The sequence below is a fragment of the Maylandia zebra genome, linkage group LG11 (genome assembly GCF_041146795.1).
Source record: "Maylandia zebra isolate NMK-2024a linkage group LG11, Mzebra_GT3a, whole genome shotgun sequence".
NCBI classification, from domain to species: domain Eukaryota; kingdom Metazoa; phylum Chordata; class Actinopteri; order Cichliformes; family Cichlidae; genus Maylandia; species Maylandia zebra.
This window is the reverse complement of record NC_135177.1, coordinates 33459063-33566898: the sequence shown is the minus strand read 5'-3', so window position 1 is coordinate 33566898 and position 107836 is coordinate 33459063. Positions and strand designations below refer to the sequence as shown.

Sequence of the window (107836 nt, the reverse complement as noted above, 5' to 3'; positions counted from 1 at the left end):
CTTCACCCGTTGCCTACTGGTGGTAGCCCGATGGTGCCAGTGTTCTGCAGCCTCGCCTTTATCAGTGCCCCAGGGTGGCTGTGGCTACAACGTAGCTTACCATCAGCTGTGTGTGAATGGGTGGATGACTGGATGTGTAAAGCGCTTTGGGGTCCTTAGGGACTAGTAAAGCGCTATACAAATACATGCCATTTACCATATAATAATGAAAGCCTCGGGGTTTTGTGTCTGCAGTCTTGCTGTAACTGTGTGTATTTCCTCACAATTTGAAGCCTACATGGGATAAATGTGGGTTGGCCCTGCCCACACAGCCCCACAGAGTTTCCCGATACTGGTTGAGAGTGCATCTACACAAGATGAGAGGCTTATTGCCTTCCCTTCAGTTGAGCTGTAATGTTAGTGAGCTACATGCTTCTTTTGGTTGGCAGTTGTAGGTTATGATGGAATTTGTCACGTTTAATCTTTTGAGGTCTAAGTTGTCATTGGTAAGGACCTCAACTCCAACACTAACCTGAGACAATCAGAAAACTAATTTTTGTTTTCATTAAATTGTTTTGTACATCAGGAAATAAATAAAACGATCATCCTAACTGACACAAATCAAAAACTATTTGTCTGTTGTCACCTTCTCCAACTTATAGGGTTAGGTTTAGAGCAGGAGTATTAAACTAAAATTTGAGGAGGTTCAGTGGGAGAAAATCTTCTCAAGCGCCTGTACCTACTACAACAAATGACACAGCTACAACACAGGCACTGTGGAGAGCATCCTCACACAGAACATCACATCCTGGTTTGGGAAAAGCTTTGTTAAGGACCAAAAAGCACTTCAGAGAGTGATCCGTACAGCAGAACGCTGCTACAGGATTGCTCTCCCCCCGCTTCAGGACACCAGACTAGAGCAGCACAGATACTGAAGGACACACACACACACACACACACACACACACACACACACACACACCTAGACCTACCGGCACAATTTACATTTCCCTCCAAGGTGCTCAGGAACTTTTACTCATGCACCATAGAGAGCATCCTGACGGGAAACATCTTAACCTGGTTCGGGAACAGCACCATGCAGGACAGACGAGCTCTACAGAGGGTTGTGCGATCAGCTGAGCGCACCATCCGCTCCGAGCTCCCTGACCTGCACTCAAACTACTGCAGGCGGTGCTGGACCAAGGCCAGGAAGATCGTGAAGGACCTCAGCCATCCCAACAACAGACTGTTCTCTCTGTTGAGGTCAGGAAAGCGATTCCGCTCCCTGAAGACCAACACAGAGAGACTGAGGAGGAGCTTCTTCCCGCAGGCGATACGGTCTCTCAATAACACCACCACACAGTACTGACCCACACATATAGTTCTTACACACACACTGGACATTCTGGACATTGTTTTCACTTCATCACTTAAATCACTTTAAGCATATTTGCACTGCACAAGACATAATGTGGATTGCACAACACTGGTCACTATATTCTTCATTTCCAGTTAATACTTGTACAGCTGCTGTTATTTTGTATATATATATTTATTTATTTATTTATTTATTTATTTATATTTCTTCATGCATTCTTATATAGTTCTATAGTGTGTATTGTGTATTTTGTTGTACAGTTATTTTATTTTCAACTTTAATTTATATATTTTATCTTATTCTTTCCCAGTTAAATTTACCCTTCATTCTAATTTGTGTTGTACAGTTATTTCATTTTTAACCTTAATTTATATTTTATTCCTTCCTAGTTAAATTTACCCTTTTTAATTTTTCATATTTATTTCCTATCTTATTCATAGCCTTTTCCTTTTTCTTTTCTTTAGGTCACGAGCAGTTGTCTAAGCATTTCACTGCATATCGTACTGTGTATGACTGTGTACGTGACAAATAAAATTTGAATTTGAATTTAATTTTAAATATCTTCATATTGTCTATTCTGTAAAATAGTCAGATTGCCTATTCTTATTTAATTCACTTAATGTACAGAATTGACCTTCTTGCTGTTTATATGCTACTACTGCACATTCATCTAATGTATATATTATATATAATGCCCCCCCCCCCCCCTTTTTGCACAAGTCAAAAAGAGAGACGCGAACTTGAGACGCGAAACTGACACGGTGGAGACAGAGCAACTAAGAAACACAGAGATATAACCATAAGGCAAAGAACCAAAAGACTAGAGATGATAAATAATACACAGAGGGAAATCCTGGAACACAAGAACACTAGACTGGAGGGAGTAACAAAAGACCAACCATGAGAACATAATTCACAATACAGAGTGACAGAAAACACAAGAAACTCCAAACATGCGAAGACACAGACCAAGGAACACGGACTTTACACAGAACAGAGAGGGCACAGAGAAACATGAGGGGCAAGGGATCAAAAATAGAAACCACAGAGTACTCGAAAAAAATACAAAAATCACAAAGAACTAAAAACGCTGGGTGAGGAGACCCAGGATCCTGACAGGTTATCATATTTGATTCAAACTGTTTATTGTCATGTGTACAGAAGAAATAGCATTTCTCTGTGCAATGAAATTCCTCCTTTGCTGTCCATATACAAATGCCAAGTTAGGTAAGGTTGAAAGCAGAGGTTCACAGAAACGTAAAGCAGAAGATGAAGTATTGCCAAATATGTTTCCAAACCAACTTCATTCTAAGCCAAAGCCTAAAAATATGACGAAACATATTTTGCTGAGGTAGGTCTCCGCGACAGAATTAGTTTGCCCTGCGTCGGAAGCATGTGCTGGGCTCTTCAAATCACAGACAAACAGTATCCCACATTCTTGATTTTTAGTTCACAAACACTTGTTGTAATGACTAACTACATTTTTGAGATGTTAGCTCTTTATACAGTTAAGTTACAGTGGGATACAAATAATATCAGTCTGATCCTGCCACGATTTGTTCCCCCTGTCCGAATCACGGACAAACAGTAAAGCATAGTTTTTTATGTTTTTCAACTCATTTTGCACAGAGAGGCATTTTTTTGAAAAATGCATTAATAGCAATGTTGAATATTATTACACAGGAAAAAACACTACACATAAAATAATTACACTATGACGCCTCTGTCTTTCTAAATGGAGGGACAGTTACTGTGTGTGTATATGTAAGCATGTAAAAACTGCACATAGTCAGATTAACAGTAACAGCAAAAAGTTTGGGAACCACTGGGTTAAAGGAACAAGATAAATAGGGATAAAAATAAGACAAGATATTGAGATAAATAAAAATAAAAATAAGAATAAAAAATAATGAAAGATAAATGAATAAGTACAAAAATAAGTAAGTGAAGACAAGTGAGGTATGCAGATGTTGAGGTAGATGATGTACAAAGAAGCTTAATGTGTAAAATTAACTTAGTGTGCAAAGTGTCCTGATGTGCAAATTGCAGTTGAGGTAGGTCAGCTGTTCAGTCTGATACTAGTGGGGAAGAAGGAGATGTTGTCATGCGGCGGCTGTGTGAAGGCAAGAGAGGACCCAAATGCACGGCTCAAGACACGCGGGGATAAACTCAAAAGGCAGGTCTTTATTAATAGGAACATAAGAAGTCATACAAAACTATACTGGGAGAAATTAAAGCTGAGGCGCTGGGAAGACACGGGGGAACGCACACTACCTAGAGGGACGACACAACACGGAACAAAGGGATACTCTGACATAAATACACAGAAGGTAATGAGGGAAGTGGGAACACACGGGGAACACAGTTGAGGACAATTACTCATGACCGAGCGGGGAGGACACGGAACTGAAAATACTGACACCAAGATGTGGACCTTAAACACAACACAGTACACAGAGAAAGAGGCAGAGAGAGAGAGAGGCAGAGAACAAGGATGAATACACGAGAGGACGAGGAGAACACAGAACACAAAGGACGGGAACACAGTACCAGAACAAACACCACAATAAAAGTATGGACACAAGGGGAATCCAAATACCAAACCAAACAATCCAATGAACATAACCACAGGAAAACTAAGAACACTGGGTCAAAATGACCCAGGACCATGACAGATGTTGAGTTGGGACATTCTGGACTTCACACTTCTAAACCTTCGTCTCGAGGACAGAAGTGTGAGTGTGTGTGAGCAGGCTGAGTGTACAGTTTGTGGATGAGTTTGTGAGGGATGACTGTTTTGAAAGCAGAGATGTAGTCAACCAAAAGTACCTTGATGTAGGAGTCATTATTTTCCAGGTGGAAGAGGGAATAGTGAAGGGCATTAGCGATGGCATCTGATGTGGACCTGTTGGGCCGGTAGGCATACTGCAGGGGATCCAGAGTGTTTGGAATATTTCTCCTAATGTAGGCCAGCGGCAATCTCAAAGTTGGTGTAAAACACATTGAGGTCATCCGGCAGACCACCTGGAGAGCTGATGATGTCGGTGGTGGCCCTATACTCTGTGATGTGCTGCAGGCATTGCCACATCTGCCTGGGGTCAGCAGAAGAATAGAAGCCATCCAACTTCTCTCTGTACTGCCTCTTTGCTGCTGTAATGGCTTTCCTCAGTCCATACTCAGGCCATGGAGAAGATCATAAAACAGCACATCGTAAGAGCAACTGACCCCCTGATGGACCCACTCCAGTTTGCTTACCATGCATGCAGAGGTGTTGATGATGCCAAAATCTTCATCTTGGACTCCATCCACAAACATCTGGAGCTCCCTGACTCCTCCGCCAGACTTCTGTTTGCTGATTTCTCATCAGTGTTCAACACTCTGCAGCCTCATATCCTGACCACTAAACTTTCCACCCGATTTTACCTGGATGATCAGCTAATCCTGTGGATATTGGACTTTTTGACCAACAGGACTCAGAAAGTTCGGGTCAACAAGTCTCTTTCCGGTTTCCATTCCACCTCCACTGGCTCCCCCCCAGGGCTGTGTGCTCTCCCCCCTGCTCTTCATCCTTTACACCGATGACTGCAGATCCATGCAGCCCAACTGTCACCAGGTTAAATATGCTGACGACACAGTTCTGCTGTCACCGCTGTCAGGCCCCTTACAACACCATGGGCCCGCTCTGCAGGAGTTTGTAGAGTGGTGTAACAGCTCCAAACTTGAATTGAATGTGAGTAAAACCAAAGAGATGGTGACCTTCTCCAGTAGACAGAGGGATCTGGCTGCTTCAGTCACCACCACCATCAACAGGAAGCCAGTGGAGGTAGTTGAGGAGTACAAATACCTGGGAACCATCTTTGACAACCTCCTGAAATTCTCTGCCAACACAGAGGAGATTCTCAGGGGGTGCCACCAACTGCTATACCTCCTTAGGAAACTCAACTCCTTTGGAGTCAGCACATCCATCTTTTTACTATGCCTTCCTGGAAAGCATCATGACTTTCTCCATCACCTGCTGGTTCACTCCCTCAGCCTTCAGAACAGGAAGAGACTGCAGCACACTGCATCAGTGTGCTCTAAAATCATTGGACTGCCTGTCAGAACTCTGGCACAGGTTTTCAGCCAACAGGCCCTTAGACAGGCAGCCAAAATCATCAACGACCCCTCTCACATTTCAATGGCTCCCCTTAGGGTGACGCCTCTACTGCATTTCCTGCAGGACTGAGAGGAGGATAGCCACCAAAGCCACTCTGGTTTTTAACTCCAGCTTGTAAGAACGTTTCCCATACCAGAAACATAAACTACCCTCTTCTTATACTACTGACACTTTATTTGCAGTTATTTATTCACCTTTAGTCACTTTAATTTTAAAACTGTGTAATTTTAAAACTGTATATACTGTATATTCTGTGCATTTATTATTATCTTCAATGTTCAATATTGTTTGTTAATTGCCCCTTGGGGATAAATAAAGTCTTCTGATTCTGATTCTGATACTTCGCGACTTTGTACTCCGTCTCATTGCCTAATCTGAGTGCAAGAGAGCGAGTACGCAGCATGGGTCGTACCTGACTGTTGATGTAGGGCTTCTGCTTGGGGAACCTTCTGATTTGTGTGGTGGGCACAATATTGTCAACACAGGTGCTGATGTACCCAGTCACATACTCAGCATAGTCCTGTATGTTGACAGAGCAGTTCTCCATGGTGGCTGCAGTTTGAAACACATCCCAGTCTGTTCGAGCAAAATAGTCCTGTAGGATGGGCTCAGTCTCTGGGGTCCAGAGTTTAACAGGTTTGATGACAGGGTTTGATTGTTTCAGCTTCTGTCTGTAAGCCGGGTACATGAACAGAGAGATGTGGTAAGACTGTCCAAAGTGGGGATGTGGTGCCGCCCTGTATGAACCGTGTATGTTGCTGTAAATGTGATCCAAGGTGTTCTTGTCACGGGTATGAATGGCCATGTGTTGGTGATATTTTGGGAGTACAGTCCGCAAATTGCACTTATTGAAGTCACCAGCAACAATAAAAGCAGCATCTAAATGTCTCTAATGCACTGATGACTTCATGACGCTGGGTTCAGTCTGACTTCAGTCAGCTCGCGGCAGGATGTAAACAATGGCCAAAAATACAGCTGAGAACTCCTGTGGTCTGGTCTCCTATGTGTACAGAGTGAGTCTGCAGCTGGACGGCGCATTCCAGGACTTTATCTGAGAGCCAGGTCTTGGTGAAAGTAAGAGCGCAGCATTCTCTTATCTCCCTCTGTGTTGTGATCCTGGCTCGTATTTCGTCGAGTTTGTTTTCCAGGGATCGCACGTTGGTCAATAAGAGGCTGGGTAGCGGTGGTTGGCTAGCCCGAGCTTTTAGTCTTGCCTTGTTTGCGTCGCCATCTCCGAAGCACTCTCCTGGGGTAGGGTGGCTCACTTGGACTCGGTGCTTTGTGGCCTTTCTGGGAGTGGTGGCGTTTGCGGTGGCTGCTGGGGAGAACGATGGCTGAAAGCTCCAGTGGTAAAGCTGAAAGCTCAGGTGATAAGAAAATAGTAGAATCCAGATGATTGTGTGAGTTGCCGATGTCTAGTAGTGCCTGTCTCATGTATGTTAACAGTGCACAACACTTGTCCAGTGCAAAAAGAACAGAAAACACAAAAAACAAAAGAAAGTCGACATTCGAGAGTGGAGCGAGCAAACATGTCTGCCTCGAGGGTGCCATTGTCTTCGGTAAGGTAATATGGATTTTTAATAGAATTTTTACAGGTTGACATTATGTGGTCTGAACATTTGAATGAATCATTAGTGGAGGTTTGCATGCACATCAGCACAACCTTGCAATTTACCCAAATGTTTTTTCAGTGTGTGGAAAGAAAATCAACCTGATTCATGACCTGAAAAACAAACAATGAAAAAATTACAATGTAAGTTTACCACTGATGTAATTTACTTTGGTAAAACTCAATATAAACACAAAATGTGACTTATCTTGGTGCTTTGAACACATATCTTAATAGATATGAATAGAAGATAGAATGCCTTTATTGTCGCTATGCAGTTGTACAATGAGATACAGAGCACAGTTCTGCAGCACTATACACATATTGGCAGTATTAAATGGTAAAAAATGGTAAATGGCCTGTATTTGTATAGTGCAGAGGAAAAATATATAAAATGTACAAATATACAAGCCAGTTTTAAAAAGTAATATGTAATAAATAGCATTATGTAATTTCACATAGAATTAGGTATTGCACAGTAGTGATTCATAGAGGAAATGGGGAAAAACTGTGTGTGTGTGTGTGTGTGTGTGTGTGTGTGTGTGTGTACCATGATGTAGTAAGTTAGCAGGCTCTCAATGGATGAGTGGTAGAAGGTCAGCAGCAGGTTGGAGTTCAGCTTGTACCTTCTGAGGACCCTCAGGAAGGGCAGCTGCTGTTGGGCTTTCATAAACAACATGATGAACCACCTAGGGTCTGGGTGCAGTTCCCCCCTCCAGGGGCGAGGGCACCTAGACCCGGTTTGTAGAGTACGCTTGGGGAGTGTGATCGTGTGTACAACGTCTCTTTATGTCTGTCTCCACGTTGGTTGAGTGTGGAGTAAGTGCATATGAGAGCATGAGGGTGGGAATGGATGTTTGTATCTGTGTGTGCCTGTATGTCTGTGTCTATATGTCAGGTTGGGTGTCAGGCGCCACCTCTCTGGGGACATCTCAGGCCCTCCAAGGTTTGGAGGCCTATCTCCCCCTACCACCACTTCCCCTGCCAGTGGCGGACCCCCTCAGACATCGGTGCGTTGGTGGTTCTTTGTGTCCGGGGATGGGCGTCCAGGTACACACCGGCTCACTCCTTGGCGGCCGCTTATCGGGGCCTGGAGCCTGGGGCTCGCTCGGGCCACTTCGGAGGTGGGGTGCCCCCGGCCTCTCGGCCTGGGGCTCGGTCACTCAGGCGCAGCTGGCTGCCGGCGGAGCTCACGGGCGCGTCACTGCAACTCCCCCTGGCTTCTGCTCCGCGGCTGCTGAGTGAGCCCTCATCTGGGACTCTCCTCAGCTCTTTCCGGGACAGTGGCGCAGCTGCCCCTCTGTTGGTCTTCCTTGGTCTCTTGTGTTCTGGGGGCCTCTGGATGTCTGGAGTTTTGATCTCCTCCACACCTGCTTCACGCCCTGGAGGACGGGGCTGTGGCCCCCCCACACCCTCTAGCAGATTATTACATGAAGGAACCTTTAAAAAAACAAAAAACAAGCGCGTCCATGCTCACAGGTGTACACACGGGTGATCACACCCACAAACTACACCCTTTTTGGCTCCTACCTCAAAGCACACTGTGTTCTGTTGATCTTATGTGCTGCACAATAATGTTTAACATTTAGTATTTACTGTCATATTCCCATATATCATTGTGATGTTGTTTATTCTATTACTCTTGTTCTCTTCTGCTTGCTTTCTTTTTTCTTTCTCAGCAGGTGACCCAGGTGATTGATATATGCATTTTTTTTCTCTGCCCGTTCTGTTGGTTTTTGTCTTTTGCCCTTCTCCCCCGTCCCTCTTCTCAGCTGTTTCTCTTTCCCTCTTTCTTTCTCCCCTTCTTTCCACCAGTCAAGTCTGTCCCGTATTCAGTAAGTGAAAATAAAATAAACAATAAAAGGTGAATCAAATGGACCATTACGGCAAGGCTGGGATGGTCAGTTTGGTAAAGTAAATCCGTTGGGCATCTTTCTTTGCCTTTAGACAACAATTCTGATGGCAAAAGAGCCAAACGGGACAGGCCAAAAAAAAAAAAAAAAAAAAAAAAAGAATTTTTACAGGTTGACATTATGTGGTCTGAACATTTGAATGAATCATTAGTGGAGGTTTGCATGCACATCAGCACAACCTTGCAATTTACCCAAATGTTTTTTCAGTGTGTGGAAAGAAAATCAACCTGATTCATGACCTGAAAAACAAACAATGAAAAAATTACAATGTAAGTTTACCACTGATGTAATTTACTTTGGTAAAACTCAATATAAACACAAAATGTGACTTATCTTGGTGCTTTGAACACATATCTTAATAGATATGAATAGAAGATAGAATGCCTTTATTGTCGCTATGCAGTTGTACAATGAGATACAGAGCACAGTTCTGCAGCACTATACACATATTGGCAGTATTAAATGGTAAAAAATGGTAAATGGCCTGTATTTGTATAGTACAGAGGAAAAATATATAAAATGTACAAATATACAAGCCAGTTTTAAAAAGTAATATGTAATAAATAGCATTATGCATAGAATTAGGTATTGCACAGTAGTGATTCATAAGTTAGCAGGCTCTCAATGGATGAGTGGTAGAAGGTCAGCAGCAGGTTGGAGTTCAGCTTGTACCTTCTGAGGACCCTCAGGAAGGGCAGCTGCTGTTGGGCTTTCATAAACAACATGATGAACCACCTAGATAATTATTTCATAAGAAATCATGGAAGTTGTAAGGAGTTGTAAGCTCTAAGGTTAGCACAGTTTATTTGGGACGGTCACGAGAAAGCCTCACAGTGTCATCAAGGGTGTGTCACAAGTTAACTTTAAACTTTCCACTTATTTGCATTATATTATAAAAGCAACCTCAAAGAGAAAAGAACACACAGTGACGAGCAGCTGTGTGTGTTTGGTAACTCAAGAAGTGTGGCAAGTTCTTGTCTTATATTATCTGTCTGTCTGTCTCTCTCTCTATGTATATTTAGAGAGAGAGAGAGAGAGGGGAAACATTTTTGATGTACTGTCCTTTCTAATCACTTTTTAACCAATGTCATTCTAACAAAATGCTCTATATTTATTATAGCTTTCAGTGTATTCATTATGCTGAATCAGATATGACACAATCTTTTTTTTTTCCTCCACAGTTAATCAGAGTGAACATGGATGTGTTTCTAGTCCTTCTCCTGCTTTCAGGTAAGATTCCAGCAGTTTGGTAATTTCTCATTCAGCATATAATAATTCACTGTTTTTTTCAAATATAAATTGTTTCTACCTTGAATTTTTTAAAAGAGAGGTAATAACTGACCAAATATGGAGCAAGTTTTATTAATTCATATTTGAGGGCGAGCTGTTGCTCCAGCATTATGACTTTACTCCAACAAAAATGCATATATAATTAAATTAAATAAAAGTAACAAATTAACGAAATTAATCTGGAATCTGGGTGACTATCAGTTTAGAAATTTTCAGATTCACTGACATAGGCACAAATGAAAAGTGGTTTCTGTCCACATATTAATAAGTTGAACCATCACTGATCTACTGAGCAAATCTTATTTAAGGAATTCTTTTACTGCAGAAAGTAAAATTCTATAGAACTCCAAGTATACAAGCATTCTGAATAAATAAACAGTATTTCTTAGTAAAATCTCAAATAAAAATCCATTTCCTTCTTCAGCTTTCTGTGTCCCCACTGCTTCCTTTCCAAACATCTATTACTTTGTGAATGAGAATATGACCTGGGATGAGGCCAATGCTTACTGCATCAAGGAGTACCTTGGACTTGCACAAATTACTTATCCAGAGAACAACACTGCTCTGGTGAACACTCCAGCCGGGGTATACACCGGCAAAGCCTGGATCGGACTTCATATAGACGTAGGTTGGGCCTGGCTGGATGGACGACCACCCACATATTATAGTTGGAGCCCTGGCCAGCCACTCAACACTGGCCCTGGATATTGTGTGTACACAAATGACAGAGGATGGTATAGTGTAAAATGTACAGAAATGCTTGGCTTCATTTGTTTTGACGGTAGGTATAAAGAGATCATTTGTTGTAAGGTTTTACTCCTGTAGATTAAATTGACCCTTGGTACTAATTTAGCAGAATGAGGCTCAAAACATGAAATAAATAATAAACATAAAAATACAACTTTTAAATATTCTAGTTTGAGACTGGAATAAGTCTCCCAGTGAAGCTCAAACCTGAACTACTCAGTATAAATATTAAGAAAATATAAAGACTATATATATGCAGTACTGACATATGATTTATATGGTGTATTTAAATCACAGCTTTTTTCTGCATAGCCTATTTTTCAAAACATAAATGAAATCATTAATATATGTATAATGTTACTAATGGAATCTATAACTTCTGTTTCTTTAACAGGCAGTGATTACATTGTTAATAAGACATATGTGACTTGGAATGAGGCCAAAATCAGCTGCAAAAACAAAAATTCAACTCTGGCACAAATCCTTGATGTGGAAACATTTGATAAAGTCAGCAGAGTTGTGGATAGACAAAAAGCAATTTGGATTGGCCTTAGTTTTTCTCCAGTCTGGTTTTGGTCAGAAACTCAACAAATCAGCACATTCATGAACTGGAAAACAGGACAACCTAACAATGAGTTTCATTGCGCTGCTATATTGGTGGGAGATGGAACTTGGACCACCGAACCATGTATTAAACAATATCCTTTTTTCTGCTATGCAGGTATGAATGACATTTCCCTAGTTTTAACACTCAAGTGAATTTCCAGAGATGGTATGACCAGAAAATATTTCTTGCACACTAATCAAGATATAATGAAGACAATATACTTTGTTTAATTCTAGAAATATTTTTGCCTGTTTGCTTGTTTTCTGCCCCTGATAAATGGCAAAGATGGTCATGTGACATTCTCTATCTGCTGAAGGCTGAGTCTAAGGCTTTAACTAGTTTGATTTTTTTCTTTAGCAGTTAAAGTACAACTATTTTTAAAAAATGTAAACAACAAAGTCATCAGCAGCACAAAAATACAAATAACGAAGTGCACCTGCAGCATTTGCTTTTCTTTTTTTTTAAATTTAAAAGTGTATTAAATCAATGCTAGTTGCAAAAATAACTTCAATCCATTAATAAATCTACAGTATTAGCAAGTCTAAACATTACCTAGATATCTTAAGCTTTATATTTCCAAAAAAAATGTAGTCACTTTATCCGCATGCAGCGCAAAGACAAGTAGAAAATTTGACAAATTTATATAAAAAAAGAACAATAAAAGCTATGATATTCGTTTAGGTCAAAGAGGTGCACTTAATAGCATCTCTCCAAACATGGCATCTTAATGTTGTGACTGTGTTCTGTATATTTTAACAGGGTTTTGGTTAATGTTTAAGACATTCTATTTGAATCTAATAATATACTTATATATTATTAATAACTTCCTCTAAGCCAAGTACTTGTCAAATTCCATATGATTTATTTGGAAATGTTTTGTTTTTGTGTAGTTTACAAATCAAAGAAAACAGTGGTGAGCATGAATATCCAAACTGATGTCGACCTGGAAAATCCAGATAACCAGGCTGCCCTGATGCAACAGGTATAGTGTTTGTTAACAAGTTAGCCTCACTTGATTAATATTACCAATAAGAGAGCTTTCTCCATTCTCTCAGCCAGTGTTGTGTCCAATGTTCCCTCTAATTTTTCATGTGTCTGAGCGAACACACAAACTGCCTGAGCGGTCCCTTGGACCACTGTGAGCAACAGCAGAAGTGTGCAGTGTGATCACGCCAGCATTGAATCCATCCAAGTTAAATGGTTTATTAAAATAATCAAATCTCAACATTTACATTTATGTTAAACTACTTTTAATTAACTGCTTTAGCCCACTTACAATGAAAATTTAAAATAATCTTTTCATGACCTGTGTACACTCTTGGAAGTAAAAATAACTTGAACTCCAATTTTGAAAAGACAACTTTTTTTTAAGTAAAGCTCTGACTTGTATTATGAGTATGAGTCTGTGGTTTGGGAGAGAGTCCTGTAACTCTGTCTGCAAAATACAGGATATAATGACCGATGTTGGGCAATTAATTATATAGTTACTTCTTCAAAAAAGTTACTGAGTTGTGCAAAGTTTTTTTGCAGCTGTTTACCTAAAAATGCTGCCAAGGCATTTTTTAAATAAACATGTAAAACTATTTACAGAACAATCATGTGTTCTGCATCAAATGTGATGCCACACAAATTCTTTGTGCCACTCCAAAAAATAATTTCTGTCCACTATGAGATAAATGAGAACAACAGCCTGATACCTGCAGGCCTGACAGCAGGAGATGTATCACTCCTGTAACACCTGTAACATTCAGTAGTCGCCTCATTGTTCTGACACACACAACAAAACTATTGACTACACTACACACTAACTACACAAGATTTGCGCTAAATTTCGCAAATCTCTCACATCTCAAAACACCACCATTACTCCTAAAACTTCCCCCTCCCTAAACAACTAAATGTCATGTTTTGATTGGTCGACATGGTACATTATGTCACTGTAATCCAGGAGTGATAAAAAGGTGGTAGCGCTAAGCCTTTTTTGTTGCAGTGAAAGAGAAGCACAACCCATTTTGGAAAAAGAACCCCAACTTCACCTTAAGTTTCTTTAACAGGTGTGGCCTAGAGGAAAGATTATCATCAATCACAATACCTAATGTGAGGTCAAAGTTTCAATAGAAATGCCTTGAGAAAATACAAGAAACAGAAAAACTGCAGGCCCCCTTATTTCTATTAAGAACAACATGGCCTTTTTTGCATTTAAAACCATTCGGAGCCCACACAGCTGTGAGTGTATACATTAATTAGAGCTAGCTGTAACTGTTTGAAAACCACGACCATGGTACAAGCACAGCAATAAATAATTGTATCATCTGCACTAAAATGGACAGATGCATTTGGATTTTGTACTAAGCCATCGAAATAAATGAATAGTGTAGGTCCAAGACAGAATCCTGCAGCACTCAGTAAGTGAGATTAAAAAAAATGGGAGAGAGAAATGTTAGGTCTGAAAGGCCTATTTCCAATAGTGGATGCTAAAGTGATGCCATACAGAGTAAGCGTCTGGTAGATTCTATATTACTAAGATTTTTAGGTAAAAGTTTTATCTGAATTTAGAAGCGGGAAATCATCCACACCTTTATATCTTTAAGACATTTCACTAATTGGGCAAAGTCTGGTTTATGGCTAGATCAAGCTGTGTAGCAATGACACTGGAAATTGGAGTCTATCAGATAGACAATTACCCTCCTAGGACCTGGCGTCCACATATGTGGACATCACATTTTGGGATGTCTGACCCAAAATAATAAATTCTGCTCTACAAGGGCCTGATATCCACTTAAGAGGACATCATACTGCCACTATTCTATCGGAACTTTAAACATATGTCCTCATATGTGGATCTAATTTTTCTCAGAAACAAAAAACATTTAAAAAAAACAAAATCTGGGAATTCTTTTTTTTTTTTACTTTAAGCCCAAATATCAAAGAGAAATTAAAAATGCATGTCATGGAAGAATTTGGGTGTTAGGAGGTTAAATAAGACAAACTCATGTCTTTTGATGTGAGAATTTGTTTGTTTCAAGTCTTCCTCAGGTTGTAGTTAAAATAATATTATTTTTGTAGGGGAAAAAATGTTTACTCATTTTATTGTGCTTATTTTACTAAGATTCAGCTAGGACCCTTTCTAACTGTCAATGATAGTTAAAAAATTGCATAGCATGGGGAATTTCTCCACTTCTGAAATCACGTGTTTCAGAGGTGACTTACAGTAAGGGTATCTAACATAATTCATCCTCTTTCTTCATATTTAGCTGCAAGCAACACTCGCTAAGCAGGGTGTGACTGACTTCAAAGTGACATGGACAAAACAGCCTGTGCAGAAGAGCAGGAAGAAACTCGATGGTACACACACACACACACACACACACACACACACACACACACACACACACACACACACACACACACACACACAGAATGAGTTTTCTCTGAATATTTAAGTGGTTTTATCTCATTTCAGATGCTTGTTTGAACGTGTGAGATTGACTTCCAGAGGACTGTGCTACAACACTGTTCTTTCAAAGGATTACTTTAAATTGTACACTCTTTAAATTTATTATTAGTTAATTATATTAGTCTAGGTATAAAACGGCATGTTTTGTGTGCATTAAGTCTGAATTGTAAACATTCAACTTTTCTCATTTCAGTTTTGTATTTAAAGGTAGTATATTTGACACCACTTGTGCGACATTGAAGCAATACATTAGGGATCCATTTTATTCAAATAATGCTGTTTTGTTAAACCTGCTGGTGTATCTCAGTTTCTTGCAAAGTACCCATTAGGAGACAAGTCTGATGAGTCTTTTAATTGGATTACTGAGACTTAGTTACAGTGGCTTGCAAAAGTGTTCGGCCCCCTTGAACTTTCCCACATTTTGTCACATTACAGCCACAAACATGAATCAATTTTATTGGAATTCCACGTGAAAGACCAACACAAAGTGGTGCACACGTGAGAAGTGGAACGAAAATCATACATGATTCCAAACATTTTTTACAAATAAATAACTGCAAAGTGGGGTGTGTGTAATTCTTCAGCCCTCTTTGGTCTGAGTGCAGTCAGCTGCTCATAGACGTTGCCTGATGAGTGCTAATGACTAAATAGAGTGCACCTGTGTGTAATCTAATGTCAGTACAAATACACCTGCTCTGTGATGGCCTCAGAGGTTGTCTAAGAGAATATTGGGAGCAACAACACCACGAAGTCCAAAGAACACACCAGACAGGTCAGGGATAAAGTTATTGAGAAATTTAAAGCACGTTTAGGCTACAAAAAGATTTCCCAAGCCTTGAACATCCCACGGAGCACTATTCAAGGCTTGAACAGTGCTCTGAATGATCGCTTGAAGTTCAAGCGAAATGGAGGGAGTATGGCACAACTGTAAACCTACCAATACAAGGCTGTCCACCTAAACTCACAGGCCGAACAAGGAGAGCGCTGATCAGAAATGCAGCCAAGAGGCCCATGCTGACTCTGGACGAGCTGCAGAGATCTACAGCTCAGGTGGGGGAATCTGTCCATAGTTCAACTATTAGTCGTACACTGCACAAAGTTGGCCTTTATGGAAGAGTGGCAAGAAGAAAGCCGTTGTTAACAGAAAACCATAGGAAGTCCCGTTTGCAGTTTGCCACAAGCCATGTGGGGGACACAGCAAACATGTGGAAGAAGGTGCTCTGGTCAGATGAGACCAAAATGGAACTTTTAGGCCAAAATGCAAAATGTTAAGTGTGGCGGAAAACTAACACTGCACATCACTCTGAACACACCATCCCCACTGTCAAATATGGTGGTGGCAGCATCATGCTCTGGGGGGGCTTCTCTTCAGCAGGGACAGGGAAGCTGGTCAGAGTTGATGGGAAGATGGATGGAGCCAAATACAGGACAATCTTGGAAGAAAACCTCTTGGAGTCTGCAAAAGACTTGGGACTGGGGCGGAGGTTCACCTTCCAGCAGGACAACGACATAAAGCCAGGGCAACAATGGAATGGTTTCAAACAAAACATATCCATGTGTTAGAATGGCCCAGTCAAAGTCCAGATCGAAATCCAATCGAGAATCTGTGGCAAGATCTGAAAACTGCTGTTCACAAACGCTGTCCATCTAATCTGACTGAGCTGGAGCTGTTTTGCAAAGAAGGTTGGGCAAGAATTTCAGTCTGTAGGTGTGCAAAGCTGGTAGAGACGTGCCTTAAAAGATTGGCAGCTGTAATCGCAGCAAAAGGTGGTTCTACAAAGTATTGACTCAGGGGGCTGAATAATTATGAACACCCCACTTTGCAGTTATTTGTAAAAAATGTTTGGAATCATGTATGATTTTCGTTCCACTTCTCACGTGTGCACCACTTTGTGTTGGTCCTTCACGTGGAATTCCAATAAAATTGATTTATGTTTGTTGCTGTAATGTGACAAAATGTGGGAAAGTTCAAGGGGGCCGAATACTTTTGCAAGCCACTGTATTCAGCTTTGTAGGGAATTCTGATCTACACAATTAGGAATGTGTTTGACACTAAGAAGGAACATTTCAAGGATTTGTTTTGTGAGTGTCCTCTAACATTTGCCACTATGAATCTATTTATTTTCTCTTTCATTTAGTAAGCACTATTTTTCCCTCTTAAATACTATAACCTGTTTTATGAAAGGATTATCAAATTAAGTTGTATTGTTTATTTATTTCCTTATTTATTTTAGGAGATCTGAAAATAAATTCTCCTGTATGTGTGTATTATAAGCTTAGTCCCTCACCCAAGACAAGTAAAGTCACTCTGTAACAATACCAATTTTTAGTTGTTGTTAAAACTAAATACATAGTACAGAATAAACACAACATTATAAAAATCCATTCTTGGGTCTGGTCACTGAACTGGGAGTTCAGATAAGGAGGGTGGAGTGCTCACTCCAGGTCAGCTCACTCAATAAAATTACAGATTTTTAGTAGTTGTAATTTATTCCTTTGCATTTGTCAAAACTAAAGACAGATACAGCCTATTCATAAAGGAATGTAATTCGTTTTTGAGCCATGCAATCCAAACTAGACTCATATAGTTATATAGGTGAACGTAAACATTAATTCCCAGGTGAGGTCACTAGACTTCAGGAAGAGAAAAAAAGAACTACTTGCTTGACTTATGAAATAAAAACAAAGGATGTTTCCACATTTACCTCATTGCTGTTATTCAATTCTTTACAGTTCAAACTCTCATTTTTATTGTAATAATAAATAAATAAACAATTTTTTTTAAAACTTTCTTTTACTGCCGTATAAATAAATGGTCTGTAAAGCGCTTTACTAGTCCCTAACAACCCCGAAGCGCTTTACACATTCAGTCATTCACACACTGGTGATGCAGCTACATTGTAGCCACAGCCACCCTGGGGCGCACTGACATAGGTCAGGCTGCCAGATACTGGCACCACCGGGCCCTCTGACCACCACCAGTGAAGTGTCTTACCCAAGTACACCACAACTGAGACTGTCCAAGCCGGGGCTCGAACCAGCAACCTTCCAATAATAAGGCGACCTCTCAACTCTTGGGCCACAATCGCTCAAGAGTTGAATGACATACACAAATAAATGCAATCAGACTGCAAGCTTATATGTAGTTTCCAGGATATTTAAAACTAGAATGAGAGACAAAGCCCTCATTTTAAAGTTCTTTTATTGGTTTTTAATGGTCTTGGGCCTTCTTATCTCTCAGATCTGCTTTTATCATATGAACCCTTGCGGACCCTGAGGTCCTCTGGTACTGGCCTTTTGAGAGGCAGCTTTTCAATGGTATGGTCCTCGCCTGTGGAACAGCCTGCCGGAGGACCTCAGGGCCGCAGAGAACGTACATGTTTTTAAGAACAGGCTCAAGACCCACCTTTTTAATTTAACTTTTATTTAACGTTTATTTATTTTATGCTTATTTATTCTGTCCTGTTATTCTATTATTAATTTAGGCTTTACCTAATATTTATTGATTTTATTCTTATTCATTTTTTAATCTTCTTACTCTATTTATATTTATATTGTATCCCGTTCTCATTTATTTTATCGTTTTACCCTGTATATATCCTATTGTGTCATATCTCCAGTGTTTCCTCAGAGGGCGCTCTCTGCACCGGGGCTTTGATCGACCGTGGCTGCTGGGGCACAGGGGGTCCTCTCAGCCCGGCTGGGAGGCTTCTTTGCCTCCCTCCTGCTGTGTGGCCAGCCTGGAGGCTGCGGTCTGTGACCGGCTCCTGGTGCAGACGGCTCCCCTGTTATAGTGTTTCCTCACTTGGCTCATGCGTACCGAGCCCAATTTAACTCTTTAAGTGTGTGTGTGTGTGTGGGGGGGGGGGATATGCGTGTATTCACATCGTTTATGTTAATGTAGATTGTACAAAGAATATAGCACAAACATGGAAATACAAAGGAAATACATGGAAATACATTTTTAAAATAAAATTTCAAGGGTTTGTTAAAAAACAAACCTTTTTGGAAATACTTTTGTGTCTTTATGCATCATAGCATTTTATCATTCATCATATGTAGCAAGTTCAAATTACAGATTTGAATATTTGCACTATAACAAAGTCCAATTTTTGTTGCTTATCAACATTCACATTTTGGACAGAGAGGACAGATGGTTTGAAAGAGGAGTGAAAGAAGCCATCTATGTCCACTGTGAGCGACCATCTTTGAACAGAGGTGGGGGTTTACGACACCAACTCTCTGCCATCTATAATCCAGTTTTGAGATCCCTTCCCAGACGCCTTAACGCCCACTCACATCCTGGGCCATCTGATCTCAGGAATTCGCATGATAAGGTGGGGCCAGGTTTCACAATGAACTCACCCGAAACCCTGGCTGATTGGGACCCACACCCAGTTTCACACCTTGGCTCAGGCGATTAGAGGATCATCAGGGGGTCCTTTTGTCCCTCTGTGGGGGGTCACTCCCACTAGGTTTATATCTGGGACTCTCCACCATTTGACCTTAGAACTGAAGAAGCTTCTCGGATGAGAGGTGAAACGTCTTCAAGTAACTTAAAGAAGTCCAGACGCTTTTCTTTGCAAGCTCCTTTGACTACGATGACCTGGATGACTGAGAACATTCACAGACATGTTGCTTATCAAGTTTTTCTCCTTCCCCCCCCCCCAATTCTACTTCCTCTCAGTACTGCAGTGTCATTTTTATTATTTTCAAACCATTTTATTTTGGAAAATCTAATTGTACAAGCTAGCCAGGCTAACTCAACTAAACAGTATGTGAGGACTCAGGGCTGTGTGTCGGACAGGGTCGTCTGCAGTACGGGGGCCCCACAGGGAACGGTTCTGGCTCCGTTCCTCTTCACCATCTACACTGCAGACTTCTCCCACAATTCCACCCAGTGCTTCCTGCAGAGGTTCTCTGATGACTCTGCAATAGTCGGCCTCATCACTGATGGGGATGACAAGGAGTACAGAGGTCTGACCCAAGACTTTGTGGACTGGTGCCAGCTGAACTACCTCCAGATCAACGCCAGTAAAACCAAGGAACTGGTGGTAGACTTCCGCAGGCACAAGCATTCTCCACTGCAACCACTGAACATCCAAGGTATGGACATTGAGACTGTGGACAGCTACAGGTACCTTGGTGTTCATCTGAACAATAGACTGGACTGGACTCATAACTCAGACGCCCTCTACAGGAAAGGGCAGAGCAGGCTGTACCTGCTGCGGAGACTCAGGTCATTTGGAATGGAGGGCCCACTCCTGAAGACCTTCTATGACTCTGTTGTGGCTTCTGCTATCTTTTATGGTGTGGTCTGCTGGGGCGGCAGCATCTCTGCTGGGGACAGGAAGAGACTGAACAGGCTGATCCGAAGGGCCAGCTCTGTTCTAGGATGCCCTCTGGACCCAGTGGAGGTGGTGAGTGACAGGAGAATGGTGGCTAAGCTGTCATCCCTGTTGGACAACATCTCCCACCCCATGCAGCAGACTGTGACAGCACTGAGCAGCTCCTTCAGTGGGAGACTGCGGCACCCACGGTGTGGGACGGAGAGATTTCGCAGGTTTTTCCTCCCCACTGCTGTCAGACTCCATAATAAAGACTTTAACTGATCAAGCACACACATCCACACATGTGCAATAACACTAAGTGCAATAATCCTTTCTGTCATCGTTGTATTCTTACTCAGTTGTATATAGCATTTGTATTTGTATTCTATTTTTATCTTATTGTATATTTATTTTTTTTATTCTACTGTATATAGTATGTTATTTTATTCTATTTTGTACAGTTGTGTACTGTATTTATTCTTATTGTATCCTAATTTTTGCCTCATAACTTTTGCACTGTCCACTTCCTGCTGTGACAAAACAAATTTCCCACGTGTGGGACTAACAAAGGTTATCTTATCTTATCTTATCTTATCTTATCTTATCTTACAACTTAAAGAGACACCAAACCATTGTGACTGTTACAAGTGCCACGGGATTTTATCTTGTTTTAGTTGTTTTGAGTATGAGTATGACCTGGTTATGGCGTTCCATGTGTCCTGCTCGCTAACATCTTCCACCCTACTTTTATCTGCTGAATTACCTCAAGGGCATTTTTGCACAGCCTGCAACTGGGATCTTGTGTGTGGTTGTGGTAGTCCTCAGCAGTGTTGGGCAAGTTACTTTGAAAAAGTAATTAATTATAGTTACTAGTTACTTCTTCCAAAAAGTAACTGAGTTAGTAACTGAGTTACAATATTCTAAAAGTAATTAATTACTTGAAAAGTAGCTATTGCGTTACTTTAAAAAAAAATGTTTTACCCTCTGGGGTCCAGGGTATAATTGGCCATTTTTAACTACTTTTGATTTTCCCTCTACATTTTACCTTTAAAAACTATTTACTTTGTCTTGTCTGGTATCATTCTTTTCTGTCTGAATTTACAGTTATGTTTTCATTTTGACATACTGTATTAACACAACTGGTCTAAAATCACAAACATGTTTAATGAATCCTATTTCATAACTGTAAATAAAAATATAAATTGTCAATTTTAAAATCCTATGCACAAGTTTTGCAAACAAAGTTATTTGCATCCATTTACCTTTTACCCTTTTTAAAATAACCATTTCAAACTATTTACAGAACAACCAGCTGTTCTGCATTCTGACAGCAGCAGGTGTATCACTCCTTTTTCTACCTGGAGACAGCAGTCACCTCATTGTTCTGACGCACAACACAAAACTATCCACAACACTACACACTAACTACACAAGACAACTCATTAACTACACTCTCCAAACACGCTAAAGGTCACAAATCTCTCACATCTCAAAACTCTCTCAATCTCTCTCTCTCGCCATCACTCCTAAAACTTCCTGTTTTTTTTCTCTCATAAGCAGAGAGTGCTTGCTAGCACTGTCCTTAGACAGTAAACGCTGCATATATATTGTATATCATGACTCTGGTTCAACACAATTTAAAAACTGGTATATATCACCTTCTTGCTTTGTCTTTAAGTGGTCATGTGATTGGCTTACCACAACTACTTTATTCTTCCTCAGTCAAACAGCAGCACTCATGCGATTATTTTGCCCCCTTAGCTCCAGGTGTTGTGCTAGACAGTGATCGTGATTACCGTCCTTGGGAGCGCGCGCAGGTGCTTAAAGCTGTAGTCTCCAGATTACTTACATAGTCAGCTACTTCCGTGCAACTGATGCGGTAAGCTGAACACAGCTTCAACCTTCTGTTTGTTGAAAAATAGTAACGGACTGCATTTTCTTGTTAGTAATTGTAACAATAGGAATTGTAATTAGTTAGATTACTCGTTACTGAAAAAAGTAACGCCGTTACTTTTGTTCCTGTGTGGTCTTTCAGTCTTTCTCAACATCAGCCACTTCCTAAATTTGGTGGTGATACATGCTGTCCAGAAGCCGTCCAGAAGCCTGTCCTTCCATGGTGGTTCCTCTCCTTTCTCAGGTTTCTGCTGCCTGATGTACTCACTAAGTACACAACCAGTTGTCAACATCTTCCTGATGTGCTAATGGCTCTTTGTTTCATCCTGAATAGTGGTTCTGACACTCACTAGGATAAATAAAAGCTAAGGTGGAATGTCTCAGTTGGCAAAATTATAGATTTCAATTACGTTTACCAGAGAAATATCAATAACATAGTAAAAAGTAGTTTTTACAATTTGTCTATGCTTTTAATTGATGATGGTGGGATAAGGTCGTCAGACTGGTGGACCACTCGAATAGAGGCCTTGCTCTGTGAAGATCCAGCGGCAAACCCCAAGTTATAATTGTTAAAGTCCATTACTACCAAGACTGCGTCAATGTGCTATGGGGGGCCCGGAAGCAAAGCCCGTTGCAATACAAGGGGAACCCAGTGGTTTTCCTGATTACACCACATGCACTGCCAAAGCTTGCTCTGCTTTTAACGATGTGAGGGACCTACCTCAATGGTGTCCAGATGACCAATACAGAATAATGTTTAAAGCCAGATGTTATAGATCTTTCAGGGGTGAGAGTAAGGAGTTTCTGGATCCGGAGAAGGGAATGTTACACGTGAAAAAGACCGACTTATCGACTGAAACTGTCGGATGAAAGTGCACTACTGGTTGACTCTTGTTTATAGCCAGTCCCAGATGATGTGGAGCGTTGCAGGACGGAAGATTTGGTGGACAGTGCAATTACATTGCAAATCTTGTTAAGGCTGGACAAATAACCGATTACACTACTTAAGATGTTTATTAAAGAACAAGTTAGTGGCCCAGTCAATTCCACTCCTCTTCTGTTGGCTGATCTAATCTGCGCGTGGTCTTCATGCCGCACCAAACCTAGTTCATGCTCTTGTACTGCACTTTCCACTTCAGCGTCCTGCTGTATCTTTCATTGGCCACCGTGACTCAAGGCAACAATTCCCCTTGTACTCTTCTCACTTCCAACTTCTAACTCTGTTGCCACCACTGAAGGCTCTGAGCTTCTGGTTGACAAGCTTTTTGATGTCCTTTGCTTGGCTAGCACACAACCTATAGAAGACAAACACACGAGACTTATTTGTTAATAGGGACGCAAGTAAAGCAGAGAAAACGCTGGACAAGCAGAGTTCTCTTGGACAAGCTTCTCTTCTCATGGGAGCTCTTGCCTAGAAGACATTTTTGACTTATGAGTGCACAGGTGGAATTGATGTTTTTTCAAACCCATTATAGGACTAGATTGTTAGATCGACTAGGATCTGGTGGAGAAATTCCACAGGGTCTTTTTGAATGATTGTCTCTGTGCAAAAAAAATGCACGTAGCGTGCGATTAACGGGTGTGTGGTCATTCCAGGTAAAAGGCAGAGCAGAGAAGGAGACTGCTCACTCCCCGTCGGGGAATCGAACCCCGGTCTTCCGCGTGACAGGCGGAGATACTGTCCACTATACTAACGAGGACCTGCAAACCTCTGTTGGCGTCATGTCAAGGTGGGATTCGCAGCAGGTATGACACGCAAACTCTCGTCGGCCATGTAAAAAACCCCATCACTTTACCAGGAACTACAGTTTTATGGGTGTTTGACAGAGAACTTTTTTCTGCTTTCAGCAGGGTTCCATGGTGTAACGGTTAGCACTCTGGACTTTGAATCCAGTGATCTGAGTTCAAGTCTCAGTGGAGCCTCATTTGGCTTTCTAGCCCTTTGCTCCGCATTAGCACAAGCTAGCATGAGAGTTTAATGACTTAAAGAACAAGTTAGTGGCCCAGTCAATTCCACTCCTCTTCTGTTGGCTGATCCCATCTGCGCGTGGTCTTCATGCCGCACCAAACCTCGCTCTTGCTCTTGTACTGCACTTTCCACTTCAGCGTCCTGCTGTATCTTTCATTGGCCACCGTGACTCAAGGCAACAATTCCCCTTGTACTCTTCTCACTTCTAACTCTGTTGCCACCACTGAAGGCTCTGAGCTTCTGCTTGACAAGCTTTTTGATGTCCTTTGCTTGGCTAGCACACAACCTATAGACGACAAAACTAGGAGTCTTATTTCTCAATAGGGACGCAAGTAAAACAGAGAAAATGCTGGACAAGCAGAGTTGTCTAAACAGTGAACATCAATTCCCTTGTGACCAAAGAAGCAAAACACCCATGTTTCCGCCCGGTTTCGGACCGGGGACCTTTCGCGTGTGAGGCGAATGTGATAACCACTACACTACGGAAACGGTGAGTGATGGCTTGCTTGGCTTTGGAATGTGTCTCAATCAGTAATCTGGCCAATCTGACAAATCTGATGGCAGGTTACTATCATGCCCTTGAACAGAAGGAACCATGGAGAAGAGACAGACGCTCGCTAGCAAGGAATCTGAACTATAGTCTCGATGTTAGGCTCACTTAAAAACTTTTGACATTTAGGAGTTCTCTGAAGCAAGCGCAGCTCGACATATGCTGCCCTAAGAAGCCCAGAACTGTTATCTAAAGAGGCCATGCGGTTGATCACGTTGTGCATTGGCTGAAAATAGGCCCAAGTCCTGGGCAGGCCAGCTAGAGACACTCATTTCCAAGAGCTTAGTCTGTGCCTGCATCTTCAGTAAATATGGTGACTGGAGACATGTTGGTTTGTGTGAAATTTCCTGAAATTTGGGCTATAGACAACTTTTTACAACATGAGCATCCAAAGGTTACAAGCGTCAGAGCCCTGTACAAGATTTGAGTACTTTCACTCCTCTTTGTGCCAAACAGCAGTACAACCCCATAAGATAAAGCAATGCCTGCAGGCAGACACTTTTGTATCGGGAAACAAAGAAGCATGTTTCCGCCTGGTTTCGGACCAGGGACCTTTCGCGTGTTAGGCGAACGTGATAACCACTACACTACGGAAACGGAGCGTGCATACCCTCTCGTCATTAGAGGGGCAATTCGATGCCTTCTTAAATTTGAGGACTTTTATGACAGATCATGTAGGACTAGTGAGAAGCGGGGAACTCCCATTTGTGTCATTTTTCAAGCATTCCCCCATTTATGGTTATATTGACAATCCAAATTGTGATCTCGAGATAGCATCTCTTCAAATGGGAGCTGATCTTCTTGTTGACAAGCTCTTTGATGTTCTTTGTCAGGCTAGCACACAACCTACAGAAGACAAACACACGAGACTTATTTGTTAATAGGGACGCAAGTAAAGCAGAGAAAACGCTGGACAAGCAGAGTTCTCTTGGACAAGCTTCTCTTCTCATGGGAGCTCTTGCCTAGAAGACATTTTTGACTTATGAGTGCACAGGTGGAATTGATGTTTTTTCAAACCCATTATAGGACTAGATTGTTAGATCGACTAGGATGTGGTGGAGAAATTCCACAGGGTCTTTTTGAATGATGGACTCTGTGCAAAAAAAATGCACGTAGCGTGCGATTAACGGGTGTGTGGTCATTCCAGGTAAAAGGCAGAGCAGAGAAGGAGACTGCTCACTCCCCGTCGGGGAATCGAACCCCGGTCTTCCGCGTGACAGGCGGAGATACTGTCCACTATACTAACGAGGACCTGCAAACCTCTGTCGGCGTCATGTCAAGGTGGGATTCGCAGCAGGTATGACACGCAAACTCTCGTCGGCCATGTAAAAAACCCCATCACTTTACCAGGAACTACAGTTTTATGGGTGTTTGACAGAGAACTTTTTTCTGCTTTCAGCAGGGTTCCATGGTGTAACGGTTAGCACTCTGGACTTTGAATCCAGTGATCTGAGTTCAAGTCTCAGTGGAGCCTCATTTGGCTTTCTAGCCCTTTGCTCCGCATTAGCACAAGCTAGCATGAGAGTTTAATGACTTAAAGAACAAGTTAGTGGCCCAGTCAATTCCACTCCTCTTCTGTTGGCTGATCCCATCTGCGCGTGGTCTTCATGCCGCACCAAACCTCGCTCTTGCTCTTGTACTGCACTTTCCACTTCAGCGTCCTGCTGTATCTTTCATTGGCCACCGTGACTCAAGGCAACAATTCCCCTTGTACTCTTCTCACTTCTAACTCTGTTGCCACCACTGAAGGCTCTGAGCTTCTGCTTGACAAGCTTTTTGATGTCCTTTGCTTGGCTAGCACACAACCTATAGAAGACAAAACTAGGAGTCTTATTTCTCAATAGGGACGCAAGTAAAACAGAGAAAATGCTGGACAAGCAGAGTTGTCTAAACAGTGAACATCAATTCCCTTGTGACCAAAGAAGCAAAACACCCATGTTTTCGCCCGGTATCGGACCGGGGACCTTTAGCGTGTGAGGCGAATGTGATAACCACTACACTACGGAAACTGTGAGTGATGGCTTGCTTGGCTTTGGAATGTGTCTCAATCAGTAATCTGGCCAATCTGACAAATCTGATGGCAGGTTACTATCATGCCCTTGAACAGAAGGAACCATGGAGAAGAGACAGACGCTCGCTAGCAAGGAATCTGAACTATAGTCTCGATGTTAGGCTCACTTAAAAACTTTTGACATTTAGGAGTTCTCTGAAGCAAGCGCAGCTCGACATATGCTGCCCTAAGAAGCCCAGAACTGTTATCTAAAGAGGCCATGCGGTTGATCACGTTGTGCATTGGCTGAAAATAGGCCCAAGTCCTGGGCAGGCCAGCTAGAGACACTCATTTCCAAGAGCTTAGTCTGTGCCTGCATCTTCAGTAAATATGGTGACTGGAGACATGTTGGTTTGTGTGAAATTTCCTGAAATTTGGGCTATAGACAACTTTTTACAACATGAGCATCCAAAGGTTACAAGCGTCAGAGCCCTGTACAAGATTTGAGTACTTTCACTCCTCTTTGTGCCAAACAGCAGTACAACCCCATAAGATAAAGCAATGCCTGCAGGCAGACACTTTTGTATCGGGAAACAAAGAAGCATGTTTCCGCCTGGTTTCGGACCAGGGACCTTTCGCGTGTTAGGCGAACGTGATAACCACTACACTACGGAAACGGAGCGTGCATGCCCTCTCGTCATTAGAGGGGCAATTCGATGCCTTCTTAAATTTGAGGACTTTTATGACAGATCATGTAGGACTAGTGAGAAGCGGGGAACTCCCATTTGTGTCATTTTTCAAGCATTCCCCCATTTATGGTTATATTGACAATCCAAATTGTGATCTCGAGATAGCATCTCTTCAAATGGGAGCTGATCTTCTTGTTGACAAGCTCTTTGATGTTCTTTGTCAGGCTAGCACACAACCTACAGAAGACAAACACACGAGACTTATTTGTTAATAGGGACGCAAGTAAAGCAGAGAAAACGCTGGACAAGCAGAGTTCTCTTGGACAAGCTTCTCTTCTCATGGGAGCTCTTGCCTAGAAGACATTTTTGACTTATGAGTGCACAGGTGGAATTGATGTTTTTTCAAACCCATTATAGGACTAGATTGTTAGATCGACTAGGATGTGGTGGAGAAATTCCACAGGGTCTTTTTGAATGATGGACTCTGTGCAAAAAAAATGCACGTAGCGTGCGATTAACGGGTGTGTGGTCATTCCAGGTAAAAGGCAGAGCAGAGAAGGAGACTGCTCACTCCCCGTCGGGGAATCGAACCCCGGTCTTCCGCGTGACAGGCGGAGATACTGTCCACTATACTAACGAGGACCTGCAAACCTCTGTCGGCGTCATGTCAAGGTGGGATTCGCAGCAGGTATGACACGCAAACTCTCGTCGGCCATGTAAAAAACCCCATCACTTTACCAGGAACTACAGTTTTATGGGTGTTTGACAGAGAACTTTTTTCTGCTTTCAGCAGGGTTCCATGGTGTAACGGTTAGCACTCTGGACTTTGAATCCAGTGATCTGAGTTCAAGTCTCAGTGGAGCCTCATTTGGCTTTCTAGCCCTTTGCTCCGCATTAGCACAAGCTAGCATGAGAGTTTAATGACTTAAAGAACAAGTTAGTGGCCCAGTCAATTCCACTCCTCTTCTGTTGGCTGATCCCATCTGCGCGTGGTCTTCATGCCGCACCAAACCTCGCTCTTGCTCTTGTACTGCACTTTCCACTTCAGCGTCCTGCTGTATCTTTCATTGGCCACCGTGACTCAAGGCAACAATTCCCCTTGTACTCTTCTCACTTCTAACTCTGTTGCCACCACTGAAGGCTCTGAGCTTCTGCTTGACAAGCTTTTTGATGTCCTTTGCTTGGCTAGCACACAACCTATAGAAGACAAAACTAGGAGTCTTATTTCTCAATAGGGACGCAAGTAAAACAGAGAAAATGCTGGACAAGCAGAGTTGTCTAAACAGTGAACATCAATTCCCTTGTGACCAAAGAAGCAAAACACCCATGTTTTCGCCCGGTATCGGACCGGGGACCTTTAGCGTGTGAGGTGAATGTGATAACCACTACACTACGGAAACGGTGAGTGATGGCTTGCTTGGCTTTGGAATGTGTCTCAATCAGTAATCTGGCCAATCTGACAAATCTGATGGCAGGTTACTATCATGCCCTTGAACAGAAGGAACCATGGAGAAGAGACAGACGCTCGCTAGCAAGGAATCTGAACTATAGTCTCGATGTTAGGCTCACTTAAAAACTTTTGACATTTAGGAGTTCTCTGAAGCAAGCGCAGCTCGACATATGCTGCCCTAAGAAGCCCAGAACTGTTATCTAAAGAGGCCATGCGGTTGATCACGTTGTGCATTGGCTGAAAATAGGCCCAAGTCCTGGGCAGGCCAGCTAGAGACACTCATTTCCAAGAGCTTAGTCTGTGCCTGCATCTTCAGCAAATATGGTGACTGGAGACATGTTGGTTTGTGTGAAATTTCCTGAAATTTGGGCTATAGACAACTTTTTACAACATGAGCATCCAAAGGTTACAAGCGTCAGAGCCCTGTACAAGATTTGAGTACTTTCACTCCTCTTTGTGCCAAACAGCAGTACAACCCCATAAGATAAAGCAATGCCTGCAGGCAGACACTTTTGTATCGGGAAACAAAGAAGCATGTTTCCGCCTGGTTTCGGACCAGGGACCTTTTGCGTGTTAGGCGAACGTGATAACCACTACACTACGGAAACGGAGCGTGCATGCCCTCTCGTCATTAGAGGGGCAATTCGATGCCTTCTTAAATTTGAGGACTTTTATGACAGATCATGTAGGACTAGTGAGAAGCGGGGAACTCCCATTTGTGTCATTTTTCAAGCATTCCCCCATTTATGGTTATATTGACAATCCAAATTGTGATCTCGAGATAGCATCTCTTCAAATGGGAGCTGATCTTCTTGTTGACAAGCTCTTTGATGTTCTTTGTCAGGCTAGCACACAACCTACAGAAGACAAACACACGAGACTTATTTGTTAATAGGGACGCAAGTAAAGCAGAGAAAACGCTGGACAAGCAGAGTTCTCTTGGACAAGCTTCTCTTCTCATGGGAGCTCTTGCCTAGAAGACATTTTTGACTTATGAGTGCACAGGTGGAATTGATGTTTTTTCAAACCCATTATAGGACTAGATTGTTAGATCGACTAGGATCTGGTGGAGAAATTCCACAGGGTCTTTTTGAATGATGGACTCTGTGCAAAAAAAATGCACGTAGCGTGCGATTAACGGGTGTGTGGTCATTCCAGGTAAAAGGCAGAGCAGAGAAGGAGACTGCTCACTCCCCGTCGGGGAATCGAACCCCGGTCTTCCGCGTGACAGGCGGAGATACTGTCCACTATACTAACGAGGACCTGCAAACCTCTGTTGGCGTCATGTCAAGGTGGGATTCGCAGCAGGTATGACACGCAAACTCTCGTCGGCCATGTAAAAAACCCCATCACTTTACCAGGAACTACAGTTTTATGGGTGTTTGACAGAGAACTTTTTTCTGCTTTCAGCAGGGTTCCATGGTGTAACGGTTAGCACTCTGGACTTTGAATCCAGTGATCTGAGTTCAAGTCTCAGTGGAACCTCATTTGGCTTTCTAGCCCTTTGCTCCGCATTAGCACAAGCTAGCATGAGAGTTTAATGACTTAAAGAACAAGTTAGTGGCCCAGTCAATTCCACTCCTCTTCTGTTGGCTGATCCCATCTGCGCGTGGTCTCCTGCCGCACCAAACCTCGCTCTTGCTCTTGTACTGCACTTTCCACTTCAGCGTCCTGCTGTATCTTTCATTGGCCACCGTGACTCAAGGCAACAATTCCCCTTGTACTCTTCTCACTTCTAACTCTGTTGCCACCACTGAAGGCTCTGAGCTTCTGCTTGACAAGCTTTTTGATGTCCTTTGCTTGGCTAGCACACAACCTATAGAAGACAAAACTAGGAGTCTTATTTCTCAATAGGGACGCAAGTAAAACAGAGAAAATGCTGGACAAGCAGAGTTGTCTAAACAGTGAACATCAATTCCCTTGTGACCAAAGAAGCAAAACACCCATGTTTTCGCCCGGTATCGGACCGGGGACCTTTAGCGTGTGAGGCGAATGTGATAACCACTACACTACGGAAACGGTGAGTGATGGCTTGCTTGGCTTTGGAATGTGTCTCAATCAGTAATCTGGCCAATCTGACAAATCTGATGGCAGGTTACTATCATGCCCTTGAACAGAAGGAACCATGGAGAAGAGACAGACGCTCGCTAGCAAGGAATCTGAACTATAGTCTCGATGTTAGGCTCACTTAAAAACTTTTGACATTTAGGAGTTCTCTGAAGCAAGCGCAGCTCGACATATGCTGCCCTAAGAAGCCCAGAACTGTTATCTAAAGAGGCCATGCGGTTGATCACGTTGTGCATTGGCTGAAAATAGGCCCAAGTCCTGGGCAGGCCAGCTAGAGACACTCATTTCCAAGAGCTTAGTCTGTGCCTGCATCTTCAGTAAATATGGTGACTGGAGACATGTTGGTTTGTGTGAAATTTCCTGAAATTTGGGCTATAGACAACTTTTTACAACATGAGCATCCAAAGGTTACAAGCGTCAGAGCCCTGTACAAGATTTGAGTACTTTCACTCCTCTTTGTGCCAAACAGCAGTACAACCCCATAAGATAAAGCAATGCCTGCAGGCAGACACTTTTGTATCGGGAAACAAAGAAGCATGTTTCCGCCTGGTTTCGGACCAGGGACCTTTCGCGTGTTAGGCGAACGTGATAACCACTACACTACGGAAACGGAGCGTGCATACCCTCTCGTCATTAGAGGGGCAATTCGATGCCTTCTTAAATTTGAGGACTTTTATGACAGATCATGTAGGACTAGTGAGAAGCGGGGAACTCCCATTTGTGTCATTTTTCAAGCATTCCCCCATTTATGGTTATATTGACAATCCAAATTGTGATCTCGAGATAGCATCTCTTCAAATGGGAGCTGATCTTCTTGTTGACAAGCTCTTTGATGTTCTTTGTCAGGCTAGCACACAACCTACAGAAGACAAACACACGAGACTTATTTGTTAATAGGGACGCAAGTAAAGCAGAGAAAACGCTGGACAAGCAGAGTTCTCTTGGACAAGCTTCTCTTCTCATGGGAGCTCTTGCCTAGAAGACATTTTTGACTTATGAGTGCACAGGTGGAATTGATGTTTTTTCAAACCCATTATAGGACTAGATTGTTAGATCGACTAGGATGTGGTGGAGAAATTCCACAGGGTCTTTTTGAATGATGGACTCTGTGCAAAAAAAATGCACGTAGCGTGCGATTAACGGGTGTGTGGTCATTCCAGGTAAAAGGCAGAGCAGAGAAGGAGACTGCTCACTCCCCGTCGGGGAATCGAACCCCGGTCTTCCGCGTGACAGGCGGAGATACTGTCCACTATACTAACGAGGACCTGCAAACCTCTGTCGGCGTCATGTCAAGGTGGGATTCGCAGCAGGTATGACACGCAAACTCTCGTCGGCCATGTAAAAAACCCCATCACTTTACCAGGAACTACAGTTTTATGGGTGTTTGACAGAGAACTTTTTTCTGCTTTCAGCAGGGTTCCATGGTGTAACGGTTAGCACTCTGGACTTTGAATCCAGTGATCTGAGTTCAAGTCTCAGTGGAGCCTCATTTGGCTTTCTAGCCCTTTGCTCCGCATTAGCACAAGCTAGCATGAGAGTTTAATGACTTAAAGAACAAGTTAGTGGCCCAGTCAATTCCACTCCTCTTCTGTTGGCTGATCCCATCTGCGCGTGGTCTTCATGCCGCACCAAACCTCGCTCTTGCTCTTGTACTGCACTTTCCACTTCAGCGTCCTGCTGTATCTTTCATTGGCCACCGTGACTCAAGGCAACAATTCCCCTTGTACTCTTCTCACTTCTAACTCTGTTGCCACCACTGAAGGCTCTGAGCTTCTGCTTGACAAGCTTTTTGATGTCCTTTGCTTGGCTAGCACACAACCTATAGAAGACAAAACTAGGAGTCTTATTTCTCAATAGGGACGCAAGTAAAACAGAGAAAATGCTGGACAAGCAGAGTTGTCTAAACAGTGAACATCAATTCCCTTGTGACCAAAGAAGCAAAACACCCATGTTTTCGCCCGGTATCGGACCGGGGACCTTTAGCGTGTGAGGCGAATGTGATAACCACTACACTACGGAAACTGTGAGTGATGGCTTGCTTGGCTTTGGAATGTGTCTCAATCAGTAATCTGGCCAATCTGACAAATCTGATGGCAGGTTACTATCATGCCCTTGAACAGAAGGAACCATGGAGAAGAGACAGACGCTCGCTAGCAAGGAATCTGAACTATAGTCTCGATGTTAGGCTCACTTAAAAACTTTTGACATTTAGGAGTTCTCTGAAGCAAGCGCAGCTCGACATATGCTGCCCTAAGAAGCCCAGAACTGTTATCTAAAGAGGCCATGCGGTTGATCACGTTGTGCATTGGCTGAAAATAGGCCCAAGTCCTGGGCAGGCCAGCTAGAGACACTCATTTCCAAGAGCTTAGTCTGTGCCTGCATCTTCAGTAAATATGGTGACTGGAGACATGTTGGTTTGTGTGAAATTTCCTGAAATTTGGGCTATAGACAACTTTTTACAACATGAGCATCCAAAGGTTACAAGCGTCAGAGCCCTGTACAAGATTTGAGTACTTTCACTCCTCTTTGTGCCAAACAGCAGTACAACCCCATAAGATAAAGCAATGCCTGCAGGCAGACACTTTTGTATCGGGAAACAAAGAAGCATGTTTCCGCCTGGTTTCGGACCAGGGACCTTTCGCGTGTTAGGCGAACGTGATAACCACTACACTACGGAAACGGAGCGTGCATGCCCTCTCGTCATTAGAGGGGCAATTCGATGCCTTCTTAAATTTGAGGACTTTTATGACAGATCATGTAGGACTAGTGAGAAGCGGGGAACTCCCATTTGTGTCATTTTTCAAGCATTCCCCCATTTATGGTTATATTGACAATCCAAATTGTGATCTCGAGATAGCATCTCTTCAAATGGGAGCTGATCTTCTTGTTGACAAGCTCTTTGATGTTCTTTGTCAGGCTAGCACACAACCTACAGAAGACAAACACACGAGACTTATTTGTTAATAGGGACGCAAGTAAAGCAGAGAAAACGCTGGACAAGCAGAGTTCTCTTGGACAAGCTTCTCTTCTCATGGGAGCTCTTGCCTAGAAGACATTTTTGACTTATGAGTGCACAGGTGGAATTGATGTTTTTTCAAACCCATTATAGGACTAGATTGTTAGATCGACTAGGATGTGGTGGAGAAATTCCACAGGGTCTTTTTGAATGATGGACTCTGTGCAAAAAAAATGCACGTAGCGTGCGATTAACGGGTGTGTGGTCATTCCAGGTAAAAGGCAGAGCAGAGAAGGAGACTGCTCACTCCCCGTCGGGGAATCGAACCCCGGTCTTCCGCGTGACAGGCGGAGATACTGTCCACTATACTAACGAGGACCTGCAAACCTCTGTCGGCGTCATGTCAAGGTGGGATTCGCAGCAGGTATGACACGCAAACTCTCGTCGGCCATGTAAAAAACCCCATCACTTTACCAGGAACTACAGTTTTATGGGTGTTTGACAGAGAACTTTTTTCTGCTTTCAGCAGGGTTCCATGGTGTAACGGTTAGCACTCTGGACTTTGAATCCAGTGATCTGAGTTCAAGTCTCAGTGGAGCCTCATTTGGCTTTCTAGCCCTTTGCTCCGCATTAGCACAAGCTAGCATGAGAGTTTAATGACTTAAAGAACAAGTTAGTGGCCCAGTCAATTCCACTCCTCTTCTGTTGGCTGATCCCATCTGCGCGTGGTCTTCATGCCGCACCAAACCTCGCTCTTGCTCTTGTACTGCACTTTCCACTTCAGCGTCCTGCTGTATCTTTCATTGGCCACCGTGACTCAAGGCAACAATTCCCCTTGTACTCTTCTCACTTCTAACTCTGTTGCCACCACTGAAGGCTCTGAGCTTCTGCTTGACAAGCTTTTTGATGTCCTTTGCTTGGCTAGCACACAACCTATAGAAGACAAAACTAGGAGTCTTATTTCTCAATAGGGACGCAAGTAAAACAGAGAAAATGCTGGACAAGCAGAGTTGTCTAAACAGTGAACATCAATTCCCTTGTGACCAAAGAAGCAAAACACCCATGTTTTCGCCCGGTATCGGACCGGGGACCTTTAGCGTGTGAGGTGAATGTGATAACCACTACACTACGGAAACGGTGAGTGATGGCTTGCTTGGCTTTGGAATGTGTCTCAATCAGTAATCTGGCCAATCTGACAAATCTGATGGCAGGTTACTATCATGCCCTTGAACAGAAGGAACCATGGAGAAGAGACAGACGCTCGCTAGCAAGGAATCTGAACTATAGTCTCGATGTTAGGCTCACTTAAAAACTTTTGACATTTAGGAGTTCTCTGAAGCAAGCGCAGCTCGACATATGCTGCCCTAAGAAGCCCAGAACTGTTATCTAAAGAGGCCATGCGGTTGATCACGTTGTGCATTGGCTGAAAATAGGCCCAAGTCCTGGGCAGGCCAGCTAGAGACACTCATTTCCAAGAGCTTAGTCTGTGCCTGCATCTTCAGTAAATATGGTGACTGGAGACATGTTGGTTTGTGTGAAATTTCCTGAAATTTGGGCTATAGACAACTTTTTACAACATGAGCATCCAAAGGTTACAAGCGTCAGAGCCCTGTACAAGATTTGAGTACTTTCACTCCTCTTTGTGCCAAACAGCAGTACAACCCCATAAGATAAAGCAATGCCTGCAGGCAGACACTTTTGTATCGGGAAACAAAGAAGCATGTTTCCGCCTGGTTTCGGACCAGGGACCTTTTGCGTGTTAGGCGAACGTGATAACCACTACACTACGGAAACGGAGCGTGCATACCCTCTCGTCATTAGAGGGGCAATTCGATGCCTTCTTAAATTTGAGGACTTTTATGACAGATCATGTAGGACTAGTGAGAAGCGGGGAACTCCCATTTGTGTCATTTTTCAAGCATTCCCCCATTTATGGTTATATTGACAATCCAAATTGTGATCTCGAGATAGCATCTCTTCAAATGGGAGCTGATCTTCTTGTTGACAAGCTCTTTGATGTTCTTTGTCAGGCTAGCACACAACCTACAGAAGACAAACACACGAGACTTATTTGTTAATAGGGACGCAAGTAAAGCAGAGAAAACGCTGGACAAGCAGAGTTCTCTTGGACAAGCTTCTCTTCTCATGGGAGCTCTTGCCTAGAAGACATTTTTGACTTATGAGTGCACAGGTGGAATTGATGTTTTTTCAAACCCATTATAGGACTAGATTGTTAGATCGACTAGGATCTGGTGGAGAAATTCCACAGGGTCTTTTTGAATGATGGACTCTGTGCAAAAAAAATGCACGTAGCGTGCGATTAACGGGTGTGTGGTCATTCCAGGTAAAAGGCAGAGCAGAGAAGGAGACTGCTCACTCCCCGTCGGGGAATCGAACCCCGGTCTTCCGCGTGACAGGCGGAGATACTGTCCACTATACTAACGAGGACCTGCAAACCTCTGTTGGCGTCATGTCAAGGTGGGATTCGCAGCAGGTATGACACGCAAACTCTCGTCGGCCATGTAAAAAACCCCATCACTTTACCAGGAACTACAGTTTTATGGGTGTTTGACAGAGAACTTTTTTCTGCTTTCAGCAGGGTTCCATGGTGTAACGGTTAGCACTCTGGACTTTGAATCCAGTGATCTGAGTTCAAGTCTCAGTGGAACCTCATTTGGCTTTCTAGCCCTTTGCTCCGCATTAGCACAAGCTAGCATGAGAGTTTAATGACTTAAAGAACAAGTTAGTGGCCCAGTCAATTCCACTCCTCTTCTGTTGGCTGATCCCATCTGCGCGTGGTCTCCTGCCGCACCAAACCTCGCTCTTGCTCTTGTACTGCACTTTCCACTTCAGCGTCCTGCTGTATCTTTCATTGGCCACCGTGACTCAAGGCAACAATTCCCCTTGTACTCTTCTCACTTCTAACTCTGTTGCCACCACTGAAGGCTCTGAGCTTCTGCTTGACAAGCTTTTTGATGTCCTTTGCTTGGCTAGCACACAACCTATAGAAGACAAAACTAGGAGTCTTATTTCTCAATAGGGACGCAAGTAAAACAGAGAAAATGCTGGACAAGCAGAGTTGTCTAAACAGTGAACATCAATTCCCTTGTGACCAAAGAAGCAAAACACCCATGTTTTCGCCCGGTATCGGACCGGGGACCTTTAGCGTGTGAGGCGAATGTGATAACCACTACACTACGGAAACGGTGAGTGATGGCTTGCTTGGCTTTGGAATGTGTCTCAATCAGTAATCTGGCCAATCTGACAAATCTGATGGCAGGTTACTATCATGCCCTTGAACAGAAGGAACCATGGAGAAGAGACAGACGCTCGCTAGCAAGGAATCTGAACTATAGTCTCGATGTTAGGCTCACTTAAAAACTTTTGACATTTAGGAGTTCTCTGAAGCAAGCGCAGCTCGACATATGCTGCCCTAAGAAGCCCAGAACTGTTATCTAAAGAGGCCATGCGGTTGATCACGTTGTGCATTGGCTGAAAATAGGCCCAAGTCCTGGGCAGGCCAGCTAGAGACACTCATTTCCAAGAGCTTAGTCTGTGCCTGCATCTTCAGTAAATATGGTGACTGGAGACATGTTGGTTTGTGTGAAATTTCCTGAAATTTGGGCTATAGACAACTTTTTACAACATGAGCATCCAAAGGTTACAAGCGTCAGAGCCCTGTACAAGATTTGAGTACTTTCACTCCTCTTTGTGCCAAACAGCAGTACAACCCCATAAGATAAAGCAATGCCTGCAGGCAGACACTTTTGTATCGGGAAACAAAGAAGCATGTTTCCGCCTGGTTTCGGACCAGGGACCTTTCGCGTGTTAGGCGAACGTGATAACCACTACACTACGGAAACGGAGCGTGCATACCCTCTCGTCATTAGAGGGGCAATTCGATGCCTTCTTAAATTTGAGGACTTTTATGACAGATCATGTAGGACTAGTGAGAAGCGGGGAACTCCCATTTGTGTCATTTTTCAAGCATTCCCCCATTTATGGTTATATTGACAATCCAAATTGTGATCTCGAGATAGCATCTCTTCAAATGGGAGCTGATCTTCTTGTTGACAAGCTCTTTGATGTTCTTTGTCAGGCTAGCACACAACCTACAGAAGACAAACACACGAGACTTATTTGTTAATAGGGACGCAAGTAAAGCAGAGAAAACGCTGGACAAGCAGAGTTCTCTTGGACAAGCTTCTCTTCTCATGGGAGCTCTTGCCTAGAAGACATTTTTGACTTATGAGTGCACAGGTGGAATTGATGTTTTTTCAAACCCATTATAGGACTAGATTGTTAGATCGACTAGGATCTGGTGGAGAAATTCCACAGGGTCTTTTTGAATGATGGACTCTGTGCAAAAAAAATGCACGTAGCGTGCGATTAACGGGTGTGTGGTCATTCCAGGTAAAAGGCAGAGCAGAGAAGGAGACTGCTCACTCCCCGTCGGGGAATCGAACCCCAGTCTTCCGCGTGACAGGCGGAGATACTGTCCACTATACTAACGAGGACCTGCAAACCTCTGTCGGCGTCATGTCAAGGTGGGATTCGCAGCAGGTATGACACGCAAACTCTCGTCGGCCATGTAAAAAACCCCATCACTTTACCAGGAACTACAGTTTTATGGGTGTTTGACAGAGAACTTTTTTCTGCTTTCAGCAGGGTTCCATGGTGTAACGGTTAGCACTCTGGACTTTGAATCCAGTGATCTGAGTTCAAGTCTCAGTGGAGCCTCATTTGGCTTTCTAGCCCTTTGCTCCGCATTAGCACAAGCTAGCATGAGAGTTTAATGACTTAAAGAACAAGTTAGTGGCCCAGTCAATTCCACTCCTCTTCTGTTGGCTGATCCCATCTGCGCGTGGTCTTCATGCCGCACCAAACCTCGCTCTTGCTCTTGTACTGCACTTTCCACTTCAGCGTCCTGCTGTATCTTTCATTGGCCACCGTGACTCAAGGCAACAATTCCCCTTGTACTCTTCTCACTTCTAACTCTGTTGCCACCACTGAAGGCTCTGAGCTTCTGCTTGACAAGCTTTTTGATGTCCTTTGCTTGGCTAGCACACAACCTATAGAAGACAAAACTAGGAGTCTTATTTCTCAATAGGGACGCAAGTAAAACAGAGAAAATGCTGGACAAGCAGAGTTGTCTAAACAGTGAACATCAATTCCCTTGTGACCAAAGAAGCAAAACACCCATGTTTTCGCCCGGTATCGGACCGGGGACCTTTAGCGTGTGAGGCGAATGTGATAACCACTACACTACGGAAACGGTGAGTGATGGCTTGCTTGGCTTTGGAATGTGTCTCAATCAGTAATCTGGCCAATCTGACAAATCTGATGGCAGGTTACTATCATGCCCTTGAACAGAAGGAACCATGGAGAAGAGACAGACGCTCGCTAGCAAGGAATCTGAACTATAGTCTCGATGTTAGGCTCACTTAAAAACTTTTGACATTTAGGAGTTCTCTGAAGCAAGCGCAGCTCGACATATGCTGCCCTAAGAAGCCCAGAACTGTTATCTAAAGAGGCCATGCGGTTGATCACGTTGTGCATTGGCTGAAAATAGGCCCAAGTCCTGGGCAGGCCAGCTAGAGACACTCATTTCCAAGAGCTTAGTCTGTGCCTGCATCTTCAGTAAATATGGTGACTGGAGACATGTTGGTTTGTGTGAAATTTCCTGAAATTTGGGCTATAGACAACTTTTTACAACATGAGCATCCAAAGGTTACAAGCGTCAGAGCCCTGTACAAGATTTGAGTACTTTCACTCCTCTTTGTGCCAAACAGCAGTACAACCCCATAAGATAAAGCAATGCCTGCAGGCAGACACTTTTGTATCGGGAAACAAAGAAGCATGTTTCCGCCTGGTTTCGGACCAGGGACCTTTCGCGTGTTAGGCGAACGTGATAACCACTACACTACGGAAACGGAGCGTGCATACCCTCTCGTCATTAGAGGGGCAATTCGATGCCTTCTTAAATTTGAGGACTTTTATGACAGATCATGTAGGACTAGTGAGAAGCGGGGAACTCCCATTTGTGTCATTTTTCAAGCATTCCCCCATTTATGGTTATATTGACAATCCAAATTGTGATCTCGAGATAGCATCTCTTCAAATGGGAGCTGATCTTCTTGTTGACAAGCTCTTTGATGTTCTTTGTCAGGCTAGCACACAACCTACAGAAGACAAACACACGAGACTTATTTGTTAATAGGGACGCAAGTAAAGCAGAGAAAACGCTGGACAAGCAGAGTTCTCTTGGACAAGCTTCTCTTCTCATGGGAGCTCTTGCCTAGAAGACATTTTTGACTTATGAGTGCACAGGTGGAATTGATGTTTTTTCAAACCCATTATAGGACTAGATTGTTAGATCGACTAGGATCTGGTGGAGAAATTCCACAGGGTCTTTTTGAATGATGGACTCTGTGCAAAAAAAATGCACGTAGCGTGCGATTAACGGGTGTGTGGTCATTCCAGGTAAAAGGCAGAGCAGAGAAGGAGACTGCTCACTCCCCGTCGGGGAATCGAACCCCGGTCTTCCGCGTGACAGGCGGAGATACTGTCCACTATACTAACGAGGACCTGCAAACCTCTGTCGGCGTCATGTCAAGGTGGGATTCGCAGCAGGTATGACACGCAAACTCTCGTCGGCCATGTAAAAAACCCCATCACTTTACCAGGAACTACAGTTTTATGGGTGTTTGACAGAGAACTTTTTTCTGCTTTCAGCAGGGTTCCATGGTGTAACGGTTAGCACTCTGGACTTTGAATCCAGTGATCTGAGTTCAAGTCTCAGTGGAGCCTCATTTGGCTTTCTAGCCCTTTGCTCCGCATTAGCACAAGCTAGCATGAGAGTTTAATGACTTAAAGAACAAGTTAGTGGCCCAGTCAATTCCACTCCTCTTCTGTTGGCTGATCCCATCTGCGCGTGGTCTTCATGCCGCACCAAACCTCGCTCTTGCTCTTGTACTGCACTTTCCACTTCAGCGTCCTGCTGTATCTTTCATTGGCCACCGTGACTCAAGGCAACAATTCCCCTTGTACTCTTCTCACTTCTAACTCTGTTGCCACCACTGAAGGCTCTGAGCTTCTGCTTGACAAGCTTTTTGATGTCCTTTGCTTGGCTAGCACACAACCTATAGACGACAAAACTAGGAGTCTTATTTCTCAATAGGGACGCAAGTAAAACAGAGAAAATGCTGGACAAGCAGAGTTGTCTAAACAGTGAACATCAATTCCCTTGTGACCAAAGAAGCAAAACACCCATGTTTCCGCCCGGTTTTGGACCGGGGACCTTTCGCGTGTGAGGCGAATGTGATAACCACTACACTACGGAAACGGTGAGTGATGGCTTGCTTGGCTTTGGAATGTGTCTCAATCAGTAATCTGGCCAATCTGACAAATCTGATGGCAGGTTACTATCATGCCCTTGAACAGAAGGAACCATGGAGAAGAGACAGACGCTCGCTAGCAAGGAATCTGAACTATAGTCTCGATGTTAGGCTCACTTAAAAACTTTTGACATTTAGGAGTTCTCTGAAGCAAGCGCAGCTCGACATATGCTGCCCTAAGAAGCCCAGAACTGTTATCTAAAGAGGCCATGCGGTTGATCACGTTGTGCATTGGCTGAAAATAGGCCCAAGTCCTGGGCAGGCCAGCTAGAGACACTCATTTCCAAGAGCTTAGTCTGTGCCTGCATCTTCAGTAAATATGGTGACTGGAGACATGTTGGTTTGTGTGAAATTTCCTGAAATTTGGGCTATAGACAACTTTTTACAACATGAGCATCCAAAGGTTACAAGCGTCAGAGCCCTGTACAAGATTTGAGTACTTTCACTCCTCTTTGTGCCAAACAGCAGTACAACCCCATAAGATAAAGCAATGCCTGCAGGCAGACACTTTTGTATCGGGAAACAAAGAAGCATGTTTCCGCCTGGTTTCGGACCGGGGACCTTTCGCGTGTTAGGCGAACGTGATAACCACTACACTACGGAAACGGAGCGTGCATGCCCTCTCGTCATTAGAGGGGCAATTCGATGCCTTCTTAAATTTGAGGACTTTTATGACAGATCATGTAGGACTAGTGAGAAGCGGGGAACTCCCATTTGTGTCATTTTTCAAGCATTCCCCCATTTATGGTTATATTGACAATCCAAATTGTGATCTCGAGATAGCATCTCTTCAAATGGGAGCTGATCTTCTTGTTGACAAGCTCTTTGATGTTCTTTGTCAGGCTAGCACACAACCTACAGAAGACAAACACACGAGACTTATTTGTTAATAGGGACGCAAGTAAAGCAGAGAAAACGCTGGACAAGCAGAGTTCTCTTGGACAAGCTTCTCTTCTCATGGGAGCTCTTGCCTAGAAGACATTTTTGACTTATGAGTGCACAGGTGGAATTGATGTTTTTTCAAACCCATTATAGGACTAGATTGTTAGATCGACTAGGATGTGGTGGAGAAATTCCACAGGGTCTTTTTGAATGATGGACTCTGTGCAAAAAAAATGCACGTAGCGTGCGATTAACGGGTGTGTGGTCATTCCAGGTAAAAGGCAGAGCAGAGAAGGAGACTGCTCACTCCCCGTCGGGGAATCGAACCCCGGTCTTCCGCGTGACAGGCGGAGATACTGTCCACTATACTAACGAGGACCTGCAAACCTCTGTTGGCGTCATGTCAAGGTGGGATTCGCAGCAGGTATGACACGCAAACTCTCGTCGGCCATGTAAAAAACCCCATCACTTTACCAGGAACTACAGTTTTATGGGTGTTTGACAGAGAACTTTTTTCTGCTTTCAGCAGGGTTCCATGGTGTAACGGTTAGCACTCTGGACTTTGAATCCAGTGATCTGAGTTCAAGTCTCAGTGGAACCTCATTTGGCTTTCTAGCCCTTTGCTCCGCATTAGCACAAGCTAGCATGAGAGTTTAATGACTTAAAGAACAAGTTAGTGGCCCAGTCAATTCCACTCCTCTTCTGTTGGCTGATCCCATCTGCGCGTGGTCTCCTGCCGCACCAAACCTCGCTCTTGCTCTTGTACTGCACTTTCCACTTCAGCGTCCTGCTGTATCTTTCATTGGCCACCGTGACTCAAGGCAACAATTCCCCTTGTACTCTTCTCACTTCTAACTCTGTTGCCACCACTGAAGGCTCTGAGCTTCTGCTTGACAAGCTTTTTGATGTCCTTTGCTTGGCTAGCACACAACCTATAGAAGACAAAACTAGGAGTCTTATTTCTCAATAGGGACGCAAGTAAAACAGAGAAAATGCTGGACAAGCAGAGTTGTCTAAACAGTGAACATCAATTCCCTTGTGACCAAAGAAGCAAAACACCCATGTTTTCGCCCGGTATCGGACCGGGGACCTTTAGCGTGTGAGGCGAATGTGATAACCACTACACTACGGAAACGGTGAGTGATGGCTTGCTTGGCTTTGGAATGTGTCTCAATCAGTAATCTGGCCAATCTGACAAATCTGATGGCAGGTTACTATCATGCCCTTGAACAGAAGGAACCATGGAGAAGAGACAGACGCTCGCTAGCAAGGAATCTGAACTATAGTCTCGATGTTAGGCTCACTTAAAAACTTTTGACATTTAGGAGTTCTCTGAAGCAAGCGCAGCTCGACATATGCTGCCCTAAGAAGCCCAGAACTGTTATCTAAAGAGGCCATGCGGTTGATCACGTTGTGCATTGGCTGAAAATAGGCCCAAGTCCTGGGCAGGCCAGCTAGAGACACTCATTTCCAAGAGCTTAGTCTGTGCCTGCATCTTCAGTAAATATGGTGACTGGAGACATGTTGGTTTGTGTGAAATTTCCTGAAATTTGGGCTATAGACAACTTTTTACAACATGAGCATCCAAAGGTTACAAGCGTCAGAGCCCTGTACAAGATTTGAGTACTTTCACTCCTCTTTGTGCCAAACAGCAGTACAACCCCATAAGATAAAGCAATGCCTGCAGGCAGACACTTTTGTATCGGGAAACAAAGAAGCATGTTTCCGCCTGGTTTCGGACCAGGGACCTTTCGCGTGTTAGGCGAACGTGATAACCACTACACTACGGAAACGGAGCGTGCATGCCCTCTCGTCATTAGAGGGGCAATTCGATGCCTTCTTAAATTTGAGGACTTTTATGACAGATCATGTAGGACTAGTGAGAAGCGGGGAACTCCCATTTGTGTCATTTTTCAAGCATTCCCCCATTTATGGTTATATTGACAATCCAAATTGTGATCTCGAGATAGCATCTCTTCAAATGGGAGCTGATCTTCTTGTTGACAAGCTCTTTGATGTTCTTTGTCAGGCTAGCACACAACCTACAGAAGACAAACACACGAGACTTATTTGTTAATAGGGACGCAAGTAAAGCAGAGAAAACGCTGGACAAGCAGAGTTCTCTTGGACAAGCTTCTCTTCTCATGGGAGCTCTTGCCTAGAAGACATTTTTGACTTATGAGTGCACAGGTGGAATTGATGTTTTTTCAAACCCATTATAGGACTAGATTGTTAGATCGACTAGGATGTGGTGGAGAAATTCCACAGGGTCTTTTTGAATGATGGACTCTGTGCAAAAAAAATGCACGTAGCGTGCGATTAACGGGTGTGTGGTCATTCCAGGTAAAAGGCAGAGCAGAGAAGGAGACTGCTCACTCCCCGTCGGGGAATCGAACCCCGGTCTTCCGCGTGACAGGCGGAGATACTGTCCACTATACTAACGAGGACCTGCAAACCTCTGTCGGCGTCATGTCAAGGTGGGATTCGCAGCAGGTATGACACGCAAACTCTCGTCGGCCATGTAAAAAACCCCATCACTTTACCAGGAACTACAGTTTTATGGGTGTTTGACAGAGAACTTTTTTCTGCTTTCAGCAGGGTTCCATGGTGTAACGGTTAGCACTCTGGACTTTGAATCCAGTGATCTGAGTTCAAGTCTCAGTGGAGCCTCATTTGGCTTTCTAGCCCTTTGCTCCGCATTAGCACAAGCTAGCATGAGAGTTTAATGACTTAAAGAACAAGTTAGTGGCCCAGTCAATTCCACTCCTCTTCTGTTGGCTGATCCCATCTGCGCGTGGTCTTCATGCCGCACCAAACCTCGCTCTTGCTCTTGTACTGCACTTTCCACTTCAGCGTCCTGCTGTATCTTTCATTGGCCACCGTGACTCAAGGCAACAATTCCCCTTGTACTCTTCTCACTTCTAACTCTGTTGCCACCACTGAAGGCTCTGAGCTTCTGCTTGACAAGCTTTTTGATGTCCTTTGCTTGGCTAGCACACAACCTATAGAAGACAAAACTAGGAGTCTTATTTCTCAATAGGGACGCAAGTAAAACAGAGAAAATGCTGGACAAGCAGAGTTGTCTAAACAGTGAACATCAATTCCCTTGTGACCAAAGAAGCAAAACACCCATGTTTTCGCCCGGTATCGGACCGGGGACCTTTAGCGTGTGAGGCGAATGTGATAACCACTACACTACGGAAACGGTGAGTGATGGCTTGCTTGGCTTTGGAATGTGTCTCAATCAGTAATCTGGCCAATCTGACAAATCTGATGGCAGGTTACTATCATGCCCTTGAACAGAAGGAACCATGGAGAAGAGACAGACGCTCGCTAGCAAGGAATCTGAACTATAGTCTCGATGTTAGGCTCACTTAAAAACTTTTGACATTTAGGAGTTCTCTGAAGCAAGCGCAGCTCGACATATGCTGCCCTAAGAAGCCCAGAACTGTTATCTAAAGAGGCCATGCGGTTGATCACGTTGTGCATTGGCTGAAAATAGGCCCAAGTCCTGGGCAGGCCAGCTAGAGACACTCATTTCCAAGAGCTTAGTCTGTGCCTGCATCTTCAGTAAATATGGTGACTGGAGACATGTTGGTTTGTGTGAAATTTCCTGAAATTTGGGCTATAGACAACTTTTTACAACATGAGCATCCAAAGGTTACAAGCGTCAGAGCCCTGTACAAGATTTGAGTACTTTCACTCCTCTTTGTGCCAAACAGCAGTACAACCCCATAAGATAAAGCAATGCCTGCAGGCAGACACTTTTGTATCGGGAAACAAAGAAGCATGTTTCCGCCTGGTTTCGGACCAGGGACCTTTCGCGTGTTAGGCGAACGTGATAACCACTACACTACGGAAACGGAGCGTGCATGCCCTCTCGTCATTAGAGGGGCAATTCGATGCCTTCTTAAATTTGAGGACTTTTATGACAGATCATGTAGGACTAGTGAGAAGCGGGGAACTCCCATTTGTGTCATTTTTCAAGCATTCCCCCATTTATGGTTATATTGACAATCCAAATTGTGATCTCGAGATAGCATCTCTTCAAATGGGAGCTGATCTTCTTGTTGACAAGCTCTTTGATGTTCTTTGTCAGGCTAGCACACAACCTACAGAAGACAAACACACGAGACTTATTTGTTAATAGGGACGCAAGTAAAGCAGAGAAAACGCTGGACAAGCAGAGTTCTCTTGGACAAGCTTCTCTTCTCATGGGAGCTCTTGCCTAGAAGACATTTTTGACTTATGAGTGCACAGGTGGAATTGATGTTTTTTCAAACCCATTATAGGACTAGATTGTTAGATCGACTAGGATCTGGTGGAGAAATTCCACAGGGTCTTTTTGAATGATGGACTCTGTGCAAAAAAAATGCACGTAGCGTGCGATTAACGGGTGTGTGGTCATTCCAGGTAAAAGGCAGAGCAGAGAAGGAGACTGCTCACTCCCCGTCGGGGAATCGAACCCCGGTCTTCCGCGTGACAGGCGGAGATACTGTCCACTATACTAACGAGGACCTGCAAACCTCTGTCGGCGTCATGTCAAGGTGGGATTCGCAGCAGGTATGACACGCAAACTCTCGTCGGCCATGTAAAAAACCCCATCACTTTACCAGGAACTACAGTTTTATGGGTGTTTGACAGAGAACTTTTTTCTGCTTTCAGCAGGGTTCCATGGTGTAACGGTTAGCACTCTGGACTTTGAATCCAGTGATCTGAGTTCAAGTCTCAGTGGAGCCTCATTTGGCTTTCTAGCCCTTTGCTCCGCATTAGCACAAGCTAGCATGAGAGTTTAATGACTTAAAGAACAAGTTAGTGGCCCAGTCAATTCCACTCCTCTTCTGTTGGCTGATCCCATCTGCGCGTGGTCTTCATGCCGCACCAAACCTCGCTCTTGCTCTTGTACTGCACTTTCCACTTCAGCGTCCTGCTGTATCTTTCATTGGCCACCGTGACTCAAGGCAACAATTCCCCTTGTACTCTTCTCACTTCTAACTCTGTTGCCACCACTGAAGGCTCTGAGCTTCTGCTTGACAAGCTTTTTGATGTCCTTTGCTTGGCTAGCACACAACCTATAGACGACAAAACTAGGAGTCTTATTTCTCAATAGGGACGCAAGTAAAACAGAGAAAATGCTGGACAAGCAGAGTTGTCTAAACAGTGAACATCAATTCCCTTGTGACCAAAGAAGCAAAACACCCATGTTTCCGCCCGGTTTTGGACCGGGGACCTTTCGCGTGTGAGGCGAATGTGATAACCACTACACTACGGAAACGGTGAGTGATGGCTTGCTTGGCTTTGGAATGTGTCTCAATCAGTAATCTGGCCAATCTGACAAATCTGATGGCAGGTTACTATCATGCCCTTGAACAGAAGGAACCATGGAGAAGAGACAGACGCTCGCTAGCAAGGAATCTGAACTATAGTCTCGATGTTAGGCTCACTTAAAAACTTTTGACATTTAGGAGTTCTCTGAAGCAAGCGCAGCTCGACATATGCTGCCCTAAGAAGCCCAGAACTGTTATCTAAAGAGGCCATGCGGTTGATCACGTTGTGCATTGGCTGAAAATAGGCCCAAGTCCTGGGCAGGCCAGCTAGAGACACTCATTTCCAAGAGCTTAGTCTGTGCCTGCATCTTCAGTAAATATGGTGACTGGAGACATGTTGGTTTGTGTGAAATTTCCTGAAATTTGGGCTATAGACAACTTTTTACAACATGAGCATCCAAAGGTTACAAGCGTCAGAGCCCTGTACAAGATTTGAGTACTTTCACTCCTCTTTGTGCCAAACAGCAGTACAACCCCATAAGATAAAGCAATGCCTGCAGGCAGACACTTTTGTATGGGGAAACAAAGACACATGTTTCCGCCTGGTTTCGGACCAGGGACCTTTCGCGTGTTAGGCGAACGTGATAACCACTACACTACGGAAACAGAGCGTGCATGCCCTCTCGTCATTAGAGGGGCAATTCGATGCCTTCTTAAATTTGAGGACTTTTATGACAGATCATGTAGGACTAGTGAGAAGCGGGGAACTCCCATTTGTGTCATTTTTCAAGCATTCCCCCATTTATGGTTATATTGACAATCCAAATTGTGATCTCGAGATAGCATCTCTTCAAATGGGAGCTGATCTTCTTGTTGACAAGCTCTTTGATGTTCTTTGTCAGGCTAGCACACAACCTACAGAAGACAAACACACGAGACTTATTTGTTAATAGGGACGCAAGTAAAGCAGAGAAAACGCTGGACAAGCAGAGTTCTCTTGGACAAGCTTCTCTTCTCATGGGAGCTCTTGCCTAGAAGACATTTTTGACTTATGAGTGCACAGGTGGAATTGATGTTTTTTCAAACCCATTATAGGACTAGATTGTTAGATCGACTAGGATCTGGTGGAGAAATTCCACAGGGTCTTTTTGAATGATGGACTCTGTGCAAAAAAAATGCACGTAGCGTGCGATTAACGGGTGTGTGGTCATTCCAGGTAAAAGGCAGAGCAGCGAAGGAGACTGCTCACTCCCCGTCGGGGAATCGAACCCCGGTCTTCCGCGTGACAGGCGGAGATACTGTCCACTATACTAACGAGGACCTGCAAACCTCTGTCGGCGTCATGTCAAGGTGGGATTCGCAGCAGGTATGACACGCAAACTCTCGTCGGCCATGTAAAAAACCCCATCACTTTACCAGGAACTACAGTTTTATGGGTGTTTGACAGAGAACTTTTTTCTGCTTTCAGCAGGGTTCCATGGTGTAACGGTTAGCACTCTGGACTTTGAATCCAGTGATCTGAGTTCAAGTCTCAGTGGAGCCTCATTTGGCTTTCTAGCCCTTTGCTCCGCATTAGCACAAGCTAGCATGAGAGTTTAATGACTTAAAGAACAAGTTAGTGGCCCAGTCAATTCCACTCCTCTTCTGTTGGCTGATCCCATCTGCGCGTGGTCTTCATGCCGCACCAAACCTCGCTCTTGCTCTTGTACTGCACTTTCCACTTCAGCGTCCTGCTGTATCTTTCATTGGCCACCGTGACTCAAGGCAACAATTCCCCTTGTACTCTTCTCACTTCTAACTCTGTTGCCACCACTGAAGGCTCTGAGCTTCTGCTTGACAAGCTTTTTGATGTCCTTTGCTTGGCTAGCACACAACCTATAGACGACAAAACTAGGAGTCTTATTTCTCAATAGGGACGCAAGTAAAACAGAGAAAATGCTGGACAAGCAGAGTTGTCTAAACAGTGAACATCAATTCCCTTGTGACCAAAGAAGCAAAACACCCATGTTTCCGCCCGGTTTTGGACCGGGGACCTTTCGCGTGTGAGGCGAATGTGATAACCACTACACTACGGAAACGGTGAGTGATGGCTTGCTTGGCTTTGGAATGTGTCTCAATCAGTAATCTGGCCAATCTGACAAATCTGATGGCAGGTTACTATCATGCCCTTGAACAGAAGGAACCATGGAGAAGAGACAGACGCTCGCTAGCAAGGAATCTGAACTATAGTCTCGATGTTAGGCTCACTTAAAAACTTTTGACATTTAGGAGTTCTCTGAAGCAAGCGCAGCTCGACATATGCTGCCCTAAGAAGCCCAGAACTGTTATCTAAAGAGGCCATGCGGTTGATCACGTTGTGCATTGGCTGAAAATAGGCCCAAGTCCTGGGCAGGCCAGCTAGAGACACTCATTTCCAAGAGCTTAGTCTGTGCCTGCATCTTCAGTAAATATGGTGACTGGAGACATGTTGGTTTGTGTGAAATTTCCTGAAATTTGGGCTATAGACAACTTTTTACAACATGAGCATCCAAAGGTTACAAGCGTCAGAGCCCTGTACAAGATTTGAGTACTTTCACTCCTCTTTGTGCCAAACAGCAGTACAACCCCATAAGATAAAGCAATGCCTGCAGGCAGACACTTTTGTATGGGGAAACAAAGAAGCATGTTTCCGCCTGGTTTCGGACCGGGGACCTTTCGCGTGTTAGGCGAACGTGATAACCACTACACTACGGAAACGGAGCGTGCATGCCCTCTCGTCATTAGAGGGGCAATTCGATGCCTTCTTAAATTTGAGGACTTTTATGACAGATCATGTAGGACTAGTGAGAAGCGGGGAACTCCCATTTGTGTCATTTTTCAAGCATTCCCCCATTTATGGTTATATTGACAATCCAAATTGTGATCTCGAGATAGCATCTCTTCAAATGGGAGCTGATCTTCTTGTTGACAAGCTCTTTGATGTTCTTTGTCAGGCTAGCACACAACCTACAGAAGACAAACACACGAGACTTATTTGTTAATAGGGACGCAAGTAAAGCAGAGAAAACGCTGGACAAGCAGAGTTCTCTTGGACAAGCTTCTCTTCTCATGGGAGCTCTTGCCTAGAAGACATTTTTGACTTATGAGTGCACAGGTGGAATTGATGTTTTTTCAAACCCATTATAGGACTAGATTGTTAGATCGACTAGGATCTGGTGGAGAAATTCCACAGGGTCTTTTTGAATGATGGACTCTGTGCAAAAAAAATGCACGTAGCGTGCGATTAACGGGTGTGTGGTCATTCCAGGTAAAAGGCAGAGCAGAGAAGGAGACTGCTCACTCCCCGTCGGGGAATCGAACCCCGGTCTTCCGCGTGACAGGCGGAGATACTGTCCACTATACTAACGAGGACCTGCAAACCTCTGTCGGCGTCATGTCAAGGTGGGATTCGCAGCAGGTATGACACGCAAACTCTCGTCGGCCATGTAAAAAACCCCATCACTTTACCAGGAACTACAGTTTTATGGGTGTTTGACAGAGAACTTTTTTCTGCTTTCAGCAGGGTTCCATGGTGTAACGGTTAGCACTCTGGACTTTGAATCCAGTGATCTGAGTTCAAGTCTCAGTGGAGCCTCATTTGGCTTTCTAGCCCTTTGCTCCGCATTAGCACAAGCTAGCATGAGAGTTTAATGACTTAAAGAACAAGTTAGTGGCCCAGTCAATTCCACTCCTCTTCTGTTGGCTGATCCCATCTGCGCGTGGTCTTCATGCCGCACCAAACCTCGCTCTTGCTCTTGTACTGCACTTTCCACTTCAGCGTCCTGCTGTATCTTTCATTGGCCACCGTGACTCAAGGCAACAATTCCCCTTGTACTCTTCTCACTTCTAACTCTGTTGCCACCACTGAAGGCTCTGAGCTTCTGCTTGACAAGCTTTTTGATGTCCTTTGCTTGGCTAGCACACAACCTATAGACGACAAAACTAGGAGTCTTATTTCTCAATAGGGACGCAAGTAAAACAGAGAAAATGCTGGACAAGCAGAGTTGTCTAAACAGTGAACATCAATTCCCTTGTGACCAAAGAAGCAAAACACCCATGTTTCCGCCCGGTTTTGGACCGGGGACCTTTCGCGTGTGAGGCGAATGTGATAACCACTACACTACGGAAACGGTGAGTGATGGCTTGCTTGGCTTTGGAATGTGTCTCAATCAGTAATCTGGCCAATCTGACAAATCTGATGGCAGGTTACTATCATGCCCTTGAACAGAAGGAACCATGGAGAAGAGACAGACGCTCGCTAGCAAGGAATCTGAACTATAGTCTCGATGTTAGGCTCACTTAAAAACTTTTGACATTTAGGAGTTCTCTGAAGCAAGCGCAGCTCGACATATGCTGCCCTAAGAAGCCCAGAACTGTTATCTAAAGAGGCCATGCGGTTGATCACGTTGTGCATTGGCTGAAAATAGGCCCAAGTCCTGGGCAGGCCAGCTAGAGACACTCATTTCCAAGAGCTTAGTCTGTGCCTGCATCTTCAGTAAATATGGTGACTGGAGACATGTTGGTTTGTGTGAAATTTCCTGAAATTTGGGCTATAGACAACTTTTTACAACATGAGCATCCAAAGGTTACAAGCGTCAGAGCCCTGTACAAGATTTGAGTACTTTCACTCCTCTTTGTGCCAAACAGCAGTACAACCCCATAAGATAAAGCAATGCCTGCAGGCAGACACTTTTGTATGGGGAAACAAAGACACATGTTTCCGCCTGGTTTCGGACCAGGGACCTTTCGCGTGTTAGGCGAACGTGATAACCACTACACTACGGAAACAGAGCGTGCATGCCCTCTCGTCATTAGAGGGGCAATTCGATGCCTTCTTAAATTTGAGGACTTTTATGACAGATCATGTAGGACTAGTGAGAAGCGGGGAACTCCCATTTGTGTCATTTTTCAAGCATTCCCCCATTTATGGTTATATTGACAATCCAAATTGTGATCTCGAGATAGCATCTCTTCAAATGGGAGCTGATCTTCTTGTTGACAAGCTCTTTGATGTTCTTTGTCAGGCTAGCACACAACCTACAGAAGACAAACACACGAGACTTATTTGTTAATAGGGACGCAAGTAAAGCAGAGAAAACGCTGGACAAGCAGAGTTCTCTTGGACAAGCTTCTCTTCTCATGGGAGCTCTTGCCTAGAAGACATTTTTGACTTATGAGTGCACAGGTGGAATTGATGTTTTTTCAAACCCATTATAGGACTAGATTGTTAGATCGACTAGGATCTGGTGGAGAAATTCCACAGGGTCTTTTTGAATGATGGACTCTGTGCAAAAAAAATGCACGTAGCGTGCGATTAACGGGTGTGTGGTCATTCCAGGTAAAAGGCAGAGCAGCGAAGGAGACTGCTCACTCCCCGTCGGGGAATCGAACCCCGGTCTTCCGCGTGACAGGCGGAGATACTGTCCACTATACTAACGAGGACCTGCAAACCTCTGTCGGCGTCATGTCAAGGTGGGATTCGCAGCAGGTATGACACGCAAACTCTCGTCGGCCATGTAAAAAACCCCATCACTTTACCAGGAACTACAGTTTTATGGGTGTTTGACAGAGAACTTTTTTCTGCTTTCAGCAGGGTTCCATGGTGTAACGGTTAGCACTCTGGACTTTGAATCCAGTGATCTGAGTTCAAGTCTCAGTGGAGCCTCATTTGGCTTTCTAGCCCTTTGCTCCGCATTAGCACAAGCTAGCATGAGAGTTTAATGACTTAAAGAACAAGTTAGTGGCCCAGTCAATTCCACTCCTCTTCTGTTGGCTGATCCCATCTGCGCGTGGTCTTCATGCCGCACCAAACCTCGCTCTTGCTCTTGTACTGCACTTTCCACTTCAGCGTCCTGCTGTATCTTTCATTGGCCACCGTGACTCAAGGCAACAATTCCCCTTGTACTCTTCTCACTTCTAACTCTGTTGCCACCACTGAAGGCTCTGAGCTTCTGCTTGACAAGCTTTTTGATGTCCTTTGCTTGGCTAGCACACAACCTATAGACGACAAAACTAGGAGTCTTATTTCTCAATAGGGACGCAAGTAAAACAGAGAAAATGCTGGACAAGCAGAGTTGTCTAAACAGTGAACATCAATTCCCTTGTGACCAAAGAAGCAAAACACCCATGTTTCCGCCCGGTTTCGGACCGGGGACCTTTCGCGTGTGAGGCGAATGTGATAACCACTACACTACGGAAACGGTGAGTGATGGCTTGCTTGGCTTTGGAATGTGTCTCAATCAGTAATCTGGCCAATCTGACAAATCTGATGGCAGGTTACTATCATGCCCTTGAACAGAAGGAACCATGGAGAAGAGACAGACGCTCGCTAGCAAGGAATCTGAACTATAGTCTCGATGTTAGGCTCACTTAAAAACTTTTGACATTTAGGAGTTCTCTGAAGCAAGCGCAGCTCGACATATGCTGCCCTAAGAAGCCCAGAACTGTTATCTAAAGAGGCCATGCGGTTGATCACGTTGTGCATTGGCTGAAAATAGGCCCAAGTCCTGGGCAGGCCAGCTAGAGACACTCATTTCCAAGAGCTTAGTCTGTGCCTGCATCTTCAGTAAATATGGTGACTGGAGACATGTTGGTTTGTGTGAAATTTCCTGAAATTTGGGCTATAGACAACTTTTTACAACATGAGCATCCAAAGGTTACAAGCGTCAGAGCCCTGTACAAGATTTGAGTACTTTCACTCCTCTTTGTGCCAAACAGCAGTACAACCCCATAAGATAAAGCAATGCCTGCAGGCAGACACTTTTGTATCGGGAAACAAAGAAGCATGTTTCCGCCTGGTTTCGGACCGGGGACCTTTCGCGTGTTAGGCGAACGTGATAACCACTACACTACGGAAACGGAGCGTGCATTCCCTCTCGTCATTAGAGGGGCAATTCGATGCCTTCTTAAATTTGAGGACTTTTATGACAGATCATGTAGGACTAGTGAGAAGCGGGGAACTCCCATTTGTGTCATTTTTCAAGCATTCCCCCATTTATGGTTATATTGACAATCCAAATTGTGATCTCGAGATAGCATCTCTTCAAATGGGAGCTGATCTTCTTGTTGACAAGCTCTTTGATGTTCTTTGTCAGGCTAGCACACAACCTACAGAAGACAAACACACGAGACTTATTTGTTAATAGGGATGCAAGTAAAGCAGAGAAAACGCTGGACAAGCAGAGTTCTCTTGGACAAGCTTCTCTTCTCATGGGAGCTCTTGCCTAGAAGACATTTTTGACTTATGAGTGCACAGGTGGAATTGATGTTTTTTCAAACCCATTATAGGACTAGATTGTTAGATCGACTAGGATCTGGTGGAGAAATTCCACAGGGTCTTTTTGAATGATGGACTCTGTGCAAAAAAAATGCACGTAGCGTGCGATTAACGGGTGTGTGGTCATTCCAGGTAAAAGGCAGAGCAGAGAAGGAGACTGCTCACTCCCCGTCGGGGAATCGAACCCCGGTCTTCCGCGTGACAGGCGGAGATACTGTCCACTATACTAACGAGGACCTGCAAACCTCTGTCGGCGTCATGTCAAGGTGGGATTCGCAGCAGGTATGACACGCAAACTCTCGTCGGCCATGTAAAAAACCCCATCACTTTACCAGGAACTACAGTTTTATGGGTGTTTGACAGAGAACTTTTTTCTGCTTTCAGCAGGGTTCCATGGTGTAACGGTTAGCACTCTGGACTTTGAATCCAGTGATCTGAGTTCAAGTCTCAGTGGAGCCTCATTTGGCTTTCTAGCCCTTTGCTCCGCATTAGCACAAGCTAGCATGAGAGTTTAATGACTTAAAGAACAAGTTAGTGGCCCAGTCAATTCCACTCCTCTTCTGTTGGCTGATCCCATCTGCGCGTGGTCTCCTGCCGCACCAAACCTCGCTCTTGCTCTTGTACTGCACTTTCCACTTCAGCGTCCTGCTGTATCTTTCATTGGCCACCGTGACTCAAGGCAACAATTCCCCTTGTACTCTTCTCACTTCTAACTCTGTTGCCACCACTGAAGGCTCTGAGCTTCTGCTTGACAAGCTTTTTGATGTCCTTTGCTTGGCTAGCACACAACCTATAGAAGACAAAACTAGGAGTCTTATTTCTCAATAGGGACGCAAGTAAAACAGAGAAAATGCTGGACAAGCAGAGTTGTCTAAACAGTGAACATCAATTCCCTTGTGACCAAAGAAGCAAAACACCCATGTTTCCGCCCGGTTTCCGACCGGGGACCTTTCGCGTGTGAGGCGAATGTGATAACCACTACACTACGGAAACGGTGAGTGACGGCTTGCTTGGCTTTGGAATGTCTCTCAATCAGTAATCTGGCCAATCTGACAAATCTGATGGCAGGTTACTATCATGCCCTTGAACAGAAGGAACCATGGAGAAGAGACAGACGCTCGCTAGCAAGGAATCTGAACTATAGTCTCGATGTTAGGCTCACTTAAAAACTTTTGACATTTAGGAGTTCTCTGAAGCAAGCGCAGCTCGACATATGCTGCCCTAAGAAGCCCAGAACTGTTATCTAAAGAGGCCATGCGGTTGATCACGTTGTGCATTGGCTGAAAATAGGCCCAAGTCCTGGGCAGGCCAGCTAGAGACACTCATTTCCAAGAGCTTAGTCTGTGCCTGCATCTTCAGTAAATATGGTGACTGGAGACATGTTGGTTTGTGTGAAATTTCCTGAAATTTGGGCTATAGACAACTTTTTACAACATGAGCATCCAAAGGTTACAAGCGTCAGAGCCCTGTACAAGATTTGAGTACTTTCACTCCTCTTTGTGCCAAACAGCAGTACAACCCCATAAGATAAAGCAATGCCTGCAGGCAGACACTTTTGTATGGGGAAACAAAGAAGCATGTTTCCGCCTGGTTTCGGACCAGGGACCTTTCGCGTGTTAGGCGAACGTGATAACCACTACACTACGGAGTGTGCATGCCCTCTCGTCATTAGAGGGGCAATTCGATGCCTTCTTAAATTTGAGGACTTTTATGACAGATCATGTAGGACTAGTGAGAAGCGGGGAACTCCCATTTGTGTCATTTTTCAAGCATTCCCCCATTTATGGTTATATTGACAATCCAAATTGTGATCTCGAGATAGCATCTCTTCAAATGGGAGCTGATCTTCTTGTTGACAAGCTCTTTGATGTTCTTTGTCAGGCTAGCACACAACCTACAGAAGACAAACACACGAGACTTATTTGTTAATAGGGACGCAAGTAAAGCAGAGAAAACGCTGGACAAGCAGAGTTCTCTTGGACAAGCTTCTCTTCTCATGGGAGCTCTTGCCTAGAAGACATTTTTGACTTATGAGTGCACAGGTGGAATTGATGTTTTTTCAAACCCATTATAGGACTAGATTGTTAGATCGACTAGGATCTGGTGGAGAAATTCCACAGGGTCTTTTTGAATGATGGACTCTGTGCAAAAAAAATGCACGTAGCGTGCGATTAACGGGTGTGTGGTCATTCCAGGTAAAAGGCAGAGCAGAGAAGGAGACTGCTCACTCCCCGTCGGGGAATCGAACCCCGGTCTTCCGCGTGACAGGCGGAGATACTGTCCACTATACTAACGAGGACCTGCAAACCTCTGTCGGCGTCATGTCAAGGTGGGATTCGCAGCAGGTATGACACGCAAACTCTCGTCGGCCATGTAAAAAACCCCATCACTTTACCAGGAACTACAGTTTTATGGGTGTTTGACAGAGAACTTTTTTCTGCTTTCAGCAGGGTTCCATGGTGTAACGGTTAGCACTCTGGACTTTGAATCCAGTGATCTGAGTTCAAGTCTCAGTGGAGCCTCATTTGGCTTTCTAGCCCTTTGCTCCGCATTAGCACAAGCTAGCATGAGAGTTTAATGACTTAAAGAACAAGTTAGTGGCCCAGTCAATTCCACTCCTCTTCTGTTGGCTGATCCCATCTGCGCGTGGTCTTCATGCCGCACCAAACCTCGCTCATGCTCTTGTACTGCACTTTCCACTTCAGCGTCCTGCTGTATCTTTCATTGGCCACCGTGACTCAAGGCAACAATTCCCCTTGTACTCTTCTCACTTCTAACTCTGTTGCCACCACTGAAGGCTCTGAGCTTCTGCTTGACAAGCTTTTTGATGTCCTTTGCTTGGCTAGCACACAACCTATAGAAGACAAAACTAGGAGTCTTATTTCTCAATAGGGACGCAAGTAAAACAGAGAAAATGCTGGACAAGCAGAGTTGTCTAAACAGTGAACATCAATTCCCTTGTGACCAAAGAAGCAAAACACCCATGTTTTCGCCCGGTATCGGACCGGGGACCTTTAGCGTGTGAGGCGAATGTGATAACCACTACACTACGGAAACGGTGAGTGATGGCTTGCTTGGCTTTGGAATGTGTCTCAATCAGTAATCTGGCCAATCTGACAAATCTGATGGCAGGTTACTATCATGCCCTTGAACAGAAGGAACCATGGAGAAGAGACAGACGCTCGCTAGCAAGGAATCTGAACTATAGTCTCGATGTTAGGCTCACTTAAAAACTTTTGACATTTAGGAGTTCTCTGAAGCAAGCGCAGCTCGACATATGCTGCCCTAAGAAGCCCAGAACTGTTATCTAAAGAGGCCATGCGGTTGATCACGTTGTGCATTGGCTGAAAATAGGCCCAAGTCCTGGGCAGGCCAGCTAGAGACACTCATTTCCAAGAGCTTAGTCTGTGCCTGCATCTTCAGTAAATATGGTGACTGGAGACATGTTGGTTTGTGTGAAATTTCCTGAAATTTGGGCTATAGACAACTTTTTACAACATGAGCATCCAAAGGTTACAAGCGTCAGAGCCCTGTACAAGATTTGAGTACTTTCACTCCTCTTTGTGCCAAACAGCAGTACAACCCCATAAGATAAAGCAATGCCTGCAGGCAGACACTTTTGTATGGGGAAACAAAGAAGCATGTTTCCGCCTGGTTTCGGACCAGGGACCTTTCGCGTGTTAGGCGAACGTGATAACCACTACACTACGGAAACAGAGCGTGCATGCCCTCTCGTCATTAGAGGGGCAATTCGATGCCTTCTTAAATTTGAGGACTTTTATGACAGATCATGTAGGACTAGTGAGAAGCGGGGAACTCCCATTTGTGTCATTTTTCAAGCATTCCCCCATTTATGGTTATATTGACAATCCAAATTGTGATCTCGAGATAGCATCTCTTCAAATGGGAGCTGATCTTCTTGTTGACAAGCTCTTTGATGTTCTTTGTCAGGCTAGCACACAACCTACAGAAGACAAACACACGAGACTTATTTGTTAATAGGGACGCAAGTAAAGCAGAGAAAACGCTGGACAAGCAGAGTTCTCTTGGACAAGCTTCTCTTCTCATGGGAGCTCTTGCCTAGAAGACATTTTTGACTTATGAGTGCACAGGTGGAATTGATGTTTTTTCAAACCCATTATAGGACTAGATTGTTAGATCGACTAGGATCTGGTGGAGAAATTCCACAGGGTCTTTTTGAATGATGGACTCTGTGCAAAAAAAATGCACGTAGCGTGCGATTAACGGGTGTGTGGTCATTCCAGGTAAAAGGCAGAGCAGAGAAGGAGACTGCTCACTCCCCGTCGGGGAATCGAACCCCGGTCTTCCGCGTGACAGGCGGAGATACTGTCCACTATACTAACGAGGATCTGCAAACCTCTGTCGGCGTCATGTCAAGGTGGGATTCGCAGCAGGTATGACACGCAAACTCTCGTCGGCCATGTAAAAAACCCCATCACTTTACCAGGAACTACAGTTTTATGGGTGTTTGACAGAGAACTTTTTTCTGCTTTCAGCAGGGTTCCATGGTGTAACGGTTAGCACTCTGGACTTTGAATCCAGTGATCTGAGTTCAAGTCTCAGTGGAGCCTCATTTGGCTTTCTAGCCCTTTGCTCCGCATTAGCACAAGCTAGCATGAGAGTTTAATGACTTAAAGAACAAGTTAGTGGCCCAGTCAATTCCACTCCTCTTCTGTTGGCTGATCCCATCTGCGCGTGGTCTTCATGCCGCACCAAACCTCGCTCATGCTCTTGTACTGCACTTTCCACTTCAGCGTCCTGCTGTATCTTTCATTGGCCACCGTGACTCAAGGCAACAATTCCCCTTGTACTCTTCTCACTTCTAACTCTGTTGCCACCACTGAAGGCTCTGAGCTTCTGCTTGACAAGCTTTTTGATGTCCTTTGCTTGGCTAGCACACAACCTATAGAAGACAAAACTAGGAGTCTTATTTCTCAATAGGGACGCAAGTAAAACAGAGAAAATGCTGGACAAGCAGAGTTGTCTAAACAGTGAACATCAATTCCCTTGTGACCAAAGAAGCAAAACACCCATGTTTCCGCCCGGTATCGGACCGGGGACCTTTCGCGTGTGAGGCGAATGTGATAACCACTACACTACGGAAACGGTGAGTGACAGCTTGCTTGGCTTTGGAATGTCTCTCAATCAGTAATCTGGCCAATCTGACAAATCTGATGGCAGGTTACTATCATGCCCTTGAACAGAAGGAACCATGGAGAAGAGACAGACGCTCGCTAGCAAGGAATCTGAACTATAGTCTCGATGTTAGGCTCACTTAAAAACTTTTGACATTTAGGAGTTCTCTGAAGCAAGCGCAGCTCGACATATGCTGCCCTAAGAAGCCCAGAACTGTTATCTAAAGAGGCCATGCGGTTGATCACGTTGTGCATTGGCTGAAAATAGGCCCAAGTCCTGGGCAGGCCAGCTAGAGACACTCATTTCCAAGAGCTTAGTCTGTGCCTGCATCTTCAGTAAATATGGTGACTGGAGACATGTTGGTTTGTGTGAAATTTCCTGAAATTTGGGCTATAGACAACTTTTTACAACATGAGCATCCAAAGGTTACAAGCGTCAGAGCCCTGTACAAGATTTGAGTACTTTCACTCCTCTTTGTGCCAAACAGCAGTACAACCCCATAAGATAAAGCAATGCCTGCAGGCAGACACTTTTGTATGGGGAAACAAAGAAGCATGTTTCCGCCTGGTTTCGGACCAGGGACCTTTCGCGTGTTAGGCGAACGTGATAACCACTACACTACGGAAACGGAGCGTGCATGCCCTCTCGTCATTAGAGGGGCAATTCGATGCCTTCTTAAATTTGAGGACTTTTATGACAGATCATGTAGGACTAGTGAGAAGCGGGGAACTCCCATTTGTGTCATTTTTCAAGCATTCCCCCATTTATGGTTATATTGACAATCCAAATTGTGATCTCGAGATAGCATCTCTTCAAATGGGAGCTGATCTTCTTGTTGACAAGCTCTTTGATGTTCTTTGTCAGGCTAGCACACAACCTACAGAAGACAAACACACGAGACTTATTTGTTAATAGGGACGCAAGTAAAGCAGAGAAAACGCTGGACAAGCAGAGTTCTCTTGGACAAGCTTCTCTTCTCATGGGAGCTCTTGCCTAGAAGACATTTTTGACTTATGAGTGCACAGGTGGAATTGATGTTTTTTCAAACCCATTATAGGACTAGATTGTTAGATCGACTAGGATCTGGTGGAGAAATTCCACAGGGTCTTTTTGAATGATGGACTCTGTGCAAAAAAAATGCACGTAGCGTGCGATTAACGGGTGTGTGGTCATTCCAGGTAAAAGGCAGAGCAGTGAAGGAGACTGCTCACTCCCCGTCGGGGAATCGAACCCCGGTCTTCCGCGTGACAGGCGGAGATACTGTCCACTATACTAACGAGGACCTGCAAACCTCTGTCGGCGTCATGTCAAGGTGGGATTCGCAGCAGGTATGACACGCAAACTCTCGTCGGCCATGTAAAAAACCCCATCACTTTACCAGGAACTACAGTTTTATGGGTGTTTGACAGAGAACTTTTTTCTGCTTTCAGCAGGGTTCCATGGTGTAACGGTTAGCACTCTGGACTTTGAATCCAGTGATCTGAGTTCAAGTCTCAGTGGAGCCTCATTTGGCTTTCTAGCCCTTTGCTCCGCATTAGCACAAGCTAGCATGAGAGTTTAATGACTTAAAGAACAAGTTAGTGGCCCAGTCAATTCCACTCCTCTTCTGTTGGCTGATCCCATCTGCGCGTGGTCTTCATGCCGCACCAAACCTCGCTCATGCTCTTGTACTGCACTTTCCACTTCAGCGTCCTGCTGTATCTTTCATTGGCCACCGTGACTCAAGGCAACAATTCCCCTTGTACTCTTCTCACTTCTAACTCTGTTGCCACCACTGAAGGCTCTGAGCTTCTGGTTGACAAGCTTTTTGATGTCCTTTGCTTGGCTAGCACACAACCTATAGAAGACAAAACTAGGAGTCTTATTTCTCAATAGGGACGCAAGTAAAACAGAGAAAATGCTGGACAAGCAGAGTTGTCTAAACAGTGAACATCAATTCCCTTGTGACCAAAGAAGCAAAACACCCATGTTTTCGCCCGGTATCGGACCGGGGACCTTTAGCGTGTGAGGCGAATGTGATAACCACTACACTACGGAAACGGTGAGTGACGGCTTGCTTGGCTTTGGAATGTCTCTCAATCAGTAATCTGGCCAATCTGACAAATCTGATGGCAGGTTACTATCATGCCCTTGAACAGAAGGAACCATGGAGAAGAGACAGACGCTCGCTAGCAAGGAATCTGAACTATAGTCTCGATGTTAGGCTCACTTAAAAACTTTTGACATTTAGGAGTTCTCTGAAGCAAGCGCAGCTCGACATATGCTGCCCTAAGAAGCCCAGAACTGTTATCTAAAGAGGCCATGCGGTTGATCACGTTGTGCATTGGCTGAAAATAGGCCCAAGTCCTGGGCAGGCCAGCTAGAGACACTCATTTCCAAGAGCTTAGTCTGTGCCTGCATCTTCAGTAAATATGGTGACTGGAGACATGTTGGTTTGTGTGAAATTTCCTGAAATTTGGGCTATAGACAACTTTTTACAACATGAGCATCCAAAGGTTACAAGCGTCAGAGCCCTGTACAAGATTTGAGTACTTTCACTCCTCTTTGTGCCAAACAGCAGTACAACCCCATAAGATAAAGCAATGCCTGCAGGCAGACACTTTTGTATGGGGAAACAAAGACACATGTTTCCGCCTGGTTTCGGACCAGGGACCTTTCGCGTGTTAGGCGAACGTGATAACCACTACACTACGGAGTGTGCATGCCCTCTCGTCATTAGAGGGGCAATTCGATGCCTTCTTAAATTTGAGGACTTTTATGACAGATCATGTAGGACTAGTGAGAAGCGGGGAACTCCCATTTGTGTCATTTTTCAAGCATTCCCCCATTTATGGTTATATTGACAATCCAAATTGTGATCTCGAGATAGCATCTCTTCAAATGGGAGCTGATCTTCTTGTTGACAAGCTCTTTGATGTTCTTTGTCAGGCTAGCACACAACCTACAGAAGACAAACACACGAGACTTATTTGTTAATAGGGACGCAAGTAAAGCAGAGAAAACGCTGGACAAGCAGAGTTCTCTTGGACAAGCTTCTCTTCTCATGGGAGCTCTTGCCTAGAAGACATTTTTGACTTATGAGTGCACAGGTGGAATTGATGTTTTTTCAAACCCATTATAGGACTAGATTGTTAGATCGACTAGGATCTGGTGGAGAAATTCCACAGGGTCTTTTTGAATGATGGACTCTGTGCAAAAAAAATGCACGTAGCGTGCGATTAACGGGTGTGTGGTCATTCCAGGTAAAAGGCAGAGCAGAGAAGGAGACTGCTCACTCCCCGTCGGGGAATCGAACCCCGGTCTTCCGCGTGACAGGCGGAGATACTGTCCACTATACTAACGAGGACCTGCAAACCTCTGTTGGCGTCATGTCAAGGTGGGATTCGCAGCAGGTATGACACGCAAACTCTCGTCGGCCATGTAAAAAACCCCATCACTTTACCAGGAACTACAGTTTTATGGGTGTTTGACAGAGAACTTTTTTCTGTTTTCAGCAGGGTTCCATGGTGTAACGGTTAGCACTCTGGACTTTGAATCCAGTGATCTGAGTTCAAGTCTCAGTGGAGCCTCATTTGGCTTTCTAGCCCTTTGCTCCGCATTAGCACAAGCTAGCATGAGAGTTTAATGACTTAAAGAACAAGTTAGTGGCCCAGTCAATTCCACTCCTCTTCTGTTGGCTGATCCCATCTGCGCGTGGTCTTCATGCCGCACCAAACCTCGCTCTTGCTCTTGTACTGCACTTTCCACTTCAGCGTCCTGCTGTATCTTTCATTGGCCACCGTGACTCAAGGCAACAATTCCCCTTGTACTCTTCTCACTTCTAACTCTGTTGCCACCACTGAAGGCTCTGAGCTTCTGGTTGACAAGCTTTTTGATGTCCTTTGCTTGGCTAGCACACAACCTATAGAAGACAAAACTAGGAGTCTTATTTCTCAATAGGGACGCAAGTAAAACAGAGAAAATGCTGGACAAGCAGAGTTGTCTAAACAGTGAACATCAATTCCCTTGTGACCAAAGAAGCAAAACACCCATGTTTCCGCCCGGTTTCGGACCGGGGACCTTTCGCGTGTGAGGCGAATGTGATAACCACTACACTACGGAAACGGTGAGTGACGGCTTGCTTGGCTTTGGAATGTCTCTCAATCAGTAATCTGGCCAATCTGACAAATCTGATGGCAGGTTACTATCATGCCCTTGAACAGAAGGAACCATGGAGAAGAGACAGACGCTCGCTAGCAAGGAATCTGAACTATAGTCTCGATGTTAGGCTCACTTAAAAACTTTTGACATTTAGGAGTTCTCTGAAGCAAGCGCAGCTCGACATATGCTGCCCTAAGAAGCCCAGAACTGTTATCTAAAGAGGCCATGCGGTTGATCACGTTGTGCATTGGCTGAAAATAGGCCCAAGTCCTGGGCAGGCCAGCTAGAGACACTCATTTCCAAGAGCTTAGTCTGTGCCTGCATCTTCAGTAAATATGGTGACTGGAGACATGTTGGTTTGTGTGAAATTTCCTGAAATTTGGGCTATAGACAACTTTTTACAACATGAGCATCCAAAGGTTACAAGCGTCAGAGCCCTGTACAAGATTTGAGTACTTTCACTCCTCTTTGTGCCAAACAGCAGTACAACCCCATAAGATAAAGCAATGCCTGCAGGCAGACACTTTTGTATGGGGAAACAAAGACACATGTTTCCGCCTGGTTTCGGACCAGGGACCTTTCGCGTGTTAGGCGAACGTGATAACCACTACACTACTGAAACGGAGCGTGCATGCCCTCTCGTCATTAGAGGGGCAATTCGATGCCTTCTTAAATTTGAGGACTTTTATGACAGATCATGTAGGACTAGTGAGAAGCGGGGAACTCCCATTTGTGTCATTTTTCAAGCATTCCCCCATTTATGGTTATATTGACAATCCAAATTGTGATCTCGAGATAGCATCTCTTCAAATGGGAGCTGATCTTCTTGTTGACAAGCTCTTTGATGTTCTTTGTCAGGCTAGCACACAACCTACAGAAGACAAACACACGAGACTTATTTGTTAATAGGGACGCAAGTAAAGCAGAGAAAACGCTGGACAAGCAGAGTTCTCTTGGACAAGCTTCTCTTCTCATGGGAGCTCTTGCCTAGAAGACATTTTTGACTTATGAGTGCACAGGTGGAATTGATGTTTTTTCAAACCCATTATAGGACTAGATTGTTAGATCGACTAGGATCTGGTGGAGAAATTCCACAGGGTCTTTTTGAATGATGGACTCTGTGCAAAAAAAATGCACGTAGCGTGCGATTAACGGGTGTGTGGTCATTCCAGGTAAAAGGCAGAGCAGAGAAGGAGACTGCTCACTCCCCGTCGGGGAATCGAACCCCGGTCTTCCGCGTGACAGGCGGAGATACTGTCCACTATACTAACGAGGACCTGCAAGCCTCTGTCGGCGTCATGTCAAGGTGGGATTCGCAGCAGATATGACACGCAAACTCTCGTCGGCCATGTAAAAAACCCCATCACTTTACCAGGAACTACAGTTTTATGGGTGTTTGACAGAGAACTTTTTTCTGCTTTCAGCAGGGTTCCATGGTGTAACGGTTAGCACTCTGGACTTTGAATCCAGTGATCTGAGTTCAAGTCTCAGTGGAGCCTCATTTGGCTTTCTAGCCCTTTGCTCCGCATTAGCACAAGCTAGCATGAGAGTTTAATGACTTAAAGAACAAGTTAGTGGCCCAGTCAATTCCACTCCTCTTCTGTTGGCTGATCCCATCTGCGCGTGGTCTTCATGCCGCACCAAACCTCGCTCATGCTCTTGTACTGCACTTTCCACTTCAGCGTCCTGCTGTATCTTTCATTGGCCACCGTGACTCAAGGCAACAATTCCCCTTGTACTCTTCTCACTTCTAACTCTGTTGCCACCACTGAAGGCTCTGAGCTTCTGGTTGACAAGCTTTTTGATGTCCTTTGCTTGGCTAGCACACAACCTATAGAAGACAAAACTAGGAGTCTTATTTCTCAATAGGGACGCAAGTAAAACAGAGAAAATGCTGGACAAGCAGAGTTGTCTAAACAGTGAACATCAATTCCCTTGTGACCAAAGAAGCAAAACACCCATGTTTCCGCCCGGTTTCGGACCGGGGACCTTTCGCGTGTGAGGCGAATGTGATAACCACTACACTACGGAAACGGTGAGTGACGGCTTGCTTGGCTTTGGAATGTCTCTCAATCAGTAATCTGGCCAATCTGACAAATCTGATGGCAGGTTACTATCATGCCCTTGAACAGAAGGAACCATGGAGAAGAGACAGACGCTCGCTAGCAAGGAATCTGAACTATAGTCTCGATGTTAGGCTCACTTAAAAACTTTTGACATTTAGGAGTTCTCTGAAGCAAGCGCAGCTCGACATATGCTGCCCTAAGAAGCCCAGAACTGTTATCTAAAGAGGCCATGCGGTTGATCACGTTGTGCATTGGCTGAAAATAGGCCCAAGTCCTGGGCAGGCCAGCTAGAGACACTCATTTCCAAGAGCTTAGTCTGTGCCTGCATCTTCAGTAAATATGGTGACTGGAGACATGTTGGTTTGTGTGAAATTTCCTGAAATTTGGGCTATAGACAACTTTTTACAACATGAGCATCCAAAGGTTACAAGCGTCAGAGCCCTGTACAAGATTTGAGTACTTTCACTCCTCTTTGTGCCAAACAGCAGTACAACCCCATAAGATAAAGCAATGCCTGCAGGCAGACACTTTTGTATCGGGAAACAAAGAAGCATGTTTCCGCCTGGTTTCGGATCAGGGACCTTTCGCGTGTTAGGCGAACGTGATAACCACTACACTACGGAAACTGAGAGTGCATGCCCTCTCGTCATTAGAGGGGCAATTCGATGCCTTCTTAAATTTGAGGACTTTTATGACAGATCATGTAGGACTAGTGAGAAGCGGGGAACTCCCATTTGTGTCATTTTTCAAGCATTCCCCCATTTATGGTTATATTGACAATCCAAATTGTGATCTCGAGATAGCATCTCTTCAAATGGGAGCTGATCTTCTTGTTGACAAGCTCTTTGATGTTCTTTGTCAGGCTAGCACACAACCTACAGAAGACAAACACACGAGACTTATTTGTTAATAGGGACGCAAGTAAAGCAGAGAAAACGCTGGACAAGCAGAGTTCTCTTGGACAAGCTTCTCTTCTCATGGGAGCTCTTGCCTAGAAGACATTTTTGACTTATGAGTGCACAGGTGGAATTGATGTTTTTTCAAACCCATTATAGGACTAGATTGTTAGATCGACTAGGATCTGGTGGAGAAATTCCACAGGGTCTTTTTGAATGATGGACTCTGTGCAAAAAAAATGCACGTAGCGTGCGATTAACGGGTGTGTGGTCATTCCAGGTAAAAGGCAGAGCAGCGAAGGAGACTGCTCACTCCCCGTCGGGGAATCGAACCCCGGTCTTCCGCGTGACAGGCGGAGATACTGTCCACTATACTAACGAGGACCTGCAAACCTCTGTCGGCGTCATGTCAAGGTGGGATTCGCAGCAGGTATGACACGCAAACTCTCGTCGGCCATGTAAAAAACCCCATCACTTTACCAGGAACTACAGTTTTATGGGTGTTTGACAGAGAACTTTTTTCTGCTTTCAGCAGGGTTCCATGGTGTAACGGTTAGCACTCTGGACTTTGAATCCAGTGATCTGAGTTCAAGTCTCAGTGGAGCCTCATTTGGCTTTCTAGCCCTTTGCTCCGCATTAGCACAAGCTAGCATGAGAGTTTAATGACTTAAAGAACAAGTTAGTGGCCCAGTCAATTCCACTCCTCTTCTGTTGGCTGATCCCATCTGCGCGTGGTCTTCATGCCGCACCAAACCTCGCTCATGCTCTTGTACTGCACTTTCCACTTCAGCGTCCTGCTGTATCTTTCATTGGCCACCGTGACTCAAGGCAACAATTCCCCTTGTACTCTTCTCACTTCTAACTCTGTTGCCACCACTGAAGGCTCTGAGCTTCTGGTTGACAAGCTTTTTGATGTCCTTTGCTTGGCTAGCACACAACCTATAGAAGACAAAACTAGGAGTCTTATTTCTCAATAGGGACGCAAGTAAAACAGAGAAAATGCTGGACAAGCAGAGTTGTCTAAACAGTGAGCATCAATTCCCTTGTGACCAAAGAAGCAAAACACCCATGTTTCCGCCCGGGGACCTTTCGCGTGTGAGGCGAATGTGATAACCACTACACTACGGAAACAGTGAGTGATGGCTTGCTTGGCTTTGGAATGTCTCTCAATCAGTAATCTGGCCAATCTGACAAATCTGATGGCAGGTTACTATCATGCCCTTGAACAGAAGGAACCATGGAGAAGAGACAGACGCTCGCTAGCAAGGAATCTGAACTATAGTCTCGATGTTAGGCTCACTTAAAAACTTTTGACATTTAGGAGTTCTCTGAAGCAAGCGCAGCTCGACATATGCTGCCCTAAGAAGCCCAGAACTGTTATCTAAAGAGGCCATGCGGTTGATCACGTTGTGCATTGGCTGAAAATAGGCCCAAGTCCTGGGCAGGCCAGCTAGAGACACTCATTTCCAAGAGCTTAGTCTGTGCCTGCATCTTCAGTAAATATGGTGACTGGAGACATGTTGGTTTGTGTGAAATTTCCTGAAATTTGGGCTATAGACAACTTTTTACAACATGAGCATCCAAAGGTTACAAGCGTCAGAGCCCTGTACAAGATTTGAGTACTTTCACTCCTCTTTGTGCCAAACAGCAGTACAACCCCATAAGATAAAGCAATGCCTGCAGGCAGACACTTTTGTATCGGGAAACAAAGAAGCATGTTTCCGCCTGGTTTCGGATCAGGGACCTTTCGCGTGTTAGGCGAACGTGATAACCACTACACTACGGAAACTGAGAGTGCATGCCCTCTCGTCATTAGAGGGGCAATTCGATGCCTTCTTAAATTTGAGGACTTTTATGACAGATCATGTAGGACTAGTGAGAAGCGGGGAACTCCCATTTGTGTCATTTTTCAAGCATTCCCCCATTTATGGTTATATTGACAATCCAAATTGTGATCTCGAGATAGCATCTCTTCAAATGGGAGCTGATCTTCTTGTTGACAAGCTCTTTGATGTTCTTTGTCAGGCTAGCACACAACCTACAGAAGACAAACACACGAGACTTATTTGTTAATAGGGACGCAAGTAAAGCAGAGAAAACGCTGGACAAGCAGAGTTCTCTTGGACAAGCTTCTCTTCTCATGGGAGCTCTTGCCTAGAAGACATTTTTGACTTATGAGTGCACAGGTGGAATTGATGTTTTTTCAAACCCATTATAGGACTAGATTGTTAGATCGACTAGGATCTGGTGGAGAAATTCCACAGGGTCTTTTTGAATGATGGACTCTGTGCAAAAAAAATGCACGTAGCGTGCGATTAACGGGTGTGTGGTCATTCCAGGTAAAAGGCAGAGCAGCGAAGGAGACTGCTCACTCCCCGTCGGGGAATCGAACCCCGGTCTTCCGCGTGACAGGCGGAGATACTGTCCACTATACTAACGAGGACCTGCAAACCTCTGTCGGCGTCATGTCAAGGTGGGATTCGCAGCAGGTATGACACGCAAACTCTCGTCGGCCATGTAAAAAACCCCATCACTTTACCAGGAACTACAGTTTTATGGGTGTTTGACAGAGAACTTTTTTCTGCTTTCAGCAGGGTTCCATGGTGTAACGGTTAGCACTCTGGACTTTGAATCCAGTGATCTGAGTTCAAGTCTCAGTGGAGCCTCATTTGGCTTTCTAGCCCTTTGCTCCGCATTAGCACAAGCTAGCATGAGAGTTTAATGACTTAAAGAACAAGTTAGTGGCCCAGTCAATTCCACTCCTCTTCTGTTGGCTGATCCCATCTGCGCGTGGTCTTCATGCCGCACCAAACCTCGCTCATGCTCTTGTACTGCACTTTCCACTTCAGCGTCCTGCTGTATCTTTCATTGGCCACCGTGACTCAAGGCAACAATTCCCCTTGTACTCTTCTCACTTCTAACTCTGTTGCCACCACTGAAGGCTCTGAGCTTCTGGTTGACAAGCTTTTTGATGTCCTTTGCTTGGCTAGCACACAACCTATAGAAGACAAAACTAGGAGTCTTATTTCTCAATAGGGACGCAAGTAAAACAGAGAAAATGCTGGACAAGCAGAGTTGTCTAAACAGTGAGCATCAATTCCCTTGTGACCAAAGAAGCAAAACACCCATGTTTCCGCCCGGGGACCTTTCGCGTGTGAGGCGAATGTGATAACCACTACACTACGGAAACAGTGAGTGATGGCTTGCTTGGCTTTGGAATGTCTCTCAATCAGTAATCTGGCCAATCTGACAAATCTGATGGCAGGTTACTATCATGCCCTTGAACAGAAGGAACCATGGAGAAGAGACAGACGCTCGCTAGCAAGGAATCTGAACTATAGTCTCGATGTTAGGCTCACTTAAAAACTTTTGACATTTAGGAGTTCTCTGAAGCAAGCGCAGCTCGACATATGCTGCCCTAAGAAGCCCAGAACTGTTATCTAAAGAGGCCATGCGGTTGATCACGTTGTGCATTGGCTGAAAATAGGCCCAAGTCCTGGGCAGGCCAGCTAGAGACACTCATTTCCAAGAGCTTAGTCTGTGCCTGCATCTTCAGTAAATATGGTGACTGGAGACATGTTGGTTTGTGTGAAATTTCCTGAAATTTGGGCTATAGACAACTTTTTACAACATGAGCATCCAAAGGTTACAAGCGTCAGAGCCCTGTACAAGATTTGAGTACTTTCACTCCTCTTTGTGCCAAACAGCAGTACAACCCCATAAGATAAAGCAATGCCTGCAGGCAGACACTTTTGTATGGGGAAACAAAGACACATGTTTCCGCCTGGTTTCGGACCAGGGACCGTTCGCGTGTTAGGCGAACGTGATAACCACTACACTACTGAAACGGAGCGTGCATGCCCTCTCGTCATTAGAGGGGCAATTCGATGCCTTCTTAAATTTGAGGACTTTTATGACAGATCATGTAGGACTAGTGAGAAGCGGGGAACTCCCATTTGTGTCATTTTTCAAGCATTCCCCCATTTATGGTTATATTGACAATCCAAATTGTGATCTCGAGATAGCATCTCTTCAAATGGGAGCTGATCTTCTTGTTGACAAGCTCTTTGATGTTCTTTGTCAGGCTAGCACACAACCTACAGAAGACAAACACACGAGACTTATTTGTTAATAGGGACGCAAGTAAAGCAGAGAAAACGCTGGACAAGCAGAGTTCTCTTGGACAAGCTTCTCTTCTCATGGGAGCTCTTGCCTAGAAGACATTTTTGACTTATGAGTGCACAGGTGGAATTGATGTTTTTTCAAACCCATTATAGGACTAGATTGTTAGATCGACTAGGATCTGGTGGAGAAATTCCACAGGGTCTTTTTGAATGATGGACTCTGTGCAAAAAAAATGCACGTAGCGTGCGATTAACGGGTGTGTGGTCATTCCAGGTAAAAGGCAGAGCAGAGAAGGAGACTGCTCACTCCCCGTCGGGGAATCGAACCCCGGTCTTCCGCGTGACAGGCGGAGATACTGTCCACTATACTAACGAGGACCTGCAAACCTCTGTTGGCGTCATGTCAAGGTGGGATTCGCAGCAGGTATGACACGCAAACTCTCGTCGGCCATGTAAAAAACCCCATCACTTTACCAGGAACTACAGTTTTATGGGTGTTTGACAGAGAACTTTTTTCTGTTTTCAGCAGGGTTCCATGGTGTAACGGTTAGCACTCTGGACTTTGAATCCAGTGATCTGAGTTCAAGTCTCAGTGGAGCCTCATTTGGCTTTCTAGCCCTTTGCTCCGCATTAGCACAAGCTAGCATGAGAGTTTAATGACTTAAAGAACAAGTTAGTGGCCCAGTCAATTCCACTCCTCTTCTGTTGGCTGATCCCATCTGCGCGTGGTCTTCATGCCGCACCAAACCTCGCTCATGCTCTTGTACTGCACTTTCCACTTCAGCGTCCTGCTGTATCTTTCATTGTATCAACAATTCCCCTTGTACTCTTCTCACTTCTAACTCTGTTGCCACCACTGAAGGCTCTGAGCTTCTGGTTGACAAGCTTTTTGATGTCCTTTGCTTGGCTAGCACACAACCTATAGAAGACAAAACTAGGAGTCTTATTTCTCAATAGGGACGCAAGTAAAACAGAGAAAATGCTGGACAAGCAGAGTTGTCTAAACAGTGAACATCAATTCGCTTGTGACCAAAGAAGCAAAACACCCATGTTTCCGCCCGGTTTCGGACCGGGGACCTTTCACGTGTGAGGCGAATGTGATAACCACTACACTACGGAAACGGTGAGTGATGGCTTGCTTGGCTTTGGAATGTGTCTCAATCAGTAATCTGGCCAATCTGACAAATCTGATGGCAGGTTACTATCATGCCCTTGAACAGAAGGAACCATGGAGAAGAGACAGACGCTCGCTAGCAAGGAATCTGAAACGGAGCGTGTGTTACACACTGAAGGACGACAGGGTTCATTCAGGTGCACATGAAGATTTATTGCGCTGAAACACAGCAAAACAATTCAGTGTTACTGGCGGCTTCCATTGTAATAACTGGCCTGCGTTACTTTTGTGGCATTACGTGTAATGGCCACGTATTAATCAGCCCTTAACACACAGAGAAAATGACCAGTAACAATAGACAACATAACATGTACTGGCTGGTCTATCTCCTATAACTTTAACTGAAACCAGCTAATAGTTTCCTTTCACCTTACTGATGGGACAACACGGTTACAGAGATTAATGCAGGAGGCTAACATGACTTAGCTAACGCACAAATGTTACTAGCCTTACCCACAGATAACGTGAAACAACTCCCTTATTCGCTCACATTAAACACCATATAAACAAGAATTACACTCCAAACATGTTAAATAAGCATCAACTTTACATAAATGTATGTAGTTCTTGTATATTGCTCTCACCTGAAACACAGCAAAACAATTCAGTGTTACTGGCGGCTTCCATTGTAATAACTGGCCTGCGTGACTTTTGTGAAGGATTATTTTGCCAGTTACCCGTTTGGCTGAGCCGCCACTGCCACCTACTGGCGAAACTAAATATCGCCCTAACATCACATCAGGTGGGAGCAAATGAGCTTTTCGCTCTGTGTTATGATGCAAACTATTGTCACAACAAATAGCAAAAAATGATGATGGGGGGTGGGCACGAACACATAAGGAACACATCTGAGACTTGTTCTTAATGCGCAAAATACTCAGGGCGCCACACCCTCCCCTACTTAATAAAAAAAGAAAGAAAGAGGGAAAAAAAGGCTTCCGTCTATTTTTTCCTAAACTCTTTGAACATGTTTGCCGTTGTCAGTACATTTCTTGTGTACTATTAGTATACCTATCCCTGGGTAACAATTATGGTTACACATGCTTCTGACATCTGTTCAATGAAACATTGCAGTACAACAATTTGCATTCAGCAAATTAAAAGTCATGGTAGAAGCTAATCATGAATCTTGTTGTGCCAAGTAACCATTTTTTCTCCCTCAAGGTTAGTAAACAAGTTCATCATGTTACTCTGAATTTCTGACTGTAACCAGACTCAATATTCGGCCAACAATACACTAGTCTGTTACCACACTTAACTTTGTTTACATATCAAGGCATCTTTTACAGATGGTCATCATCATCATATGTTCAGCATGTGACAAGTTAGCACACACCATAAGAATGAGTGTTAGATTCTGTCCATTGTCTGTTGGTGCTACGTTTGCTCTATTCGCTTGTCACAATGTTCATGTTAATGTCTTCATTTTGGATCAGTTTCTTATTACTGTCTCTCACACCTTGCTGGTATATCTTCAGGCCACCAAGGCCTCCACAGTCTCTGGGTGCAAATAGCTCCCATCTTAACACTGTCCATATCAGCTTGTCTGACTGTGGGTTGTCCTAATATATCATATGTCAGCATTTTGGGCTGACGTCGCTCTCTCTTGGGGTGTCTGAGGACAGGTGACAACCCTAGTTCACTGTTGGAGTCACTGTCTCCTTGCTCATCTTGTTGTTCATCCTGTGACTCCTGGTGGTTGTAATGTTGCTCTGCTGTCTGCAACTCAGGTTCGTGTATCTCTCTGTGGTCCTGTAAGAAAGGGTCGAAGTCAGCTGTTTGAGGCTCCCCCAGTTGTTGTTCACCCACCAGAGATTCCAGGGTTGGAGGGATAATGGTGGTGGTACTGTTTTGCTGTGGAAACCTCCACACAAGCTCACCCTCATCCTCACTCTCCACGTCTGTGTCTTGTTGTAGTAGCTGTTGTTGAGCTTCTACCCCTTTTTGTCTCAGGCTTTTTCTTTTTTCGTTTTGCTCCTGTCTGTGTGGTTTTTCTACAGGTAGACTGTCACATGGAAGCAACAGGTTCCTGTGTACTGTGCGGCTTTTTCCTCCCCTCTCTGGCTTGATCTCGTAAACTGGGATGTCAGGGCTTTTTTGACTCACCACCACATACACTGTATCCTCCCAGTATGACCGAAGCTTGCCTGGGCCTCCTCTCTCCTTGAGGTTGCGGAGCAGGACTCTGTTCCCCGGATGAAGTTGAGCTCCGTAGGTCTTACGGTTGTAATAATGTTTACCTCTCGAAGCTTCTTTCTGGGCTGCCATAGATGCAATCTCATAGGCCTCCTTCATTCGGGATTGCCATTTTGTCACATACTCCTCGTAGCTTAATTGCTGTTCCTGTGAAGGCAAGTTGAACAAGATGTCTATAGGAAGTCTTGGAGTACGGCCAAACAACAAATAGTACAGGGAAAACCCAGTAGCCTCATTCCGAGTGCAGTTGTAGGCGTGCACCACTTTTGTCAATGATTCCTTCCAGTCTGCTTTTTCAAGGTCAGTTAGTGTTCTCAACATGGACAACAAAGTTCTGTTGAAACGCTCCACTTGCCCATTTCCTTGTGGATGGTATGGGGTAGTGTGAGAGCCACGTAAACCACAGACTTTCTGCAACTGGGAAAACATCTGATTCTCAAATTCCCTGCCCATGTCATGGTGGATTCGTGCTGGGAAACCAAAGTTCAGAGCAAAGTGATTGAAGACCTTATCCACCACTGTTTTTGCAGATTTGTTTTTTGTTGCATAAGCTTGTGCAAAACGTGTGAAGTGGTCCATCACTACCAGTATGTACTCATATCCCTGTTTACAAGTCTCAAGGTGCAAAAAGTCTATGGACACAAGCTCAAATGGGAATGTCGTTGTAATGGTGGTCAGTGGGGCCCTGGTAATCTTACTTGGCCGCTTTCTCTTGAGGCATTCGCAGGCATGCATTACAAAATGCTCCACATCGCTTTGCATTCGAGGCCAGTAGAACCTGTCCCTTATTAAACACAGAGTTCTTTCTGTCCCCAAATGTCCCATCTCTTTGTGCAGTTCCCTGAACACAGTGTCACGATGCTCTTTAGGGAGAAGAAGCTGATCTCTGCCTTTCACTCTCCTATAGAGGACCCCATCATCATTTATGTGCACTCTGCTCCACTGCCTCAGCAAGATTCTGACATCAGGGGGTTCTGCTGTTAGGGCACGACCTTTTGGTAAGTAGTTGTTGATTTTGTGTTGTAAAAAGCGACTAATGATGGGATCTTTCTCCTGACTCACTCGGATTTCCTCGGGTGACAGAGACTTTCCAGCAGACAGTGTAACCGCGTCTTGCACTAAACTGACGGCACTCAGGCTGACAACAACAGTTTCATGCAGCAGATTCTCCCTCTGCAATACTGCACTTTCAACAGCAGCTCTAGCGACACCCTGTTTGACTTCTGATGTGCACTGTGCCATATACTGCTCAATGTTCAGTGGTAAGCGGGATAGGCCATTTGCATCAGCATTTTTCTTCCCTGGCCGGTATTTGATAGTAAAGTTGAAGTCAGCCAGTTCACTCACCCAGCGGTGGCCTGTGGCGTTCAGCTTTGCTGTCGTAAGGACATATGTCAAAGGGTTATTGTCTGTGTAGACAACAAAATGTGGGGCGTAATATAGGTAGTCCCGAAAGCGTTCACAGACTGCCCATTTTAAAGCCAAGAATTCCAGCTTTCCCGAATGCATATGATAGTTTTTCTCAGGGGGTGTTAATGTCCTTGAGCCATATGCAATGACCTTCATCTTGCCTGCTTGCTTTTGGTATAACACAGCTCCCAGGCCCTGTTGTGAGGCATCGCAATGGAGTACAAAGGGCTCTGAGAAATCAGGGTAACCCAAAATAGGTGGCTGTGTTAGACAATCAGTCAACTCATTTAAGGCATTTTGATGGCTCTCAGTCCATTTAATGGGTGTGTTAGGCGGTGGTCGACCTTTCGGTTTTGTCTTAACCACTTTCCCCTTTGTCCTGGGCACTGGTGGCGGTGCTTTATCTGGAGGCAGTGTCAGCAACTGGTACAGGGGTTTTGCCACTTTTGAAAAGTTTGGGATATAGGATCTATAGTAGGACAGGAATCCTAGGACCCGACTCAGTACCCCCACTGTGGATGGTGGTTTGTCTCTGAGAGCTTGTACAGGGACTATTTCCGCTGGGTCCATGGTATATCCCTCTTCGGACACCATCCGACCAAGGAAACGTACCTTTCTCTTGAAGATGTCACATTTCTGTGGGCTGAGTTTGACACCATGTTTTTGGTATCTCTGAAGGACGGCTCTGATGTGTTCAAGATGAGTATCAAATGAAGTAGAGTGGACTAGGTTGTCGTCCAAATATGGCTGACAGATTACATCCCGCAGTCCCCTTAAACAGTCCTCCATGCTCCGCTGAAACTCTGCTGGGGCCGAGCTGAGGCCAAAGGGTATGCGGTTCCACTGGTACAAGCCCCAAGGTGTGATGAAGGCTGTCAGGGGGCGACTTTCAGGGTCCAGGAACCCCTGATGGTATGCTTTCCCCTGATCAAGAACAGAGAACCAGGAGCTGCCATGAAGGGAATCTAGCATATCCTGAATTCTGGGAATTGGGTGTCTGTCTGGTACTGACTTCCGGTTGAGTTCCCTGTAATCACAGCACAATCTCAATTCACCCGACTTCTTCCGAACACAGACGATTGGAGACGAGTAGGGTGACCTAGACTCTGAAATTCACCCACGGTTCAGCAGGTCTTGAAGATAGTCTTTCACCTCTTGGTGCAGAGGCTTTGGCACAGATATGTAGGTCTTTCGAACAGGTGTTGTGTCATGCAATGTGATGTGCATGTTTAAACTGGGGATGCACCCAACATCTTTATCATCATAAGCAAAAACATGACATTCCTCTCTTAACAGCTGTCTCACCGTTTGTTGTTCATTTTCCCTGAGATGGTCCAACTTAACTGGAGGGTCCCACTGAGGTGGCTTATGGCTGGAGGAGGGTGTGTTCATCACCTCATTCACCTGTATAGGAGGCTGTGATGAAATCTGCTCTACTGAGTCTTGTGTCTTTTCAGGGGTGATGGGGTACACTGCTTTTATTTCTTCCAGATGTCCCAGAACAGTGTGAGGAATTAAGTTGACATCCCGCTTGTTGGTATTAGCTATCGCGACTGGGATGTACACTGACCTGCCCTCCATTATTGTGACCAGTCCCTCTTGAATGACAAGACCCTCAGGCAACTGTGATGGTTCATTCGGGACAAATAACAGACTGTGTCCTGAAAACTGGGCTCCAATATGTGCACGGACATATGTCGTGGTAATCTGTTCAGCAGCCAGACATAGTCCCCTCTTTCCTGCCAATACTGTGCCCACACTTTGGTTTTGGTCTGGTGACTGCAATAGTTTTAGTACTGATTTAGCAGTGTGTACTGATACTGAGAGGATTTGGCTGATTTTTTGAACGTTGCGTGAGCTTGGTCGTCGCTTGCCCCATTTACTCACAACTTCCTCTATTACATTAAATCCAATAATGGGCAGTTGTGCAACATTGGGGTCACTGGATACAAGCATTGGGACTAGAAGACAATTTTCAGGGTTACAGTCCAAATAGAATTCTGTCTCTACCCACCCATCATATGGGATTTCACTACCATTAGCTGCTAAAGCCACTAGAGGTTCTGTTCCCAACAGCTCAGCAAGTGGCCTGACAGTGCTGTGTGGTAGGTGTTGTTCTCGCCATTCATTGTTAATCAGACTTGCCTGAGCTCCAGTGTCCCACAGGGCCTCTACTGGTACCTTATCTAGGTGGCACTGAACTGTGCATCTTTTCCCAATGAGACTGATGAGCTTGGTTTGCCGTTGTGAGGGTATATAACCATTAGATGTATCACTTGTCAATTTGTTGCTGTTTGGCTCTTTTGGGCCAGTTTCAGTGCGTGTGGAATCATTTTGTGGTGCTTGTTGATGCGAGGTGTTTTGCACATAGACAGGATCTACCTGGGACCTGGGTGATGAGTGGGCTACTGTGGGTCCCGGCTCAGTAGCCCCCTCCCGTTTCCCTGGGTGATCCTAGCCTGCCTGCACCCTCGGGAAAGGTGACCCTCCTGACCACAGCGGTAGCAGTGTCTACACAGATCACCAAGCTGAGCCTCTCTGCACATTTGGCAACCTCTAGCACGTCTTGTTGTAGGAGAGAACCGACTGTCCATACTTGACCTTACTTTTGTTGCTTCCAAAGTCTCATTAAACATTTTCTTTACTTCAAGCACATCAGCTTTCAGGCCTTCAATCAGCTTAGCTGTCTCTGAATCCAGGCCCTTATTCTGTCCTTGCTTTTTCTTTGTGGCACCTCCTTCACCCCCCTTTGTCTGAGTTTCATCCTTTCTGTCTGGTTCACTGTTCAAAGGTGGCTGAGTGTGGTTGTGCTGTGACTCTGCGTGTACCTCATTTATCCTTGGTGTTTTTACTGTAGTATTTCTCCTCAGTTTATTTTGTCGCTCTAATTCAAGGCTGGCTGCTTCATTTATCTTCTCAATTAGAACCTCATCTGTTACTTGGTAGTTGCTAAGATAAGGCTTTAACTGAAACTTCACGGCTTCACTGAGGAGGCCAGTCTCTAATGAGCGCAGGAACTTGCGCTGAATTAAGTCTGGGCTGAACTGCTCCCCTTCATCGTCATCACCAGACTTCCAGAGCAATTTCTCTCTGAGTTCTATTGCCCTGAACAGAAAGCACTGAGCAGATTCTTTGGGGTCTTGAGATATGCTCATGAGTTGATGAAGCAGGTCAGCTGACGAGTCTACTTTGTAATGTCCCCGTAATATAGTTCTTAGTGTGGGAAGTGTGAGGTCACGCTTCACTTCCAGCAAGTCTCGAAGGTGAAGGCCAGGGCTTACTGCCTTAATCACAGCTTCAATGATTTCAGTCTCTGAGTAGCCTTTCTTAAGCCCGGAATCAATTTGGTTGGTCAAGCTAGTGAAAGATAACTTGTCTTTTTGTCCTGCTTCCCCGATCTGACCCCAGATCCGAAAGTCTTTTCTCAGAGTCACTTCTGGTGTAGTAAAGGGTGCAGGCTGACTTACTTGTTTTTCACTTATCCCAGCTGCACCTCTAAACTCGGTCCCCAACGCTTCAATTTTTTCTTCCAGAACACGTCGTGCTTCTGCTTGAGCTTGTTGGAGCTGACTGTACTCTTGTTTCAGTCTTTCTATCTCACTGAGCTCTGCTCGTTGTATCTCCACTTCAGCTACAGGATGTTCTTGTAATGACTGTATGAATGACTGGAGATCACGGATGAACTGCTGAAACACTTCAGATTCCTCTGTTTTTTCAATCTCATCCAGAGTACTTTCTGCCAGCCGAATCAGAGCACGTCGGGACTGTCCTTTAAAACCCACCCCTGCTGGTTCGCTGCACTTAAGATGCTGGCATACCTTGGTGAGTTCGGGTTTCCCAAGTGTCCACAAGGCTGTGCTGATCTCATCCTGTAGTTGTTCCATCTTTACCAGATGTTGATTTAATGTGTTCTAGGTTCTTGTCTGGAGCAGGAAATATGCTCCTGGCTGGCTCGCCAAATTATGTTACACACTGAAGGACGACAGGGTTCATTCAGGTGCACATGAAGATTTATTGCGCTGAAACACAGCAAAACAATTCAGTGTTACTGGCGGCTTCCATTGTAATAACTGGCCTGCGTTACTTTTGTGGCATTACGTGTAATGGCCACGTATTAATCAGCCCTTAACACACAGAGAAAATGACCAGTAACAATAGACAACATAACATGTACTGGCTGGTCTATCTCCTATAACTTTAACTGAAACCAGCTAATAGTTTCCTTTCACCTTACTGATGGGACAACACGGTTACAGAGATTAATGCAGGAGGCTAACATGACTTAGCTAACGCACAAATGTTACTAGCCTTACCCACAGATAACGTGAAACAACTCCCTTATTCGCTCACATTAAACACCATATAAACAAGAATTACACTCCAAACATGTTAAATAAGCATCAACTTTACATAAATGTATGTAGTTCTTGTATATTGCTCTCACCTGAAACACAGCAAAACAATTCAGTGTTACTGGCGGCTTCCATTGTAATAACTGGCCTGCGTTACTTTTGTGAAGGATTATTTTGCCAGTTACCCGTTTGGCTGAGCCGCCACTGCCACCTACTGGCGAAACTAAATATCGCCCTAACATCACATCAGGTGGGAGCAAATGAGCTTTTAGCTCTGTGTTATGATGCAAACTATTGTCACAACAAATTGCAAAAAATGATGAAGGGGGGTGGGCACGAACACATAAGGAACACATCTGAGACTTGTTCTTAATGCGCAAAATACTCAGGGCGCCACACGTGCATGCCCTCTCGTCATTAGAGGGGCAATTCGATGCCTTCTTAAATTTGAGGACTTTTATGACAGATCATGTAGGACTAGTGAGAAGCGGGGAACTCCCATTTGTGTCATTTTTCAAGCATTCCCCCATTTATGGTTATATTGACAATCCAAATTGTGATCTCGAGATAGCATCTCTTCAAATGGGAGCTGATCTTCTTGTTGACAAGCTCTTTGATGTTCTTTGTCAGGCTAGCACACAACCTACAGAAGACAAACACACGAGACTTATTTGTTAATAGGGACGCAAGTAAAGCAGAGAAAACGCTGGACAAGCAGAGTTCTCTTGGACAAGCTTCTCTTCTCATGGGAGCTCTTGCCTAGAAGACATTTTTGACTTATGAGTGCACAGGTGGAATTGATGTTTTTTCAAACCCATTATAGGACTAGATTGTTAGATCGACTAGGATCTGGTGGAGAAATTCCACAGGGTCTTTTTGAATGATGGACTCTGTGCAAAAAAAATGCACGTAGCGTGCGATTAACGGGTGTGTGGTCATTCCAGGTAAAAGGCAGAGCAGCGAAGGAGACTGCTCAATCCCCGTCGGGGAATCGAACCCCGGTCTTCCGCGTGACAGGCGGAGATACTGTCCACTATACTAACGAGGACCTGCAAACCTCTGTCGGCGTCATGTCAAGGTGGGATTCGCAGCAGGTATGACACGCAAACTCTCGTCGGCCATGTAAAAAACCCCATCACTTTACCAGGAACTACAGTTTTATGGGTGTTTGACAGAGAACTTTTTTCTGCTTTCAGCAGGGTTCCATGGTGTAACGGTTAGCACTCTGGACTTTGAATCCAGTGATCTGATTTCAAGTCTCAGTGGAGCCTCATTTGGCTTTCTAGCCCTTTGCTCCGCATTAGCACAAGCTAGCATGAGAGTTTAATGACTTAAAGAACAAGTTAGTGGCCCAGTCAATTCCACTCCTCTTCTGTTGGCTGATCCCATCTGCGCGTGGTCTCCTGCCGCACCAAACCTCGCTCTTGCTCTTGTACTGCACTTTCCACTTCAGCGTCCTGCTGTATCTTTCATTGGCCACCGTGACTCAAGGCAACAATTCCCCTTGTACTCTTCTCACTTCTAACTCTGTTGCCACCACTGAAGGCTCTGAGCTTCTGCTTGACAAGCTTTTTTGATGTCCTTTGCTTGGCTAGCACACAACCTATAGACGACAAAACTAGGAGTCTTATTTCTCAATAGGGACGCAAGTAAAACAGAGAAAATGCTGGACAAGCAGAGTTGTCTAAACAGTGAACATCAATTCCCTTGTGACCAAAGAAGCAAAACACCCATGTTTCCGCCCGGTTTCGGACCGGGGACCTTTCGCGTGTGAGGAGAATGTGATAACCACTACACTACGGAAACGGTGAGTGATGGCGTGCTTGGCTTTGGAATGTGTCTCAATCAGTAATCTGGCCAATCTGACAAATCTGATGGCAGGTTACTATCATGCCCTTGAACAGAAGGAACCATGGAGAAGAGACAGACGCTCGCTAGCAAGGAATCTGAACTATAGTCTCGATGTTAGGCTCACTTAAAAACTTTTGACATTGAGGAGTTCTCTGAAGCAAGCGCAGCTCGACATATGCTGCCCTAAGAAGCCCAGAACTGTTATCTAAAGAGGCCATGCGGTTGATCACGTTGTGCATTGGCTGAAAATAGGCCCAAGTCCTGGGCAGGCCAGCTAGAGACACTCATTTCCAAGAGCTTAGTCTGTGCCTGCATCTTCAGTAAATATGGTGACTGGAGACATGTTGGTTTGTGTGAAATTTCCTGAAATTTGGGCTATAGACAACTTTTTACAACATGAGCATCCAAAGGTTACAAGCGTCAGAGCCCTGTACAAGATTTGAGTACTTTCACTCCTCTTTGTGCCAAACAGCAGTACAACCCCATAAGATAAAGCAATGCCTGCAGGCAGACACTTTTGTATGGGGAAACAAAGAAGCATCTTTCCGCCTGGTTTCGGACCAGGGACCTTTCGCGTGTTAGGCGAACGTGATAACCACTACACTACGGAAACAGAGCGTGCATGCCCTCTCGTCATTAGAGGGGCAATTCGATGCCTTCTTAAATTTGAGGACTTTTATGACAGATCATGTAGGACTAGTGAGAAGCGGGGAACTCCCATTTGTGTCATTTTTCAAGCATTCCCCCATTTATGGTTATATTGACAATCCAAATTGTGATCTCGAGATAGCATCTCTTCAAATGGGAGCTGATCTTCTTGTTGACAAGCTCTTTGATGTTCTTTGTCAGGCTAGCACACAACCTACAGAAGACAAACACACGAGACTTATTTGTTAATAGGGACGCAAGTAAAGCAGAGAAAACGCTGGACAAGCAGAGTTCTCTTGGACAAGCTTCTCTTCTCATGGGAGCTCTTGCCTAGAAGACATTTTTGACTTATGAGTGCACAGGTGGAATTGATGTTTTTTCAAACCCATTATAGGACTAGATTGTTAGATCGACTAGGATCTGGTGGAGAAATTCCACAGGGTCTTTTTGAATGATGGACTCTGTGCAAAAAAAATGCACGTAGCGTGCGATTAACGGGTGTGTGGTCATTCCAGGTAAAAGGCAGAGCAGAGAAGGAGACTGCTCACTCCCCGTCGGGGAATCGAACCCCGGTCTTCCGCGTGACAGGCGGAGATACTGTCCACTATACTAACCAGGACCTGCAAACCTCTGTCGGCGTCATGTCAAGGTGGGATTCGCAGCAGGTATGACACGCAAACTCTCGTCGGCCATGTAAAAAACCCCATCACTTTACCAGGAACTACAGTTTTATGGGTGTTTGACAGAGAACTTTTTTCTGCTTTCAGCAGGGTTCCATGGTGTAACGGTTAGCACTCTGGACTTTGAATCCAGTGATCTGAGTTCAAGTCTCAGTGGACCCTCATTTGGCTTTCTAGCCCTTTGCTCCGCATTAGCACAAGCTAGCATGAGAGTTTAATGACTTAAAGAACAAGTTAGTGGCCCAGTCAATTCCACTCCTCTTCTGTTGGCTGATCCCATCTGCGCGTGGTCTTCATGCCGCACCAAACCTCGCTCTTGCTCTTGTACTGCACTTTCCACTTCAGCGTCCTGCTGTATCTTTCATTGGCCACCGTGACTCAAGGCAACAATTCCCCTTGTACTCTTCTCACTTCTAACTCTGTTGCCACCACTGAAGGCTCTGAGCTTCTGCTTGACAAGCTTTTTGATGTCCTTTGCTTGGCTAGCACACAACCTATAGACGACAAAACTAGGAGTCTTATTTCTCAATAGGGACGCAAGTAAAACAGAGAAAATGCTGGACAAGCAGAGTTGTCTAAACAGTGAACATCAATTCCCTTGTGACCAAAGAAGCAAAACACCCATGTTTCCGCCCGGTTTCGGACCGGGGACCTTTCGCGTGTGAGGCGAATGTGATAACCACTACACTACGGAAACGGTGAGTGATGGCTTGCTTGGCTTTGGAATGTGTCTCAATCAGTAATCTGGCCAATCTGACAAATCTGATGGCAGGTTACTATCATGCCCTTGAACAGAAGGAACCATGGAGAAGAGACAGACGCTCGCTAGCAAGGAATCTGAACTATAGTCTCGATGTTAGGCTCACTTAAAAACTTTTGACATTTAGGAGTTCTCTGAAGCAAGCGCAGCTCGACATATGCTGCCCTAAGAAGCCCAGAACTGTTATCTAAAGAGGCCATGCGGTTGATCACGTTGTGCATTGGCTGAAAATAGGCCCAAGTCCTGGGCAGGCCAGCTAGAGACACTCATTTCCAAGAGCTTAGTCTGTACCTGCATCTTCAGTAAATATGGTGACTGGAGACATGTTGGTTTGTGTGAAATTTCCTGAAATTTGGGCTATAGACAACTTTTTACAACATGAGCATCCAAAGGTTACAAGCGTCAGAGCCCTGTACAAGATTTGAGTACTTTCACTCCTCTTTGTGCCAAACAGCAGTACAACCCCATAAGATAAAGCAATGCCTGGAGGCAGACACTTTTGTATGGGGAAACAAAGAAGCATGTTTCCGCCTGGTTTCGGACCAGGGACCTTTCGCGTGTTAGGCGAACGTGATAACCACTACACTACGGAAACGGAGCGTGCATACCCTCTCGTCATTAGAGGGGCAATTCGATGCCTTCTTAAATTTGAGGACTTTTATGACAGATCATGTAGGACTAGTGAGAAGCGGGGAACTCCCATTTGTGTCATTTTTCAAGCATTCCCCCATTTATGGTTATATTGACAATCCAAATTGTGATCTCGAGATAGCATCTCTTCAAATGGGAGCTGATCTTCTTGTTGACAAGCTCTTTGATGTTCTTTGTCAGGCTAGCACACAACCTACAGAAGACAAACACACGAGACTTATTTGTTAATAGGGACGCAAGTAAAGCAGAGAAAACGCTGGACAAGCAGAGTTCTCTTGGACAAGCTTCTCTTCTCATGGGAGCTCTTGCCTAGAAGACATTTTTGACTTATGAGTGCACAGGTGGAATTGATGTTTTTTCAAACCCATTATAGGACTAGATTGTTAGATCGACTAGGATCTGGTGGAGAAATTCCACAGGGTCTTTTTGAATGATGGACTCTGTGCAAAAAAAATGCACGTAGCGTGCGATTAACGGGTGTGTGGTCATTCCAGGTAAAAGGCAGAGCAGCGAAGGAGACTGCTCACTCCCCGTCGGGGAATCGAACCCCGGTCTTCCGCGTGACAGGCGGAGATACTGTCCACTATACTAACGAGGACCTGCAAACCTCTGTCGGCGTCATGTCAAGGTGGGATTCGCAGCAGGTATGACACGCAAACTCTCGTCGGCCATGTAAAAAACCCCATCACTTTACCAGGAACTACAGTTTTATGGGTGTTTGACAGAGAACTTTTTTCTGCTTTCAGCAGGGTTCCATGGTGTAACGGTTAGCACTCTGGACTTTGAATCCAGTGATCTGAGTTCAAGACTCAGTGGACCCTCATTTGGCTTTCTAGCCCTTTGCTCCGCATTAGCACAAGCTAGCATGAGAGTTTAATGACTTAAAGAACAAGTTAGTGGCCCAGTCAATTCCACTCCTCTTCTGTTGGCTGATCCCATCTGCGCGTGGTCTTCATGCCGCACCAAACCTTGCTCATGCTCTTGTACTGCACTTTCCACTTCAGCGTCCTGCTGTATCTTTCATTGGCCACCGTGACTCAAGGCAACAATTCCCCTTGTACTCTTCTCACTTCTAACTCTGTTGCCACCACTGAAGGCTCTGAGCTTCTGCTTGACAAGCTTTTTGATGTCCTTTGCTTGGCTAGCACACAACCTATAGAAGACAAAACTAGGAGTCTTATTTCTCAATAGGGACGCAAGTAAAACAGAGAAAATGCTGGACAAGCAGAGTTGTCTAAACAGTGAACATCAATTCCCTTGTGACCAAAGAAGCAAAACACCCATGTTTCCGCCCGGTTTCGGACCGGGGACCTTTCGCGTGTGAGGCGAATGTGATAACCACTACACTACGGAAACGGTGAGTGATGGCTTGCTTGGCTTTGGAATGTGTCTCAATCAGTAATCTGGCCAATCTGACAAATCTGATGGCAGGTTACTATCATGCCCTTGAACAGAAGGAACCATGGAGAAGAGACAGACGCTCGCTAGCAAGGAATCTGAACTATAGTCTCGATGTTAGGCTCACTTAAAAACTTTTGACATTTAGGAGTTCTCTGAAGCAAGCGCAGCTCAACATATGCTGCCCTAAGAAGCCCAGAACTGTTATCTAAAGAGGCCATGCGGTTGATCACGTTGTGCATTGGCTGAAAATAGGCCCAAGTCCTGGGCAGGCCAGCTAGAGACACTCATTTCCAAGAGCTTAGTCTGTACCTGCATCTTCAGTAAATATGGTGACTGGAGACATGTTGGTTTGTGTGAAATTTCCTGAAATTTGGGCTATAGACAACTTTTTACAACATGAGCATCCAAAGGTTACAAGCGTCAGAGCCCTGTACAAGATTTGAGTACTTTCACTCCTCTTTGTGCCAAACAGCAGTACAACCCCATAAGATAAAGCAATGCCTGCAGGCAGACACTTTTGTATGGGGAAACAAAGAAGCATGTTTCCGCCTGGTTTCGGACCAGGGACCTTTCGCGTGTTAGGCGAACGTGATAACCACTACACTACGGAAACGGAGCGTGCATGCCCTCTCGTCATTAGAGGGGCAATTCGATGCCTTCTTAAATTTGAGGACTTTTATGACAGATCATGTAGGACTAGTGAGAAGCGGGGAACTCCCATTTGTGTCATTTTTCAAGCATTCCCCCATTTATGGTTATATTGACAATCCAAATTGTGATCTCGAGATAGCATCTCTTCAAATGGGAGCTGATCTTCTTGTTGACAAGCTCTTTGATGTTCTTTGTCAGGCTAGCACACAACCTACAGAAGCCAAACACACGAGACTTATTTGTTAATAGGGACGCAAGTAAAGCAGAGAAAACGCTGGACAAGCAGAGTTCTCTTGGACAAGCTTCTCTTCTCATGGGAGCTCTTGCCTAGAAGACATTTTTGACTTATGAGTGCACAGGTGGAATTGATGTTTTTTCAAACCCATTATAGGACTAGATTGTTAGATCGACTAGGATCTGGTGGAGAAATTCCACAATGTCTTTTTGAATGATGGACTCTGTGCAAAAAAAATGCACGTAGCGTGCGATTAACGGGTGTGTGGTCATTCCAGGTAAAAGGCAGAGCAGCGAAGGAGACTGCTCACTCCCCGTCGGGGAATCGAACCCCGGTCTTCCACGTGACAGGCGGAGATACTGTCCACTATACTAACGAGGACCTGCAAACCTCTGTTGGCGTCATGTCAAGGTGGGATTCGCAGCAGGTATGACACGCAAACTCTCGTCGGCCATGTAAAAAACCCCATCACTTTACCAGGAACTACAGTTTTATGGGTGTTTGACAGAGAACTTTTTTCTGCTTTCAGCAGGGTTCCATGGTGTAACGGTTAGCACTCTGGACTTTGAATCCAGTGATCTGAGTTCAAGTCTCAGTGGAGCCTCATTTGGCTTTCTAGCCCTTTGCTCCGCATTAGCACAAGCTAGCATGAGAGTTTAATGACTTAAAGAACAAGTTAGTGGCCCAGTCAATTCCACTCCTCTTCTGTTGGCTGATCCCATCTGCGCGTGGTCTCCTGCCGCACCAAACCTCGCTCTTGCTCTTGTACTGCACTTTCCACTTCAGCGTCCTGCTGTATCTTTCATTGGCCACCGTGACTCAAGGCAACAATTCCCCTTGTACTCTTCTCACTTCTAACTCTGTTGCCACCACTGAAGGCTCTGAGCTTCTGCTTGACAAGCTTTTTGATGTCCTTTGCTTGGCTAGCACACAACCTATAGACGACAAAACTAGGAGTCTTATTTCTCAATAGGGACGCAAGTAAAACAGAGAAAATGCTGGACAAGCAGAGTTGTCTAAACAGTGAACATCAATTCCCTTGTGACCAAAGAAGCAAAACACCCATGTTTCCGCCCGGTATCGGACCGGGGACCTTTCGCGTGTGAGGCGAATGTGATAACCACTACACTACGGAAACGGTGAGTGACGGCTTGCTTGGCTTTGGAATGTCTCTCAATCAGTAATCTGGCCAATCTGACAAATCTGATGGCAGGTTACTATCATGCCCTTGAACAGAAGGAACCATGGAGAAGAGACAGACGCTCGCTAGCAAGGAATCTGAACTATAGTCTCGATGTTAGGCTCACTTAAAAACTTTTGACATTTAGGAGTTCTCTGAAGCAAGCGCAGCTCGACATATGCTGCCCTAAGAAGCCCAGAACTGTTATCTAAAGAGGCCATGCGGTTGATCACGTTGTGCATTGGCTGAAAATAGGCCCAAGTCCTGGGCAGGCCAGCTAGAGACACTCATTTCCAAGAGCTTAGTCTGTGCCTGCATCTTCAGTAAATATGGTGACTGGAGACATGTTGGTTTGTGTGAAATTTCCTGAAATTTGGGCTATAGACAACTTTTTACAACATGAGCATCCAAAGGTTACAAGCGTCAGAGCCCTGTACAAGATTTGAGTACTTTCACTCCTCTTTGTGCCAAACAGCAGTACAACCCCATAAGATAAAGCAATGCCTGCAGGCAGACACTTTTGTATGGGGAAACAAAGAAGCATGTTTCCGCCTGGTTTCGGACCAGGGACCTTTCGCGTGTTAGGCGAACGTGATAACCACTACACTAAGGAAACGGAGCGTGCATGCCCTCTCGTCATTAGAGGGGCAATTCGATGCCTTCTTAAATTTGAGGACTTTTATGACAGATCATGTAGGACTAGTGAGAAGCGGGGAACTCCCATTTGTGTCATTTTTCAAGCATTCCCCCATTTATGGTTATATTGACAATCCAAATTGTGATCTCGAGATAGCATCTCTTCAAATGGGAGCTGATCTTCTTGTTGACAAGCTCTTTGATGTTCTTTGTCAGGCTAGCACACAACCTACAGAAGACAAACACACGAGACTTATTTGTTAATAGGGACGCAAGTAAAGCAGAGAAAACGCTGGACAAGCAGAGTTCTCTTGGACAAGCTTCTCTTCTCATGGGAGCTCTTGCCTAGAAGACATTTTTGACTTATGAGTGCACAGGTGGAATTGATGTTTTTTCAAACCCATTATAGGACTAGATTTTTAGATCGACTAGGATCTGGTGGAGAAATTCCACAGGGTCTTTTTGAATGATGGACTCTGTGCAAAAAAAATGCACGTAGCGTGCGATTAACGGGTGTGTGGTCATTCCAGGTAAAAGGCAGAGCAGAGAAGGAGACTGCTCACTCCCCGTCGGGGAATCGAACCCCGGTCTTCCGCGTGACAGGCGGAGATACTGTCCACTATACTAACAGGGACCTGCAAGCCTCTGTCGGCGTCATGTCATGGTGGGATTCGCAGCAGGTATGACACGCAAACTCTCGTCGGCCATGTAAAAAACCCCATCACTTTACCAGGAACTACAGTTTTATGGGTGTTTGACAGAGAACTTTTTTCTGCTTTCAGCAGGGTTCCATGGTGTAACGGTTAGCACTCTGGACTTTGAATCCAGTGATCTGAGTTCAAGTCTCAGTGGAGCCTCATTTGGCTTTCTAGCCCTTTGCTCCGCATTAGCACAAGCTAGCATGAGAGTTTAATGACTTAAAGAACAAGTTAGTGGCCCAGTCAATTCCACTCCTCTTCTGTTGGCTGATCCCATCTGCGCGTGGTCTTCATGCCGCACCAAACCTCGCTCATGCTCTTGTACTGCACTTTCCACTTCAGCGTCCTGCTGTATCTTTCATTGGCCACCGTGACTCAAGGCAACAATTCCCCTTGTACTCTTCTCACTTCTAACTCTGTTGCCACCACTGAAGGCTCTGAGCTTCTGCTTGACAAGCTTTTTGATGTCCTTTGCTTGGCTAGCACACAACCTATAGAAGACAAAACTAGGAGTCTTATTTCTCAATAGGGACGCAAGTAAAACAGAGAAAATGCTGGACAAGCAGAGTTGTCTAAACAGTGAACATCAATTCCCTTGTGACCAAAGAAGCAAAACACCCATGTTTCCGCCCGGTTTCGGACCGGGGACCTTTCGCGTGTGAGGCGAATGTGATAACCACTACACTACGGAAACGGTGAGTGATGGCTTGCTTGGCTTTGGAATGTGTCTCAATCAGTAATCTGGCCAATCTGACAAATCTGATGGCAGGTTACTATCATGCCCTTGAACAGAAGGAACCATGGAGAAGAGACAGACGCTCGCTAGCAAGGAATCTGAACTATAGTCTCGATGTTAGGCTCACTTAAAAACTTTTGACATTTAGGAGTTCTCTGAAGCAAGCGCAGCTCGACATATGCTGCCCTAAGAAGCCCAGAACTGTTATCTAAAGAGGCCATGCGGTTGATCACGTTGTGCATTGGCTGAAAATAGGCCCAAGTCCTGGGCAGGCCAGCTAGAGACACTCATTTCCAAGAGCTTAGTCTGTGCCTGCATCTTCAGTAAATATGGTGACTGGAGACATGTTGGTTTGTGTGAAATTTCCTGAAATTTGGGCTATAGACAACTTTTTACAACATGAGCATCCAAAGGTTACAAGCGTCAGAGCCCTGTACAAGATTTGAGTACTTTCACTCCTCTTTGTGCCAAACAGCAGTACAACCCCATAAGATAAAGCAATGCCTGCAGGCAGACACTTTTGTATGGGGAAACAAAGAAGCATGTTTCCGCCTGGTTTCGGACCAGGGATCTTTCGCGTGTTAGGCGAACGTGATAACCACTACACTACGGAAACGGAGCGTGCATGCCCTCTCGTCATTAGAGGGGCAATTCGATGCCTTCTTAAATTTGAGGACTTTTATGACAGATCATGTAGGACTAGTGAGAAGCGGGGAACTCCCATTTGTGTCATTTTTCAAGCATTCCCCCATTTATGGTTATATTGACAATCCAAATTGTGATCTCGAGATAGCATCTCTTCAAATGGGAGCTGATCTTCTTGTTGACAAGCTCTTTGATGTTCTTTGTCAGGCTAGCACACAACCTACAGAAGACAAACACACGAGACTTATTTGTTAATAGGGACGCAAGTAAAGCAGAGAAAACGCTGGACAAGCAGAGTTCTCTTGGACAAGCTTCTCTTCTCATGGGAGCTCTTGCCTAGAAGACATTTTTGACTTATGAGTGCACAGGTGGAATTGATGTTTTTTCAAACCCATTATAGGACTAGATTTTTAGATCGACTAGGATCTGGTGGAGAAATTCCACAGGGTCTTTTTGAATGATGGACTCTGTGCAAAAAAAATGCACGTAGCGTGCGATTAACGGGTGTGTGGTCATTCCAGGTAAAAGGCAGAGCAGAGAAGGAGACTGCTCACTCCCCGTCGGGGAATCGAACCCCGGTCTTCCGCGTGACAGGCGGAGATACTGTCCACTATACTAACAGGGACCTGCAAGCCTCTGTCGGCGTCATGTCATGGTGGGATTCGCAGCAGGTATGACACGCAAACTCTCGTCGGCCATGTAAAAAACCCCATCACTTTACCAGGAACTACAGTTTTATGGGTGTTTGACAGAGAACTTTTTTCTGCTTTCAGCAGGGTTCCATGGTGTAACGGTTAGCACTCTGGACTTTGAATCCAGTGATCTGAGTTCAAGTCTCAGTGGAGCCTCATTTGGCTTTCTAGCCCTTTGCTCCGCATTAGCACAAGCTAGCATGAGAGTTTAATGACTTAAAGAACAAGTTAGTGGCCCAGTCAATTCCACTCCTCTTCTGTTGGCTGATCCCATCTGCGCGTGGTCTTCATGCCGCACCAAACCTCGCTCATGCTCTTGTACTGCACTTTCCACTTCAGCGTCCTGCTGTATCTTTCATTGGCCACCGTGACTCAAGGCAACAATTCCCCTTGTACTCTTCTCACTTCTAACTCTGTTGCCACCACTGAAGGCTCTGAGCTTCTGGTTGACAAGCTTTTTGATGTCCTTTGCTTGGCTAGCACACAACCTATAGAAGACAAAACTAGGAGTCTTATTTCTCAATAGGGACGCAAGTAAAACAGAGAAAATGCTGGACAAGCAGAGTTGTCTAAACAGTGAACATCAATTCCCTTGTGACCAAAGAAGCAAAACACCCATGTTTCCGCCCGGTTTCGGACCGGGGACCTTTCGCGTGTGAGGCGAATGTGATAACCACTACACTACGGAAACGGTGAGTGATGGCTTGCTTGGCTTTGGAATGTGTCTCAATCAGTAATCTGGCCAATCTGACAAATCTGATGGCAGGTTACTATCATGCCCTTGAACAGAAGGAACCATGGAGAAGAGACAGACGCTCGCTAGCAAGGAATCTGAACTATAGTCTCGATGTTAGGCTCACTTAAAAACTTTTGACATTTAGGAGTTCTCTGAAGCAAGCGCAGCTCGACATATGCTGCCCTAAGAAGCCCAGAACTGTTATCTAAAGAGGCCATGCGGTTGATCACGTTGTGCATTGGCTGAAAATAGGCCCAAGTCCTGGGCAGGCCAGCTAGAGACACTCATTTCCAAGAGCTTAGTCTGTGCCTGCATCTTCAGTAAATATGGTGACTGGAGACATGTTGGTTTGTGTGAAATTTCCTGAAATTTGGGCTATAGACAACTTTTTACAACATGAGCATCCAAAGGTTACAAGCGTCAGAGCCCTGTACAAGATTTGAGTACTTTCACTCCTCTTTGTGCCAAACAGCAGTACAACCCCATAAGATAAAGCAATGCCTGCAGGCAGACACTTTTGTATGGGGAAACAAAGAAGCATGTTTCCGCCTGGTTTCGGACCAGGGACCTTTCGCGTGTTAGGCGAACGTGATAACCACTACACTACGGAAACGGAGCGTGCATGCCCTCTCGTCATTAGAGGGGCAATTCGATGCCTTCTTAAATTTGAGGACTTTTATGACAGATCATGTAGGACTAGTGAGAAGCGGGGAACTCCCATTTGTGTCATTTTTCAAGCATTCCCCCATTTATGGTTATATTGACAATCCAAATTGTGATCTCGAGATAGCATCTCTTCAAATGGGAGCTGATCTTCTTGTTGACAAGCTCTTTGATGTTCTTTGTCAGGCTAGCACACAACCTACAGAAGACAAACACACGAGACTTATTTGTTAATAGGGACGCAAGTAAAGCAGAGAAAACGCTGGACAAGCAGAGTTCTCTTGGACAAGCTTCTCTTCTCATGGGAGCTCTTGCCTAGAAGACATTTTTGACTTATGAGTGCACAGGTGGAATTGATGTTTTTTCAAACCCATTATAGGACTAGATTGTTAGATCAACTAGGATGTGGTGGAGAAATTCCACAGGGTCTTTTTGAATGATGGACTCTGTGCAAAAAAAATGCACGTAGCGTGCGATTAACGGGTGTGTGGTCATTCCAGGTAAAAGGCAGAGCAGAGAAGGAGACTGCTCACTCCCCGTCGGGGAATCGAACCCCGGTCTTCTGCGTGACAGGCGGAGATACTGTCCACTATACTAACGAGGACCTGCAAGCCTCTGTCGGCGTCATGTCAAGGTGGGATTCGCAGCAGATATGACACGCAAACTCTCGTCGGCCATGTAAAAAACCCCATCACTTTACCAGGAACTACAGTTTTATGGGTGTTTGACAGAGAACTTTTTTCTGCTTTCAGCAGGGTTCCATGGTGTAACGGTTAGCACTCTGGACTTTGAATCCAGTGATCTGAGTTCAAGTCTCAGTGGAGCCTCATTTGGCTTTCTAGCCCTTTGCTCCGCATTAGCACAAGCTAGCATGAGAGTTTAATGACTTAAAGAACAAGTTAGTGGCCCAGTCAATTCCACTCCTCTTCTGTTGGCTGATCCCATCTGCGCGTGGTCTTCATGCCGCACCAAACCTCGCTCATGCTCTTGTACTGCACTTTCCACTTCAGCGTCCTGCTGTATCTTTCATTGGCCACCGTGACTCAAGGCAACAATTCCCCTTGTACTCTTCTCACTTCTAACTCTGTTGCCACCACTGAAGGCTCTGAGCTTCTGCTTGACAAGCTTTTTGATGTCCTTTGCTTGGCTAGCACACAACCTATAGAAGACAAAACTAGGAGTCTTATTTCTCAATAGGGACGCAAGTAAAACAGAGAAAATGCTGGACAAGCAGAGTTGTCTAAACAGTGAACATCAATTCCCTTGTGACCAAAGAAGCAAAACACCCATGTTTCCGCCCGGGGACCTTTCGCGTGTGAGGCGAATGTGATAACCACTACACTACGGAAACGGTGAGTGATGGCTTGCTTGGCTTTGGAATGTGTCTCAATCAGTAATCTGGCCAATCTGACAAATCTGATGGCAGGTTACTATCATGCCCTTGAACAGAAGGAACCATGGAGAAGAGACAGACGCTCGCTAGCAAGGAATCTGAACTATAGTCTCGATGTTAGGCTCACTTAAAAACTTTTGACATTTAGGAGTTCTCTGAAGCAAGCGCAGCTCGACATATGCTGCCCTAAGAAGCCCAGAACTGTTATCTAAAGAGGCCATGCGGTTGATCACGTTGTGCATTGGCTGAAAATAGGCCCAAGTCCTGGGCAGGCCAGCTAGAGACACTCATTTCCAAGAGCTTAGTCTGTGCCTGCATCTTCAGTAAATATGGTGACTGGAGACATGTTGGTTTGTGTGAAATTTCCTGAAATTTGGGCTATAGACAACTTTTTACAACATGAGCATCCAAAGGTTACAAGCGTCAGAGCCCTGTACAAGATTTGAGTACTTTCACTCCTCTTTGTGCCAAACAGCAGTACAACCCCATAAGATAAAGCAATGCCTGCAGGCAGACACTTTTGTATGGGGAAACAAAGAAGCATGTTTCCGCCTGGTTTCGGACCAGGGACCTTTCGCGTGTTAGGCGAACGTGATAACCACTACACTACGGAAACGGAGCGTGCATGCCCTCTCGTCATTAGAGGGGCAATTCGATGCCTTCTTAAATTTGAGGACTTTTATGACAGATCATGTAGGACTAGTGAGAAGCGGGGAACTCCCATTTGTGTCATTTTTCAAGCATTCCCCCATTTATGGTTATATTGACAATCCAAATTGTGATCTCGAGATAGCATCTCTTCAAATGGGAGCTGATCTTCTTGTTGACAAGCTCTTTGATGTTCTTTGTCAGGCTAGCACACAACCTACAGAAGACAAACACACGAGACTTATTTGTTAATAGGGACGCAAGTAAAGCAGAGAAAACGCTGGACAAGCAGAGTTCTCTTGGACAAGCTTCTCTTCTCATGGGAGCTCTTGCCTAGAAGACATTTTTGACTTATGAGTGCACAGGTGGAATTGATGTTTTTTCAAACCCATTATAGGACTAGATTTTTAGATCGACTAGGATCTGGTGGAGAAATTCCACAGGGTCTTTTTGAATGATGGACTCTGTGCAAAAAAAATGCACGTAGCGTGCGATTAACGGGTGTGTGGTCATTCCAGGTAAAAGGCAGAGCAGAGAAGGAGACTGCTCACTCCCCGTCGGGGAATCGAACCCCGGTATTCCGCGTGACAGGCGGAGATACTGTCCACTATACTAACAGGGACCTGCAAGCCTCTGTCGGCGTCATGTCATGGTGGGATTCGCAGCAGGTATGACACGCAAACTCTCGTCGGCCATGTAAAAAACCCCATCACTTTACCAGGAACTACAGTTTTATGGGTGTTTGACAGAGAACTTTTTTCAGCTTTCAGCAGGGTTCCATGGTGTAACGGTTAGCACTCTGGACTTTGAATCCAGTGATCTGAGTTCAAGTCTCAGTGGAGCCTCATTTGGCTTTCTAGCCCTTTGCTCCGCATTAGCACAAGCTAGCATGAGAGTTTAATGACTTAAAGAACAAGTTAGTGGCCCAGTCAATTCCACTCCTCTTCTGTTGGCTGATCCCATCTGCGCGTGGTCTTCATGCCGCACCAAACCTCGCTCATGCTCTTGTACTGCACTTTCCACTTCAGCGTCCTGCTGTATCTTTCATTGGCCACCGTGACTCAAGGCAACAATTCCCCTTGTACTCTTCTCACTTCTAACTCTGTTGCCACCACTGAAGGCTCTGAGCTTCTGCTTGACAAGCTTTTTGATGTCCTTTGCTTGGCTAGCACACAACCTATAGAAGACAAAACTAGGAGTCTTATTTCTCAATAGGGACGCAAGTAAAACAGAGAAAATGCTGGACAAGCAGAGTTGTCTAAACAGTGAACATCAATTCCCTTGTGACCAAAGAAGCAAAACACCCATGTTTCCGCCCGGTTTCGGACCGGGGACCTTTCGCGTGTGAGGCGAATGTGATAACCACTACACTACGGAAACGGTGAGTGATGGCTTGCTTGGCTTTGGAATGTGTCTCAATCAGTAATCTGGCCAATCTGACAAATCTGATGGCAGGTTACTATCATGCCCTTGAACAGAAGGAACCATGGAGAAGAGACAGACGCTCGCTAGCAAGGAATCTGAACTATAGTCTCGATGTTAGGCTCACTTAAAAACTTTTGACATTTAGGAGTTCTCTGAAGCAAGCGCAGCTCGACATATGCTGCCCTAAGAAGCCCAGAACTGTTATCTAAAGAGGCCATGCGGTTGATCACGTTGTACATTGGCTGAAAATAGGCCCAAGTCCTGGGCAGGCCAGCTAGAGACACTCATTTCCAAGAGCTTAGTCTGTGCCTGCATCTTCAGTAAATATGGTGACTGGAGACATGTTGGTTTGTGTGAAATTTCCTGAAATTTGGGCTATAGACAACTTTTTACAACATGAGCATCCAAAGGTTACAAGCGTCAGAGCCCTGTACAAGATTTGAGTACTTTCACTCCTCTTTGTGCCAAACAGCAGTACAACCCCATAAGATAAAGCAATGCCTGCAGGCAGACACTTTTGTATCGGGAAACAAAGAAGCATGTTTCCGCCTGGTTTCGGACCAGGGACCTTTCGCGTGTTAGGCGAACGTGATAACCACTACACTACGGAAACGGAGCGTGCATGCCCTCTCGTCATTAGAGGGGCAATTCGATGCCTTCTTAAATTTGAGGACTTTTATGACAGATCATGTAGGACTAGTGAGAAGCGGGGAACTCCCATTTGTGTCATTTTTCAAGCATTCCCCCATTTATGGTTATATTGACAATCCAAATTGTGATCTCGAGATAGCATCTCTTCAAATGGGAGCTGATCTTCTTGTTGACAAGCTCTTTGATGTTCTTTGTCAGGCTAGCACACAACCTACAGAAGACAAACACACGAGACTTATTTGTTAATAGGGACGCAAGTAAAGCAGAGAAAACGCTGGACAAGCAGAGTTCTCTTGGACAAGCTTCTCTTCTCATGGGAGCTCTTGCCTAGAAGACATTTTTGACTTATGAGTGCACAGGTGGAATTGATGTTTTTTCAAACCCATTATAGGACTAGATTGTTAGATCAACTAGGATGTGGTGGAGAAATTCCACAGGGTCTTTTTGAATGATGGACTCTGTGCAAAAAAAATGCACGTAGCGTGCGATTAACGGGTGTGTGGTCATTCCAGGTAAAAGGCAGAGCAGAGAAGGAGACTGCTCACTCCCCGTCGGGGAATCGAACCCCGGTCTTCCGCGTGACAGGCGGAGATACTGTCCACTATACTAACGAGGACCTGCAAACCTCTGTCGGCGTCATGTCAAGGTGGGATTTGCAGCAGGTATGACACGCAAACTCTCGTCGGCCATGTAAAAAACCCCATCACTTTACCAGGAACTACAGTTTTATGGGTGTTTGACAGAGAACTTTTTTCTGCTTTCAGCAGGGATCCATGGTGTAACGGTTAGCACTCTGCACTTTGAATCCAGTGATCTGAGTTCAAGTCTCAGTGGAGCCTCATTTGGCTTTCTAGCCCTTTGCTCCGCATTAGCACAAGCTAGCATGAGAGTTTAATGACTTAAAGAACAAGTTAGTGGCCCAGTCAATTCCACTCCTCTTCTGTTGGCTGATCCCATCTGCGCGTGGTCTTCATGCCGCACCAAACCTCGCTCATGCTCTTGTACTGCACTTTCCACTTCAGCGTCCTGCTGTATCTTTCATTGGCCACCGTGACTCAAGGCAACAATTCCCCTTGTACTCTTCTCACTTCTAACTCTGTTGCCACCACTGAAGGCTCTGAGCTTCTGGTTGACAAGCTTTTTGATGTCCTTTGCTTGGCTAGCTAGAGAATCCCACAAAAGACATGTAAACTGGTTGGTCAAACTCCTAGGCACCCGCAAACATCCTCGAGAGAATAAAGAGCTGGACCATTGTCTCACAACCAGGACGAAAATCCCATTGTTCCTCCTTTTTCTGAGGTTCAACTAATGGACGGATTCTCCTTTCCAGCATGCTGGCATAGAGTTTCCCAGGGAGGCTGAGGAGTGTCATCCTCCTATAGCTGGAACACATCCTCCGGTCCCACTTCTTATAGATGGAAACCATCTATAAGGAACCATCTATAAGAAGATGCCAATCCAGATTTACTGCCCCTGATCTCAACATTGTAGAGGCATGTCAATCAAGACAGCCCTAGAAAATCCAGACCCTTCAGGAACTCAGGGTTAACCTCATCCACCCCAGGGGCCATATCTCAGAGAAACTCACCCCCAGAGCTAGACATGGCGTTTCTGAACTCCTCCAACTACCAAGTTGTTTCTTCAGCCACTACCTGAGCTGCATTCCGCTTGGCATGTCAGTACGTACTAGCTGCCTCTGAAGTCCCACAGGAAAACCAAGCCTGATAGCATTTCTTCAGCCTGGTGGCTCCATTCACCTTTGCTGTCCACCATTTGGTTTGGGGGTTCATTTGGACTCAATGTCTCCAGTCTCCCTCGGAATGCTGCTGAAGCTCTGTGAGTTGAAGATCTCGCTGATCAGGGTCTCTACTAGGTGTTCCTAGCACACCCTCACTATACATTTAGGTATGCCAGGTTTGTCCAACATGCTCCCCAGCCACCTGATCCAACTCACCACCAGGTGGTGATCAGTTGACCTTTCCCAGGCCTGGCTCCAGAGTGGGGCCCGAATAACATTATTTCAGGCAAGGTTAAATGTTCCCTTGATCTTCTACTCATAGGAGTCTTTTGACCATTCCCAACTAAACTACAACCTCACCAAATGCATATTTAAACATCACCTTGATAAATATTATACAGTGGAACCCCGACTTATGAAATTAATTTGTTGCTGAGGGTCTTTTGTAAGTCGAAAATTTTCGTAAGTCGAAGCACCCATCGCGCGTTTTGAGTGAGGCGATGCTGAATGATAGGCTATAGGCTAAATGCTAACTAGAACAACAATATTTGTTCAAGTGGAACAGCGAAGCGCAATCACGAAGGCCAAGGAGTTGTCACATAATTCGGAAGGCATTGTGGGCATTGTAGGCTCAGCCAATCAGAGCCAGCGGATTTGATTACACGGGCTGAAACATTACTGGCCTCCTTGTTTTTATATTAGTAGACTGGTACCCCTGTGTAGCCTGTAAATGTAGTTACAAAGATCGCACTAAGGGCTCTTTAATGTTTGTTTATCCTTTTCTTGTGTGTATTATACAAATAATTAACTTAATACTACTTATACTATCTATTACCAATGTTAGGGTTTAGTCTCTGCTCTTGCTCAAAGTTCCCTCCTCGTAAGTACTACTACGTTGACAAAAAAATGAGCTGGAACGACGCTCAACAATACTGCAGAGAGAAGTACACAGACCTGGCCACCTTCGAAAACATGGATGATATAAGCAGGCTAAATTCAACTTTTTCCTACGACTGGGCATGGATTGGACTGCAGGATGATCCCAAGTCCTGGAAGAATACGCTAGGCAATGACACCAACTCCTGGAGATGGGCAGTAACTGGTGAAACGAGCAAAACTGTTTACAACAACTGGTACTATACCAATCCAGATAATTATGATGGAAATGAAACTTGTGTAATAATGGGTCTTGAAGGAAAGTGGTACGATAAAAACTGTGGCGCAAGCACAAGTTTCGTTTGCTACAATGGTAAGAAAATATTTTCATTCATGGGTTTCTGACCTCACTAATGACTTAACCTGCATTTTTTACTAGTAGATTTCACAGAAAACATCACTGAAGATTTGTTGTATAAAATATAAGAAAACCCCTAACTCAAAAAGTTTGAGTAGTGATTTGAAAACATTAAATTGATTATCCAAATTTTTTACTCTTTCATTTACAATGTTAACTATTTGATATCCATAATAAATTCAGAATCATCTGTCATCTGCCGTGATTACTTGAATGCTTAAACACTTTCTTTCCCGCTTACTGGCTTATTTTCTATCTGCTGCAGTTACACAGCAAAACAAGAAAAATTACATGTACATCTCTATTACAAAAACATGGCCCTCTGCTCGAGAATACTGCATAAAACTAAGCATGGACTTGGCAGTGATCGAAAACAGTGAAGAGAACGCTGAGGTCAGTTCATTAAAACCAAACAATGATGCCATTTGGATCGGTCTGTACAGAGTGCCATGGACCTGGTCTGACAAGAGTCAGAGCTCCTTGGAAAACTGGAAAAGTTCCAAACCAGACAATTATCTAGGTAACCAGCATTGTGTGGTGGAGAATAACCTCCACAAGTGGGATGACGACATATGTACAATAAAATATGTTTTCATTTGCCATCAAGGTAAATGTTCAATAACACACACAAAACAAATAAACAAACAAACAAAAAAACATACCCTGACTAACAACAACTCCTGTTTCTCAATTTGTCAAAACTTACTTTTATTTTTTGGTTACATGTTTCCTGCTAAGTGGCAAAGTTGAGGATGACAGTGAAGACTAAGTTTTTGACTGATGTTGACTTAACTGACTCTGCAATTAATGTCCAGATACTCTAACAGGTAAAAGTTTTGTTTTTGCTTCTGGAAAATTTTAAAGTAAAGCAAACAAACTACAAAGAAAAAGCAATGGATAAATATACTGACAGACAGCTTCAATAAAATGATGAAACCACCTACTTATCTTTCTATTCTGTCACAGCTAGGAGCCAAGCTAACAAATCAAGGATTGACTGATTTCAAACTGCAGTGGAAGATTCAACCCAAGAAACAAGAGAATGAGGAAAACAGAGAAACTTAGAGGAACTAGGTGTGTTTTGAACCTTGATAGCGGGATGTACATTGTCTAAAATTAAAAATTAATTGTGTAAAATATTTAAGTGTGGGAAATATGCAAAAAACCAAGGAATGCCAAAAGGGGAAAATTAGTTTTTCATGGCACTGTATATGAAACATATGCCTTAAACTTTGCCATATTATCAAAGAGATGATGATATGTTGCTGTTATTTAATATTGTCCCCTTTATTAATGTATTATATAAATTAAAAGAAATAGTTGACAGTAAACACAAAAAGGTTATTATATTCAGCCATGTTCATTGTTTTTTGTTTTTTTGTTTTTTGTTTTGTTTTGCCTGTCCCATTTGGTTCTTTAGCCATCAGAATTGTTGTCTGAAGACCAACAAAGACTTATTTTGCCAAATGGATCATCGTGGCATTGCCGTATTGGTCCATTTGATCGACCTTTGTTTTTATTATTTATTTTATTTTATTTTCAGTTGTTACAGACGGGACAGACATGACTGAGGGATAGGAAAGGGAGAAAGAAAGAGGAAGGAAAAGAAAAACAGAAGGGGAGAGGGACAGCGAGAAAGGGGGGGAGAAAAAAAATCTCCTGGATCACCTGTTGAGAGAAAAAGAATAGAAAACAAGCAAAAAAACCCAAAGCAACATGCTAAACACAACACCATCGCATTAATCTAGCTAAGTGTAAACAGCAGTAAATACTAAATATTCAATGTTGTTGTGCAGCACGCAGGACAGACAGCGCACAATGTGCTTTGAAGTAGCAGCCAAGAAAGGTGTAATTTAGGTCTATGAACAGTGAACACCCGTGTGCACACCTATGTGGATCAACACGCTTGTATTCAAATGGTTTCCACATGTAATGGTCTGCAAGAGGATGTAGAGAGCCATAGCCCCGTCCCCCAGGGCATGAAGCAGGCATGGAGGAGATCCAGGCCCCAGACATCCAGAGGCCCCAGAGTGCGAGAGCCCAAGGAGGACCACCGGAGGGGCATCCGTGCCACCCTCATGGGAAGGGCCGAGGATCCCCAGACAAGGTGTCACCCAGTAGCCACCGAGCAGAAGCTAGAGGGGGCTGCACCGGCGTGCCCGCCGGCTCTGCCGGCAGCCAGCTGTGCCAGAGTGAACCGGGCCGGAGGCCCGAGGGCCCCCGCACCCCGGAGGAGGCCTGACTGAGCAACAGGCGCCAGGCCCCGCCAGGTAGCCACCGGGAGTGAGCTGGTACATACCTGAGCGCCCAGCCCCGGACACCAAGAACCACCAATGCACCGACCCCTGAGGGCATCAGTCACCGGCAGGGAGTGTGGTGAGGGGAGATAGGCCTTGGAGGGCCTGGGAGTTCCCAGAAAGGTGGAGTCTAAGACCTGACCTGACATATAGACACAGACAAACAGGCACACACAGACACAAACATGCATTCCCACCCTCATGCACACATATACAAACACTCAGCACTCACCCAACGTAAGGATTGACATAAATGGACATGTACACACAATCACACTCCCCAAACATACTCTATACCCCGGGTCCAGGTACCCTCGCCCCCAGAGGGGGAAACAGAACCCAGACCCAAGAGATGTTACCCTTCCCCTCGGGGTGGAGGCAAGCAGACCGTCCCAGGCTCCGCAGCAGCAGGGAGGCCAATCGGACAGCCAACATCTCCTCCCAGCCCCCCCGCCCCGATGGCTAGCAGAGAACGGGGGTGTGTGAAGACCCCATACCTCCCTCCTCCCGCTCATGTGTAGTGTTGCTGCGTGTTGTTCTAAAGTGCATTTAAAACAAGGGAGAGCATGGTGCTGCTGCCAGAGAGCAGCAGGTGTTAGCACGGCCCCTCCCGAGAACCCTCAATGTCTACATGGATTTAAAATTGAGAGGTGGGCACCAGCGCCAGAGGTAGGTTTGAGTACACAGACCGTCCACTGGACACCGTTAACGTGCTCACCCTCAAGGCCCTATATATATATGTGTGTGTTATGAGAGTGTAAGTAATGTGGATGTCTAAGTTGTGAGATAAAATTGAGGCACAGGTGGCCAGAAGGGGACAGAGGGGGGGGGATGTCTCCCCTGCACCCTGGTGACACACCCGCAGCCCAAGGCCCTACCTGTGTGGGTGAGTGTGGTGGAGCGGGAAGAGGGAGGTAGCCAGGGATGGGGAGGAAAAGGAGGGAGGGGAGCCATGTTCATTGTTGATGTTTGAGGAATTTGTATCGTTGCAATAAAATTGTTTTAAAATTGTGGGGCTGAATTTACTATTTGAATGCCAGTACATAGTCTGTAGGTAATCGGTCTGGTAAACTAATCACTATGATGACAAATAACACTATAACATGAAGTAATGCTTGTCGAGTAACTTGGGGTAAAGAGACCCCTGGCTGAATTGCAGCTTTCCAAGCTTCTTGCTGCTTCTCCCAATATTAAGAAGGTTTGGGGTCTCTCTGTACTCCTGAAGGATTGAATATTCAATGCACCCTGCTTCCCTGTTAGATCCTTTCCATTAGCACAGACACAGAGATAAGGACATCTGTGGCCAAAGTGTACTCATACTCTTACCAAAGATAAGAACAAAATCAGAGTAGGTTAATTACATAGTATAACTGATGTGATTTCATTATTATTTTGTGATTATTCTTGTTTTTAATTCTGCTTTTGCTTTGTCCTGCCAAATTGCTTGAATACATTTTTCAAAAATTTTCAATGACTTTTTAGCCCTTTGTGAAACAGTAAAAGAAAAAAAAGTATTATTACCAACACCACAAAACAACAACAACAAAAAAACAAAAAAACAAAACAACCCAACCTTCCATCATGGCTGTAGAAACTCACTGATCTACTTCTATACTCACCTCCTCCGTATACTTCCATTCCTTAAGAATGGCTTCTTGATACTGACAACCACACTTCCCTGAAAACCATTTTTATGAGATTTCAGTGAATGGTCAGTGGATCAACTGAAGGGCCAGATGCATCTCTCAGGTCCTATTTCAGGTCTTAACTGCATTTTCCCCCACTTCTTAAGAACATATATTTCAGATACTGTTCATCTCTCATTGACAGTATCAAGTCCTGCCGTTCTTTTGTTCTCCACTTCTCCAGTTTTCAGATGTTAACTTTAAGTGTAAATATTTTAATTGACTGTTCTTTGATGTTTTAACTTACAAAAGTTCTCAGCAACAGCCGAGTCAAAGTTAATTCTTATTATTGCTTTTGTCATGGTCCTGAGTCTGTGGACTCATTGGTTTTGGTTTTGATTATTATCTTGTGTTTTAGATTCATTCTTGTTGGGAATTTCTTGCTCTCAGGTTTTGTTTCTGTTTTGTATTTCGAGCTCCTTTTGTTCTGTGTCTCTGTGCCTGCCCTGGTCCCACATCTTTGTGTTCCCTCCCTGTTGACATATCTTGTGTTAAGTTTGTGTCTGTGCATACCTGTTGTTTTCCTATTTTACTTTGAAGCTACCTTGTCAAATGTCAGTGTGTTCAGTTTACGTTTCCCCTGTCTCATCAGCTCTGATTTCTCCCAGCTGTGTTGCTCTCCTGTATCCCATTCCCTGATTGCTCCTGTGAGTATATAAGCCCTGTGTTTTCTCCTGCCTGTTACTGGTCTGTGTTATCGCCCTGTGTTTCCACTGCATGTAGGTTTCAGGTTAGTTTTCTCAGTTTAGGTTTCTCTTTAGCCTGTTCACCTCAAAAAATAAAGCTCACTCTCTAGCGCTAAACACAAAGCACAGACCCACCGAAACATCAGAATCAGTGAGCTGTCTGTGCCGTCGGGTGAGAAAGACGACATATAGCTGTTTGGTGGTTGCTGAAATTTTGTGAGGTTTAACCTGAGATTCTGGCATTTCAGGCAAAATAAATTAAATGCCCACCACAATACGAGAGCTCAGGTGATTCTTGGGTCTAGTGGGCTACTATAGCAGTTTCTGCCAGAATTTGTCGACAGTAGTGGCTCCTATAAGTCATTTGTGCAGTACAAATGCAGTGTCAACATGTATTTAACTGTGCCAAGTCTCTCCTTTGCAGTGCCCCTATACTGGCTCCAGGTTTCAGCAAGGCCTTCAACGTGTAGCAGTACTGCTACACGATGGAGCAGATGGCATCAGTCACCAAGTTGCCTACTTCTCAGCTAAGTTCAAGCCTCACCAACTTAACTACTCCACCATTGAGAAAGAAACGTTAACCATTTTGATGTTTACGTAAGATCCACCGCAACTCCTGTTATGGTGTATACCGACCATAACCCTTTGGTATTTCTGGAGTGCATATACAACCACAAACAGAGATTGATAAGATGGGCTTTGCTTGTTCAAGAATACAATCCAGACATCAGACATAAGAGAGGTCAGACTCAGAATGGGTTTATTGCCAAATGTTGAACAGGTTTACAACATTAGGAAATTGCTGTGGTACTTAGTGCAAAATATACTGTCAGATGACGCTTAAATAAACATAAAAATTAAAATTAAAAGTGCTAAGTAGATAGATTTATACATGAGTGCAGGTGGTGATCAGTGCCAAACATGGAATGATGCTTTGAACACAGTGTAGGGTCATGTGTTAGTGGTGGGAACAGTCATACGGTTATTGTTCATGTGTCTGACAGCAGAGGGGAAGAAACTGTTCTTATGGCGAGAGGTTCTGGTGCGAATGGACCGGAGCCTCCTGCCTGAGGGGAGCAGGTCAAACAGACTGTGTCCGGGGTGAGAAGGGTCAGCTGTGATCCGAGCTGCACGCCCCAGTGTCCTGGAGGTGTACAGGTCCTGCAGAGATGGGAGTCTGCAGCCAATCACCTTCTCAGCAGAGCGCACAACACGCTGCAGTCTCTGTTTGTCCCTGATAGAGGCTCCAGCATACCACACGTTGATGGTGATGGAGGTGGACTCGATGATTGCGGTGTACAATTGCATCATCGTCCGTGTTGGCAGGTTGAATTTCTTCAGCTGCCTCAGGAAGTACATCCTCTGCTGGGCTTTCTTTATGACGGAGGTGATGGTGGGCTCCCACTTCAGGTCCTGGGTGATGGTGGTACCCAGGAAGCGGAATGAGTCCACAGAGGTGATGAGGGTGTCAGTCAGGATGATGGGGGGGGGGGGGGGGGGGGGGGGGGAGTGGGGCTGTGTGCTTCCTGAAGTCCACAATAATCTCCACTGTCTTCTGGGCATTCAGCACCAGGTTGTTGTGGCTGCACCAGGACACCAGACGTTCAACCTCCCTCCTGTAGGCAGACTCATCCCTGTCCGAGATGAGTCCAATAACGGTGGTGTCATCTGCAAACTTGATTAGCTTGACAGACTGGTGGGTGGAGGTGCAGCAGTTAGTGTACAGGGAGAAGAGCAGAGGAGAAAGAACACAGCCCTGAGGGGAGCCGGTCCTGATGGTCCATTCTTTCCCAGCCTCACATGCTGCTTCCTGTCCGTCAGGAAGTCAGTGATCCACCAGCAGATGGGATCAGGCACATTCATCTGGGAAAGCTTGCCTTGGAGATGGTCTGGAAGGATGGTGTTGAAGGCAGAGCTGAAGTCCACAAACAGGATCCTGGCGTAGGTTCCTGGGGAGTCCAGATGCTGCAGGATGAAGTGTAGAGCCATGTTGATGGCATCGTCTACAGACCTGTTGGCTCTGTATGCAAACTGCAGGGGGTCCAGGAGGGGGGCCGTGAGGGTCTTCAGGTAGGAGAGAACCAGGCGCTCAAATGACTTCATGACCACAGATGTCAGAGCCACAGGTCTGTAGTCATTTAGTCCAGTGATCGTTGGTTTCTTGGGGACAGGGATTATGATAGAGGACTTCAAGCAAGCAGGCACATGACATGCCTGCAGTGAGGAGTTGAAAATGCCAGAAAACACTGGGGCCAGCTCATTTGCACAGTGTCTGAGGGTGGCAGGAGACACACCATCTGGTCCAGGAGCTTTTCGAGCATTCAGACTCTTAAACTGCTTCCTCACATCTGCTTCATGAATATGAAGAGTTGTGGTGGGAGGAGGTGGTGTGAAATCCTCCTTGGTGTGGGGTGTGGAGGGGGGTGTTGTAGGTGAAGTGTTTGATGGTGGTGATGGCTCTATGGAGGGGGGAGAGGTGGGGGAATGAGTGTCCAAAGTGTCTCTATTGTTGGGGCCGTTGGAGGTGTGAAGGCTGCTTGATGGCTCATCAAAACGGCAGTAAAAGTCGTTAAGGGTGTTGGCTAAGAGCGAGTCAGTGGGGGGTTTTAGGATTGTAGTTGGTGATATTCCTAAAACTTTTCCACACAGAGGCCGAGTCATTCTCTGAGATCTGCTGCTGCATCTTCTCAGAGTGCTGATGTTTAGCAATGTCCACTTCTTTAGTGAACCTGTACTTGGCCTCTCTGTAGCAGTCCCTGTCTCCACTTCTG

General features: G+C 44.8%; 106 non-coding genes across 106 annotated transcripts; 32 read left to right on the top strand and 74 right to left on the bottom strand.

The window, feature by feature from the left end:
- Positions 1–23987: 23987 nt before the first annotated feature.
- On the bottom strand, positions 23988–24059 carry trnad-guc (transfer RNA aspartic acid (anticodon GUC)). Its single transcript has one exon. It is a non-coding gene; the product is annotated as a tRNA-Asp (tRNA).
- A 151-nt stretch (positions 24060–24210) lies between these two features.
- Positions 24211–24282, top strand: trnaq-uug (transfer RNA glutamine (anticodon UUG)). The gene has a single exon. It is a non-coding gene; the product is annotated as a tRNA-Gln (tRNA).
- Positions 24283–24744: 462 nt separating this feature from the next.
- trnav-cac (transfer RNA valine (anticodon CAC)) lies at positions 24745–24817 on the bottom strand. The gene has a single exon. It is a non-coding gene; the product is annotated as a tRNA-Val (tRNA).
- Positions 24818–25402: 585 nt separating this feature from the next.
- trnav-aac (transfer RNA valine (anticodon AAC)) lies at positions 25403–25475 on the bottom strand. The gene has a single exon. It is a non-coding gene; the product is annotated as a tRNA-Val (tRNA).
- Positions 25476–26057: 582 nt separating this feature from the next.
- trnad-guc (transfer RNA aspartic acid (anticodon GUC)) lies at positions 26058–26129 on the bottom strand. Its single transcript has one exon. It is a non-coding gene; the product is annotated as a tRNA-Asp (tRNA).
- Positions 26130–26280: 151 nt separating this feature from the next.
- On the top strand, positions 26281–26352 carry trnaq-uug (transfer RNA glutamine (anticodon UUG)). The gene has a single exon. It is a non-coding gene; the product is annotated as a tRNA-Gln (tRNA).
- Positions 26353–27472: 1120 nt separating this feature from the next.
- trnav-uac (transfer RNA valine (anticodon UAC)) lies at positions 27473–27545 on the bottom strand. Its single transcript has one exon. It is a non-coding gene; the product is annotated as a tRNA-Val (tRNA).
- A 582-nt stretch (positions 27546–28127) lies between these two features.
- On the bottom strand, positions 28128–28199 carry trnad-guc (transfer RNA aspartic acid (anticodon GUC)). The gene has a single exon. It is a non-coding gene; the product is annotated as a tRNA-Asp (tRNA).
- Positions 28200–28350: 151 nt separating this feature from the next.
- On the top strand, positions 28351–28422 carry trnaq-uug (transfer RNA glutamine (anticodon UUG)). Its single transcript has one exon. It is a non-coding gene; the product is annotated as a tRNA-Gln (tRNA).
- Positions 28423–29542: 1120 nt separating this feature from the next.
- trnav-aac (transfer RNA valine (anticodon AAC)) lies at positions 29543–29615 on the bottom strand. The gene has a single exon. It is a non-coding gene; the product is annotated as a tRNA-Val (tRNA).
- Positions 29616–30197: 582 nt separating this feature from the next.
- Positions 30198–30269, bottom strand: trnad-guc (transfer RNA aspartic acid (anticodon GUC)). Its single transcript has one exon. It is a non-coding gene; the product is annotated as a tRNA-Asp (tRNA).
- A 151-nt stretch (positions 30270–30420) lies between these two features.
- trnaq-uug (transfer RNA glutamine (anticodon UUG)) lies at positions 30421–30492 on the top strand. Its single transcript has one exon. It is a non-coding gene; the product is annotated as a tRNA-Gln (tRNA).
- Positions 30493–31611: 1119 nt separating this feature from the next.
- Positions 31612–31684, bottom strand: trnav-aac (transfer RNA valine (anticodon AAC)). The gene has a single exon. It is a non-coding gene; the product is annotated as a tRNA-Val (tRNA).
- A 582-nt stretch (positions 31685–32266) lies between these two features.
- On the bottom strand, positions 32267–32338 carry trnad-guc (transfer RNA aspartic acid (anticodon GUC)). Its single transcript has one exon. It is a non-coding gene; the product is annotated as a tRNA-Asp (tRNA).
- A 151-nt stretch (positions 32339–32489) lies between these two features.
- On the top strand, positions 32490–32561 carry trnaq-uug (transfer RNA glutamine (anticodon UUG)). The gene has a single exon. It is a non-coding gene; the product is annotated as a tRNA-Gln (tRNA).
- Positions 32562–33681: 1120 nt separating this feature from the next.
- Positions 33682–33754, bottom strand: trnav-aac (transfer RNA valine (anticodon AAC)). Its single transcript has one exon. It is a non-coding gene; the product is annotated as a tRNA-Val (tRNA).
- A 582-nt stretch (positions 33755–34336) lies between these two features.
- Positions 34337–34408, bottom strand: trnad-guc (transfer RNA aspartic acid (anticodon GUC)). Its single transcript has one exon. It is a non-coding gene; the product is annotated as a tRNA-Asp (tRNA).
- A 151-nt stretch (positions 34409–34559) lies between these two features.
- Positions 34560–34631, top strand: trnaq-uug (transfer RNA glutamine (anticodon UUG)). Its single transcript has one exon. It is a non-coding gene; the product is annotated as a tRNA-Gln (tRNA).
- A 1120-nt stretch (positions 34632–35751) lies between these two features.
- Positions 35752–35824, bottom strand: trnav-aac (transfer RNA valine (anticodon AAC)). The gene has a single exon. It is a non-coding gene; the product is annotated as a tRNA-Val (tRNA).
- Positions 35825–36406: 582 nt separating this feature from the next.
- On the bottom strand, positions 36407–36478 carry trnad-guc (transfer RNA aspartic acid (anticodon GUC)). Its single transcript has one exon. It is a non-coding gene; the product is annotated as a tRNA-Asp (tRNA).
- A 151-nt stretch (positions 36479–36629) lies between these two features.
- trnaq-uug (transfer RNA glutamine (anticodon UUG)) lies at positions 36630–36701 on the top strand. The gene has a single exon. It is a non-coding gene; the product is annotated as a tRNA-Gln (tRNA).
- Positions 36702–37820: 1119 nt separating this feature from the next.
- On the bottom strand, positions 37821–37893 carry trnav-aac (transfer RNA valine (anticodon AAC)). Its single transcript has one exon. It is a non-coding gene; the product is annotated as a tRNA-Val (tRNA).
- Positions 37894–38698: 805 nt separating this feature from the next.
- Positions 38699–38770, top strand: trnaq-uug (transfer RNA glutamine (anticodon UUG)). The gene has a single exon. It is a non-coding gene; the product is annotated as a tRNA-Gln (tRNA).
- A 1120-nt stretch (positions 38771–39890) lies between these two features.
- Positions 39891–39963, bottom strand: trnav-aac (transfer RNA valine (anticodon AAC)). Its single transcript has one exon. It is a non-coding gene; the product is annotated as a tRNA-Val (tRNA).
- Positions 39964–40545: 582 nt separating this feature from the next.
- Positions 40546–40617, bottom strand: trnad-guc (transfer RNA aspartic acid (anticodon GUC)). The gene has a single exon. It is a non-coding gene; the product is annotated as a tRNA-Asp (tRNA).
- A 151-nt stretch (positions 40618–40768) lies between these two features.
- Positions 40769–40840, top strand: trnaq-uug (transfer RNA glutamine (anticodon UUG)). Its single transcript has one exon. It is a non-coding gene; the product is annotated as a tRNA-Gln (tRNA).
- Positions 40841–41302: 462 nt separating this feature from the next.
- trnav-cac (transfer RNA valine (anticodon CAC)) lies at positions 41303–41375 on the bottom strand. Its single transcript has one exon. It is a non-coding gene; the product is annotated as a tRNA-Val (tRNA).
- Positions 41376–41960: 585 nt separating this feature from the next.
- On the bottom strand, positions 41961–42033 carry trnav-aac (transfer RNA valine (anticodon AAC)). The gene has a single exon. It is a non-coding gene; the product is annotated as a tRNA-Val (tRNA).
- Positions 42034–42615: 582 nt separating this feature from the next.
- On the bottom strand, positions 42616–42687 carry trnad-guc (transfer RNA aspartic acid (anticodon GUC)). The gene has a single exon. It is a non-coding gene; the product is annotated as a tRNA-Asp (tRNA).
- A 151-nt stretch (positions 42688–42838) lies between these two features.
- Positions 42839–42910, top strand: trnaq-uug (transfer RNA glutamine (anticodon UUG)). Its single transcript has one exon. It is a non-coding gene; the product is annotated as a tRNA-Gln (tRNA).
- Positions 42911–44029: 1119 nt separating this feature from the next.
- trnav-aac (transfer RNA valine (anticodon AAC)) lies at positions 44030–44102 on the bottom strand. Its single transcript has one exon. It is a non-coding gene; the product is annotated as a tRNA-Val (tRNA).
- Positions 44103–44684: 582 nt separating this feature from the next.
- On the bottom strand, positions 44685–44756 carry trnad-guc (transfer RNA aspartic acid (anticodon GUC)). The gene has a single exon. It is a non-coding gene; the product is annotated as a tRNA-Asp (tRNA).
- A 151-nt stretch (positions 44757–44907) lies between these two features.
- On the top strand, positions 44908–44979 carry trnaq-uug (transfer RNA glutamine (anticodon UUG)). Its single transcript has one exon. It is a non-coding gene; the product is annotated as a tRNA-Gln (tRNA).
- A 1120-nt stretch (positions 44980–46099) lies between these two features.
- On the bottom strand, positions 46100–46172 carry trnav-aac (transfer RNA valine (anticodon AAC)). Its single transcript has one exon. It is a non-coding gene; the product is annotated as a tRNA-Val (tRNA).
- Positions 46173–46754: 582 nt separating this feature from the next.
- On the bottom strand, positions 46755–46826 carry trnad-guc (transfer RNA aspartic acid (anticodon GUC)). Its single transcript has one exon. It is a non-coding gene; the product is annotated as a tRNA-Asp (tRNA).
- A 151-nt stretch (positions 46827–46977) lies between these two features.
- Positions 46978–47049, top strand: trnaq-uug (transfer RNA glutamine (anticodon UUG)). Its single transcript has one exon. It is a non-coding gene; the product is annotated as a tRNA-Gln (tRNA).
- A 462-nt stretch (positions 47050–47511) lies between these two features.
- On the bottom strand, positions 47512–47584 carry trnav-cac (transfer RNA valine (anticodon CAC)). The gene has a single exon. It is a non-coding gene; the product is annotated as a tRNA-Val (tRNA).
- A 585-nt stretch (positions 47585–48169) lies between these two features.
- trnav-aac (transfer RNA valine (anticodon AAC)) lies at positions 48170–48242 on the bottom strand. Its single transcript has one exon. It is a non-coding gene; the product is annotated as a tRNA-Val (tRNA).
- Positions 48243–48824: 582 nt separating this feature from the next.
- Positions 48825–48896, bottom strand: trnad-guc (transfer RNA aspartic acid (anticodon GUC)). The gene has a single exon. It is a non-coding gene; the product is annotated as a tRNA-Asp (tRNA).
- Positions 48897–49047: 151 nt separating this feature from the next.
- trnaq-uug (transfer RNA glutamine (anticodon UUG)) lies at positions 49048–49119 on the top strand. The gene has a single exon. It is a non-coding gene; the product is annotated as a tRNA-Gln (tRNA).
- A 462-nt stretch (positions 49120–49581) lies between these two features.
- On the bottom strand, positions 49582–49654 carry trnav-cac (transfer RNA valine (anticodon CAC)). Its single transcript has one exon. It is a non-coding gene; the product is annotated as a tRNA-Val (tRNA).
- A 585-nt stretch (positions 49655–50239) lies between these two features.
- Positions 50240–50312, bottom strand: trnav-aac (transfer RNA valine (anticodon AAC)). Its single transcript has one exon. It is a non-coding gene; the product is annotated as a tRNA-Val (tRNA).
- A 582-nt stretch (positions 50313–50894) lies between these two features.
- On the bottom strand, positions 50895–50966 carry trnad-guc (transfer RNA aspartic acid (anticodon GUC)). Its single transcript has one exon. It is a non-coding gene; the product is annotated as a tRNA-Asp (tRNA).
- Positions 50967–51117: 151 nt separating this feature from the next.
- trnaq-uug (transfer RNA glutamine (anticodon UUG)) lies at positions 51118–51189 on the top strand. The gene has a single exon. It is a non-coding gene; the product is annotated as a tRNA-Gln (tRNA).
- Positions 51190–51651: 462 nt separating this feature from the next.
- Positions 51652–51724, bottom strand: trnav-cac (transfer RNA valine (anticodon CAC)). Its single transcript has one exon. It is a non-coding gene; the product is annotated as a tRNA-Val (tRNA).
- A 585-nt stretch (positions 51725–52309) lies between these two features.
- Positions 52310–52382, bottom strand: trnav-aac (transfer RNA valine (anticodon AAC)). Its single transcript has one exon. It is a non-coding gene; the product is annotated as a tRNA-Val (tRNA).
- A 582-nt stretch (positions 52383–52964) lies between these two features.
- Positions 52965–53036, bottom strand: trnad-guc (transfer RNA aspartic acid (anticodon GUC)). Its single transcript has one exon. It is a non-coding gene; the product is annotated as a tRNA-Asp (tRNA).
- A 151-nt stretch (positions 53037–53187) lies between these two features.
- Positions 53188–53259, top strand: trnaq-uug (transfer RNA glutamine (anticodon UUG)). The gene has a single exon. It is a non-coding gene; the product is annotated as a tRNA-Gln (tRNA).
- A 462-nt stretch (positions 53260–53721) lies between these two features.
- Positions 53722–53794, bottom strand: trnav-cac (transfer RNA valine (anticodon CAC)). Its single transcript has one exon. It is a non-coding gene; the product is annotated as a tRNA-Val (tRNA).
- Positions 53795–54379: 585 nt separating this feature from the next.
- Positions 54380–54452, bottom strand: trnav-aac (transfer RNA valine (anticodon AAC)). The gene has a single exon. It is a non-coding gene; the product is annotated as a tRNA-Val (tRNA).
- A 582-nt stretch (positions 54453–55034) lies between these two features.
- On the bottom strand, positions 55035–55106 carry trnad-guc (transfer RNA aspartic acid (anticodon GUC)). Its single transcript has one exon. It is a non-coding gene; the product is annotated as a tRNA-Asp (tRNA).
- Positions 55107–55257: 151 nt separating this feature from the next.
- On the top strand, positions 55258–55329 carry trnaq-uug (transfer RNA glutamine (anticodon UUG)). The gene has a single exon. It is a non-coding gene; the product is annotated as a tRNA-Gln (tRNA).
- A 461-nt stretch (positions 55330–55790) lies between these two features.
- Positions 55791–55863, bottom strand: trnav-cac (transfer RNA valine (anticodon CAC)). The gene has a single exon. It is a non-coding gene; the product is annotated as a tRNA-Val (tRNA).
- Positions 55864–56448: 585 nt separating this feature from the next.
- Positions 56449–56520, bottom strand: trnav-aac (transfer RNA valine (anticodon AAC)). The gene has a single exon. It is a non-coding gene; the product is annotated as a tRNA-Val (tRNA).
- A 577-nt stretch (positions 56521–57097) lies between these two features.
- trnad-guc (transfer RNA aspartic acid (anticodon GUC)) lies at positions 57098–57169 on the bottom strand. The gene has a single exon. It is a non-coding gene; the product is annotated as a tRNA-Asp (tRNA).
- A 151-nt stretch (positions 57170–57320) lies between these two features.
- trnaq-uug (transfer RNA glutamine (anticodon UUG)) lies at positions 57321–57392 on the top strand. The gene has a single exon. It is a non-coding gene; the product is annotated as a tRNA-Gln (tRNA).
- A 1120-nt stretch (positions 57393–58512) lies between these two features.
- On the bottom strand, positions 58513–58585 carry trnav-aac (transfer RNA valine (anticodon AAC)). Its single transcript has one exon. It is a non-coding gene; the product is annotated as a tRNA-Val (tRNA).
- A 582-nt stretch (positions 58586–59167) lies between these two features.
- trnad-guc (transfer RNA aspartic acid (anticodon GUC)) lies at positions 59168–59239 on the bottom strand. The gene has a single exon. It is a non-coding gene; the product is annotated as a tRNA-Asp (tRNA).
- A 151-nt stretch (positions 59240–59390) lies between these two features.
- Positions 59391–59462, top strand: trnaq-uug (transfer RNA glutamine (anticodon UUG)). The gene has a single exon. It is a non-coding gene; the product is annotated as a tRNA-Gln (tRNA).
- A 462-nt stretch (positions 59463–59924) lies between these two features.
- On the bottom strand, positions 59925–59997 carry trnav-cac (transfer RNA valine (anticodon CAC)). The gene has a single exon. It is a non-coding gene; the product is annotated as a tRNA-Val (tRNA).
- Positions 59998–60582: 585 nt separating this feature from the next.
- On the bottom strand, positions 60583–60655 carry trnav-aac (transfer RNA valine (anticodon AAC)). The gene has a single exon. It is a non-coding gene; the product is annotated as a tRNA-Val (tRNA).
- Positions 60656–61237: 582 nt separating this feature from the next.
- Positions 61238–61309, bottom strand: trnad-guc (transfer RNA aspartic acid (anticodon GUC)). The gene has a single exon. It is a non-coding gene; the product is annotated as a tRNA-Asp (tRNA).
- A 151-nt stretch (positions 61310–61460) lies between these two features.
- On the top strand, positions 61461–61532 carry trnaq-uug (transfer RNA glutamine (anticodon UUG)). Its single transcript has one exon. It is a non-coding gene; the product is annotated as a tRNA-Gln (tRNA).
- Positions 61533–62652: 1120 nt separating this feature from the next.
- On the bottom strand, positions 62653–62724 carry trnav-aac (transfer RNA valine (anticodon AAC)). Its single transcript has one exon. It is a non-coding gene; the product is annotated as a tRNA-Val (tRNA).
- Positions 62725–63301: 577 nt separating this feature from the next.
- Positions 63302–63373, bottom strand: trnad-guc (transfer RNA aspartic acid (anticodon GUC)). Its single transcript has one exon. It is a non-coding gene; the product is annotated as a tRNA-Asp (tRNA).
- A 151-nt stretch (positions 63374–63524) lies between these two features.
- Positions 63525–63596, top strand: trnaq-uug (transfer RNA glutamine (anticodon UUG)). Its single transcript has one exon. It is a non-coding gene; the product is annotated as a tRNA-Gln (tRNA).
- Positions 63597–64058: 462 nt separating this feature from the next.
- Positions 64059–64131, bottom strand: trnav-cac (transfer RNA valine (anticodon CAC)). Its single transcript has one exon. It is a non-coding gene; the product is annotated as a tRNA-Val (tRNA).
- A 585-nt stretch (positions 64132–64716) lies between these two features.
- On the bottom strand, positions 64717–64789 carry trnav-aac (transfer RNA valine (anticodon AAC)). Its single transcript has one exon. It is a non-coding gene; the product is annotated as a tRNA-Val (tRNA).
- Positions 64790–65371: 582 nt separating this feature from the next.
- On the bottom strand, positions 65372–65443 carry trnad-guc (transfer RNA aspartic acid (anticodon GUC)). The gene has a single exon. It is a non-coding gene; the product is annotated as a tRNA-Asp (tRNA).
- A 151-nt stretch (positions 65444–65594) lies between these two features.
- On the top strand, positions 65595–65666 carry trnaq-uug (transfer RNA glutamine (anticodon UUG)). Its single transcript has one exon. It is a non-coding gene; the product is annotated as a tRNA-Gln (tRNA).
- Positions 65667–66128: 462 nt separating this feature from the next.
- trnav-cac (transfer RNA valine (anticodon CAC)) lies at positions 66129–66201 on the bottom strand. Its single transcript has one exon. It is a non-coding gene; the product is annotated as a tRNA-Val (tRNA).
- Positions 66202–66786: 585 nt separating this feature from the next.
- On the bottom strand, positions 66787–66859 carry trnav-aac (transfer RNA valine (anticodon AAC)). Its single transcript has one exon. It is a non-coding gene; the product is annotated as a tRNA-Val (tRNA).
- Positions 66860–67441: 582 nt separating this feature from the next.
- Positions 67442–67513, bottom strand: trnad-guc (transfer RNA aspartic acid (anticodon GUC)). Its single transcript has one exon. It is a non-coding gene; the product is annotated as a tRNA-Asp (tRNA).
- A 151-nt stretch (positions 67514–67664) lies between these two features.
- trnaq-uug (transfer RNA glutamine (anticodon UUG)) lies at positions 67665–67736 on the top strand. The gene has a single exon. It is a non-coding gene; the product is annotated as a tRNA-Gln (tRNA).
- A 1109-nt stretch (positions 67737–68845) lies between these two features.
- trnav-uac (transfer RNA valine (anticodon UAC)) lies at positions 68846–68918 on the bottom strand. Its single transcript has one exon. It is a non-coding gene; the product is annotated as a tRNA-Val (tRNA).
- Positions 68919–69500: 582 nt separating this feature from the next.
- Positions 69501–69572, bottom strand: trnad-guc (transfer RNA aspartic acid (anticodon GUC)). The gene has a single exon. It is a non-coding gene; the product is annotated as a tRNA-Asp (tRNA).
- A 151-nt stretch (positions 69573–69723) lies between these two features.
- trnaq-cug (transfer RNA glutamine (anticodon CUG)) lies at positions 69724–69795 on the top strand. The gene has a single exon. It is a non-coding gene; the product is annotated as a tRNA-Gln (tRNA).
- Positions 69796–70904: 1109 nt separating this feature from the next.
- On the bottom strand, positions 70905–70977 carry trnav-aac (transfer RNA valine (anticodon AAC)). Its single transcript has one exon. It is a non-coding gene; the product is annotated as a tRNA-Val (tRNA).
- A 582-nt stretch (positions 70978–71559) lies between these two features.
- trnad-guc (transfer RNA aspartic acid (anticodon GUC)) lies at positions 71560–71631 on the bottom strand. Its single transcript has one exon. It is a non-coding gene; the product is annotated as a tRNA-Asp (tRNA).
- A 151-nt stretch (positions 71632–71782) lies between these two features.
- Positions 71783–71854, top strand: trnaq-cug (transfer RNA glutamine (anticodon CUG)). The gene has a single exon. It is a non-coding gene; the product is annotated as a tRNA-Gln (tRNA).
- Positions 71855–72302: 448 nt separating this feature from the next.
- Positions 72303–72375, bottom strand: trnav-cac (transfer RNA valine (anticodon CAC)). The gene has a single exon. It is a non-coding gene; the product is annotated as a tRNA-Val (tRNA).
- Positions 72376–81584: 9209 nt separating this feature from the next.
- trnaq-cug (transfer RNA glutamine (anticodon CUG)) lies at positions 81585–81656 on the top strand. The gene has a single exon. It is a non-coding gene; the product is annotated as a tRNA-Gln (tRNA).
- Positions 81657–82118: 462 nt separating this feature from the next.
- Positions 82119–82191, bottom strand: trnav-cac (transfer RNA valine (anticodon CAC)). The gene has a single exon. It is a non-coding gene; the product is annotated as a tRNA-Val (tRNA).
- Positions 82192–82776: 585 nt separating this feature from the next.
- Positions 82777–82849, bottom strand: trnav-aac (transfer RNA valine (anticodon AAC)). Its single transcript has one exon. It is a non-coding gene; the product is annotated as a tRNA-Val (tRNA).
- An 804-nt stretch (positions 82850–83653) lies between these two features.
- Positions 83654–83726, top strand: trnaq-uug (transfer RNA glutamine (anticodon UUG)). The gene has a single exon. It is a non-coding gene; the product is annotated as a tRNA-Gln (tRNA).
- Positions 83727–84188: 462 nt separating this feature from the next.
- On the bottom strand, positions 84189–84261 carry trnav-cac (transfer RNA valine (anticodon CAC)). The gene has a single exon. It is a non-coding gene; the product is annotated as a tRNA-Val (tRNA).
- Positions 84262–84846: 585 nt separating this feature from the next.
- Positions 84847–84919, bottom strand: trnav-aac (transfer RNA valine (anticodon AAC)). Its single transcript has one exon. It is a non-coding gene; the product is annotated as a tRNA-Val (tRNA).
- Positions 84920–85501: 582 nt separating this feature from the next.
- Positions 85502–85573, bottom strand: trnad-guc (transfer RNA aspartic acid (anticodon GUC)). Its single transcript has one exon. It is a non-coding gene; the product is annotated as a tRNA-Asp (tRNA).
- Positions 85574–85723: 150 nt separating this feature from the next.
- Positions 85724–85796, top strand: trnaq-uug (transfer RNA glutamine (anticodon UUG)). Its single transcript has one exon. It is a non-coding gene; the product is annotated as a tRNA-Gln (tRNA).
- A 462-nt stretch (positions 85797–86258) lies between these two features.
- Positions 86259–86331, bottom strand: trnav-cac (transfer RNA valine (anticodon CAC)). The gene has a single exon. It is a non-coding gene; the product is annotated as a tRNA-Val (tRNA).
- A 585-nt stretch (positions 86332–86916) lies between these two features.
- On the bottom strand, positions 86917–86989 carry trnav-aac (transfer RNA valine (anticodon AAC)). The gene has a single exon. It is a non-coding gene; the product is annotated as a tRNA-Val (tRNA).
- An 805-nt stretch (positions 86990–87794) lies between these two features.
- On the top strand, positions 87795–87866 carry trnaq-uug (transfer RNA glutamine (anticodon UUG)). Its single transcript has one exon. It is a non-coding gene; the product is annotated as a tRNA-Gln (tRNA).
- Positions 87867–88327: 461 nt separating this feature from the next.
- Positions 88328–88400, bottom strand: trnav-cac (transfer RNA valine (anticodon CAC)). Its single transcript has one exon. It is a non-coding gene; the product is annotated as a tRNA-Val (tRNA).
- A 585-nt stretch (positions 88401–88985) lies between these two features.
- Positions 88986–89058, bottom strand: trnav-aac (transfer RNA valine (anticodon AAC)). Its single transcript has one exon. It is a non-coding gene; the product is annotated as a tRNA-Val (tRNA).
- An 805-nt stretch (positions 89059–89863) lies between these two features.
- trnaq-uug (transfer RNA glutamine (anticodon UUG)) lies at positions 89864–89935 on the top strand. The gene has a single exon. It is a non-coding gene; the product is annotated as a tRNA-Gln (tRNA).
- Positions 89936–90397: 462 nt separating this feature from the next.
- On the bottom strand, positions 90398–90470 carry trnav-cac (transfer RNA valine (anticodon CAC)). The gene has a single exon. It is a non-coding gene; the product is annotated as a tRNA-Val (tRNA).
- Positions 90471–91055: 585 nt separating this feature from the next.
- On the bottom strand, positions 91056–91128 carry trnav-aac (transfer RNA valine (anticodon AAC)). Its single transcript has one exon. It is a non-coding gene; the product is annotated as a tRNA-Val (tRNA).
- Positions 91129–91933: 805 nt separating this feature from the next.
- On the top strand, positions 91934–92005 carry trnaq-cug (transfer RNA glutamine (anticodon CUG)). Its single transcript has one exon. It is a non-coding gene; the product is annotated as a tRNA-Gln (tRNA).
- A 462-nt stretch (positions 92006–92467) lies between these two features.
- Positions 92468–92540, bottom strand: trnav-cac (transfer RNA valine (anticodon CAC)). The gene has a single exon. It is a non-coding gene; the product is annotated as a tRNA-Val (tRNA).
- A 585-nt stretch (positions 92541–93125) lies between these two features.
- On the bottom strand, positions 93126–93198 carry trnav-aac (transfer RNA valine (anticodon AAC)). Its single transcript has one exon. It is a non-coding gene; the product is annotated as a tRNA-Val (tRNA).
- An 805-nt stretch (positions 93199–94003) lies between these two features.
- On the top strand, positions 94004–94075 carry trnaq-uug (transfer RNA glutamine (anticodon UUG)). The gene has a single exon. It is a non-coding gene; the product is annotated as a tRNA-Gln (tRNA).
- A 1109-nt stretch (positions 94076–95184) lies between these two features.
- On the bottom strand, positions 95185–95257 carry trnav-aac (transfer RNA valine (anticodon AAC)). The gene has a single exon. It is a non-coding gene; the product is annotated as a tRNA-Val (tRNA).
- An 805-nt stretch (positions 95258–96062) lies between these two features.
- trnaq-uug (transfer RNA glutamine (anticodon UUG)) lies at positions 96063–96134 on the top strand. Its single transcript has one exon. It is a non-coding gene; the product is annotated as a tRNA-Gln (tRNA).
- Positions 96135–96596: 462 nt separating this feature from the next.
- Positions 96597–96669, bottom strand: trnav-cac (transfer RNA valine (anticodon CAC)). The gene has a single exon. It is a non-coding gene; the product is annotated as a tRNA-Val (tRNA).
- A 585-nt stretch (positions 96670–97254) lies between these two features.
- trnav-aac (transfer RNA valine (anticodon AAC)) lies at positions 97255–97327 on the bottom strand. Its single transcript has one exon. It is a non-coding gene; the product is annotated as a tRNA-Val (tRNA).
- Positions 97328–97909: 582 nt separating this feature from the next.
- Positions 97910–97981, bottom strand: trnad-guc (transfer RNA aspartic acid (anticodon GUC)). The gene has a single exon. It is a non-coding gene; the product is annotated as a tRNA-Asp (tRNA).
- Between the last annotated feature and the right edge of the window lie 9855 nt (positions 97982–107836).